Source organism: Augochlora pura, chromosome 1, assembly GCF_028453695.1.
Source record: "Augochlora pura isolate Apur16 chromosome 1, APUR_v2.2.1, whole genome shotgun sequence".
Taxonomy (NCBI): Eukaryota; Metazoa; Arthropoda; class Insecta; order Hymenoptera; family Halictidae; genus Augochlora; species Augochlora pura.
This window is the reverse complement of record NC_135772.1, coordinates 15,842,684-15,986,862: the sequence shown is the minus strand read 5'-3', so window position 1 is coordinate 15,986,862 and position 144,179 is coordinate 15,842,684. Positions and strand designations below refer to the sequence as shown.

General features: G+C 38.8%; 11 protein-coding genes and 1 long non-coding RNA gene across 25 annotated transcripts; 5 read left to right on the top strand and 7 right to left on the bottom strand.

The window, feature by feature from the left end:
- Positions 1-36,219: 36,219 nt before the first annotated feature.
- On the bottom strand, positions 36,220-39,026 carry Ada2a (Transcriptional adapter 2A). 2 transcript variants are annotated; one of them, XM_078184958.1, is made up of 3 exons: positions 38,879-39,026; positions 36,535-36,715; positions 36,220-36,434 (listed from the first exon to the last, which is right to left on the bottom strand). In XM_078184958.1, the coding sequence occupies exons 1-3, from the start codon at positions 38,940-38,942 to the stop codon at positions 36,260-36,262; spliced, it is 420 nt and encodes a 139-aa protein (XP_078041084.1). In that variant the 5' UTR covers positions 38,943-39,026; the 3' UTR covers positions 36,220-36,259. The 2 variants fall into 2 exon arrangements, with proteins under 2 accessions (XP_078041084.1, XP_078041075.1); XM_078184949.1 differs by lacking the exons at positions 36,220-36,434; positions 36,535-36,715 and adding an exon at positions 36,845-38,705.
- A 229-nt stretch (positions 39,027-39,255) lies between these two features.
- On the top strand, positions 39,256-46,367 carry LOC144472143 (uncharacterized). Its single transcript, XM_078184926.1, has 12 exons — positions 39,256-42,542; positions 42,623-42,769; positions 42,844-42,932; positions 43,005-43,238; positions 43,323-43,473; positions 43,551-43,763; positions 43,835-44,045; positions 44,118-44,311; positions 44,461-44,720; positions 44,796-44,979; positions 45,108-45,383; positions 45,467-46,367. Exons 1-12 carry the CDS (start codon positions 39,732-39,734, stop codon positions 45,842-45,844), a joined length of 5,148 nt encoding a protein of 1,715 aa, XP_078041052.1. The 5' UTR covers positions 39,256-39,731; the 3' UTR covers positions 45,845-46,367.
- LOC144472173 (uncharacterized) lies at positions 46,334-50,348 on the bottom strand. 6 transcript variants are annotated; one of them, XM_078184996.1, is made up of 8 exons: positions 50,214-50,348; positions 48,182-49,733; positions 47,785-47,970; positions 47,675-47,688; positions 47,362-47,611; positions 47,114-47,291; positions 46,700-47,016; positions 46,334-46,591 (listed from the first exon to the last, which is right to left on the bottom strand). In XM_078184996.1, the coding sequence occupies exons 2-8, from the start codon at positions 48,272-48,274 to the stop codon at positions 46,469-46,471; spliced, it is 1,161 nt and encodes a 386-aa protein (XP_078041122.1). In that variant the 5' UTR covers positions 48,275-49,733; positions 50,214-50,348; the 3' UTR covers positions 46,334-46,468. The 6 variants fall into 6 exon arrangements, with proteins under 6 accessions (XP_078041122.1, XP_078041096.1, XP_078041104.1 ...); XM_078184970.1 differs by having other exon boundaries at positions 47,675-47,970; XM_078184978.1 differs by having other exon boundaries at positions 47,675-47,970; positions 49,539-49,733.
- Positions 50,349-50,564: 216 nt separating this feature from the next.
- Cad96ca (tyrosine kinase receptor Cad96Ca) lies at positions 50,565-75,463 on the top strand. The gene is made up of 8 exons (XM_078184938.1): positions 50,565-50,703; positions 62,586-62,836; positions 65,389-65,501; positions 69,215-69,638; positions 70,102-70,278; positions 70,639-70,989; positions 71,474-71,779; positions 72,389-75,463. Exons 1-8 carry the CDS (start codon positions 50,649-50,651, stop codon positions 72,623-72,625), a joined length of 1,914 nt encoding a protein of 637 aa, XP_078041064.1. The 5' UTR covers positions 50,565-50,648; the 3' UTR covers positions 72,626-75,463.
- On the bottom strand, positions 51,109-53,456 carry LOC144468845 (uncharacterized). 2 transcript variants are annotated; one of them, XR_013493878.1, is made up of 5 exons: positions 53,325-53,456; positions 53,111-53,257; positions 51,677-51,864; positions 51,408-51,542; positions 51,109-51,322 (listed from the first exon to the last, which is right to left on the bottom strand). It is a non-coding gene; the product is annotated as an uncharacterized LOC144468845 (long non-coding RNA). The 2 variants fall into 2 exon arrangements; XR_013493877.1 differs by having other exon boundaries at positions 53,111-53,369.
- A 34-nt stretch (positions 75,464-75,497) lies between the features above and the next one.
- Qm (geranylgeranyl pyrophosphate synthase quemao) lies at positions 75,498-78,175 on the bottom strand. 3 transcript variants are annotated; one of them, XM_078185043.1, is made up of 7 exons: positions 77,947-78,175; positions 77,447-77,601; positions 77,224-77,368; positions 77,031-77,151; positions 76,811-76,950; positions 76,651-76,753; positions 75,498-76,566 (listed from the first exon to the last, which is right to left on the bottom strand). In XM_078185043.1, exons 1-7 carry the CDS (start codon positions 78,001-78,003, stop codon positions 76,334-76,336), a joined length of 954 nt encoding a protein of 317 aa, XP_078041169.1. In that variant the 5' UTR covers positions 78,004-78,175; the 3' UTR covers positions 75,498-76,333. The 3 variants fall into 3 exon arrangements, with proteins under 3 accessions (XP_078041169.1, XP_078041178.1, XP_078041160.1); XM_078185052.1 differs by having other exon boundaries at positions 75,498-76,753; positions 77,447-77,623; XM_078185034.1 differs by having other exon boundaries at positions 75,498-76,753.
- Positions 78,176-78,820: 645 nt separating this feature from the next.
- On the bottom strand, positions 78,821-103,295 carry LOC144470589 (uncharacterized). 5 transcript variants are annotated; one of them, XR_013494175.1, is made up of 7 exons: positions 100,647-102,675; positions 84,704-84,764; positions 82,310-82,381; positions 81,445-81,584; positions 81,101-81,255; positions 79,133-79,455; positions 78,821-79,047 (listed from the first exon to the last, which is right to left on the bottom strand). XR_013494175.1 is itself a non-coding variant. In XM_078182156.1 (7 exons), exons 2-7 carry the CDS (start codon positions 102,760-102,762, stop codon positions 79,384-79,386), a joined length of 540 nt encoding a protein of 179 aa, XP_078038282.1. In that variant the 5' UTR covers positions 102,763-102,830; positions 103,240-103,295; the 3' UTR covers positions 78,821-79,383. The 5 variants fall into 5 exon arrangements, 4 of the variants coding, with proteins under 4 accessions (XP_078038282.1, XP_078038156.1, XP_078038368.1 ...); XM_078182156.1 differs by lacking the exon at positions 100,647-102,675 and adding exons at positions 102,723-102,830; positions 103,240-103,295 and having other exon boundaries at positions 78,821-79,455; XM_078182030.1 differs by having other exon boundaries at positions 78,821-79,455; positions 100,647-102,224; positions 102,305-102,675.
- Positions 82,600-106,371, top strand: LOC144470470 (uncharacterized). The gene is given in 9 exon segments (XM_078181704.1): positions 82,600-82,618; positions 98,951-99,147; positions 103,618-103,727; positions 103,927-104,401; positions 104,512-104,828; positions 104,957-105,195; positions 105,290-105,422; positions 105,500-105,716; positions 105,719-106,371. Coding segments are annotated over 8 exon segments (1,674 nt in total). The 5' UTR covers positions 82,600-82,618; positions 98,951-99,012; the 3' UTR covers positions 105,767-106,371.
- A 5-nt stretch (positions 106,372-106,376) lies between these two features.
- On the bottom strand, positions 106,377-109,985 carry LOC144470523 (dnaJ homolog subfamily C member 8). The gene is made up of 6 exons (XM_078181828.1): positions 109,894-109,985; positions 109,396-109,554; positions 109,249-109,315; positions 108,943-109,037; positions 108,738-108,877; positions 106,377-108,661 (listed from the first exon to the last, which is right to left on the bottom strand). Exons 1-6 carry the CDS (start codon positions 109,969-109,971, stop codon positions 108,427-108,429), a joined length of 774 nt encoding a protein of 257 aa, XP_078037954.1. The 5' UTR covers positions 109,972-109,985; the 3' UTR covers positions 106,377-108,426.
- Positions 109,986-111,043: 1,058 nt separating this feature from the next.
- LOC144472025 (uncharacterized) lies at positions 111,044-114,877 on the bottom strand. Its single transcript, XM_078184659.1, has one exon. The coding sequence runs from the start codon at positions 114,875-114,877 to the stop codon at positions 111,044-111,046; it is 3,834 nt and encodes a 1,277-aa protein (XP_078040785.1).
- Positions 114,878-119,578: 4,701 nt separating this feature from the next.
- Positions 119,579-130,756, top strand: LOC144478513 (uncharacterized). Its single transcript, XM_078196489.1, has 10 exons — positions 119,579-119,831; positions 122,175-122,397; positions 122,795-123,323; positions 123,774-125,613; positions 125,887-126,590; positions 126,917-128,753; positions 128,976-129,074; positions 129,154-129,368; positions 129,593-129,634; positions 130,436-130,756. The coding sequence occupies exons 1-10, from the start codon at positions 119,579-119,581 to the stop codon at positions 130,754-130,756; spliced, it is 6,063 nt and encodes a 2,020-aa protein (XP_078052615.1).
- A 4,845-nt stretch (positions 130,757-135,601) lies between these two features.
- On the top strand, positions 135,602-138,166 carry LOC144470104 (uncharacterized). Its single transcript, XM_078180935.1, has 4 exons — positions 135,602-135,741; positions 136,496-136,654; positions 137,001-137,168; positions 137,571-138,166. The coding sequence occupies exons 1-4, from the start codon at positions 135,691-135,693 to the stop codon at positions 137,724-137,726; spliced, it is 534 nt and encodes a 177-aa protein (XP_078037061.1). The 5' UTR covers positions 135,602-135,690; the 3' UTR covers positions 137,727-138,166.
- Positions 138,167-144,179: the final 6,013 nt, after the last annotated feature.

Here is a 144,179-nt window from a genome sequence, read left to right as displayed (position 1 = left end):
CTAAATTAAAAATTAATCTAAAATTGTCCTACTTTTAACGTACCGTTCTCTTATTATTTTCCATAACGTTCTCATAAATAGGGCTCTAACACATCCATCGAAGTATTATTTATGAACGCTATTCTGATAATCGTGGAAACGCGCACAAGGAGATCAGACACACGGATCTCTTTTCTAACGTATCCGCATGAAGAGATCGAAGCGATTGACCTTGCTTAACGTCGACAGAAGCAACATTTTTATGTTAAGATTTTCCTATAAAGACGGGCCGTTTCCGACCGGAATTCCATCCTTATCGCTGGACGGAAACTGATAGAAATGGCTCGATCGTTGAATTTTCCAGACAGCGGTCCGTGGAGACTTTTGCGGGCGGCGGCGTCGCGCGTCGCTTTGCATAATGTATGCCGCCTAAGAAACGCATAATACGCGTCTAAGAATAAAGATATTCGAAAGCGTTTAATCTACCGAACCGGTCGCGTATAAGAAACAGCAGTTTCCTGTTTGCCTGCAACAACAAAGCTGCGACTGCATTATCTGTTTTAGGAAAGCGCGAGCTTGTCGTCGGCGAAAGCGAATCGGATCACGATACCGACTCGCGCGTGCGAAAAAAACGATTTTTCAAGATCGAATTTCATGATAACCCAATTTCGTTCTGAATAATTTATCATTTCAGCGCACGGATTCGATCCGTGTGAACCATAAAGAAAATTTTTCTTTCTTCCAAAAATTGCGTAATTCAATTTTCGTAGAATGATTTTTCGTGATCGAAGAGCGAACTGTATTAAATTGTTATTAATCGTTATAATAAAGCTTATTTTACTTTCTTGCTTTTACTGTTATAAACTGAAACTTTATCTCGAGTATAAATGCATAAAATTCGCAACCTACTTCTGGCATCTCTATATTTTTATTTTATCTTTATTTTCTAGCTTTTACGTCTTTTTAGTTTTACATTTTAAAAATATAATAAATGCAAAAATCGTAAATGCACAATTTTGCAGGCTTTCAAACGGAGAGCACTCGTATTTTAGGAAGATAAAAAGAGAAACATTAAACGCGTTTCATTGAATGCGTCGTTTTTTCAACTAACTATCGCGCTATCTGAGAAACCAATTAACCGCGTTACCTCAAGCTCGGCATACATCCTCAATAAATATCCTACTTTCATCTGAATAAAAGCTGGGTCGGTGTATACAAATTTTAATTTCCGCAACGTGAAACTCGGTATATTTTCTGCTACAGTCTGTATTTCGCGTTCCAAAAGCTCCGGCTTTTTATTGCTTATTATCCCGTGTTTACTACCGCAAACAATGGTTGTATAACCTTTCCATTATATTAGAAATCCCGTGTAAACTACAATTTCCCGTTAAGCATTCCGAACATGATACTTTCGAGCAAACACGATACACGTGTAAAATTACTTTGAGAAGTTCAATATTTATATTAATTAAGAAATATCGTAGAAAATGCCAAAACTGCTCTTAGATATTTTTCAATGTTTCTTGAGGTAGGATACATATAAAAATAGGTATAGTTAGGAGTATCCCTTACTTTATCGATTCTCTAACTTTATATGTTCATTTATTACGACTTTGTTTAATATTTTTAATATTTCTTTTGTCTGCAGCAAAGATGTATAGAATGTACAAAAATTGTGGTTAATCTAATCAGTTATCATTGTTAGTCGGCTGCTTCTCTCTCAAAGTAACGCGATAATAACGCAGCGTCAAAGGGGCAGGGTTAACCTCAAAAAGGCGGGTCAAGCTTAGAATGGGGTGGGGCGAAACGAAAACTGGGCGGGATCAACACAGGAGAAACAAGACTAAACTCAAAGGGCATGGTGTCAACATCAAATGGGGCAACACCAACCACAAATAGGTTAAGTGTAGCATCAAATGTGGTGGTATCAATACTAAAGGGGCGGAGTCAATCCAAAAGAGGGAGGGGCTATCCTCAATTCCTCAGCATTTTACTTTAATGACTCGTAAACAAAGCTATGGATTGCTTTTTCGCCGAGGAAAAAATTGCTTTAAATGACCCCAAGAAAACCTCATTTCCCTGTTTCAAATGACTTTTGGTACAACCTGTATATAACAGCCCTACCATTATCAAATATGGCCCAAAGTCACCACTCGAGTACAAAGGGTCAAAACTTGCACTTTCTTACGCGACATTCAGTATATTACCACATCTACCTTACCTAGTTCCAGAGGAAAATTCCACCTTAAATAATGAGAAACTGGTCACGTGACTGGTCATTCACACCTATGAAAATTCCGGGAGCGTCTAATGACAGTTTAACGATCGATCTTGGCACGGCGTACAGATGAAAACATTACCCCCGGTCTGTATCACTGACCTTCGTACCGAATGAAACCTCCATGCATGTAACCTAAATACAGACGATCGCCAAACGAGCAACGAGACAATTAAGCCTGCCGGAAGTCGTACGAATAGCTGTTCAAAATCTAATTGACACACAATGGTGGCACACACGATTCGCCTTCTCTCTTAATTACATTCCAACGTGGCGGCCGACACGCACGCACCCGGCATTACTTTTGGGCCTCTTCGCCTGGCTCTCGTCGGCTTAACGACACCGTCGAATCCACCTAACTGGCCTATTATGCGATATTGGCCAATTAGCGCAGATAGCGAGATAATTCGAGAGGCAGATGACTCGGGCTTCTAATTAAATTTATACGAATATTAATGCGTTCCGTCGAAACAACATAGTTTATTTATTAATCCTTCAATCTGTCGACCAGCCACCATGAAATATTTCGCAAGAACGTTATCAGTTTTTAATAACTTAACGCGACGACAAAAGCTCTTCGATTCATTCGTCATACGTTTCTGAATGTGAATTGAGAAATGTATTAATAATAGAAGTTAAAATTTTCATCCACGCCCGATTTCGTTGCCGCATCTTTCACGTTCGTGGATCATCACATTTATTCGAGCCGGCGAATGAAATTTGATTCGAAGAATTTATTCGGGATATTTTATTCTCGAATGAAATTTTATTTCGAGAATTTATTTGAAATAGATTTCGAATAAAAGTTTTATTCGAGGGACGCCCAATTCTGTCGGGTACGAATAAATTTGTATTCAATTGAATTCATATCCGAATAAAATTTTATTTGTTAGCCTTGTTATCTCTTATCCGCGATCCAAATAAAATATTGTCCAACTCTGTTTCTAGCAAACAGTTTAAACTATTAACTATTGACATCGAGTTTTAATATATATTTACAAATTACATTTCATAGTCGCCATGAAATCATCAAAAGCGTCTGCCATTCAAAGAATTGAAGAAATGACAATTGCTTCTCCACCGACCTAATAATTCCTCTCTCACAAAAGACAAAGATTTCAAGTCGTCGGCGATACTTAATTCCGAGATTGTATGAACATTTTCACCGCTCTAACAATATATCGCGTCAGCGGCAGCGCGAAAACACGGTCTCTCGCCGGTTGAATGATACATATTGAGAACGGTAACGCCGCATCCAGTCTTTAGCAGACTTTATATTTCCGTCGTCGAGCTGCTTGAATAGCACGTATTTACACTGACATTCGAGCGACGTACTTTTCCATATTGTGTCGCCAGCCATCTCGCGGCGTTACTCCCCACCCAGAAGATTAAACCAACGACGTCTCGCAAAAAAAAAAAGAAAATATGGAAACATTAATGTCAACCGGGACTGAATTAACGGGCTCGGGTTTTGAAAGAGGCCCGATTCAAAGCGCGAAAAAGCACGGACCGGCACACCCTTTTACTCGTTAGTTAGGTTTTCGTTATCGAGGGGAGGACCGGCTTTTCAATTTTTCTTAACGGCGCGTCGCTCTTGCTGATCATTCTGCTGGGGCGAACAAATGGGCGTTACAATGGGTAAAAAAAGTGTCGACGCACCTTTTAAAACACCTTTTATAAGTTCTTTTAAAATTGGTCTAAACGACTTGAATTTGGATGACGGAAAGTATACTCGACATATCAGTAAAGTAATATTTAATAAGTTTGTTATTATTTGGAATGGTAAAAAATATATAAAAAGCTAAGGTTTTTTATCTGAGTACATAACGATAGATTAAACAACGTATAAACTAAACTATAGATACCTAAACTATAGAATTTCTAAACCGTAGAACCCCTGAACTATAGATGCCTAAACTATAGAATTTCTAAACCGTAGAACCTCTAAACTATAGATCCCTAAACTATAGTTCCCCAGACTATAGATCCCAAACTATAGAATTTCTAAACTATAGATCCCTAAACTATAGTTCCCCAGACTATAGATCCCAAACTATAGAATTTCTAAACTATAGATTCCTAAACTATAGATCCCTAAACTATAGGTCCCTAAACTATAGATCCCTAAACTATAGATCCCTAAACTATAGATTCCTAAACTATAGATCCCTAAACTATATTTCCCTAAACTATACTTCCCTAAACTATACTTCCCTAAACTACAAATCCTAAAATTACGCACCTCTAAACTACACATAGAACCTCTATAACATAAAAAAACACTCAAACTTCATCGATCATGATAATCGTAGCCTAAACCGCTCTAAGAAAATGTATTATACTACAGAAACAATGCGGCAAATCAATGGTCATTGTAAACGCCTGCGATTTGAATAATGCAGAATTCATTCTGCATCGAACATACGTTTCTCCTAAACATTTCATGCTATCCTAGTACTCGAATCGCAGCTATATGTCATATGTGTTATCCAATGAACGCCGATGTTTCAATTAACTAATAACGCATTACTCTGCGTGCGAAGTGCTTATTTCATTATGTGTTTCCCGATAAACAACATGATAATGCCACGCAATCCTTGGCACATTAAAGCAAAATTGAAAATCAGTTTGCGTGACTAAAGCGGCATAAATAGGTGGTTAAATAAACTGTTGTACATTAATTCATCATTGATAGATCATAGATCATTCTTGTTTCAAATATAAATTCTTGTTTTGATGTAATATTGTGATGAACATAGAATAATAATCAAAATAATAGAATTCTGATAATAGAATAATAATAATAATATTAAATATTTGGAAATAAATTGTTACCATAAATTCTTAAAAATCCATATCTCAGTTATGGTTATAACGTACTGAATTTTTCAGTACTGGATAATATATGCTATAGTTTGAATAATTTTAAAAAAAGTCAGATCAAGCTAAAAAGTGGTTCCTCGTTTTTACAAATTTTAATGCATCATAAATCTTGCATTCTTGCAACTTAAAATTTCATCAGCCCATTTTCTACAAGCGAACGCCTGAAACTCGCTCGTCTGAGCGTACCTGTTACGCAAGAGTTGCGTAAGAGCCCTAGAGTAATATAACGCAGACGACACATTTTTAACATATCTTGCGTGGAGTTCGCGTCAGTGACGTCTATTAATTAAGCCAAGATAGGGGACGAACGAGACGAGATGCGCCCGATAACGCATAAATCTCGACGCGACAGTAAATTTCGTGCGCGACGTTTTAATACCTTCCCGTTGCATCCCGCTAATGATCACCAAGTTCCGGTTGTAGTTTTCCAAGTGGAAACGAGCGACGTCGCAGAAACGAAGGATCAAACTATTATAAGTATCGAGAAAAGGAAGAGTCTCGGTGTATCTGCGTGAGGGAAGCTGAAACGCGCGCGTCGCCTCGTTAACGATCGCATCGCTTTTAGAAATGTAGTTCGCCTTCTTGGAAAAATTGTTTGCTTCGAACGTGAAACCACCTACGTAATCTCCGTCCGCGGACTATTTATTGGAATAAACGCTCGTTATTAAAATTCTATGAAAAATTCACTACAATTTTAATTTCTGATAAAAATGTATTTACTGTTTTCCGTAGTTGTTACACTGTCGATAGCAATCGTAATTGTTGTATGGTTCTTTTTTGAAAGATTTTCTTGCTGTACAGTTTGGGCAAACGATACTTTGGTTAACATTATGCGTTGTATGATAGGTTTTAAGACCCATCGAGAGCGAGCATCTCCGGTATCCGACACCCTTTTTTCGGTAGTGATTGCCGGACACACTGATCCGTATTCGGATAGACAGGTGTCATACACTCGCGCAATGATCTTATAGCACTTCGCAATTCGCAATTGAACGTTTCGATTGAACTATATTCTCGCGAGTCGGTCGGTAAACACGTCCTCACTCGGTTCTCGACGGCAATTCCAGCAAGACTCCCTCGCTAAACCTTAACGAGTTGAACCGTTCTTACCCGCTACTCCAATGAAACTCGCCGGAAAGACCGAACACAAACTATACAGTGCGCAAATCACCGGCCAAACTCCTATTAAATCTTAAAACATAAAATAGTCGCGTCATACAAAAATTGATTATCTCTCCCACGTCACGGAACAGATAAAAGACACGAACACAACGCGCGCCGCCAACACTAAGAGTTAGCACACACGGCTACTCCGTATGCAGAAGCGTGTCGTACATAACCGTGGCGACATGATCTGTGTTCGTAAAGGATTAGCCGAATGACGTTCTGTAATAGCAGGCGCATTAATATTTAATCGGGACACGAAATTTCTAATAGTCCGCGCGGCATTAAACGGCTACGAGCAGACACACACACGCACGCACACTCGTGCGCCCGTTCCGCCTTCAATTAATCCGAGCGATCCAACAAACCGTGCATTAACTATTCTCGTTAAAGTTACGCCCGCCGACAAGAATTGTTTCGCTAAATGCGCCGGGGACTCCTCGGGTTCCATTAAGGGTACAACGCTAGGCACGCGTCGGCAGATAGAGTGCCTCTGCCTGCCTGCCTGCCTGCCTCTGCGCGCTACGCACACTCGATCCCGTGTCACCGCCAAGTGAGCAAAGGGCAAATCTGAATTCCCTGAGTTAACAGCGTTCCGTAATCTAGTTACCTCTAATTCCGAAGTGTGAGACTATAGGCGTCTTGCGTGGCGTTGTGTTACACAAGGCAGCCCGCAGCTATTACATCCTAATTATGACGGTGTTTCGAATACTTGCCTTATTTCGAGTGCACGCGCCGTGCCGCAACAATCGACGGCGTAAATTACCAACTATCTCGAATGTTGCGAGACCTGGACAAGCGTTTGCACTGTCTGCGATGACAATTGGGCGACGAAATCATTTTTGTGGCGGTCGAATTGCTTGGCAGATATTAATTATGCTGGTGATTGCTGTGTTTTTAGAATTATATGATTTGCTGATCTTGTTTTAGAATTTGTAAGCGTATCATTTAATTCTGTACATAAAAGATCAGAATCTAGTGTTAATTTTCCTTGTTATTGAAGGTTTTGATATTTATTAGTGCTCTAAAAATTCCTCGTCTGCGAAGGGTTAATTGCAAGACCATAATAGTTGACGCAATATTTTGTGTAATATTCATTTCAATTTTAAGAGCAATTATTTTCATGTACTTGAATTTTCTAGACATATTTAGGGCAGTAAAAAGTTTGTTCCTAGCTTCTTGCACAGTATATATTTAATCAAGAAATATATTACACTGTCGAAAGTATCATGTGACGTTGAGTTTGTGTATGTATAACATAAGAGCTAAAAGGCTCCTAAAAGGTATTCTTTTACACAGTTTCCTCTGGAACACATCTACCGTATAAAACAAGAACTATGCTTACATTTAATAAGTTACAGCAAAGACTATGATCTCACGATTACTCTAGAGATACAGGTAAAAGTGTCTGGAAAGCTTGCATATTCGCCGACGCAGTTGGAGAAACTAGCATGCAACGGCTAATAAATATAGAATTCTTCGAACCGACTCGCGCAAATAAGGTCTACCATTTTTGCCGATGCCAAATCATTATTCAACGATAATGAGTCGATTATGCTCGGATCATATCCGAAACTATTTAAATTCCGCGCAGACCGTTGCATCGGAAACTCCCGGCGCAGCAACGCAAGAGCCCGAACGTCAAAACGCATTATACAATGTCCACGGTGGATCATGCCGGGCCGCCCGCTTATGCGAAACCGTGCGTCAGAGGGTGCGTATAATTGGCAATGGAATATTATTATTGCACGACGTGACATGGCGCTGACGAAGGGAATTAACGATCAGAGAGACAAAGAGAAGAAGGAAGACAGAGAAGCCCTGACAGAAATCATTGTCCCAGGGCGGGTTTCGCGAAACGAGATTTCCGCGATTCCATGAAAAGCTTATGAAACGTTGCGCCGAACGTGCCCGGCTCTTGCTTAACAAATTAACAATGCGTATGAAAACAACGCCGTAAAACGTTTCGCGTTGAATGCATGTTATCGAGTTTGAGTTTAATTTTCTTGAAAACGTGCTGTTACTCTTGTAATCAGATCGCGAATTCGTGTATTTCTGACAGAGGGTAGAAAGAGAGAGAGCATTTCGAATTGTCAGTACATTACTTTTTTAGTTTATCGATACGCTAAGAAAATTCAGTTTATCGATCTTCTAACAGTGAAACGTTCAATATGGTGGCTTCCTGCGCGAGTAGGTCTTTGTGCTGGCATAGTAGAGAGGAGAATACAAAGGTAATGTAATAAAACTAATTTTATATTGTAGGCAGACCGTGGATTTCATGCTTTTACAGAAAAATGCAAGCGAAAAATTCCACAATGCTTTTATTCTATTATATATTATATACTCAAGCTGTTGAGTGGCTTTGAAAGCATTGAAACATTGAAAGCAAAAGTTTTCTATTTAACTCGAGTTGTATCGCTATCGATGTGGAAAATTTGTATTGTGCAGAAAACTTCACAGTTTAATTACAAAACATTTTCTAGTAACTGTAAATAAAAACGACAACTAAAAGGAACAACTAAACGCAGAATTCATCGACACTATGCATTCTTATAGCAAAAGACCTAATCTTTGGAATATTTCAAAACTAGAATTAATTTTTCGTTATCTCGTGTTAAATAGTGGCAGTGAACCCCTATAACAAGTATAAACCCATCGCAGATGCTTTCGCGTCGGCATCTAAAATTCAAATTACACAAAGATTAAAATTGTAATGCGACCGCCGGTGTTCTAGATGGCTAACTAAGGTCGCAGGAAGAATTACTCCCGCAGGAATAGCAGGAATAGCAACGCCATTGCGCCTTGAGACGCGGCGCGTCGATGCATCTACGTGCTAACCGTACCGTCTCGTTTCTCGATGATCAATAACTCGAACCATTCTCGTCCGTCGCTATCATCTTGTCGAATCTTAGGTTAGTTTCCTTCATCTCCCGCGCGTCCAATCTAGAGAAATTCTATTCCAACGTTCCTCCCATGGTAAATACACCTGGATTGCTTATCATGTAAACATCTACCATTATTCGCTATGATTATTTATACCGTACGGACCCCGAGCCACCGTTTATTCAACCAATCTGCCGCTCTAAATTATAACCAAACAACTTTCGCCCAGATATTCATGTTGTTTGGTAAATTTGTCGCGTTTACGAATTAATTGGTAATATTTTAGTTCATAAATTGCTTTCCTGGAACATGTTACATTGTATATTACCTTTACTGACATTTTCATCGTTTCGGTAGGGTAATTTTTAAATTATTAATTTGCTTCGAACAAAATGATAATTATAATAGTAATAATGGTAACAATACTAATAATAATAATATTGTATCTTTCATAATTCTATTGGCAGATGTATTATTTTAATTAATAATTCCCTTATTATAATTATTCTTTTATACAGTTTTCTACAAAATTTATTAGTCTATTAGAATAAGTATAACACAGAATAATTGTTTAGAAATTATATAATATAAAAGCTGACAATAATTTGATTTAAAGTACCAGTAAAGTTTCGTATCACCATTTCTCTTTCGTTCCATGAAAAACTATTACTTAACTATTTCTTACTTAACAACTATATATAATAATATAGATATTAAAAGTCGCCTCATATATGTATACCAACTGATACCGAATTAATTTAATTTGAGGAAATTTTTAGGGCGATTGCCACGTCAATCGAAGTGTCGACAACCCCTGTCGAAATGTAATTTCCAACGAAGCGAGAGCGCGCGTGCGCGCGTCGCGTTACAAAGCGGCAACAAATTTGCGATACTTAGCCCAGGCGGAATGGCACCGTCTCGTAATTCTAGCGGCGGATTACGTATCGAAGCCGCAGCATGGCGCGGGTGGAAACAGAAACGAAAAAAGTCGGAAAAGGTTGAGGGGGGGGGGGGGGGGGGCAACATGTGGCCATGGTGCTCGTAAATTTCGAGAGTGCCAGCGATGGGCACGTTTTTACGAGCACGGGAGCGTCGGGGCGAACGTGCCCACCTAATGTGGGCCTAAACCGAATTATGCGAATTAGAGGGCAGTCATGGTCAGATAATGGCCCCCCTCGGAAACCGAGCAATCCCCTTACCACACCTTCCCGTCGTCCCGCAGCTTTTACAGAGCAGATTAAATATTATTAATGACTGTGAACACCGGTGCACGTGCAACGCTTTGTTGTCCTACCCGCTCCGCTTCGTCACTTACGTATTAATTAAACCGTATCGTTATGTACTCTTTTTCCTCTTAATTAAAACATAACGTTGTGCAATTTATGCTCACTTGCTTTGCAGAAGCCTTGTTGCTATCTGTTTCCATATACTTTTGTCAAAATTCAATATAGGATTAGAATACTATATGAAAAAAATTGATTTTTGAAATCTGAATCTTCTCGACTAAATTCAAAACAGCTCCGATTCATAATAATTAATAGTTAATTTCAGTTATTTTGTAAATAACTACCTCGATCTGATAGTATTTTCTGTCGTTTCAGGGATACCTTAACTTGATGTAAAAAATAATTGAGCTCGTTGATATGTACGCATACACGAGCTTATAATAACGCGACAAGTTCCGTCCCACGAGAATATTTGGATTTTATATCCCACGTAGCTGCATTCGGCGACACGTTGGTTTTCAAGCGCCGCGTTACCATTCGATAAACAACTCGAGTGACGAAACCCTCGCGAAGCGAAAAAGAAATTCGAAATATCGTTATGGAAACGCCGGGCGACGGCGAAGTACCCGTAGCTTGTATCGCGACTGGTGTCCTCGTGTAACACAACGTATCGAGTTTGCCGGAGTTCACTCGTATCCCGATATACGTGGAACTCAGACTGCTTCCCAGTTTCTGAGAGCAATTACTCCTGTCTACCATAATTACGCGACGTTGCACCGGCGTTACAAGGTACTCGAACGTTGCTAGATAAGGTCAGGACATGCCGGCGTCTCCCCTCATCGTCCCGTAGCCTCTCTGTCCACTACTCTGTTTCATACTCGTCCTTTTATAGGCCGGAGTGTTATATCTGACGGTATACCGATCGATGCACAGACGGAACCGATCGATAGTGAATAAGGAACTTGTTACAGATGTGTTGCGCGCGTTTGCGAGCCGGGGACCTCGACACTGCGACCGTCGATTTTTCGCGGATTTTCGATCATCGAGACTTGCATTTGGAATGGTTTTCGTTCTGTGTAATTGGCTTTGGCTGTGAGAAAGTACTAACACCAACGCTGTCGATAAATTTCCGACCAATTAGAATGGAACAAAGTTAACAGGAAATACCAAATTATATATAATAAAGCACTGTGTACAGTGAGAACTCATCGTTAAATTGTACCGATAGAAATTGAGATCACAAATTAGTAATTGTGACATTTTTCTATTATAGATTAAAACAACCATTCTCGATCAATAGTCCGTAGAATATTACAGTAGAATGGTACCAAATAATCCATGATGTGTATGTAAAAATTTCATTCGTATATTTTCGATAAATCCAACGACGTGGAAAGTTCCAACGCGATCTCATTTTTCAGTCAAGCGAAATTCTTGAATGAAGCGAAAGAATGATTTCCAAGGAGGAAGAACCTTGCGCAATACGGCATTCGCGTATTGTGATGCGCTAGAAACTAGAATAGATTTTCTTTACAATGTTGTCGGAAATCAGTTGCTAACGTAACAGCATCGTCAAGATCTCGACGTGAGATGAGCAATCAGTTTCATAACAGACAGGCTTTTTATGGGACTGAAAAAAATTCTGAATTTTTGCATTAAAATGATATATTTGGAAGTTGATAAATAAAATCGTGAAAATTACCAAAACTTTAAATTATAATAAAATTATACATCAAAATTTATTTTTATTCGATTTTTATTTAATTTCGCCAACAATCAACCTTTTGAAATTTCGCCTTAATCAACACCACTTGACCGACAATATTAATTAATTGACCGACATGGGAGACCACCAACAATGTTTACATCGACACTAGTTTCACTAACATTGACTCTATGTTTGCCTGTCAATAATAGTCATTCATTACGATTGACAGGTAAATAAAGTCATTGTGGGTTCTGATTAAATAGTAAATAGTATAAACTGTCGACGAAATCAATGTTCGATGATTTGATAAAAACTCAAATAAAACGTAGAGGTTGACGTGAATACGCCACTGCGACTCAATCGCGATAAAGAAATTAAGCTACGTAATTAACGGTGGTAATATCGTAGTTCGGTCCGAATCAGTTTACGCGATGTAAGAAAATTCATGGTAACTCGGCTACGTGCACTGTTGGCACGAAATCGTTAACAATTCAGGACTCGCAGAGAACATCAGACGTCTCTATGTAGCATGTATCGCGTAAAGGAACATAACCGAACCGTGTTTGGTCGTAACCGGAGACCAACAATCCGGGTTTATTCGACAAACGTGCTCCGAACCTGTGACCAGAGTTTATTCACGACGCGATCATACGGTAAAAGCAAACTCTGGCAAACACCTCGCTCGTAACGCGGTTTCTCTGTATGCTAGCAGAAGCTAATGCACTATTTCTAATATGGCAATAGTTAAATTAACCCTGTAACTCTCAGGTCACATGCTAATACCTCGACATTTTACCAAACAGTTTTAATTTGATCACAGAACAACGTATATGTCTTAATTATGTAAGATCTCTATATAAAACAATATTAACGACGTTTGACAGCTTCATTAATCCGAAATATCAAAGTAAATGAATTGTTTGCAGATGGAAATTAAAGGAATCGTCTCCTGCAATCGACATTATTTGTGCTTAAAAGCGTACGTAATTGATCTGGGTTTGTATATCAATAACAATTTATTTGTTTGCATTTCAATCATCATTTTGTTAATATTTCTCTACGATACAATTTCACGACTTTCAGTTTACGGTAGGCTATTATGGTAGATTTTTATTATATTATTTTTTATTACTTCAGGGTCTCAGAAACCTATAGTTACAGCTGGAACTCGAACAAGGAGAAATTAATATAAACGAGAAGAAAATGCTGGATCAAACTTTCCGCCGCGAAAATTTCGTCGGAAATATTTCTAGGAAACTTGCCTTTACCACGAAACTCAATTTTCCAACGAAATTTTGCAAGCTATTGTTTTCCTGTAATCAAAAGTTACAACACTTGATAGAATTCGTGAAATATGATCGCTGCACTCTTCGAACTCGAAGCCGGGCAGGAATGTAATTGCAGGAAATCGATACGAAACTCGCAGGACTTCCGCAATGCAAAAGTTGAAATAAAACGAGCTCGCCTATTTTTTACGGTTTTCCGAAAATGGATCGCACGAGGAGAGGTTCCTAGGCGCTGACTTTTTGGATGCAACTTCGCACAGTGATAAAACTTATAAAATTGAATCTAAGAATACCAGGTAAACGGTTTATACTTTTTGAGATATTTAGCGTTAAATTTGCTAGTAACAAAAAAGCCGGAGAAATAATTTGGACTTTAGATCGTGGCACTGTACATCGCAGAAGGGAAAGGATGTCAGAGAAGTGTTCACAAGTGATGCAGCAAGGGGGAACTTATGGCAAGACTCGTTCTCATTCCAAAAGTTCACCCTTTACTATTCCCCCACGTGAGCATTTCTCTGACATACCTAACAACTTTAACGTCAAATATCTTATAAACTATACGCCATCTCCGCTAAAAACCGAGTATCATTAGATTCGCTTTCACAAGTTCACTGTGCGAAATCTCATCAAAAAGTCAGCGTCAAGCCTGGAGAACTCTCCTTGACGGTGCAAGGAGTAGCCTAATTTCTCATAAAATAGAAATATTTCCAGGTTACGATCGACTAAGTTAATTACTGCACTTGCGGTTCGAAGATAGCCTGCACGATGTTTAGTGCAAGTAGAAACAGTCACTAATAGTCAGACCGGGGCCGTCAATGAAGTTCGAACTGTTTGGTACTGAAACGTCGATTGCACCAAGTATTTCAGGGTATTTTATTATAGGTATAATGTGTGCATATTGTTGTTAAAAACCTTCGTAGAAAATCACCGCAAGATCTTAGTGTTAAAATTAAATGTAAATAAAATGTTGAATGGTAATTTTGTGAAGGAAGCATGCAAATATTAAGTAATTTCACAAATTCATTTCGCCTATAATTACCACATTTTTGTAATATTGTTATAATACCTATATAGTCAAAATTATGCTATGTAAATAATTATGTATTTTATTGAAAACAGAAAATAGGAAATGTTACGTAAAACTCGATATTCTATCATAGAAATGAGGTGTACCTATCATTATTTCGGCTACTATATTTCAGAGAAATCTTGTCGATTATCAGTTAATCGATTCAATAATCGAATTATATTTTTTAAAGATCATAGAAATTTTAATACACAAAAATTCGTTGAAAATTGTCGACGAATCTATCAACGACTCTGAATAATCTGCTCTTAACTTATTTTTCCATTTACCTCAAATTTTGATTTCCAAAAAAGAATTCGTAAATTTATATAAATTCGTCGCTACTGCAAATTCAACATCGAATTAAATTAAGAGAGTAAGAAATATACGAGAATTCATCTCCACCATGGATTCGCATAATTGTTCTCGGTCCAGTTATTGCCACTTTTACGCGTGCATTATTTTACGCGAAGTCCTCGACGGAGGGAAGAGGCGGAGGGTAAAACGAGATGGTGGGAGAATTCGTCGGCGCGACGAAGCCGCGGAAAAGAAAATACCGGTAGAAGGATAGAAAGCAATAAGAGGAGGCGAAGAGGCTGAAAAGGGAGACGGACAAGAAGGAGAGCAAGTCGTCGCGAAGAAGGACGGGAAGAAGGACACGGCGGAGGAGGTCGACACGTGATGCTGGATGCTGGATGAGGACAAGAGCCAAGTGGAATGCAAGAATGCATCCGGCGCACCTGCTTCGGGGCATCGGCTCAAACCGATCGTGAGACGACGGTCTGGACCATGATCATGTGAAGGTGAAGAATCTTCTACTAGCGTGTGGGTGACGCTTGCGTGCACGCGTTCGCTGATGGTAAAACGCTATGTTACGATCCGAAAAGGAACGGCGTGCCAAAAGACAACGGAGGCGACGGGAAACGCAACCCGTTGCCACGTATACGTGACTTCGCGAATAAATTATAAAAATCGATTCAGCGCTGATTTTCAAGAAAATTAATACAATTGTATTATGAACATAATTACATCAAAATAGTGCTATTGGAAAGGGCGTTGAATGACAGAATTATTTAAATATAATTTTCTTAAGATTTGCAAGAGGTAAAAATATTGAGAAAGTAATTAATGTCATATAATTTTGTTTTTGCATAAATTGTAGCTTTTCTAGAGATTCCAATGTGAATACTTAAATTAGAAATAATCCAAAAACTGAAGCTTCAAATTAATCAAATCATACTGAAATAAGTGAAAACAAATAGCCGGCCTTATTCTATAACTTTGATTAAAAGGTAAAAGGCACGAGATGTTCCAAATGCTTTTAAATATCCTGAAAAGTGGCGAATTGTTAGATAAAACCTTTCAATTAAAAACGGCAGAATTGATGCGCTACTTATTGCATAAATGTAAAACAGCTTTTAATCGAAGCTGCCATTAGACTGCGCAAGTCGCGTCTTTCCACGAAGAGATTTCCATTCTTGGACTACCGGTGTACTCGGCGCACATATTGAGCTCATTTATGCGCTTACCTTGCTCTCACTTGTACATTAAAGCTAACAAATAGATGTGCTCTCGTAGTCGGGGAAACAATTTCATCAAGCCGCGCGAAGATACTCGGAGCGACTTAATACAATATTCAGTTCATGTTTCCGATGTTCCACTTACTTCGAGCTTTAACAGTAAAAGCATTCGAAGCAATACTTTCTACGTCTCGCTTTAATGAAATTGTCTTGCATCGTGACCTGCGTTTCCAGATTTCGCTGAAGTATCTTGGTGGAGAACTGTTAGACTGCGGATTTTTAGGCGCGCTACAGATCTAGCAGGATTTAAACAAACGGTGATCGAAATTGATTTCTTTATTTAATACGTTCCCTGACAAACCAATATGTGTAATAATAATATGTGCAATACCCCCGGGTATTACTTGTAAGCCCGGGGGAACATGTGTTGAAATAAATATTATACATATTATTAATAACAATAGTATATACACTACTAAAGTATTAATATCAATATTAATATTTCACACATATTATCATTATACTATGTAATATTATAAATCTTCTATTCATTTTTCTTAAAAATATTGCACCTACTATCATATATAGTATGCTTTATCTTTTCACAAAATGAAACATGAGAGTGTTAATTGTTCTGAATTGATTAACTGAATTGATTTAATTACAAACGATTTGTGAAAATGGTATTCGAAAAATAAAACACCAGGTATGTGGCTACTGTGATGTATTACTATTATAATCTACGAGCTCGTGAATAATTACCGACATCATTAAAGAAATAACGATTTACGCATCGTTAACAACTTAATAAGTACACGTCTTATTAAATCAAAAGTACGCACATATTATAACAAAAACCACGTAACACATCGTTCATATTGCAACAAATTTTCATCCCATGTTACGAATATCTACGACACCCGAAAATATGCATCTGTGCGACAGATTCCTTAACTTCTCTCGACAAGTATACGTCTAACACTGCAACAAACAACCTAATCGATTTCATAGATTAAAAACAATGTAACAATACTCTCCCATTGCTTTTACTGCAGCTCGTAAAACGTAGAAACAAGAAATCCAAGCATCGAGAAGAAAAAGAGCTGGCAACTATAAACAATCTTCTTAGCCGGGTTATTTGCGCATCTAATAATAAACCGTATAATTTCAGACGCATTTAAAACAAGCTGTATAATTTAGTTCGAGCGGCTGTCACCTTTTTCCGTCTATAGAAATTGCACGGCAAAAAGAAAGAAAACGTCGCGGAGCGCCCGGCTACCTGAAACTTGATTTAAGTTCGCCCCGAAGAAGTTCTGAACGGCGTAAAAATGTTTCTTGATACGAGCATTAAACTTGCCCGTGCACTTTGGTACATAATTAAACGCGACGGCGGACTCGATATTAACGCTATACGTTTGCATTATGGTTAAACGACGTAGTTTCGTGCCCGTATCCGCTGATTATAACGGTCGCGCGCGAGTTTTCTACGGCGTTGCTGCTGCTCTTCCGCAAAGTCGATCCGCGCGAAAGATAGGAACCCCGCGCCGAGCTTTCGTAATAGTTTACACGCGCGCGTATAATTAGTAATTGGTTCCAGCCCCCGGGCACGAATTATCGATGTCACACAGATACAAATCTGCCGCTTCAATCTTATGATAGTTCCCCTCTCTTCGACCAACATATTCTTATTCGAGGATACGTGTCCTCGCATTGTCAGAGGCTTTAAACGTTTCACGGCGTCTCTGATGATACCTGTTCCACATAAATCAGGAAAAAAGAGAGACGAAGCTATTGCTGCCACGCTAAACTCCCGTGTTTCACGATTAGGCTATTAAGGATGCTAAGTAGGATCGATGCGAACAAATTGCAAAATTCGGCTTAGCGATTCGAAAACCGAGATTTATTCATTGAAATATGTGCAACGTATAAACCCGGACACGTTCTTTTAATCGTTTGACGGATAAAAGGATTCTCTGTTGAAATCGACGGGAATCTAAGTGGGTCGAACGACCGAAAAATCGTGCACGTATCGCGCCGCTCTCCGCAATCTTAAATAGCGGGGAATCTATCGTGGGAACGGGAGGAAGCAAAGGGCTTCGTGCTCTCTATCGTTCATTCAAATTGCATTAGAATTTCGCGTGGCTTGTATACGCAATCGTATCATCGATTCGTCCCATGCAAAGGGAACCATTGTTCCCGCTTTCTCTCGTACGAATTCAACAGTGGAAGCCCAGCAGAGAGAAAGGGCGAAGATTCGATTTCGAGCCGGTGACAATGGGCCGACGACGTCATTTTACGACGTGCCCAAAATTCGTTGCCGTCGGACTCGAATCATTAAAATAGGTACTCCAAAAAAGCATTGCGTGCTGTGGTGCAATGGCTCGAAAAATAGTTGCATACTGAATTTTCTATAATAAACTAGCAGAAGGTTAGACAATAAAAACCGATGAATGCTAAATGAATGGAGCTTCGTTGTATTGACGAGTTAACACGTTGACTGCTAACAAAGAGACGACTTCTGCCACCGTGACGCAACCGTTAAAGGCTTATTACTAACATTAGGATGTTAAAAGGATTTATTTATTATTATTTATTTAACAAGCAACTGTACGTTGTTCGTTTCTTCTGTTTTCCACGGATCCGGTATTTCGTAAAAATATACACCAAATATAAAACAAATCGTAAAACGATTCAGTTAACGCGAATTATAAAAATTGTCCAAGATTATGCTCTATCCAGTGATCATTTTCACGTAAAGTATAAGATAGTAAACGTCGAATATCTGTGCCACTGCAACGAACGTGTTAACGTGTCGGATATTTATTGAAAAAAAAATGAGCGAAGGTTAAGGGTTGACAAGAAGCTCTTGGAGGAAACTGTCCAATGCAACACTGGTCGCTGGAACGTTCGTTACAGCATGCTTCGCGATAAAATCGCGCCGTCGAAGTTCCTAGATCCAGCCGAAGGATTGCGTACAATCGAATCCCTAGAACCGTTGACACCACCGCGCGCAGAGAACTCGTCGGCGTGTTAAGAGAAGTCGAGAAGACGAGTTTTTGCGAGTCGGAGGCTAAGGGAAACGAACATTTCATGTGTTGTAATCTCTAATAGCTCTTCGACTTTCCTCTCTCTCTCTCTCTCTCTCTCTCTCTCTCTCTCTCACTCTCTCTCGCTCTCTCTTGTGCAAAAAGTAGTTGGCGCTAATCGGCGCCGGCAACCGTTAGGCGCAGGACCGAGCGAAGCGAGTGTGCGAGCGAACAAGCGAACGTGTAAGCGAGCAAGCGAGCGAACGCAAGGAGATCTGGCCGGATTCCAGGAGCGTCTGGCGGAGGCGCCGGTTTTATTGTTTCCCGATGGCTTTGCCCACGCGATTTGCGGCGCTTAATCGACGCGCCTCGGCCGATGCATTCGCCAGACACGCGTTGTCCGCGTCCAGACTCCGCAATTATGACAAACGTGTCAGAAATTTCAGTCGACGGAATTGTCGCTTAGTCGAGGACGGTTCTTGGCCTAGGGTTGACGCACCAGTTGTGGCCAGCGTACCGTTTCTGGCCATTTTCGTGATTGTTATTCATATTTTCGTGGTTGAAATTGGTTACGATTCCTAACAGTCAACTGAACTTCAAACTAATAAAAAATAATAGATATTGTTTCACGTGTAATGAATGGAAAAAGAACCATTTTTCTACGACACAAAATATATATAATACAATAATTATGTAAAATATAATAATATTACTAAGTGAACGTACAATTGTAAGTGTTGTTGAATTACCAGATTTTTTAAAGATTATAATGCATTTTAATCATCTATATCCATTCTTAATACTTGTAATAAATGTAATATGAAATTTGTAATATAAGTTTGAACGTTATATCATTTATACGATTTTGCATTGCAACGAAAACGAATACGTAACGGTGTAATATAATATGATGTATATTATTAAATTTCTCCATTGCCCGCCTCCGAGCTGCTAAATTTTCGAAAAGTAATGAAAGCCTAGCAACTCGTAATACAGTCATGCATCACGTTCAAGTTTCACGCTCACCCTGGGGCGAAGCCCCACGTTTTCTACAGTACGAACGCGATACCCTAAGAACAGTGCCTTTCGATTCTTAGGAGCTGATAAATTCGCTACCGGTCTACGCGACTCCGAATTATGCTCGCATATTGCAAAATATTGCATAGAAATGTTTTTGAAGGCTCAACGAAGTTAACCCTTGGACTAATCAACATTCTTGGATAAAGCTAACATTCGTTTCCTATGAAAGACTCGTCGATATTTCAATAATAGTCGACTAAAAAATGTGACACCAGTCACGTTTACCTCTACGCAACAAACAGAAATTGTTTATCGAAAAATATTTGCTTTAAATTGAGAACAAACCAACGATAACGGGGAATCCCGTCGAAATTTCCATTTCGCTCGATTGTTTGGAAAACCGAGTACAAATATTGTCGAAATAACACGGGCAGAAATTCGAAAAAAGGAACAATGAACCCAGCTATCGCCGCGCTCAATAAAACGTTTCAGCTTGGACTTTGGCGCCGATATCGGCGTCGATGTAATCAGTGGACCGACGCTTCTCGGTAAGCCATTGATATCTTATCGATAATCATTGGTAGCATCGTTAGCAGCCGAGAGATCGCGCGCGATATACGGTCCCGGTGACTTCGAAACGCGAAGACGAGAGGCTGGTTATCGTACGCGCGCGGCACTGCGATTCCCAGGCGATTAGCATTTTCATGTAGCTACCTGCAGAAGCGACGCGAAAACCGCGGCCGTGATTCATCGAACGAGTTCTGCTGGCCGGCAGACAACCGCCAGAAGGTTTTAATACTTGTCCCGATCAAAGCTATGGCGGCATTCGTCACGGTCCTTTTTCCGAAGGCCGCCGATAAATCTGTAGATCCATAGGCGTCCCGTAAATCCGAACACGTGTTACTATTTTCGATGGTAACGTTGTTAAAGAGGAAGTGCGCCGAACGGACACAACGGCCGTCTCGCCGTTTGTCTAATCGAGAGGAGTTATCGCATCAGGAAAACAGAGATGCAACCGTGTTGCCGTACCGAAACTCGCTGTTCTTTAAAACAAAACTTATTTAGTCGATTTACGTGCACCTTGTATTCATTCCATTTATTTATTCAATTTATTTACTCAATTTATCTATTCAATTTATTTATTCAATTTATCTATTCGATTTATCTATTCAATATATTTACTCAATTTTTTACTCAATTTATTTACTCAATTTATTTACTCACTTTATCTATTCAATCTATTTACTCACTTTATCTATTCAATTTATTTACTCAATTTATCTGTTCAATTTATCTATTCAATTTATTCATTCAATTTATCTATTAAATCTAAATTTCTATTAACAATAAATGTATATTGACCGGATCGCATTATCAAAAATTATTAACAGGCAGACTTTTGCAAAGTAAAAATTGTCGACATTAATCACAGAATTGATTTTTCTTACCGTACCTCTAGCATTAACGCAAGCGGAATTACCGCGATGTAATTGAAAGATACTCTTCAGATCCCCAATTCCGACAAGAGTTGAACCACTAAACTTGGATGTTGCCTCGTTAAAATTCAACGGAATATCTGCGCGTTCGGTGCAAGAAAACGTCAACCGTTCCCGCGGTTATGTCGTGCTGCTTAACCACTAATAGTAATTACAGATCCGATGTTATCATTACTAGAACACACCTGTTCGAACGAGGTTAACGACACTTATCCCGCCTGTATCTTCACCATAGAATCAAATATTGTTTCTACGGGTTCCGAAACGGAAGTGAAACGAGTGAAAGCAGCCGATGCTCGTTATCGAACGACGATCAATACCTAAACCAGTCATTTCCGTTGCGAAAAATAAAAAAAAAAATGGGAACGAGGATAAAGAACAATTGTATATTATCGATTCGCTCGTCCAATTATTTTTCTCGCGCGATACTTTCTCGAATAGAAACGTACTCGTTCCGAAACGCGCGGAAGACGAGACCGAAGCCGCCTGGAATATTTCATTTGAAAAATAAACCGAAATCGCGGCGCGAATTGCCGGATAAATCGAGAATTCTCGCGGACATTAACGGGGAATAAGCCGCGCACCGAGGATCGTGTTAATCGAACGCGGCAATCCGAAAATTTGCGATACAATAATGCGCTTTCAAGGGTCGCGGCCGAGCCGTTTTTTATGGCGTAGTATTAATTTCCCATTGTGCGAAAGATTGACGATTAAAACGGTAGCGGAATAAACACGGATTAAAACGTCTCGTCCCAACGTACACACGTACACACGCCCGTATAATTCGTATCTCTCTTCACACGGTTGCCGGTTCTTGTGTACACAAGATATCCAGCGGCACACTCGAGTTCCTTATCGACACTCAAAATCCCTACAGTTGGTGTTCGAGTGACTTGTAAAACAATAATTGCCACGTCGTTCGCGCGCGCGATCACGATTTTCCTCGAGATTCCTTTCGCCGAGCTTCCTCGAACCGCGCCGACGAGGAAAAAAAAAACACCTGCAATTTAATCGGATCCCGTTCACTCCGAAAATCCCTATCTCCTTCGTGTACGGAGAACCCAGCAGATAAAGCGTTCCGACGCGTTCATAGAAAAACAGATACACGTCGTCGAGGAGAACGCAATTCCTGGTTACGTAAGCGGTCTGTAATCAGCGAGAAACGTGAACGTAGAACAAATGGTAAATATCGAGAGTCTTCCGATTGATTTCGTTCCGTCCCGGTGCGAACGCGTAGATACCTTCCATTCACGTTCTACCGGCGATCGTTCCATCGCGAATTCTTTTTGGAAATGCTCGCAAAAGATACACGGGAACATCGCCTTTGGTTTTCTCTCGATCGAGACATCGAGCGCGGATATATGTCTTACACGAAAAACTCTGGAACACGCGTCCGCGACTCGATCAGCAATTTTCGATGTTTGTCGAACGCGTCGTATGGCGTTTGTCTCGCGTTGCTATCGGGACAAATAAAGCGTGCTGCTGCAATCGTGTTGTTAAGTATTTGTTAATTAGCTGGCGCGCGTATCGTAAGTGCAACCGATACGCCGAGCAAAAGTGATACGAGATCTAACGGCGGTCAAAATAAAAGCAAAAAGTTCGATCAGAAGCGATTATTTTGTTGAACGTTGGATGTCTTTGCAGGAATTTTTTCGAAAACTGAAAGCGATACTTTCGTTTTCAATCGCTTCTCGACGATTACATAAAATATCACGTTTTGTACCGCGATCGGTAGATTTGATAATACTTATGGGTTGTATGTGCAAAGTAATAGTCTATTGTGTAATGGCTGCCGTATAATATTTTCATGATGCCGCTTGTTGTCTACGTTACGATAGATATAATCTTTAGATCGTTCGATAGCACACACGTGTCGTTGCTGCGAGAGATAGGCACTTTCGATATTTTCTGTACTTCTTTTCTGAAAGTTTCCAAAGTTATCGATGTTTCTATTAAATATGCGTATATACATATTGCAGAAATAATATAGACTTGTCTCTCGATTTACGTGAATTTCTGTTCCACCTGGATTCGTTTCACGCAAATGTAAATCGAATAGAGTCTGTGAATATAAAAAAATATCGAGAATAAAATCTATTTATTTGACGTGGTTGAATAACAAAATGATTGTATCGAAAAACAAAATTATTCGACGTTGCTATCGCCACGCCAATTTAAAACAACTAACCTTTTCGTTTTAATCGATACAATCTCGTTATCCTCGTCACTTGAAGTAAATATCTGGTGTTAAGTGAAACATTGTCCTATATCGATGCTTTTCTTATGCAAGTACGCGTACGATGATTAGCATTTGATATCAAGCATAAAAAACGATTAAATACTGTTTTAAGTAATAGTCTGCAGGAAAGAAACTCGCGTAAAAAAGTGCCGCGTAAATTGAAGTATAGTAGTACACACTATTTCTATCGATTTCTAACGTTAGGTTCGTCATGCAATGTACTTCGTTTCCGTGATAATCCATAGGAACCAACATTGCACGTGAATCCTCTACAATGCTCCACTTTCATTTGCACTGCGTTTGCATGAACGAAAAATTTCGCATAAGTGCGTGGGTATTTTAAAAAACAGGTGAATCTATTATCTGTGCTAGCTCATTCACGTTTATTTCTATTAATTGGCCAGGACGTTTATTTCTATTAATTGACCAGGACGTTTATTTCTATTAATTGACCAGGACGTTTATTTCTATTAATTGACCATATTATCTATTTCCGGTAATTTCGTGAATCGATCGATGGCGTAGCCCTGGACGACTCCCATAAACGCCCTGAGCACACCGCGATTGCTGCGCAATGAGCTGCGTTCTACTTTTGTTCCAGCAAATTCGCTTACTGCAGTTAATAGCCACCATCACAACGAAAAGAATCCCGACTGCTTTTTAGAGTGCGCCCATTCGTGGAGCACTCGGGGCGATTAGCGTGTACCAGCACCGGCAAGAATAAGTAGAGCGAAACAGCTACCAAAGCTGGACAAGTCGCGCAAAGTGCGCCGTCTATTGTTAATCACTTCATTCAGAAGATCTGCTGTTTCGGTGGCGGCGAATTGTTCACTCCGGCGATTCTAGAGAAACGAATCGGTCGACGAACTTCATCGATCGGCGACTCTCGACAAGATAGAAAAATCGGTGCACGGATAAAATTACACGAAATTCGTACGGTTAAATTTACGCATACCAGTCTTTGCAGTGAAACGAAAGGCGATAGACACAGAGATGCCCAATTGAAACGACATTTTACAATTATTAAGTCAAATTGAATATTTGAGACTAGTTTACGTATTTTTGTCGCGAAGATTTTTTACATGCATTAAATTATAGCAAAATCTTATATTTTGATATCATCTAATGAATAATTAGAACAATTCGTTTTAACTTAATAGTTCCGCATTTATCAGGCTGCGTTCAATCACAGAGCTGTCAATAGAAAAACAAAATATCCGCAAACACGAAAGTTGAAAAATTGAATTCTCTCCACAAATCATTGTTTCCCGGATCGCCGCGCGGTGGGTCGAACAAACACGGGTCTCGGTCGCGACGCGAGCGAGCGTGCCATCAAAATTCAAAGCGCCGGGTTCTCTCAATAATTCAATATCCGGCGCGGAACGACAAATTGCGCGCACCGACGTACCGGCCGATAGAGAAAGGTATCCCCGAAACGCTGGTCCGGCCGACAATTCCAAGGTCGCGCGGAAAATTAGCGGCACCGGGTGGAATCGTTGTCTCTACAAGTCGCACCGCGGGCAAATAAGCAGCCGCCACCGCGGATCTCTCCGTCCTCGCATCGGCTACACTGCCTTCTCTTCGCCCGATACTCCTCTCTATCGTTCTTTAGCCTGCCATTCTTCGGCTCGTTGGTCCCACTCCCGTTCGGCCGCTGTCCTCCTCGCGCCGGGCCGCCGACCGATCCGTCGCGCTGCGTCTCGCGTATCTGCGGGTCGTTGATATCGCTTTGGCTCGTGTTTTCTCGGATAACGTTGTACACAGGCGGCCGACGTCGTCTGCCGCGATCAACCGCTCGCGTACGCCGCTGCGGCGACGGCAACGGCGGCTACGTGCTCGACGATAATAATTATTGACAGATGCGACTGACTAAAACGGCCGCGCCGCGACGATCCTTCTCTAGCTACTAACTTTCTGGCCGCTTCGGCTTCCGCGCTACCGAACGCGAACCGGCAAAGTATCAACGCCGTCGCGACGCGACGCCGTCCACATGAAACTTTAACGATCCCGTACCTTGCAAGCGCTTTCAGGACTCGACCGCACTGACCCACCGACGACCCAAAACTTTCGCGAGGAATTCGGGACGACTTCGAACTTTGCACGGCCCAATTCGGAAATAGTGCCGCGAATTTCTCGAGCACGTCACTCTCTCTCTCTCCGTTCTACCAGATTCGCGGAAACCAGGTGCCAAGCGATGTCGGCCGCTTGACAAGCATTAAAGTGGCATGTTAACCCTTTGAGGGTGAATGTTCACATGGTGCCAACGTCAGGACTACACGTCTTATCCCGGTAGTCGCAAGCACGTGATTTGTACGTGTATGTAAGGGGAAATATCGAGATCCGAATTTCTCTTACTATTTAAGTCTTTGATAGGAGCGACGAAGTACGAAAGGAACATTTTTGTTTCAAACGAAGACTGTTCTACTTCTTATCGGTGTCATTAGAAAGGTCAAGTATCTGACTATAACGTGGTATCGTTGACCTGATTCTACATTTGAAGATATCACCTTGAATATAGTTCTGAATTATGGAATACTGCTCGGCAATGCTACTGCGATATGCTAGAAACAGTCCAGCAGAAATTCCTGAGATACTTATCCTTCATACTAAATGTACCCTCTTCTCTCGCACAACTACGATACTATTCTTAGCCTACTAACCATCTCAACGCCCGAGCACGGAGAAAGCATTCCGGATTTAGTCTTTTCGCTGAACAACGTGAATGACATAATCGATTGTTAGCCCATGTTAGAACTTTTCGAACTAAAAGTACCAACCAAGTCACTGCGTGAATCGTTGTTTCATATTGATAAAAGCATAAGCTTGTTAGGCTATTCAACCCCCGGCGCACACGCGATGCACTTGTAACTCGGCGTCCCCGGTTTACAATTCTTTACCGTGTGCACGCCGGGGGCGCGCGCGCGTTCTTTTGTGCCGTGGGAGCATACACCCGGCTAATTGCATAATTTTCCCCGTAATGAGCCTTTTCTCCGCGAGAGTGTCCTGCGGTTCTAGATCACGTGTCTGACACGCTGACACCCGAGACACGGAGTAAATAGAAGATTACGGAGAGGAGTTTAGCACCTTTCTCGCATTGGCGCACCACGTGTTATGCAATCCGTGCAGGCGAGAGAGTTCCCGAGCCATTCTCCTCTCACAGCATCAAATCGAATTCCTCCCGCGCGCGCGCGCTCCTATATATACCGTGAAATCGGATTAGTCGCGAACAGCTCCACTAATAACCACTTTTATGTAAACCGAGCGGGCCGTGTAAATGGAACAACGCGACGGCGCTCAGAGGTTGCAATCGGATTCTTCGAAAAATAGCTGCGGAAAAGGAAGAGCTAAATTGACGCGCTAAAATTGATTAGCTGATAATGTTGTTCATGCTACTAATATAGAAGGTATCATCCCAGTTCCCGTAATTTGTATTTATTGGAAAAAATATTTATTTATTTTGAAAGATATTTATTTTCCAATATTGATGCAACGCCATTCAAAGTAAAATAATGAACCTAGTCACTGTGATAAACCAATTTTTGTAATTTGTTAATCGTAGTTTGTATTTTCAGAAGCCAATTACGTGAACGCAGCTTTCAAAGCTTTCACAGACTGCTATCATAGAGTATTCAGGGACTTCGTCCGCAGACCGTATTCTTTTGACAAAATTACCCTATTATCTTGTTAACATTGTTAACAGTGTGGTTGAACTTGCTAAAAAGTCGGCGCATCAAAAGCAAAGAGAATCCGCGAATAAATGAGGAGCATTACCTCGTTACTATAACTTTTCCTTTGCTACGGAAGATCAGTATAAGGAAAAATTAGTCCCGTCCTTCAAGAACGTGACACTGGATTTACCACCCACGTTACGTTAGCCAAGCATAAAGAATTTTTCAAAGTAATTCGAGACAGGAGCATAATAACCCGTCTTACTATGTACAAGCAATGTTTTTGTCCCTGACATTATCTCCGGCGCATGTAACCGCGAGTACACCTAATCTTGATGTTCCCAGAATTCTATACGCTTCACTACTTAATAGAATACTATTTTATAACAATTCACTAATGTCAAAATATAATTACATAGCGACAAAATGTAATTTGTACATCGGAAAATTAGTCATCATTGTCGAATAGAGAAGATCATCGTTAACCAAATTGCAACTTCTCTCGAAGTTCAAGAAACGAAGACCGATAAGATCGCGTACGCGGTGGAAAGTTGTAGAAACGCAAATATATTTTCACATTTCATTTAACGTCATCCAATTAGTTCACATCCACAATGTATTTATCCAAAGAGCGGCTGCTAGACAATATTGATAAGATTCGTGAAAGAATCGCATTTTTCGGTGCGCGAACCATGACCCGTCGAACAGTGATAATTAATTGTCGGGAGAATGAACGAACGACCGAACGAGACGCCAAAGATAACAGTAGCTCCGTTTGTTTTCCACGATGATAAAAACCGCCGTTTATATGTCGGCGACTCGCGGAAATATGGAATTGGCTTTCATCTCTGACCACCAAGCGCTCTACCACGGACGGTTGCCCGCGATTTTTGTCGTTAATCGTGCTTGGGTCAAGGGAGCCTCGTGATTTTACGCTCGTCTGGACGTGTAATGCTATTGTTACTTGGTAGACACTTGTTGATATCCGCGCGTCGGGAAATCGACCACACCACACCGCACACTAATTTAACTTTGAAGCAATTCATGCGAAGCTCGCAACTTTTCATGTTGCAATGCGAAATTTTTTACTATTAAATGGAAATGTCAATCGGACGAAATTCAATGAAATCCACTGTTGAAGAAGCATTGTTGCTAATGAGTTGCGAATTTTAAATTGACATTTCGTCTGTGAACGATCGTTAAATTTATCATACGTGTATGGGGTGTGCGCGTTGCGCAAGGATAAACCATAAATTATGGAAATAAATTGTTGCTGAAATCATACCTTTCAGCTCATTAAATAAATCCGTGTAAATCTGTCATTAATGATAAATGTAACTTAGCTTGGAACGTACATGAAATTGTGCACGTTTGTTCAAAAATATGTTAAAAGAAATAATGGCGACTATAATAATTGTAATTGCAGCGTATCGCGTTGATATTGTTTCCTTCGGGCGCAGATACTGTAATTAAAACTTTCACTTTGACCGCGTCTTTTGAGAAAACGAACTGCTGAAGAACATCTAAAATGGATGGTCCTTGTGATGGAGCTGCAGACCATTAGATTTCTTTTTCCGGGAAAGTTCAACGAAGACGCAGTAAATTATCGAGATATTACGAAACTCGCAAAACCGAAAAAAGCATACGATGCAATAATTCTTAATTGCATTACGAAGATAAACGTATTTCATCGATATTATTCATACAAAATGTTTAGAAAACCGAGACAAATTTTTTATATTTTAACATTGAATAATTTAAATGTCGCTTATAAATAGTACCAATAGAATTACTATCAACATGATGTATTATTCATTTCTGTCTAGCAATTTATTTCCCTCGCTAATATCTCTCTAGATTAATAAATTTATTTGTGGAATTTAATAAAGTACTCGTGATGTTGAATGAAATGCATAAACGCGAGTGAACATCAATTAATTATAGAGCATCTTCCTTTGGCATTCTACGCATGCATATTGCTCCTAAGCAGAGCTTTGATGGAAATGGTATTTCATTAGTACCGTTTTAGTATTATCAGGGCGCAGAGGGCTTGACGTGATTCGAGTTTTGCTGTATAAAGAGCTCCCAATGATCTCATGCGATCAAAATGAAAGCTCTTAATACATAAATGGAAATTCCAAATGAAAGAAACTACCGTACTGTTGATAATGCTTTCTCTGTGTCATACCCGACACAATTATTTATAAGTAATGCAAAGTAATTTTCACTTTCGTAGATTCGATCACTTGTATAGTATCTTGCATGAGCATTCGCAATGCAATACGTATACACTAAATACTACAGGAAAACTCGGTGCGTATACATTGAAAGAATAATTTCAATCAAACAATCACAAAGCTGTGCAATTTTAGAAAGAATGTGGAATACTATGCTGCTCCGAAATCATGTTTATTGTGCTAGATACGAAGTACCAAAGGAAAATGCCCTTGGCTGTGGTACGGCGAATAGTTTTTATCAATAAAATCAATACTGCAAAGTTACCAGCCGATAGAACGATGCAATCGAGTTAAATTCCAAACATAAATTACATAAACCATGCGAAAAACAGACAAATTGGAATTGCAATTTTCTCAAAGACATGTACACGCGTGAAACGTTTGGTAATAGTGAAACGTTTATGAGCAACGATTTAAAAAGTGATCAACCATCAAGGGTAAGCGTTCGTTGCAGTATTTCAATTTTATCTCTAGAAACTGTTTATTACTGCATTCGAAGTAAAATTCTAGACAGCTTGTTGCACCCCGGCGTGCATACGTTCTATTCTCGGCAATAATTTTGCAGTAAAAATAAAGAAGAAAATAGCTCCGACGTAAGAATTCGCGGAGGACCCGGGGCGCGCCTGCGCGGTCGCGACTCGCCGAACAACAGCAGCGTGAATGAATAGGAACGTTACTCACCTCTGATGTAAAAACGTCACCGGCCACCCGGTCTATTCCTCGTACGGGGATCTGCTTATGTGTCTTTTCACCTCCTCTACGACGTTTTCGAAGTCGCGTGGCCAGTTCACGTCTCTATGTAAACAAAACCACCGCGAGACGGAGGGGGGGGGCGGGGGCGGGAAGGGGCTGGGAGGAGGAGAGAGAGAGAGAGAAACGTTCAGATCGTCCGGCGAGTTTCCACGAATGTTTCTCTCATCCTCCCGTGACGTGAACGACGGTGGAGCACATCACTTTGCGCAGCAGTCCTCTTTCGGTGTCGTGCGGTCGCCACTGACGCGCGAACGGAACAGAAAAAAATATATAGTCGTTCGGGAAGAGCGGCGACAGTTGAAACGCGGCAAGAGAAGTGGCTGGATCGAAACAGAGAGGAAGATACTAACGCGGCAGAGGGCCAGAAAGAGACGGGGCGTGATGGAGGGAGTCCGACAGAGAGAAACCAAGTGGAAACGAACAGAAAAACGAGACACGAGAAAAGTGGCCAGATAACGAGCACGAGTTTCCTGCACTGGAAGAGTGTACGTGATACGGGAGTCTCACGCGTCGATCACCACAGACACATACACGCACACGGACACGCAACGCACGCACGCACGCACGCACGCGAGCACGCGCGCGCGTACATAAACGAACATCAGATACACGGGAAATACCGTCGATCCGGCCGACGATTTCGCCACCTAGCCGGCTCGTTGATGTCCCATCATTCGCACAGCAAATCCACCTTTCCCCGCGGCTTTTTCGAACGTTCCCCCGGACCGCATGCGCGAGCAATGCGATCCGACCGGCGCAGGTTTCCCGAACGATGTCGGCGGAAACCTTTTCGCCGAAGGTAAAACGGATCTGTTCTTTCTTTCGTTCGGTTTTTTTATTTCCCGTTTCTTTCTGCCTCTTTGGATGCGTGACTGCGTGCGTGGCGCGCGCGTGTGCGGCTCGAAGTCTCGCGACGAGGGAGATCGTCCTCTTCCTCCGTTGTGTGTTCCTGCTCAGGATCCGATCGAGCAGCCACTGACCCCATGAGACGACGTCGGACCGGAGAAGAGAAAGAGAAAGAGAAGGAACGTGTCTCGTTCGAAGGGAGAGAGAAAATGACCGGAGGGAGACGTACAAAAGGCGAACGAAGAAAAACGGAGGGGGGTTGGTGGGAAGGGGAAACGAAAGAGAAAAGGAATCGGTGAAAGAGACGGAAGGAAAATGGATAGAGAGCGAAAGAGCCGAGATTGGAAAAGAAAGAGAGCCTCTCCTCGGACGAGAGCGGACCGCGGGCTCGCGTATAACACCACGACTCACACAGTTGGCCAGTCCCCTCTCTCTCTCTCTCTCTCTCTCTTCTCTCTCTTTCTTCCTGTCTTTCTTTCTCCTCTTTCGTGTGGATCTTCTGCCGCGTTGTTTCTCTCCTTCGAAATTGAATCACGCGGACACACGGTCAAAGTTTGTCCGAGGAACGCGAACGGAGTTTCGAACTGATTTCCGCGCGTGCACTGATACGCTTTATGTGATCAAAACACTGTTACAATGTCACCTCGTCGATATTTCAGCATATCGTCCCGGCGAGACACTGGTTCGCGCGCACAAACAAACCGTGACAGTACGTCGCGCGCTTGTTTAGAATATACTGAATACATTTTGACCCGAGCGCTCCGTTCAGGCTCGGCCAGCGCTGGCGCTTCGCGCATTCGGCCGTGATCGGCCCCGGTCGGCGCCGCTCGGACGCGCTCGCGCTCTATGCACCAGCCAACCACGATGCCCGGCCGACCGCGAAAGAAACTCGCGCCCTCGCTCGATTGCAAATTATGTACCTTGTCAGGGACGATGCACTGCGATCGTGTTTACTGAAATCATACCATTTTCCGTCCAACCGTTCGCGAAACTCTGCGAATCGACGGTCCGCGAAAATCTGCTCGTCCCTCGGTGGCTGATGCTCATTGACTCATCCCCCATTTTCTCGTTATCGTCGTTCGAATTAACCCTGGGGAACCAAATCTGCTGCATTGCAACAGTGGTCTAACTGCGAACCATATTTGGCCAAAATTAAAGATACTGTCGACTTTTTCTTGAATAAAACTATTATTATTATACAGTAGATAACAATAAAATAACAGAACGAAAGACCATAAATGTAAATATTTATGCAACCATGAAAATATAAAAATATAATAATTAGAAAATTCAACGCATTTGTATTGCTAGCACAATCCTCACATTTGCCCACAATTTCCAAAGCGGAATCAGACATTTCAATTTGCATAAATGAAATACCAAAAATTCAATTAAAATAGGAGCCAATTACAAACAATTTTCATTCTCCTCGTCGAGGAAAATTCTCCAAATACCGAGGGACGACGCGCGTTCGTAATTTCGTTCGATAATTCTGATAAAACCTAATTACGTGCGATAGAAATAAAACGAAACCAAATTGAACGTTTCTATCGTGAACGTTACCTGCAAAATCCGTGGATCTCTTTAATAATTAGAATTCAATAGTTTCGCATGGAATCATAGTCACGACTCTCTAGAGCAGAATTATGGAAATGCCAGCTACACTTGAACGAACTATGCAACCGATCGAACGGCTGGAAGACAGGTCTTTATCGGTTTCTTTGTCCAATCTGCGGGAACGGTTCGCGGCGATTTCATTACCCAGGCAAGATTGAAAAGCCCTTGTGGCACTGTGGAAACAATGCATCACAGGCAGGTGCCGGGCGTGGAAGCGCGGAATGGAAGGGAATCGGAAACAACGGTGAAGAATGCCAGTGTCCTTTGCATGAATGTTGTCGTCGAAATGCTGCAAGCTTGTCGAATCTTTTTAAGTCGCGTGCCACTTTACCAATACATTCTCGCGTTACACCAATCGAAACTCGTACCAAGTTGTAAAACGAGTTCTCGTACAACCGTAATAAGAACACTAAACTACCCGAACAATTATTTACATTAAACTTACCGTACCGATCAGAGTCAGATTTTTCATTTAAAAACTATTGAAACTATAAAGATTCTTTCACAAGAAATGATAGAATTTTCTTAATTAAAATATATTATATCGCAATAAAAATGGCGAGAGTCTGCAACATTGTTACCTCACTAATATCTCAAGTATCTGACATGGAAGATTTCAAGTTTCGTTCTTTTAACACATCCAAAGCTTGCGAATCAAATTAAGGGCTGATTTAACAAATATGCATACTGCACAATCAATTAGCGGGATTCGAATTCCACAATATCATGAAACATCCAACAGCGCATTGCTGCTGTTCTATATATAATCGCTGTCATTAGACGGCTAGGCTTGCTCTCGGTACTGAAAAAAAAAAATCCTGTCAAGAATTCTAATAACGTCGCGTACAAACGTACGAGTCCTCTCCCGCCTCCGGCTACACGACATCACCCGGCGAGCAATCCAGCAGCAGTATCGAAGAGCATTGTGGAATATATACTTTCGCATGTATACATTATGCAAATCGATTCCATCGATTGGCCGATGGACCCTACGCTCGCGTACACACAGTCGTCTCGCGCGGTTTCTGCTCTAGCCGGTGCTCTCCGCGATACAACTATCCGGGGACTTCCATTTACCAGGCAATTTCAAGAAAATGGCATCGTTTTAAAGCGGAGGTGAGAAACGTCGAAATAGTTGCTCTAAAATTATATCGTGATTATCTCCGCGCTACGATTGCTCCCATTCAACTGGCCAACTAAGCGTGGCGTCGCGTCGTTTCGAAAAGATTCCTTTCATTTTTTTTTTTCTTCATACACGAAACAGGTTCCAGCCGCGGAATCATTTTAATGTGTGTAATTACATTGAATGCCCCGTCGTTTTACATTTTTTTTATTTCCTGGTCCACGTATGCCGCAAGTCCTTCTACGTCTGCCGAGAGTTTTCTATAGTGTTTGTAATTAGTTCCTCAATGTATACGTTATCGCACAGTTTAGATGTTTTTCCTCGTTCCGTCGTTTCCAAAGAAAACGCTTCGATGTATACCTGTTGTTGATTACTCGCTTTGCTTTACATCGAGAAATCATTTTTAATTCATCGCGGTACGCGCTACGGTGGGTACAGGTTCTGCGAATATTTTCAAATTTACTGTACCCCCATACCGTCGCCATACAATCGCGGCACACCGGTTATGACGTTGGAGTCTATAAAGTATGTTATAACTTCACCGCAACTTGACTTTTACTATCCGGGTAACGTCGCGCGAGCTCGCGTATCAAACGTGCCAGTGTCCCGGGGTAGATTTCAGTGGGGAGCGGTTAAGATACGGCGGGAAGATTTGTATATTTCTAGATTAGGGGACGCGTTAGGCTTTCAATTATTCTGAAACGTTCCTTAGCGCGCGGTCCCGGTCCACCCGACCGGGATGCTCTCTATTCTCGAGGTGAAATAAAAGGCACGAAGATAATCGTACCCGTCGAGGTATCTGGGCACAGTCAGCCCGCAATAATCCCGATAACGACTCTTTCCGAATCGACTCGGTTCTGGTATCGTCGCGTACTTATTTGCGAGCCACGTGGTAAACCAGGCGATACCTTCTTCTAGTTTACAGACAATTAACGATCGCTGTAATTATCTTAAAAGGTTTCTTCGTGGGAGTAATCGAAGGACCGATTATCGTGCGCCGGCCACGGCAACGTTGCTCTTCTCAATAGTATGGCGCAATTAAAGTAAATGGGCGTAGAATAGAGTAAATAGACGGGAAACGCGTGTAAAACGTGCAAGAATAGCCGAGCGGATCATTCGTATTTCGGCGATGATTAAAAACGTTCTACCGGGTGGTCGGTTAGTTGCGTCAATTCGGAATTTCTGTTGACTGATAAATGGAAAGGCAAACAACAGCAGAAGAATTACGCTGCTTGGATTCGCAGCTGCGGATCCATGTTAAACAAACGGTTAATCGACAAATCATCGTGTAGCAGCGTGCTATGTATTCCATTTGCTGTATTCGTTATTTGTAAAGGAAGAACGGATCGATTGAATAATGATTAAATTAATACATTGCTCGACGGATGTCGCAATCGCCGTACGATACGTTTAATCGTTCGATTTCTTCAAAAATTCGCTGTATCATTGGAGAAATTGATTTCCTACGAAGCTGTCTTTTATCAAACGATTTTACCAAACGAGAGACGTCGCGGAGTCGATCATTAAAGATGGCGTCGCGCTCCGTGCTGCGCGAAAAGAAACATCGATGGCACAGTTTCCTTCCTTGCCTCCGTTACCCGCGCGAAATCATTTTCCGTCATCAGGGAAAATAGTTGAAAGCCGACCATGAGATTGATCTTACGAAACCTGAGCAATCATTATTGCCGTAAACACCGCGCAAGAAATTACACAGCCGGATCACTGATTCTTAACGTGTATTTCATTTTATCCGCGAAATGATAAAAAGTAAACGATCAAAGACGGTTTAACGCTTGCTCAAGAGTAGAGTATTGTGATAATGAGGGTTCATTCCCGCGGGCAAGACAACTGTATGCAATTATCTGGTGGTAATGCGCGGTTGTCGTTAGTAAGATTAGTCGTTTTCTTTCGAGACATTCCCTTCAGCTCGTCATCAAACAGCGAAATTATGTAACTCTACACTATGCTTTGCAAAACATGACATTATAAAAGATTTCAGAACTCGAATTTGTTCTTTGAACTAATGTAACCCTTTAAACCATATTTTGCTTTCGTCTTGAACACACCAATTAATCTGGCTGACATGAATTATTTCAATTCGTTTCACTCCAAAAAAATCACTTTTTAAATAGCGCCTAAATCATGATTCACATCATCACATTGCGAACGGAATTATAAAAATATTTTGAAAAAGTGGTTTATTGAAAGACATATAAAATAATCACAGACAATGTCCGTATTCTAATATTGTAAGGAACGTTTCGTTTGTATGTCATCCAATATCGTTCTAAGTTCTTCGTCCTCTAAACGTCCTTCCAAGCTGGGAATCAAAGCTTTTGCTTCTTCCGGCGTTTCCGGACAGAGATTTGCGAGCGACGCGAGTTCGAATTTGTGTAGTTTCTTCTGCATTAGCAAACTAAAAGAAAAAGTATTTGCAATAAATTATAAAATTCTAATCCATCAAGGAAGCCGAGTCGTAATTAACGAAGTGTGTTGCGCGTGTAAAATATGCTTACTTTCGAACGGCCGCAATAGTCTCCTTGTTCTTGAACCGCCTAAATCGATTTGTGTATGTTAAACTCTTCATGAAAACTTCGGAGAATTCCTGTTCTTCTTCGGCCGACTCGTTTTGAGCTTTTCTATGCTCCAATAACATCGAGACTTCCGAGATCAATAGTGTCTCTGCGTTTTCAAATTCTAAACACAAAAAATAGATTTGCACGTGGTATTTCCTTATCTAAGCATTGATACATCATCATGGCCGGATTATTGTTTAAATTAATAATCACCAGAAACAAATTTTGTATATATTTTATTTATGCGAGGTTTTATAAAATACACTTTATTATGTAGATAATTAAAAATCGTATAAAATGTAAATAACGAATTGTAGATATACTTATATGCAATTAATACATGGATAGTTATATTAATATTTTTTACATAATTTGTACAATATTACGTGCGACATATACAGTTTATTCTCCCCTGGAAGAAATAATCAAATAGTATGAAAAACTTTTAACAATTTACGGATATTAAAGATTTACTTTATGGTCCTTATCGTAAAATGTTCAGTCCTTCGAAAAAAAATTGACAGATCACTTAAAAACACAAATTGATAATCAAATTCCTAAAAGCGTTACCTTGTACTCAAATGACTATTTATACGCAATTTTATTAATGCCTGTACTATCTCGAGACATCTTAGGTAGAAATCTTAACGTTTAATATCACAATACTATCAGTACACACATAATAAAAAAAATTTATGAAACTCGAATATATTTGCTAAATTAATGAAATATATGTCATTGACTTGGTTTATTTATATATCCTTGCTCTGTAAGAAAATCATAGATTTTACGTGTTTTATTTACATCGATTTTAAGTAAAACTCTAGCTTGCGCTAATCTAAGGTAACCATTCTTTTTATTTTCTCCTATCAGTAGTTGCTTAAAATCAAGGTAGTTAGCAGGAACTATACGTGTCACTGAACAAAGCTCTTTCTCGACCGGGGTAAGCTTTTCGTATCCAGGAAGACCTTTTATTGCTAAAGGTGGTGCCGTTTTTCGCTGTGAAATTGTACTAGCTACCGAACTATTTGTATTAACATTACAGCCAGGCAATATGGACTTCCAACTGTATTCAGAATTATTTAGATATTGCTTTCTTTCTCTCTCATTTTCCTGCCTGAGTTTACCTAGCTTTTGGAACAGTACAACGCTATGAAAATGTGTAAGGCCATTATTGCGGAACTCGAAAAGTTTATTTAAATAGTTTTTAAGTTCTCCAACACGATGCAACCCTTCCATGAAGAAGTCAAACTCTAATCCTCCCATCAATTGCATGAATATTAATAACCTCTCTGCGAGTGTCCTAGTTATTGTACATTCGTATCTTTGTATCCAAGAAATAGTTCTTCTAAAGGCAATCAAACCATGATCTCGTATGATTTTTCTTCTCCTCATACGTTCTTTTAATCGGTTATTATATGCTTGCACCATAGCTATTTGCATAGCTTTTCCTAACTCATAATTATCACTTAATTCGAATTCATCATAATTCAGATCAGAAATTAATAATTCTGCGTGGTTGTCAAAATTGACTTCGAAATCCGACCTTGCAGGATTATATCCTGCTAAAAGTTTACAATTAAGTGTATTAGGCGCAAACCTTGGTGGTTCTTCTAGGTCTTGTAATTTATGTAGATAAGGCATTGGCTCATGACCGAACAAACTTGCTTTCGTCTCTTTAAATCTTGGCAAACCAGGTATACTTTGATTATCAATATAATGTTGAAGATAGTGGCTTTTACATTCTTCAGCCGATTTCCCTTGCATTCTTTTCGAGATGTCTCCCCAATTCCCAAAACCACATTCTTGCAACACATCGAGAAACTCTAATTCCTGCTTAGCAGTCCAACCACTTCCATGGATCAGAGGGAACTCATTCTTTATAATAATATAGTCGTGATCATTTCTATGACCGTCGACTTCAGATCCATTCGAGAAACAAGAAGGGCATAAATCCGTATTCCTACACACGGCACAACGAATGTAAGGCTCCATCAAAGCAGATTTGCATACGCGGCATGTTGGGTCTGAAGTAATGATTTCATCCTTCACGACTGACACGTCGAGTTCTACGTCATTCTCGATATTTTCTGTTCTACTCGATGAGCAGTCTGAAAGAGAAGATCGTTACTTAAGGCCATGTCGCATAAACAATTAAACAATCGAGTTCGTAGTGTTACGTTTATTGTTTAACGAAATCCCATGTCAAAACAATGTTGACAAATGTACGCAAGTACAGGTTAGCTTCAAAGAACATACTTCTATTTTCATCAATAAAACATACCTTTCGGAAATTGCAGATCTGCCGCATCTTCCTCTGTCATGTCCGTTAAATTTGGATTGGCCATGGTACCTTGCGTATTTTTGACGAAAGTAACTTAAGAACACAACTGATTCTGAAATGTTTACTACCAACAACTCTCGGGCATGCTTACGACGTGGATTGAATGATTTTTACAGACGTCTCGTGTTACGTTATTTTCTGTGGTCAGTTCTGTGTTACCGACACCAGAAAGAATACACACACATGTAAACACCAATTACCGACCTACCATTTCCGATCAACGTTATCGATAGTTCACGAAAAATAGGCATGTTAGTAAGAAGAGAATATCCTCTATATTTCATTTGTACTGTGTCTACTACTGTCAACGTATAGGCATGGAAGAATCTTCAACACGTCCGAGAAATAATTGAAACAATTCTAAAGTTCTATTAAGTATTTCTATTTAAATATTTCTATTAAGTGTCGTTATGTATCAGGAAGTTTTTGTGCACGAGAATAGATCTCACAAATGTGATTCGACGATTCCAATGGATTGCCAATGAAAATCCAATGACACCGGTCTATCTTACTTTTGGTACGTAATTCCCCCACTCCTACCTTTCCGAAAGAAAGTCGTACGTAAAGCGGTCAGGATGCTGAGATCCTTGTCGCCGCTGTACTTTGTGTACCATTGTACGACACAGTTTTATGAAATTGTATACTTATAAACACATAAATGTGGAAAATGGATGATATAATGCTCATATAGATACATTACTTGATGTCGAAATAAAAAAAACTTTTAAATGCTTGAAAAAAAGCTAAGAAAATATTTGGTAATTTAGATTTAACAGATTGAACGATATTTAAAATGCCTAACATACCAGGATTTAAAACCGCAAGCGGCAAGAATATGAATATTACTGAACAAGCTTTATTAAGGGCAAAAACATTATTTTCTGATGAAAACTTCGAAGATTGTGACAGTGACCATTTAACAATGAAATCATTACACGAACATGTAGATTCAACAGCAGTTAAAATGCCTAAAAAACAAGTGTGTCAAGCCGCATATAGTAAGAACATGAATAGTACAAAGGAGGCATTATCGAAAGCATCAAAAGCAGTATGTTCTGATGGAATTAAGCAAAATTATGATAATGACCCTTTATTAATGAAATCATTAGAGAAACAGCCTGCTTCAACAGCATTTAAAAGACCCCGAATGCAAGCGTTTCAGACTGCAAGTGGTAAGGACTTGCACATTAAAGAGGAAGCCTTATTGAAAGCAAAAGCATTATTCTCAGATGAAGACATGCAAATTTGTGATAGTGATCTAACATTAATAAAATCACTAGAGGAACAGGAAAATCCAACAGTATTTGCAGTGCCTAAAAATCAAGGCTTTCAAACTGCAAGTGGTAAGAAAATGAATATTACACAAGAAGCCTTATTAAAAGCAAAGGCATTATTTTCTGATGAAGACATGCAAATCTGTGATAGTGATCAATCATTAATGAAATCACTACAGAAAATGGAAAATTCAACTGTATTTGCAGTGCCTAAAAATCAAGGCTTCCAAACTGCAAGTGGTAAGAAAATGAATATTACACAGGAAGCCTTATTAAAAGCCAAGGCATTATTTTCTGATGAAGACATGCAAATCTGTGATAGTGATTCATCGATAATGAAATCATTAGAGAAACAGGAGAATCCAACAGTATTTAAAATGCCTAAAATGCAAGGATTTCAAACTGCTAATGGTAAAAACATGAACATTACAGAGGGAGCTTTATTAAAAGCAAAAGCATTATTTTCTGAAGAAGACATGCAAATATGTGATAGTGATCTGTTATTAATAAAATCACTAGAGGAACAGGAAAATCCAACAGTATTTGCATTTCCTAATAATCAAGGCTTTCGAACTGCAAGTGGCAAGAAAATGAACATTACAGAGGAAGCCTTATTAAAAGCAAAAGCATTATTCTCAGATGAAGATATGCAAATATGTGCTAGTGATCAATCATTAATGAAATCAGTACAGAAACAGGAAGATCCAGTCGTGTTTGCAGTACCTAATAATCAAGGTTTTCGAACTGCAAGTGGCAAGAAAATGAATATTACAGAAGAAGCCTTAACAAAAGCAAAGGCATTATTTTCTGATGAAGATATGCAAATATGTGATACTGATCAATCATTAATGAAATCACTACAGAAACAGAAAGATCCAACAGTATTTGCAGTGCCTAAAAATCATGGCTTCCAAACTGCAAGTGGCAAAAAGATGAACATTACAGAGGAAGCCTTATTAAAAGCAAAAGCATTATTCTCAGATGAAGATATGCAAATATGTGATACTGATCAATCATTAATGAAATCACTACAGAAACAGAAAGATCCAACAGTATTTGCAGTGCCTAAAAATCAAGGCTTCCAAACTGCAAGTGGTAAGAAGATGAACATTACAGAGGAAGCCTTATTAAAAGCAAAAGCATTATTCTCAGATGAAGATATGCAAATTTGTGATAGTGATCAATCATTAATAAAATCACTAGAGAAACATGAAAATCCAACAGTATTTGCAGTGCCTAAAAATCAAGGATTTCAAACTGCTAGTGGTAAAAACATGAACATTACAGAGGAAGCTTTATTGAAAGCAAAAGCATTATTTTCTGATGAAACCTTTGAGAGCTATAACAATAATTCGCCATTAATGGAATCAGTACAAAAACATGAAAATTCGACAGTATGTGAAGTCTCTAAAAAAACAGGGTTTCAGACTGCAACTGGTAACAATGTAAATATTTCAGAGAAAGCTTTACTGGAGGCAAAATCATTAATTAAACCACTGCAGAAACAAACAAATTCTGTTAAATTGGATATATCTAAAATAGAAGGGTTTAAAGCAAAAGCATTATTTTCTGATGAGAGAATGCAAAGTTGTGATAGTAATTCATCATTAATAAAACCACTTCAGAAACGCAAGGTTAAGGATTTAGATGATACAGCTGTAAGAAGGGAAAGAATGTCCAATCAATTCAAAAAGCTACGATTCAGCAATGAATTTGATGTACAAAAGACTGATGGCCAGTATTCTAAGATTAGCGATGAGAAGGAGAATCAACAAATGCCTTCAGTGTCTGCAGTCATTTTGACCTCCAACAAAACTGCAGACACTAATAAGTTAATGGATACAAATAAGAAAGATAATGACATAGATAATAATTCTTCAATATCTAATGAAATTGTGGAAAGTGCGGCCGCGCTTTTAGAGGATGAAAACAGTTCGGAAACTTTTAATCAATATATGTCACCTGTAGAAACTATCGAGAATAGTAACATTACAAATGTGCCATTAAGTCCTGTAATTGGTGGACAATTTGTTCCTAAGAAAAGAAAAACTAGACGCACACGACGAAAAAATGAAAATAATGTGAAGTCCAAAGACAGCAAAACCAAATGTAGGGATAATATAAATAAATTAAATAATGAATGCGAAATTTCAGATCATACTGTAAAAACGGAAAAACCATTATTAATAGCTCGTCAAGAATTAGTAAATAATGATAATAAATGCGAGTCGTTTATTGTCAATGATTTTGGCGACAGTCAATTAATGTTAGATTTTATAAACGAATCTGCTACTATATTAGAAAAACGTTTACAATCCTCTCTAAAACAGGTAGATAATATAAATCACTTTCCAAAGTCCTCAATTTTTTATGAATTTATCCTTTACATTCACTATTGTTGTACCCGCAGGAAGAACAAATTAAATTAAAAGAAAAAAGCAAATTAAAACCGACACCTGGTAAATTATATATTTATAGAAAAAGTAATCATGGAAATCGCATAACTTGGAGAGAGATTAGTAAAGGAGCTGCACCTACTTTGTGTAGTTATGCAGAGGTAATGATTAAACTAGTTACTCGTATAAATTAAATTGGTCGATGATATTGTAATTAGAAACTGATTTTTACTAGCTTATTCAACGAAAATTGCCGCCTGAAATTTTGGATGTAACACCTGACAATGCTGTAGCATATAAATTTCGATGTTCGGATTTCTATGGGTGAGCAAGGTTGCTAGCAATATTCTTGTATAATACAAATATATTTATACTAAATATTTATAATATATTTAGGCAAAGCATTGTACAAAATAATATTGAGGGTATACAATTGGAAGATGGAGCATGTTTGGTTCTAGATGAAAACGATTATGTGGGAATAGTGGAGATTAAAAGATCTTTTCTAGCATCTCCAGGTGTAGATCCCAACTTGCTTCCTGATGGATGGGTGGAAAATCATTATAAATGGATTGTCTGGAAATATGCATCAATGGATAGGATAAAGTTTCCTACCACTGTTTTACCAAGGTGACTGTGATTATATTAATTAAGTAAAATTAAAACTAAAATTTGTAAAGTTTGTATTACTTATAAAAAAGAATTCATTCTTAGAGCGTTGACTCCGGCAAGAGTGATGGTGGATTTGAAATATCGTTATGATCGAGAAATTGATAGATCACAGAGATCAGCTATAAGAAAAATTCTAGAAAAAGATGACGCTGCGTCTAAAAGAATGATTTTGTGTGTATCGTCTATTATTGAGGTAATTTTATCTTTAATGTATATTACGAAAGGAGCACAGAATTTTAAATAATACTTTATTCATATTTGCTTTCATAGCATGGTAACCCTGTCGATAATACTGCAAATTTAAATGTCTTAAAACCTCCTACAAAAAAATTAATATTAACGGATGGATGGTACAGTGTTCAAACCATTATCGATCATGCGATGATTCAAAATATTACGCGGGATAAAGTGAAAGTAGGAACGAAACTGATTACGTACGGATCGGAATTGTTACATTGCGATCAAGGATGTTCACCATTAGAAGTAAATATATCTTTTGTAAACATTTAATTGTAAAAAATTTATTTCGTATAGCATAAATTATTAATTTATAGGTTCCAGATAATGTTTGTTTAAAGATCCATACAAATGCGACGAGAAGAGCAAGATGGGACGCAAAACTGGGATATGCGGCATCTTCAAGACCGATATGTGTAAAGTTAAAAGATATTCTTTTGTACGGAGGTTTAATTGGACAAATTAAGGTTGTAGTTGCAAGGGTGTACCCAATATTATACCACGAAAAAAATCCTTCTGGTGAATCATGTAAGATACATAATTGTAATAATTTAATTTTCTAACAAGCATTAAATTTAATTATATAATTTTAAATTTTAGTTTTTCGTAATACTAGATGCGAAGAGAAAGCAAACATTGCTTATGAAAAGGAATGTCGGTCATTGGTAGAAGCATTTTATTCAAAGGCAGAGAAATATTTTTCTGAAGAAAGTAGGATTAGTAATTCAACTCCAGATAGTATTGATCTGGCAGCTATAGAATGGAAGAAAGACCGTGAAAAATTATCTGAAGAGGTGCAAACTCGACTTATAGACTCATTCTCTTTTTTCGCATTAACAGTCTACTTATTTAATTGAATATTTTTTTATTTACTATGGAAATAATTTTTATATTAACAATTTTGTTTGTCCAAATCAACATTTTTTTCCATATTTCATTATAGAAATTTCTTTCAATACAAGAACGACAACAATTAATAGATAAGTGTCGTATGAAGGAGGAACAGATTAGGCAACAGTTAGAATCGCGATTGCAAAAAAGTTTACCATCGCCAAGACAAGTTACACCTGTTTTGAAGATTCGTGTAATTGAAGAAGAAACAAGTGCCATTCTTTCGATTTGGTCTCCAAATGAAGATGTCACTGATATTTTGAAGGAAGGAAATTGCATATCCATGTGCAATGTTACGCCCTCTTTGAAAAGGTTTTACTCCACCTATTATTTGCGCCTTCTCTTTCATTAGTAAGTAATAGTTATTGATTGCTTTTGTTTTAACAGAGGCAACGATTTGCAACTAACTGCAGGCCGGAATACATTATTTAGTCGACTAAGTACATCTGATAAACTATATCCTCAAAGGACATATACACCATTATGCGATATAAATAAGCCCAATTTTGCTCCCGCTTATGGAGAGCTCGATACAGTTGGGATTGTTGTTTATATTGGAAATGAACCTCATGTAAGTGTGAACTTTCTATCTGGTACTAAAATGAAACTATTAAAAAAGTATAAAATTTGCTAAAAAAAAAAATAAAACTACATTAACATGCGCACTATAATAATCGAGGCTTGTTTCCATATCTGCAGGGTATGAAAAATTTTCAAGCTGCATATCTTGCACAACCATACACCGATTCTCAATCCTGTTACCTATCGGTATTATTTTGGAACGGAATTACTTCTTACGGATACGCAGAAATCTTGACCATAGGATCATTTGTTGCGTGCAGTAATTTAGAATGGCGGCGAGCTACATCGTGGAACATACCGACGACATATTGTACTGAACGAAGTAGCTTCACACAAAATCCTAGACGGAATCACTTGGAACAGCCGTTCCATGAATTAAAACATTTAACCACGGTACTGGAAAAAATTATTTTCATACTTCTCAGTCTAATTCTTCATTGTTCTAACCTCTTATATAAAAACTATGTGGTTCCTAGGATACCAGTTTGTATGTATCCAAATGTGCAGCAGAAATTTCAGTAGAAGTGCAAAAGAAGCCAACAAGATCATCAGATCAATTTACCCCGGACAGAGATCATTTGAATAAAACGTCGTCGAACGAAAACTGTAACTCTTCAGTTTTAGACGTTTCGGGAAAAACTTTATTAAATCAGCATTCGATGAGGTCTGGTGCTATGCAAAAACGTTTTGAGAAGTTACAGCGTTACGGTGAAGCATCGAACTTGTCCCCAATTGTGCTGAACAGTTCTAAGCGAGTATCGTTAGACTTTCAATCTCCTATTCGCACATCGGATGTGAAACATTCGAAAGCAAGAATGTCGTTAGATACAAAGTTTTCTGCGAATTCTAGATGACATCTTATGAGATCGTCAATTTCACTCACGACAAAATGTATCAATTGTTTATAGAATCGTGGATATTTAAATTCGTTAAAAAATAAATATTACTAGGTCGCTTATTATCTCAAGTTCATATAGATCTACGATAAATTGTAATAACTTTTATATAACATTTTACTTGTTAAAAATTAAATAAGTATTGGTCACGTGCCTTAATATATACCAAATATATTTTTGTATTCAATTGTCTTTAAATTATTTTGTATCTGTGATGGTAGCGATGCATTTCAATGTACATATTCCTATAATCTACTTTTGCGGAGTAAATAATCATTTGTTACAGAAAAAACTAATAAATAAATATATATTGTATAGAATTTAATTATATTTTGTATATCCAGAATTATATTTATATAGTTTCTGCATGTGACTATATTATACTATACAATAAGCGTATATTATATATGTACGAACATCTCGTGTAGTAATATAGTAACTAAATTGTATAGTTATAACAACAAGATATGTTTCTAAATTTCAATACATTTATTTTGAATATAATAAAAATCAATCAAAAAATAAAAGTATATAGAAAATTATTAAATACTAAAATGCAAGTAAAGCCTACGGTTGCAAAAACTATACTTGCTTTTTAGTACGTTTTATAATTCGTATATTAATTGTATGAAACCTTGTTTTTAGTAAATTGTTAATTTTGCTATTTAGAGACTGCGTTTGGGAGCCTGTTTCTTTCATTTCAATCTGCAACCAAAATAATCACGCATAGGATTAAAAATGCAAATTATACAACGTTTTTATTACATTTTATGCATCCGTGAAGAAACAATATTTAATAATAAATAAACAAACCGTTTCGTGCGATTTATTCGACACGCGCGGTGTATTATTTCTCGATCGTCTGGCTTTTGAGATTTCTTTCCAGTTAGTGAATATGGTAGTTTTACTCTTTTTAGAATGTTCTTTACAATTTTTATTTTTATAACTACTTAGTAACGTGGACTTTAAGATTTCGTTCGAAGATTTCTTTTTCCTCGTCGTCAAATAATTATAAATGGAAGAAGATCTCTTCGACAAGAAGCTTGACGTGCTCGTTTCTATGTTTTCTCCAACAAAAAGAGTTTGAACTTCTTTCTCGTGTTTAGTATTACCAACAATCTGTTTCTTAGCTGTATATAAATGCGTACACGATAAAAAAATTAAACAATGAACATTCTATATATAAGACTGACTAATTACTATTTTAATTTGCTGTAAAACATTTACAATATTCATTGTTTGATTCGTTTTCAACATTCCTGTCGTCGCAGTCTGTGCAATTACATTCTTCAGCAATTTGACAAGTACTCAACTGTATCCCGTTATTACTCAAGAGCCTTAACTTCAAACACAGTTTACCTTTACTATTTACATATTGAGATGTTATCGCATGCTTTGAAGAAACCTACGGCATAAAAGAGAAATTAATAAATTGCGTAATTACGATCGTCCCGTATTTTTATATTATCGAATACCAAGTTATGGAGCAGGCCATGTTTCCTTTGATGTTTCTTTGCCAAATGATTTAATATATCTTTCGTATACGCGGTTATTTTATTCGTAATATTTGACAGATCATTGTACTCTCTTCTCAGTTGTTTAACTAAATCGTTTTTCGTTTCAGGAACAGGCTCCTCGAGAATATCCGGATAGAAAAGCATGCACGATACACCGACATCTTTCACCAATACCGTGTCTAAACATTGGGTACTGTATTTGCTACTCCTATAAGAAATCAATTACTGCAATCACGTGGTACAATTATAGTAGCAATAAAATAATAGTTACCTGTAATAAGGAAACTGATAATTGTAACAATCACGCAGCGTGGAGTTATTAATCTCTTCGTATACATAATTTTGCATCAGTAACGACTCCTTGTACTCTCGTTTACTTACGTCATTAATGCTGTTGGAATCGGGCGAACGAATTAATCTACCATGAAGAACATTATTTCTCTCCGGTGTCGTGGAAATCAAACTTTTTGTGCGATCATCATCGTTTACAGCAGGATATTTCTTCATTTGCGGTGCGCCGTTAACCAACGAATCTCCTACTTCGGGGGAAGCAATAAGGGCACCCATCTCAAAATGATCATCATTATATATTATTGGATAATTGTTACATGAATTACTCGAACGTTGATCAAGTTATCGATGTGATTTCTATGATGTCGTTTAGACTTGGAGGGCGTACAATTATTAATAAAAAGAAAACAAGCAATATTACAAAGTACTATAAATAATTGGATAATACATAGAAGAGTACGTGATTTATTGTATAATTATAAATTACTGAAATTCGAAATCTTCTCTCTCCCATTACAGAGAAACAGAGAGACGTCTGTACGTCTTGCTTGTACTTGTGCCAACTCTTGGAAATGTCCATTACATAACAAGATCTCGACGTTACAAATTAATTTAGACCACTAACAATCTGAAGAAGGTCGTAGGATATGAACAATAATGTTACTATATTCATATCGAACTATAATGTTCCCGCTGCAACGATCGCGCCTCGCGATGCTTCCGCCAGGGATGATTCGAAACATGTATTCGAAAAATGTGTCATCATTTTTATACGCGTTCTTAACAAAATTGGTTCAATTAAATTTATGACAACAGAGAGATTAATATGCGAATACCATAGTACAATCAAATAAAAGAATATTTGACTAATTTAAGAAGAAAGTGAAATATTGTAGATTACAGATGCTTAGTGAACAAATTTTTTCTGTTTGCCAAAATGAACTGAATTCATTTGTAAAAGATTTCACGGTTCCATTAACTTTCGGTTAGAGTCTCAGGTGCAGAATTCCCTGATTTTTACGAAAAGTTCTTTCTCAACATTTCGCAAAAGGAAATTCATTTTTTCATTTTTGGTCTTTACACAATTCCTGGCTAAAATAGTTTTGCTGTCTACACACATGTATAAACTGTATACGTTTCGTAGAATCTGAAGGCAAGTTAACCAATGGCGTTTTCTCACATTCTGTATAACCGTCAGTGAGTCAATGGCGTAGTCTTACGTGGAGCACACCTGAATTTTGAAATTTATATTCCTTACTAATACTGTTCTCCGTTTATTGGATCATCAGGCTCGAATTATTCATAAGTTTTTTTATTATACATCTTTCTTAGTATGTATATTCAAGGTATCGATATAATATAACAAATATGTATGTATTTTTAAATTAATTTCCATTTAATTTGATCCATTTGTAATTCTTGTACCATTTCGTTATTTCTAGTCAACGCAATGAGTCTAATTTTATCAGACAGAGATTGTCAAGACTGTGGTGTACCTAGATTAAAAAGTTATGTATAATTATACACAACAACAATATGAATAATTGTCCATCATAACATCGTTCCACATTATTCCTTTCGTCTTTGCAATTTTGTTATCTCCGGTAACAGATTTTTCCTACTTTTGCATAAATGACTCCAATAATTCCATTAATTTACCGTGAAAGTTACTACCTGATTTAAAACCTGTATTTTAACTAATTACACGTGACTTGAATTGAATACATCCGAGTCTCCGAATATTCTTACAAACGAAAGCGTTCGCCAGACGACAAATTCAACCAGATCATTTACGAATTAATTATAGAAAGAATAAAGAACCGTGGTTCATCATCATCGTTTACCTGGTCGGTCCAGGTGAATTCGTGTGAAGGTAAACCACGTTGATGGGCACACCTTCTACGCCACTGAGACACGTTCTTTCAGTGGATCGGCATGGCTGCCTTGTCGGTCGCGACGCAGGCACAGTCGTTGTTGGTCTGCGAGCGGTATCGTTGTCGAATCGAACGCCGTTTCGCGACATCCCGATCCTCGTGCTCCTGCGAACAGAACAGTGGTGATCGTTCGAATCACGGACCGGTGAAAACCAATCGGAAAAACATCGGCCGAACGATGCGCGAGAGCCGATCGCGACGAGTGAACACCAGATGTTCTTATAAATAAATTTTGTCAAATTTTCTTACCCCGACGCGTGCCAGTGAGAACCGAACACCGAGTTTAATCAGTGCACGAGTCAATTACCATCGACATTTCTGTTACACATACGAAACTAGCTACCAAAAATCTGGAGAATGTAATCTGTAAATATTCAGATTTTTGTTCAATTCTATCGCAAAGGCGATCTATATTTAAGAACACAATTGTTTGAGCATTTTAAGTGGAACATTTCTGATCAATTATCGAGCACGTTCGAATGTTGCTCCAATTTCACGAAATCTGCGGTGTGTCCAGTGTCGTCGCGCCGAAGTTACGAAGATGGGCAAAAAAGGCCCGATACCAGTCGGACGAAAATTAATCACCATCGAGTCCTCGTTTTCCCTGTGTTTCGCGTCGTGAACGACAAGTGAGATCCGTAGAATCTGTTCTCGATTTCGGAAATTCTCGTCCGGGTTCTTCGAGTTGTCTGCTCGATAAGATCCTCGCCGGGAGCATTGTTCTCGGGACAGCGGATGCTCGTTAAAAACGATGAACCCCGTCTGGGATTTGAGAAGATCAACTGTGCCGGAATTGGTGATTTCGCGCGAGTGATCGTCGCCGGGCAGCAGGAATCGTCGCGAAGTGGACAGCAAACACCGCGGGGACCAGTTACTGATGTGTACGAGGAATAATCGATCCGCGAGAGCAAGGCGGATGATAGCGACGGTACTGTCTGTCAACGTGCACGAGGATCGCCGCCCGATTCGGGAGGATCGCAGAGGATCAAGGTTCAACGCGTTGTCGGCCGACGCGGAGCGATGTTCGCCAGATCGACCATCCTTGTCGCGGCGCTCTGCCTCTGGACCACGGCCGGTAAGACGTCCTCTATTTTTCCTCGCTCGCCGAGCGCTTTTTGCCAGGTCTCCGCGCCGCGAATTGTCCACAACGTACCACTTAATATGTGTTACATTTTCTACTTCGTACTGATTTGCATGCGACTTAGCATTGGGTACCGTAACTCGCCGCCGAAGTGGAATCGCCGTGTTTTCTGGGACACTTCGCGGAAAAATCTTCCTTCGAACTTTCAGTGGTTAAAAATATATTTATTTCTTTATCGAATATACAATTTATTTGAATTATTTCTACTCGAATATACATAATATGTATGTATATAGAGAGGTTTAAGAATAAAGGGCCGTGTGCACCTATTATTACTCCATATTTTAACAAAACATAAAATATTCTTAAATAAGTTGAAATTTTGGCTAAGGTGAAAATATTGCACAATTTTTAGCATTGAAAAAATGAAAAAACAATTACAATCGAGAAGTCCTGAAGGGCTGCAGGGAATGATATAAAGATCATATCTTAATTTATTTTCATGTCCATTTGCTTTTGTTTAAAAGTTTAATTTACTTAAAAACATAGCCCAGAAAGTAATGGAAAATTATGCGTCAATTATAGATGTCCGTCACTGTGTCCATCTGTAATACTGTAATTATAAGATGATGATAATTAGCATTATAAATAATGAAGCATTATTCGTAATTAACGATAATTAGAAAATATTTGCTTACAATCAAGTGTAAAATTATAAAACGAGTAGTTTTATTAGATTTTTACGATTTCCTTTACAGTTTCAGTGAAAAGAAAGAGTTGCAAAGAAAATGGATATCGTTCGTCGTCCTATATTTTCTCGAATGATTGAATAGCTGTAATAAACAAACAGAATTTTAGAACGACATTATTTAGAAACTAGTAGAACTCGCATTTAGCAGACCCCGTAGAAAGGTACTTAAATATCACCACTTTCGAATACCAATGATAAAGGAGATAGCGTGCATACCTCGCTAGCTGGTTTTTTGAGCGAAAAGGTCAGCATCTAATTTTCTCAAAAATAAATAATCCGGTCTTTCCTGTTACCGTTTTTGCTCTTAAGATATATTCGTGTTGGAAATTTTATTTCCACCAACTGGCATGTTTCTGTAGCATATGGTTCTTGGAAAAGCTTCGATAATTCGATGAACTGCCTTTCTAAATTTAAATTTTTTATCATACTGGATGGCAATCAATTGATGGTAGATTGTTTGGAATCTGTTAAACGAAATAGGTAGAGTAACACAGTGTTGTGAATATGGAAAGCTTTGGAGAAGCATCGCAAAGAAAACGATGATGCTTGAATTTTGTGAGAATTTGTGATTTTGTAAGAATTTGTGATTTTGTAAGAATTTGATATATTGTAAGAATTTGCAATTTTGTGAGAATTTGCAATTTTGTAAGAATTTGCAATTTTGTGAGAATTTGCAATTTTTTAAGAATTTGAAATTTTGTGAGACTTTACAATTCTGCAAGAATTTACAATTTTATGTTTGTTCCTGTTCAATTACTTTTCTTTTCGTTCATGTGTCTTATAATTACCTAATTAATTGCACACCCTTTTCTCCCCAACAATTCACAACAAAATGTATCAAAGACTTGAAAAGAGAACATTCATTCGCGAATCGCAAAATTCGAAGCACATTTCACTGCAGAACTGTTTAAATGTATTTGTGTGTTTACTGTAGCCGTGCTCTTGTAGCCTATACTTTCTAATATATCCCGGAGAAAGCGTCGAGGAGACTTCTTCCGATGCACGGGTTCGGACAACCGTGAAACCAGATTGTGGATAGTTTAAAATTACGAAATGAAAGAATATCTTCTGGAACAATCGTTCGATCTCTATCACGACTAACATCGCACCGGTTTCGTTAATTTTTGTTCCACCTGATGACTATTTAATTACGTGAGATTAAATTACGTTGATTGATTTTAAAAACTGCTAATTTCTTACATTTATTGATCTGAAGCGTCAACAATCGGGGCAAAACTGTAATTTTTATGATCTTTAATTGTTTGAACTAATTGCAGGCCAACCAGAATATGTGCAACATTTTTTAAATTTTCGTTATAAATAAAAAATTTAAGAAATGCGAACTATTTGTTCTTTTCATTATTCACAGTTATAGCAAAATTTAAAAGATGCACTCTAATTATGATCTTGTATACCAGTTCCCCTATCATCGAAAAGAATAATATTATAATCAATACAATACAAGTCGAATGATAGAAATCCTATAACAGAAAGTGGATGTCCAGAGCCCAGAAAGGGGTAAATTTAAAAATTACCAACCACTCTAGATTAAGATTTCTAAATATCTTACTCCAAAATTATTAAATTCGTAAAAATGCTCTCAAAAAATGCATCAAAATTTAGCAGATGAATAAATTAATTTTTACATACGTGACAACAAAAGCAACAAAAGTTCGGACACATTGCGTACAATCAACGGCGACGATCATTTCTGCAGTAATTGATAAGCGACGATCATACATCACTTCGTTGTCTACCCGTGAAGTTTTAATTGTACCGCATCCAAAGGGACTCGCCCTGTTAAGTAAACACAATACAAAGTACAGTGCCGCCTTGTCTCACATCCACGCAACATTCCTCTTACGTTGCACGAACGATTCCCTTTCTCTTCCACGTAAACGCCGCCTGAGAAGCCACCTATAAAAATTACCATTACAACGTCCACGGTCGCGCTTTTCGCACAATCTACCGGCGACGCCGCCATTTTCCGTGAACTAATTTATACGTCATCTAACGGGGATTTACATAGATCATATCAGACGTTTAAATACTCGATCTCGGCTTGATAGCGAACACTATCATTCTAATATTAATTGGTACTGTTATTCCGCTGTTAATTGTTACTGTTACTTAATTATTCATTATTACAGCTATTCAAGTAGTCATTATTATTATTATTTTGATATTAACCGTTACTGTTATTTAATTAGTGATTATTACTGCTGTTTAGCTACTAATTATTATATCTATTTAATCATTAATTATTACAGCTATTTAACCATTAATTATTACTGCTATTTGCTATTTATTATTATTATTATTTTACTATTAACTATTACTATTATTGAACTATTATTCAATGTTTGATCAAAAATGTATCAATTCTTTATCAAATAATTTATTGGAAAGTGCATAATATTTCTAATTCAAATAACAATAGAAAAAGAGTCAACAATCACTTTCAATCGCATGAACAAAACTCTATTTTTTAAGTCTTCGTTGCAGTATCTCCTATGCAATCATGTTTCTATTACTTTTCTACTCACAGTCGCCATTTTTGTTTCCACTTCTACCACTAGGAATGTTCTATTCGGTGACTTGAATTTTTCCTCCGTTCCGGTTCGGCACGAAATAATCCGTGAAAATCGAGTTTTGCATAAAGAGACAGCACTGAAAATCCATCTTTCTCTCTCGTTTCCCCGAGCGATTCCGCGCCCGGCACGGCGACTTTCGCGTTAATACCATTAGCGAATAATCAGCGCGAATTGAACGCATTAGCGGACAATTCCGGCGATTCGTTAAAAGGTAAAAAAAAAGCGCCGCGAAAATCTTACGGGCTTCCTAGGCGGAGAAGGAATAGAAAGTTTTCACACGTCGGTGCGACAAAACACACACTTGCTTGCTCGAGTAACGTTCTCCCCCCTCTCCTCCTCCGTCGATCGCATACCGTTTACGCGAGGGTTTTCCCAATTGTCTGACCGCGTTGCAATAGATCCGACTGCGCCGACTTGTCCGGTTTAATGTCAAGCGATTGGATTGAAACGAGATATTCGAAAGAAATGTCTTGCATAAGATCTCGAATGGTATATGGAAACGTTTTTCTAGGTTTTCGAGGTATTTTTAGCGATATAAAAATTTCGTTCGCGAATAAATCTAGCATAAATACGAAGATCAGAGATTCTTTTTTAGAATGGCGTTCTAAAAACTTCATTTACAATTTTCTGGCAATTTTATTCGACAGAAATTCTTTCATCGTTCGAAGCAATAGCAAAGATTTAAATAAACATTCTAGCTGTTTTTAAACATTTTAAGCTGTTTAATTCAGGTCTGAAAAAGTTATCGCGTTTTAGTAGTCCGAATATTAATGGGAGTCTCTGTATATAGAACCATTTGACCGATGGTGGCAGGTTCAATGTAAAGTTCTGTTCTGTTTCGACATTTCTGCAAATACCGATGACACAGCGTCTGACACTTTAACACTTTACCGAACGGTAGCCTACGAATCGATCATTATGGCGACCAATAATTTGCCATCTGTTATTAAGAAAACAGTGTTAGATTGTACTACTGTACTCTCCAATATTATTATATAGGTTTTTAAATATTAGATAGCTTTTATGATTAGTAGAACGAATGAAATAAAATTGGAAGCTAAAATTTAATATTGAGCTACTGTAAGCACCAATATTATCATATAATTTTTGAATATTGGATATCTTTTGCGATTAACGAAATAAATAAGATAAAAATAGAAACAAAAGTTTAACATCGAGCTACTATTTAAATATTAAATACCCTTCGATATTAACAAGGTAAATAGAATAAAAATAAAATAAATGACATAGATAAAATAAGTATAGTTTAATATCAATGTTCTGAAAATATAAAAATGTTAATAGATTCAATTGCCCTATAATAACAGAGATATTTACAGCCAAATAACCGGATGGTAAAATCTTAATCTGTTCAACTGTGATAAATCGACGAAGCGCGAGAGCGGTCCGCCGTAGACAGCTCTGAATTCCTTCAAGGTGATCAAGTCGTATCGCCCACCCAGTATAACGTTACGTAGCGGCGCAAGCGTCGTATAATTTTCTATGGCTCGCTTAAACGATAGAAAGTTCGTTATCGTTTGCGAACGAAAGCTGGACCTGCCCGGAAGAAAGACCATCGAATTCGTATCCACGGTGGCTCTGACGTCAACGGAGAACGTGTTGTCGACGGACCGGATACACGGAGGGTCGCAACAACGATTCGAAAGGGGCCGCCATTTTTTCTCTCTTTCTCGTTTTTAATGACCCACGGGGAGAACCAAAGCCCGGAGAACTTTCACTACGGTGAGGTCATCGTCGGTCCTTAAATATTCGTCCGTGTGACGCTTCACTTTCGTACAGGCCGGCACACAAGCACGAACAAAAATATTTAACGCATCGAGAGGACCGTTTCACAGCGGCCGAGGAGATTCGTCTGGTTCTCTCCATCTTGAAGTGAAAGTTCAGACGGCGGGGCCTTTCCCACACGGAAGGTCCTTTGCAAGGATGCACGTTATCCGAAGCGTTCCATATACGCCCCGGTTAAAACTCCGATTTTCTACTCCATCGACTTTCCTCGGCAACGTTTCATAATAAAGAAGACTCGAAGTGCAACAATATTGCAACGCGAAATGTAGCTTTGAAAATCGATCATTTTTTCCACGGAGTGTACCAATTCGTGGATGAAATTTAAACCTAAAATTCGGCGCGAGAAATCAACGCATTCTTTCGATCACGTGTCACTGATAGTACATTTGTTATTTTAATGCGATTTTTATAAGTCGAATTGAGTATTTTAGAACCTTGAAAACTGGTAAATAATTTTAACTATAACAATGTCGCACGAAATGTTTAAGAAGTTTAAAGAGGCTCTTGAAAAAGATACCAGAATATATTAAATTTCAAGTTGAAATCAATTTATTCGAGTTTGTTCAAAATGAAAATACTAACCAAAAGAATTATAAAAACGCAGTGCTCGATTCTATAAAAATTATCAGAATAAAACTAATAACTTCTAAACTAATTTATTTAGTTAACTTGCTATTTGAAATTCCGTTTGAAATGTACGACGTTCATAGTCTGCTAATATTGTTTAAATAATGCCTGACTGAGCAGAACTTTATGCTACATAAAATCCTTAAAATTTAAGACACTTTCAACTGTACGTACAGATAATATTGATAATAATACGTGCGAGATAATATTGTATTTTACAAATTGTTGGACAAACTCTTTTACACGTTGTCATCGAAATCAGAGTTTTCGGTTTGGCAGGGTTTGCTCGCGGAACACGAAGATGATCGCTCGATTGCACCTGAGTTTTTATGCGTTGTCTAGCGACCTAATTACTTGCGGCTCGACGCTTCAACCGTTAACTTCTTAACCAGACAGTTCTCCGATTTCACGGTCTAACACCAATTTTGCGTCTCGGTAACCAGAAGACGACTCTGTTAGATTTTCATGGCGTAAACACGAATCGGAAAAACATCGTCCCGGTTTCAGTTTCGAAAAGCAACTCACATTTTCAATTTCTACGATCTTATCTGCGAATAATTTTCACACGAACGACAATCAAATTTAGAATTTAGATTTCGTTTTCAATCGACAAAACTGAGTTCGTCTGCCACGTTACGAGCTATTGTTAACACTTTACCAACCCTTAAATCGGTTTTCCCACCCCGAAAGGTAGTCTGTGTACTGATTGTCGTCAAATAATATTATTATATAATTTTTTCAATATTCGAAACCTTTCGCGGTTAATAAAATAAAAATGGAAACTGAAATTTAACGTTGAGCCACTGTAAACTCTAATATTAATATATAATCTTTTAAATATTAGATATCTTTCGCGATTAATAAAATAATCGGAGCAAAAGCAAAGTATAAAAATAGATAAAACAAATATTATTTAATGCCAATTAATTCTGAAAGTATAAATATTTTAATACATTTAATTACCCTATAATATCCTAGAAATATTTACGGCCGAATAACCGGTCGGTAAATTATTAATTATTATCCTAACCATTATTTTATGCATACATTTGCATCTGTTTTATATTGAATCAGCACGAACGAAGCATTATTTCGTCTACCCTGTTCCCAAACTCTCTATAATTTTATTTTCTCGCTGCGAACCGTTTTCCGCTCGAATTCCTCGCGCCTGTTTCTTCTCTGTCGCAAAAAAATACTTGAAGGGGATACGAAGAAACGGTTAAAAAGTCGTTCCCGGAACACATTCCTGCGATAGATGATTGACGGATACTCCCCAGCTATTCCTTTCGTTTGGAGAACAAATATTTGTTCGCCGTAAACGATCTTTTCGAACAAGTAACTCGAATTGTTCGAATATTCTATGAGGAGTGTTTCGAAACCTTCGACCTTCTGGCTTCAGAAGAATCGAGTTTTCTGCTCTCTATTGTTTCTAGAGCTACGGAGAGATTGTAACATTATCGATAATCGATTAAGATTTGATTTAAAGTAAACAGGATTTTAATACATTTTTTTAGTATTACGTTTTATTGTTAAATGGAGCTAAATTATTCAGGTAGCGTATTTTGAACGTTTCATCCCTTATACATATAGTGAACATAGTGAATATAGTGAATATGGTGATAATAAATAAAGGTAAATTATATAAGCTTTTATTATTTCAGATGTAATTATTTTTTAATGATTACTTGGATATTTTTGCAGCTTCTTTGGTGAATATATTTCTTTATCTTGTTTTTAATTATTACAAAACTGTGGTACCAATGCACATATAAGAACGTTGTATATAGTAGTATTATTAATATTAATTTAAAATATTGTATTATTAATATTAGTATTAAAATGGTATACGTTACAAGAGTTTGATCATTTAAAACAAAGATATAATGATAAATAAAAGTAAGTGTACGCTCTTTAAAACTAAACTTTCATCAAACCAGATAACCTGTAAAAATATCTTTAGAAAAATTGTAATTGATTGAGACAACAGGGGAAAATTAAGAAATTACATTTCTCAATATTTTTAAAGTTGTAATGCATCAACTTTTTGCTTTATCAAAGCTCCTTCATTTATCGTTCTGAAGTATTCAACCCTTAAACGCCACAAAATCCAGAGCAAGGGAAACCATTTTATAATTATTATTCCTGCAATACCATTGCAATATTAAGCCTAAATTTCACTAAAAAAAATTTCTATTAAGACAAAAGTATCGTATTTTTAATTTGACGAATTATCGATATAATAATATTTTTCAATATCACCGCGTATACCTTTCAGCGACAAATTGATATCACAGTGCACAATATTATAAGTGATATAACACAACTCTCCCCCAGATGAGGAAATAGCTTCTAGCTCTTATGAGCCCTAATCTGTGGAAAGATCAGCGATAAATAGAAGAATTGAACGGGCACAAATGCTCTCGGCGTCGGATCTACGGGCAAAGGCGGCCCGAACAAGACGGAGAAAGTGGGACGATGAAAGTGCGACCAAACGACTAGCCTGACACTGTCTGTCTGCCTCCTCTGCCTCTATGTGTGGTGTGTGTGTGTGTGTGCACCACCGGCCGCCATCGAATCATGGTCTTTTTCGTCGGCGCGGCGCGGCGCGACGTCGAAAACGCAGGGATCCACTTGTTGCCGGCCGTTCGCAAGAGTCGCGGACGCCGCACGCGAATCGGATCGTTCCACTTAGGAGGGTGGTTAGGCGATACGAAAACGAACAAAACATTCGACATAGTACACTCACCACTCACACCGATCATTAATTTTTCATTGATTTCTTTGCGACCATTGAACCGTGAAAACATTGATTTTGTTAATAAACCAATTAGTTTCTTATAATAAACATGGGAGGAATGTAATATTGGTTTTGTCGACAGCTTGACAGCCACGATGGAAATTTAAACAATTTTATAAGATTAAAGTAGTTAATGTAATTATATTAAAATTGCACAGCAGAATTATATGGCATTAATTATTTTTTCAACGTTCTTACCTTTTGCAAGTATTAATGTAATTAAGAAACTCTGCCAAACACGAAATGGTGATATGTCAGTCGAAATGTTAATACTGTAATTGTTATACACTTTTTGAATAGTGTAATTATATTTTATTAATAATATAAATAGGATAAATTTCGTTAATGATATAAGAAACGAAATATTTTAGATGATATTCCACCATTTTCTAGAATAAACTGTTTCTAGCGAGACTCATTTCTTAAATTCCCATGCGCGTGTGTGTTCTGTTCATTAACGTTGCCATCACCTGTTAATATTTTCATGGTACGAACCGTACCGTGACTCAGACCGTATACAATGTCCGCAAAAATTACAGTTACCTAAGAGCCGAGAGAAAATAACAGTATATTGCGTAAATTTTAATATAAAAAGGATCTACGTCGACGCTTAACTAATCTACGAAAACCACTTTTTTCTTAAATTACGATTTTTAATATTGCGTCTTTAAAATTGAAAACGATTTTTAAATGACACTCAAAATTGAAAATTTCTCTGTCGACTAAATATTTTATTTTTAATTTAATTTCTGTGTGTAATTTAAATTCTACTTGCAATTTTAAATTCTACATGTAATTTTAAATTCTACTTCTGATTGAAATTTTATTCGCAAATAAACTTTGTTTGCGATCAAACTTTTATTTGCAATTCAAGCTTTATTTATATATTTATATATCATTTATACATAAATATATTTTAATGTTAGCTAACCAGAAAAAATAATTAAGCGCTATACATCGCACATCGACGCTTCCTTATTGGCAAGATGTCACTCAACGATATCTTCCCCCTGAATTATTCATTATTAAATCGAAGCGAAATGAAGCTGCGATATCGGATGTTAATTTATTCGATTCGCGGGGAAACGTAGCGTAAACTATCTCGGGCGATACGATGCAATCACCGTTCGGACGAGGGAATCGTCCTCGTGAATTGTTCAGTTTCATCGAGGTTACCCGGCACCTGGACAAATGAACGATGACTACGTTCTATAACGTGGCTTCTTTCATCGCGGGCCCGGCGCATTACAATATAGCCGCTTCTTGATTTCCAGCGCGTTATAGCGGTATTGAAGTCACTGCACCGTGAGAATACAGTTACGCGGTATTCCCTCGTGAATAATGGCGGCCATTAGCTTCGCGGAGGGGACAGCCAAGATGGAGAAAACGCAATCCTATTAGAACTTTCAATAATTTTTTTTCGCCCGTTCCGCGAAAGAAAGACAAGGGGGACCACCGCGTCGGACGTTTTCCGTCGGGCTCACTCGCGTAATCCTTCATTCTTGAGAGCCACGCATACTTATGCAAATACTATTCTTGTTAGGAATCGCGAAGCGCGGCGGTTAATTGAACGTCAACGGATTGCGCAGAGTGCACGCGATAATAATGCTGGGATTGAATGTTGATTGCGGCTCCATTTAATTCAGAAAACATAAATGTAAATAAAATATAAATATAAATAAAAAATAGATATAAATATAAATGTAAATGAAATATAAATATAAATTTTTGGCAACAGTTTACAAGGATTAATGGAGTACCACTAATAAGAGAACTATGAGAATGGACAAATATTTGATATACCTTATACATTTATAAAGTATTTTAAATAATTTTCTTTTTCATTTTCTTTGAATTTCTCACGGTGACAAAAATTGTTGAATGACAATAGACGATACCCTATTTTCTTGCATCGGTGAAACAATGATACACAGATTATGAAAAATAGTTATGATAATACTTAAACAGATTTTGACATTAAAATAGCAGCACCAAATTAATAAAAACTTGTTGGCAATGTAAAATGTCCAATTTCAGTGTCGGCAAAAGGGTAGAATGAGAAGAAAAATACAAAATTTATTTGGAACTTAAAAAATTGAATGTAAGGTTAAGAATAGGCTTCTAAATAAAACATAATGTCACAGTTTATAAATAATTATAAATGCAATGTAGCCGTAATTGAACAAAATTTGTTACATCTTTCCGAGTAAATAGAATCTGTATTCGGATAACAGGCCAATTATCGTTAACGAAAATTCGAAGATCACGGTCTCGAGCCGTGGCACGGAAGGTTACACTCTACTTGACGATATGAACTCGAAATCCAAGAAGGAACGGATATCAAGGTCGATCTCTCAGGCCTCCCACAGCTCTCTCTCATTACCGTTCGGTAAATCTGAAGGTAATTAGAGCCCGGGCCGTAGGAGCCGCGCGCAGTTATAGTGTTCGAACGCGAATTGGATCCGAAAAGTTGTAGCAAACGTCGTGTTTCGACGATTTTCAAATATTTTGTTTTCGATTCGCGAACGAGCAAATTTTTAGAGATGAAAAAAGCAAAACCGAAGAGAATACGGAACAAAGGTATTTTTGTTTCAAGCTTGGTAAATATTTTGCCGGACTAGGATTGTTGCAGCGTCATCTTTTTAGTGGACAAGCATAGTTGCGTAAACGTTATGGAAGGACGCGACTTATGTCTGGGAGCATCAACGGCGAGAATTTTATAGAAATGTCTTGGCCGTGAAAGTCTCGTGTCCTCGATGGACAGCGTTCCCTCGCGCTCCGTTTTTATCTTCTTTATTCGCCTTTTAGTTTTTACTGCCCACGGAAGCATTTGTATATTGATCGATTCAAGGATGCAAGAATTATCTACAGCGTGGTCCTCGTTAATATTCGGCTACTTTTTCAAACTCAATAACTCGTTTAAGCCAATTTTAACAGAGTTATTTAAATTGTTTTTTTAGATGATATTTAGGGAAATATATTTGCAAAATTTTATTTGAAAATATATTAACAAATAAATTATTACTATTGAAGTGGACAATTTTTAATAGTCGATAGCTAGACGAATTCAACGTCATAAAATTATTATCTATATAAAATATATAAAGTAGATCAATCATATTAATAAATGGGATAATTAAACCTCTTAATAGACAAGGATTATTTTACAATTGCTTTCTACAATGATATTGCAAGTTAAAATTTTTCAAAGCACTATATGTGCACAATATTTTTTGATATAATAAGTTCGCACGAGTTTGAAGATCAGCGGTCATAATTGCGGATTGATTTGCGGTTGCAGGAGGTCAATTTAGCGACAACACGCCGCCCGTGATGTCGATAGACCGAAATCTGGTGCTTCGAGACACCGAGCCTGTGGGTAGCGTCGTGACTAGAGCCCGCGCCGAGGATAATGAACAGGATCAGCTGACCTATGGTCTGGAATCCATTGGCCACAGCTACAATGGCGATGACACTCCGCAAACACCTCTTCCCTTCTTCATCGACAACAGCACTGGCATTATCTACGTCAACGAAACGCTCAAAGACAGGGTGAGTACCATTTTTATGCCTCGACACTATTATGGTACCCCCTGCTTTCTACGAACTTCAATCGCTATCTGACTTGTCCCAACAGGTGCGAAAAATTATCAACCCCTGTGCGGTTCACATGGTGGAAATTCATGCATTTTCTAGTTTAATCGGTCTTTCTTTTTTATAGTTCAATCCACTGTTTGATGTTAGCTTAACGAAATGATAAAATACGATGGAAGCATTAATAACTGCGTTTTGTGAATATAGTCTTTAACCCATTAACTGCCAAGTTTTTCTTGTAATTTTTGACAGAAAAATTCAGGTATATGAACAAACAGTTGTGTAACGATATAATTATATTCGAATGACATTTTTGATATTCTATATTTTTTAAAAAGTTCCAAATGGGGATTGTGACAGGTTGTATGAATAAAAATTAATAAGAGAAGATTTTTTTATCGTATGAATTATTTTATATATTCTAAATTATACATTTATGTATGGTATTTAATTGTAACATAAAAACCAAACCAAAACTATCATTCTTTAAATATGATATTCTATATTTTTTAAGAAGTCCCAAATGGGGGTAGTGGCAGTTAATGGGTTAGGAAAATCTAGGATGAGATAACGTTTAATCATCGGATTAGTCGACACTCCATTGTTCGTGTCTAACATGCGCATAGTTTATTCGCTATTTACTTACTATCTGAGAAAACTGACAAATTGACAAGATGGACAGATACGTTTAAAGACAGCTCTACGGTACCATAATTCCTTTCCCCGATTAAACCAAGCGGCTATCACGACGAGCCACGTCTGTTGAATAGACAGGGTGTGGTAGGGACTTTACACCGAACATCTTTTAACGTTTCCACGGGCGTATGAGTAAGCGGTCTGGCGATGCAGTTGCAACAGGATGATGGTGGGACGATGTCGATTAATTCATGTGGCACACGGTTTCCGTCTTTTTGAGCCTTCCTCGTCCCATGTAAATACCTGTTTACCCTCGACTGACTAACGTTCGATTCTTTAGCAAATTCTGCCGCCGATAAGGATGAATTCCTGGCCGACATCTCATTCACGTGATAATTCTGCGCTTCCTCAGGGTGTCTGAAGGATCGTTCGTCGTTCGACTGACTTTAACATTATACTAACAAGCTAGACAAAATGAACGGTCTCAGACGTTTTTATTTCGCAACTATTAAAATTGTAGAAATACTTTTTTGAAGATCAGCGAATACATTAATATTGTAACAACAATCTTGTATGTCAGAGCTTTAATAACAGATTAAGGGTGGTCATATTCTGATATATTAACCTACATTATAAGGTGGCCATAGTTTCGTACTTTTAAGCAACTGTACTAAAAATACTAATAATAATAGCAGACGGAAGAATTTTAGCAAAAAGGTTGCTTAAATAATTATTTAATATTCCTAGAAACAGGTTTCAAAAATCTTAGAGTAGCGTGTCGATGCAACCTAGTTTATATTACCATAAAAATGGCGAACCATAAAACAGCAAAGTACAAGAATTATTAAGCATTATTATTATTATTATTATTAGTAAATTATGAATTAAATAAATTCGCGCGTAAAATGGAAAAGTCATGGATAATCAATTATTTATACCGAATAGAGATGTCTGAATTCTTGTATTTGAATATCTTCGATTACAAAGGTTTAATTAAATAAAATCAAGCAATTGAACCAATCAGTCGTAACATCCTCCTGCGTTCACGGTCCTTTCGATTTCTGTACAATGCGCGCAGAAGCATTCGCGTGTACGGCTCGACGATTCGCCGGCTTCTCCACTTCGCGTCTCATAAAATTAACCTTCCCAAGTGGATGTTCTATGCGCACCGTTGCGCAGACCTGGTCTTCCATTCCCTCGCGGCAACCTCCATTCATACCGTGCTCATTTCGATTTTAATTACCATCCGAAAAAGAACTTTTGATTAGATTCGAAGATCGGCCGCCGCGAAAGATCACGGAAAGATTTGTTGTTTTGCAAACCATGCGATAATTAATCAAATCTTCTCCTACTTCTGTTCATTTATACGAAATGGTAATTTATCCGAGATTAGCCAGGTTTTTAATTAATTAAAACGGTACCCGTGAATTTAATTACTTACCCCCGTTTTTGCTATTATCGTATCTGCATACCATCGTTGCTGTATTCAAATGGAATAAGTTATAAACAATATTACTCATTTAGGAAACAATTTTCACACATTAATTTCTTAATTATTTTGTATATAAATTAAATTGAATACGAGGTTTTTAAGGGTTGAAAAAGACGAAATGACAAAACTAAGATGCTTCCTGAGAAATTTCTTGCATTTTTAAGCATGCGTTAAATATTTCACCGCAAAATACGGTTTCAAGACTGCAATTTCGTCGCTTTATTTTGTGGATGGCAAAGCGTTAGGGGTTGAGTCGCGCCGTCGGCGGGGTAAAAGGAGCGTCTCGGGGCCGTTTATTTTGGAACGATGAGAACGTAACACGACCAGCCACATACGGCCGATGCCCAGAGATTGAACGTCGTTTCTTGCCACTTGGTTCCAGGGAGGCCAGAACCTGTTCCTCTACGTGACCGTCTCCGATGGCCAGCTCACGACAAAGACCGAGGTCTACGTCACCATTAAAAACACTTCGGGCCCCAATGGAGGACACACCAGGTAGGTTAACTGTCAGGGACAGCATCGGTGAACCGATTGAGATCAGAGCCGCGATACCACGACTTCCTATCCCCTGCAAATCCGCAGACTTCTGTCTTTCCAATGTTTTTTGCTAGCACCAGCAACCTACCGCATTCTACGTACAGTTTCATAACGAGCAACGGTGGACTTTCGTGAATTTTTTCTGGGAGTATTAATTACGTCGAACGGTTGTTAAAACTTGTAATCGAAATTAACGATCATAAAAGTTATAAGATTTTTTAGTAGACTTTTTGGTAGATTTTTTAGTACATATTTGTTTTCGTACCAATTAAACGTTCTTTATCCTAAATTAAAATTGAAATAAATAGCTTCCGAGGGGAAGCTATGATCTTTTTATTTTTATGTTTCAGTCGTCGATTGGGATAGCATGAAATTAATGATGAATCGATACACCCGTAGCAACGTGTCAGTGCTCTTTCCATTTCGGCGAATAAGTTGTTCACAGGGGTTGGGGATTAATTTAAATACTTAATATTGTATAAAACGGGACTTCCGTTTAAGAATGTGGTAAAGCGTGTAGACGTAAACGTCTTCCTAACTACGAATGCATTATACGCTACTGAAACTTCGTAATTACCATGGTAGCAGATTTTATGTCTGCAATGAACGATAAATAGGCGAAACACGAAATAAGAAAACGCAACAGAAGAAATTTAAAATGCGACTATATTATTTCTAAATTAATAAGATTGCAAAAGATGAAATCAGGTCTATAATTATTATTATTTATTATTAGTAATTTATTTATGAAACCCTGTAAGATTTTCCGTTAACCCAGCAATATTGCTACTAAATTGTTTCAACAATAAACCTACGAGGTCTAAACTTTGATTTTTAATAGAAGCAGCTTGCTGGTTTCAATTATTATGAAATAAAAAAAGGTGGAACCGGTTATATGACCGACAGCGTTTAGTATTAACGAGATACCGAATCTTGTCCTTTCTACGACAATTTTAAATTGACAATTTATTTACAACTTATTAGACGCCGAGAGATTATTAATGAATATCCGCTATTCGATGCGACGCTGGATGTCGCATTACCTTTATACATGCTACATCAGTATTAATACCATACAGATGTGAATTAGGTTTGAACTACATTTTGGCAATAATTATCAGTCCGGATATTGCACGGATATGATCCATTGAATTGTTATTTACGGTATATCGGGATGTGTAACACGGATTTGAATTTATAGTACCACGGTGCATTCTAAACATTAAAATGCATATCAAGCTGCGCGTGTTCGCGTTGAAGCAACGAGAAACGCTAACTTGTACGTCATTTGGGAAGTAACACCGACGAGGAAAACTTCGACTTTCGTGTCAAAGCAACGCTTCTTCTTAGCGACAAGCTGTTATTAGTAGAGTTACTTTGCTGGAAGTTGTTAATGATGACGCTAATTGCGGTCATTGACCAAGCGACATTTATCAGAATGTAGAAACCCAGGTTGTATATGCATCGGAGCACGGTGGCTAAACTGCAAATATTTATCCAAAATTGGAGTAATTAGCTGAAGTAATTTCAAGAAGCGGCAATCAGATTGAAGATTACTTCTCTCGTGCTTACGTTCCTATGCAGCCATGCATTTGCCATAAATACATAAAATCCACAATCCAGCAATGCTTTTTTTATAGATAAACTTCTTGCAGCTTTAATTTTCATTTTAATCATTTTAATTGTCACTTTAATCATTTTATTCTTCACTTTAATCATCTTAATCTTCACTCTAATCATTTTAATCTTCACTTTACCGCTCCAAATAGAAACAGACATCGATCATTACAAAAACCAAGGAACTGCGATAAAAGATAATTAATTATCGCTTTACTTTGGGTACATAATTACAAATTCCAGGTCAATTGAGCAACAGACTCTTTGACCATCGAATTTAGAAGACAAGCGACTCGCCAATGAATCAGATCCATTAAAAATACGTTAGCCGAGACGAAACCTACAGCTGCGACGAGTCATGGCAACGTGAACGATTCAGGTCGACGCGGTCAGGCCCTGTTACTGCACACCTGGTTTTTAAACGAGCGCGCATTATACAGGGTGTCCCAAAATTGTGCCGCTTCGGGGAAATTAGAGGTTCCTGAGGTAATTTCAAGTAACTTCTTCATTGACGCGAATGCAATCCGTGGCTTTGTTCACGAGTTATTGAGGCAAAACAGTGACCAATGAGAGACGAGATGAGATGGCGCAAGATGGCTGAGTCAATGAACGTCACTGGGCTTTGACCGTCCATTAGCTCGGCCGCTTAACGCCAGCGGAGCTCGCCTGTCATTGGTCAGTGTTCTTTTGTTAATAACTCGTAGACAAAAGAGCGGATTGCATTTGCGTTAAGGAAAAAGTTGCTTGAAATGGAGTCGGGAACCTCTCATTTCCTGGAAGTACCATAATTTTGGCACAGTTTGTACGATGCACGTTAATTTTTTCACTTATCACCGAGATGGAATAAAATTCAATAAACGCAGTTGTTTAATAAACACAGCTACAACTAAGCGTTGAAACAACGTGTAATTTGCTTAATCCTTTCACATAATGTTTTTCGACACGCAAGACGTGCCACGTATCTTACATTCGCGTTGCACACCGTGCGGCAACGGGGCCCGCGACGTCCTTTTGGCCACCGAAGTTCGACGCACCTCGAAAAGTCGGTCGCAAATTGTATGAAAGATGAAACCTTTATGAGGGTCACGCCGGGTAGGATGATGGAACGAGCTGAATCCGTGTAATGCACGTGTCGGGGCACAGTTAAAGGCCTTCCCTATTGAGTACCTTCGCGCGCAGGCAGAGAAGGGCGGCTAAAGAAAAGCGCCGGGTTGTAAGGAGGAGCCAATTTAGCTCTCGCAAGACACACCTATAGAAATCGTAGATGCTAACTTGTTCCGTTTGTGTAGCGACGAACCATCCCTCCCCGCGCGTCATTGAACGGTGTCCCCGAGGGCGAGAGTATCGATTCCGCGCTTTTAAATGCAACTTGACTTAAACCACCCGTGAAAAGAATCGCTGACGATATTTCGTATTAAGAAATTCAACGGAGTCCCTTGGACGCACATCGATGGCTCGCGTTTTTACTTTTTTATTTCGGTGGTGGAAGACGGGCCGGGGCGATAGCAATTGCTGAGAACTCTTTCGTGAATCGGTCTGCGGAACTTCCTACTGAGCAGCTTGCGGGGACTTGTGCGAATTTAGAAATCGGTTTTCAGATAGTATTTCGATTGCGAGAGATAAGTTCGAGATTTAAAATAATAAAGAGTTACGATACTGATTTCTTCGCGACTATTTATTCGAAACCTCAAATCTAGATAGAATTTGGAAAATGAAGATCTGAATATTTTGATAATCGTTTTGACAATATTTAGAGTTCGTTATTTCTTTATCTAGGAGTTAAAATGTGTCATGGTAGATGCTAATTTGTATTTATATTCGTGACGTAATTTGTATGAAATTCGTGACATGTGCGCTCGACTTTACGCCACTAAAATGCACTACAAGTATTTATTTTATTAATAAAATACAGTACCTTTTTAATCGTCCAAATAAGGTTGTCGTAGCTCACGCACAGCTGGCAACTGCATAAAAATATCAATGATACCACAATTCGACCGCGATGTTAATTCTATGTCAATTCTATAGGTAATTCTATGTTCTTTCATCATCAGGAATCCTTTCCCGGGGCAACACGGGTCCTCGGGCAGAATAAGACCGCCCCTTCTGGGCCTGCCGAGCCTGCAGAACTACCCGAGACCAGGATTACCTCATAAGCCAGCGTTACCATCGCCGCCGGTCTCTATACCGGTTTCTATACCAAAAACTACCAGGTTGCAGCCGGAGGAGGTGAAGCAACCCGCGGGGAAGACAGATGACAATGCTGTCGGCCCTCACGTACGATCTATGGAGGAGAACGAGGTCGAGGGCCCACCATTGAGCTCGAAAATAACACCTGCCGAGGCACCACCCTCTCAAGACATTTCGATGACTTTGGTGCCAGTCACAGCCGTCTGTGTACTGGTGGTCGGCCTTGGTATGGGTGCCTGGTCTCTGCGAAATAAATTCTGCAGCACCAAGAAATCGAAGAAAGACACGGTGCGTAGATCCGTGAAATTATTTTCAGGATCTCTTATCGAAAATGATGCGAATATATAAAGACAAATATCTATTTATAATCATATCTGTTCGTTTAATCCTATTATATATACTAATTATATATTATATATATAATTGTTATTTAAATTGTGTTCTTTTTCAAACGCGAAAGATGGTTCCAAAAAGTGGCTACGTATTTTCAATACTATTTATTATCGCAACTGCAGTAAAATGCAGTTAATAATTAGTGAAATTAAATATGATATTCCTAGAGAACTTTTTCGCAATTTTCTTTTATTATCAAATGACGGTTTCGTTTGCAGAATAAAAATCCTCAGACGTTAAATGACAACGTAGCGTCTCCGTTAATTATATGCGGTTTGTCAAAAAGCGATTTAGTTATGTTTGAAATTTTCAGAATATCCCGTGTATATTTTTAATATCCGTCTAATATTTGTTGCAGAAAGAGCAAGCTTCGGTGAGCGTTTCAAATATATCGGACGATCCATCTCTCGTTTTAAAAAGGTGGCGTGGCCCGAAGGCTCATAACAATCGATACGAGCCCTGGGAAAAAGACAGTCAAGCCGGTGCACAGAATAAACAAGAAGATAAATGGGAATTTCCTCGACACCGACTGAAGGTCAGTGACAGGGTTAAGTGGCAATAGGGATCTTAGGACACACTCGGTGTTCATGAAAAATATATTCGAATTATAAAATTTCATTTTAAAAAACGTGAAACACTCTATTCATTCTTTAGGTATCCACTTGCTAAGAATTTTTTATTACCATCTCATGCAACTCTGTAAATCCTACAATTTTCATTAGCAACACTCTTTTCTACCGTTTTATTCTTTTTCATTGTTTTATTATTTTCTACTGTTTTACACTCTTCTCTATTATGCAAAGTATCAAAGATATCTCAAGAGGTTTAGACAAACATTAGTAAAAGTTCGACGATCGGTAAAACACAGATGATAACTTGTTTGCGATTGTGACAGGTCTTCAATATTCTCGGGGAGGGTTGTTTCGGACAAGTCTGGAAATGCGAGGCCCTGGACATAGACGGGAAGTCGGGAACGACCATAGTTGCGGTGAAAACTTTGAAAGAGAACGCGACGGAGAGGGAACGGCTGGATCTCGCGCAGGAGCTCCGGGTCATGAAGAATCTCGATCCTCATCCTAACGTTGTTAGGCTGCTGGGATGTTGTACAGAACGCGAACCCATGTTCGTTATATTAGAGTACGTTAGCGGCGGAAAGTTACAAAGCTTTCTGAGAGCATCGAGGGAAGAAAGAAACCACGGTGGACCCGGATTAACGTCCAGAGATCTCACCGGTTTCGTTTATCAGGTACACCGGTGATGTTTTTAACGGTCGACCACGATGAAAGCTAAGACACTATTTTCTTCAATAATTTAACAGTTTAATATCGAATGATATTATGAAAGGAACGTTCGATTAATATTTGTCCATTGCTACATGTAGATATTTTTATATCTGTAAAGTAAAATTTTAAGTTTAGACATTGAGCTATATAAATAATAATAATGATAAAAATAATGACGCGAATAATTAATAATCGGACCGACAATATCACACGCTTATCATAGCTTAATTGAAGCTTTTGAAATAGTTGCACTGAAATGTAAAGAACAAGCTAACACCAATTCGACATCACCAAAAATTAGAACAATTACATTTTCAACGGACTATGCACAAGCCAGCCAATAAATTATTTCAGTAACGTCGACTGGTAACGTTGCGAGTGACGTCGCAGTTTTCGTTCGCGTCCGCGGATGACTGGCGACCGCCTAAAACGACTCGTGTTTTACAGATAGCCAAAGGTATGGAGTACTTGGCGTCCAAAGGAATCATACACAGGGATCTAGCCGCGAGGAACATATTGATTGACGAAAACCGCGCGTGCAAAGTCGCGGACTTCGGGTTCGCCCGAGACGTGGCTGCCAATCAAATATATGAAAGGAAGTCTGAGGGCAGGCTGCCCATTAGGTGGATGGCGCCGGAGAGCTTGTACGATAACATATTTTCCGTGAAATCGGATATATGGAGCTTCGGCGTATTGATTTGGGAGATCGTTACGTTGGGGTCCACGCCTTATCCCGGATTGGCGGCTGCTGAGGTATACATCTCTTCGACTAATTAATCCAAACCTAATACATAGCGCAACTAATAGAGTCGTATGGAATCACTCTATTATTTATATGCGGATGTTAGAAAAGCTATTTTCTCTGGGCTATTAATTTATCAGAACTGGGAGGAAGACGTTCGTTCTCCTCATTAGACGGTCTATTTTGTTTCTTAGAAGACGAGAAGACATTTTGTGAAGTCTAGTTAAAGATCTAAGAATGATAACACGACCAAAAATCCTGCAGTCTAATTCAATTAAGCATAGCTATAGTGCTTTCTCTGTAACGTCGCGAGACGTAGCAAAGAGAGCTGTTGAAAGATTAAAAACATTTAATAATGTTTTAGTAGTAATCCCTTTGATTTACTACAATTATTAAGAGTCTTTCGAGTCGCTCCTATTTTTTACAACAGATGCAATCAATTAAAGATCCACAGTGTAGCTGTGACTAACTAGCACTGATTGTCTATTGACTCGCTGCTGCCTCGCAATTGGTTACGAGGTGGCAGAAATAAAACCGCGACGTTATGGAGGGAACAGAACCACAAAAATGGATTATTCAAAAGGAAACGGATTTCGAATGTTTTGAAATATCTGTTGCAGGTGATGAGAAGGATCAAAGAAGGCTACAGGCTGGACAGGCCAGAACACTGTAAGAGAGAACTGTACAACATCATGTACTATTGCTGGGACAAGGACCCAGCCTGCAGGCCCTCCTTCGGTGAACTGGTCGGACTGACAGAGGGCCTCTTGCTAGATGAAACGGACTACATCGAATTGGATAGGTTCCCCGACCATTCGTATTACAACGTGCTCAATCTTAGCGGTGAAAAATTGTGAACGATATAGCCGAACTACGATTTTCGTTCCTGCTGTGAGAAGAACAAAGTGCGTAAGCAAAGTTTCAAAAGTATCGACCAGCTAAGCTCAGTAGAATTGACACGCCGTCTATTGCGAGTTGAGCCAAATAATTAATACTCTTGGTAATTCTAAGATAGATATTAGACTCTATAATCGTAGAGTTAGCGGATATTTAGATCCGATCGTCGAGAACCGAACGTTGACCACGGTTCGGTACGATTAGTGTACATAAGACGGAGACAGACTGAGAGAAGTTACCCGTTCGCGGCGTCGGCTGATGAGATTATTCAATTATCAATTTGCTTCTAAAAGAAAACGTCTTCTGCAAGATCAAATTTTGTTGTACCATGTGGTATAACTCAATTTTCAATTTTCATAGTTTTAGAGCTCTTTCCATTGCTGGTTGCACAATCGGGCGTAACGAGCTTGGAAAGTTGTACTTTCTTTTAAAAAAAGATCGTCGTCCATAAGTTGAACGATGTGATCGCTGGTTTAATAAAGTGACGCATCATTAACCTTTTTCGCGATTAGAACTGCCAGTGCGAGAACACTTTGATCCGCTCGCCAATTACAGTCGATTTAAAAGAAAGCGTAAAAGATTGACACGAGTTATTTATACGAACGCGTTGGTTGCTATGACGATCAACGATTATTGGCACGACTAACAATAAAGTTACATCGATCGTAACGTGCCGTGCGAGTATAAAACGATGAGCACGAATGCGATGTAATTATTACGATAATTTAACAGATTGATTCCCGCGATGAGCGTCACAGAGTGTCAGGATCGATCGGAGTTACTGAACGATGAGTTAAGCGAAATCACGCGTACGTGATCCCAGCCGTTAATCTTTGGTTTACAAGGGAATTCATGCGTAGGAAGCATTGTCCGTCATAGTATTACCAAACGCGATCGCGCGCCTTCCGCACGACAGAATGTATCGTGCGTTTAAATTTCGTTGATCAAAGTTTATCCGTTCGACTGTTACCAATTAAAGCGACTGATTTTTTTTAGTACGTTCTATCGTTAACACTAAAATTTTCACTTTTCATGCATTTTTATTTATCCGGATTTAGAAATTCATTGATAGAAGTTAAATATAAAATTCTCACGATTTTCTATTTTCTAGTTACACTGACAAAATTACTTTTGGATGTTGAAAGATAGATACACGCATTTGCTATTAGAACTTTTATTGTAGATGGTCAGAGGAATTGTAACTAGCCGGAGGTTAATTTAAAAATTTTTGACACTCTTTGAAATATTTCTAAAAATATTATAACTTTTTTTTTCGTTGCTGAATCTTATCGCCGATTTGAAAATTACAGCATCCCCTTTGCAACCATTATTTAAAACTCAATATTCGATCTTCTTTGGTTATTTTATCGAGTTTTACTGGAAGGTGTACAGCCAATTTGACGTGAGGGTTTTATAACACTATAATACGTGATCGATTCAGTTCCGAATAAATTGGCCAATATATTTCCAAACGTTTCAATTTGCAATATTTCTCAATCAATTGTTAGCAAATCAATTATTTCTATAGTGTCGAATAAAATTATATTTCTTACTCTTTATCTTCTATTCGTCGTCGGAATAAAATGTTGTCCAACTCCGATTACAATGCAGCGCTTGTAATTTTTACCTGATCACGCACTTGTTATGCAACTTACGTCGTTATGTAAATACGAAGAATAATTTATACTACAATTTGAGTTCACTGTAAAATTAATTTCAGACTAAGTTTATACACATGTATCTATCGGATTTGTATATAGGGTGAAACGAAAGGAAACTAACATACAAAGAGCACCGTGAACTAGTCACAGTTCCAATCAATTATATAATATTTTTAATAAAAAATATTAAGTAGAATATGGTAACTGGTGTCAGTCGTGCCTTAAGAAAAACAAAAGATCGAAAGTGTCTATCGCACGTCAATAAATTTTTCAGAGTCGAGTTTCTGCCAAAGGAACAACTCCGATTAAGAAAAATTCTTTTACAAATTGCTACGTAAGCTGGTTTTAAGTTAACAATTTCAGTCTACACTACACGATGAAATTATTTGAGATTCGTTACATTAAATACTCTGCAGCAATCAGTATGTAGAAATAAACACAATAGAAACGAATAAACGATCAGACGCGTGTGAAACTTTTCGCAGCGCATTTAAAACACACGATAAAAAATTATTGAGAAAACTCAGATAAGCGTCTACGTAAAGTAAACAAAATAAGTTGTTGTGGGAGGTTATTGGTCGGTCATTAGCGTTTACATTAAATCTCTTTTGTTAAAAGTCTAGTCGGTATTGTCTGGGCTCGCTATCATCGCGGAAAATTCTTGCCAATATATATTTGTTAGCCGTTTAATTATCCTCGGATAAAAAGATCTTGGAGAAACGCAACGTTATTTTGTATTGTATGGGAATTCCAAAGTAACATTGATCATAAAATTGATTGCAGACATTTTAAAACGGAAATGAATATACTTTAAACAAATTAATGAATATAAAGGCAGCTATAATTAAGTTATAATGACTCTGTGTTCATTGTACGAGGGTTAAACACGTTATAAACACGCAGTGTTATATATTTTTAACAGTTTCTTTTATATGTTGTAATAAATGGTGAATGCATTAAAATATATTTGATTCAAAAAAAGCTGCTAGATGCAGCGGAATTTAAGTAATATGAAAGTTATACTTTGATTTCGTGTATGGTGACGAAAAATAAATGGTCAACGATTTTATTGGAAGAGGAAGGCGCATTTTGTTAAAATAACACGCAACGGAATAGAAAAAGCTTTTTGTACGGGTTTAATGCGAGTTTATTTATTCGAAATACAATTCGCTTCTGGTCGACAAATAAGTTTTGTATTTATTGTTTGAAATTGTTCATATCTAGAATCTAGATTCTGATAGTAGCAAGTGAATTGGGCGTGGTTAATGTTATAATAATTAATGTAAATATATTACTTGTAAAACCTTTTTATGCACTAATGTAAATTGTACATATATCTCCTACTGTTTGATAAGTTATTGTATAATTTTTTGTTGTAAGAATAAATTACATTTTATTAATCACTGTGTTTCATTACAAGTGGATAGATTATGTAAAAGTTTGGCGCCAAGTTTTGCATGCTTATAATTGGCAGTTAAGCTTTCAAATGCTTACAGATAAAATTATTAATGTAAATTCGTTTTACAAATAGCGTTTGCTATATTTACTAATTTTAAACATATGAATCATCATTCCATTAATGCATATTGTATATATATTGTGGAATTCATTAAAAAGTATATAGGAATGCTTTCAATTAATGTTTTGTACGTAATAAAAGCAATAGCTTACATTTGTACTATTTCTGAGAAATTTGTGAATTCAATATATCATTGCAACGAACGTACAAGTTTCGTAATCTCCATTGTTTGTGACTTATATTACATACTGAATAAAAATAGTAAAACACAAATCTTATTGTTTTACTTTCTTACAGAACATAAACAATAAACTAGATACTTATATATGTATATTTATACATACTGATATTTTGTATAAAATATCTAGTTCCACATTGTTAGCTGTTATTAAAGTCATATATACATCTATTCTGGTCACAATATAGGTTCCTATATCTACGTGAGGCCAGATGTTCGTTTACATTTGTATTATTATTGAAAAGGCAATTTAAGGTACAGCTTTTCTTCTTAGCGTAGCATCCTTGTCTTTAAAATTCAATAAAATCTCGTCTAGAAGTGCTATTAACAAAGGATTACCTCCTAGACGTTCTATCTCATCTCTTGCTTTCTTATCTAATTCTTGAAGCACAGCTTCTGTATAAGCAAACGAGCCAAACTTTTCTAATAAATTAATACAGTAACGTTTTACGTCGATGTCCTTAGTCCGCTGCCTTAAAATATCTTTGTAACAATCTATTAAGGGAAAACGCTTCAATTTATCACGGATAGATTGTACAACAATATCTGCATTCGAACAAAGGATACTCATCAGCTGCCTATCTTCGGGATGACTACGTATCGCATGGATTATGGGAAAACTGAATTTCCCTTCAGACAAATCTTCACAGAAACTCTTATTTTCAGCATACTGTAAGAGTATTACATCATATTATTACAATAATATGCACTGTTCTGCTTTACTTACCTCCTGAAGAAGTAAATTGGAATAATCATCACGAATTTGGAAATAAAGTCCTATAATTCCTGCCAAAGGTGTGAAATCCTCTTTACAATTTGAAAACAACTGCATTAAACGGACAGCAAGATTAAAAAGTCCACCAGTTTCTACAATACATTAATTAGCTCCAACACCTTGTCCTTGCAAAACAATTAATACTATTTTTATATTATGATCTAAGACTTACTGCGAATAGTCATCTGTTTATAAGCAGTTTCAGAAGGACAAATGTAGTTATCTCTCCAATAAATCTCCATACCTTGACCTCTATGAAGTTCCAATAACTGTTCTACATATACTTGCGTACCCTAATTATAATAAAAATAATATTAAATCGATTGCTAAGGTGGAAAAACATCTTTACTCTTGTTTCCCTTCACCTCTGGATGATTTAAAGCGATAACCTTCTCCAAGGCAATGAACAATACATAATTTGCAGCATTTATTGTACTAGCTATTCCATAAATATTGTGAGCTACAGGAATGCCTCTTCTCAAGACCGAATTATCTTGAATATCATCAATTCTGGAAAAGTCACGGACTAATCAATCGAACATAAAACCTATATAATAAAATCTGAACTAGTGCTACGTTTAAACTTACAAGAGGCTAGAAGTATGAAGCATTTGAATTATATCACCAACAGCTTGAAGCTTGTCATGTGGTATTTTCAACCAGTAATTGAAAGCTTGTGCTAACTTAGCTCTGATCTGTTTACCAGGCACTTGTAGAATATAACTAAATGGTTCCAATAATATCTACAAAATAAATAACTCTAAACTATAAAACACAAAATTGTTTGATTAGTGAAAACGAGGGATAGTTGATTATAAATAGCACATCAAATATTTACATATTATGCTACTAATATATTGAAAAGGATATACTCTGAAAATATACTGTTTGAGGACCTCATTGTTAATTATTTTTACATGATTAAAATTTGTAACACTTCTTATAGTAACTAAAAATTTGTTAAGTAAAATTCCAGATGTCAATACAAAGTAGACAGTTTAACACTGTATCGTGTATTTAATTGTGTTGTCACTTTGACAGATCTGTAACCTAAGCAACAGCAAGCTTAGATCACCGGTAAAACTAACCTCATCTTCCTCCTTGTCACCGGCTGCCGAGTACGGTACATTTCTTTTGTTCTCCATTCTGCGTTCAATCTCCGGAAGCAACAGTACGTTCGTGATCACGAGGATTTTAGAAAATACGATCGATAAAAACTACACGTGGTAATCAAATATTTGTTTCAACTTGTCGTATGACTCGTGCACGTTCCATATAATCATCGTCTGCTACATAGTCACGTGCTGAATGGCGCGCTTCAACTGATTTTAACACTGCTAATCGTCGTTTCTTTTATACAAAAACTATACTACCAAAGGCTATTAAATATTTATTTATACGGATTATAATTATCCTTTTTTGTTTTTTTTGTTTTTTTTAACAGAAATTTGCGTTTTCAATTATCCTAGCATTGCATGAATATTTTAAAATACGTCATTCAGAGTTTCGAACGAATGCTAAAGATGTCACTATTGCGCAACATTTAAGTAATAAAAATGAAACTTAATCAAATTCATCCTTATTTATTAAACAATTTTTCACCACAGAGGCTTATTTTTAATTAAATTAAGAATAATGTTTTCTAAAGGATGAAGCCATTATTTAATAATTCAAAAAGATCGGAAAAATAAATTTGAGCGATACTTTTGTAAAAATACTTTATCGCAAAGTTGAAGATTCTCATCCTTTTCTAATGAGATTCATTTTTACAATATTCGGTTTATTTTTGACGATAAGAAAGAGATTTCAAGAAATAGAAAATTTGTCTTCACTTATTCTTAATATTTTCTTTTCAATGCTTTAATTCGTGCAAACACACATTGTCAATAATTTCTTAATTCAATCGTTAGTTATATAGGAATGAGGGGTGAAGAAAGAACGTTGTGTAGTCTTTATGGGACACGGATTGTCAAATATTTAATATTTGTACATCTACAACGGTAACAATACTTTACAGGGTCTAATACTTTCGGCCGATAATGTATATCAACGTGGTTTTACCTTAACAATACAATTTTTCTCGCATTCAACGACCACTGTCACACCGTTCGAATACCAGAACTCGTCGACACCCGAAGTCCTACTGCAATAACATTTCAATTTCTATCTTTTCTTTCGCTAGCGATTACCTACAAAGTATTAAAAAAATGTTAACGCAAGTGTTACGGGGATAGGACACCGGGTGCGCATCTGTTAAAACGCGAATTTACTTACGAACTTTCGATTATAGAAAACGCGCAAGTTTCCCCCGATTCTTACAAATTCGAATGAAAAATCAAGAATGTTCAATCACAGTTCCTGCTACGGTTAGGCCGTGAATTATCGTGTTGGCACGGCACATGAGACAAGCGTCTCTTCTTTCTTGCATCGAGGATTAATTAAGACAACGTTGCTATTTGACACGTCCTTTGCTCGGGTTCACTATCCTCGTCCGACTCACTTGCCCAAGAGGGCCGACGCTCATGTCACATTTCCCCGTCGCTGTTGCCTATTCGACCTGTTGGCCCCGTCACTCCATCGTCCATTACGTCGGTCACCTTACAGAACGATTGTCAATATTAGGATCTGCATACATATTTTATCCAATATTAATAAAGTCATACGATTTTCATTGCTGAACTTCTGTAATTTCTGCCGAGTTTTACTTTTTAACTAAGGAAAACATTTTCAGGTACACCAATAACGTAATGAAATAGTTCTAGAATTTTAATAAATAAATATATAGTCAATATATTACCTCTATTACATACAGCTATTTTTCATTGACGTAATAAAATATACGAAGATGAAACGATCTCAAAACAATTTACTTTTATTTTCGTAGAAAAGATAATTTCTTCAGCTATCGATGCTATAAAGATTTTTGAAAAATTCATTCATCACCGCAAGAAATTCAAATTTATCGTATCGACCCACTTTCCACGTGGGTGTAGATAAGAGGATCCCGTAACTTTCGCATTATGTTCCGTAATACTGGGCTGTGTAATAAATTCATTCGCGTTCCATTACACGAAAATTAAGCAAGATCTACTAATTCTATGTAAAGCTTACTGTGTGAATAATGCATGTATTATTTTGTTGCCCGGAATTCCACCACCCTTAACGATTTAAATATTACTTTATCGTAGAAGGTGTTCGCTCCCTTTCTGTTAAAAGTTGCCAACATTTGCAGCGTTTACTGCACTTACTACGTTTTTTTAGAAGATTTTCATAGTATCCAAAATAAAAAGAAAAATTTAGCAGGTGCAGAAACTAATAAGCGTCAAATTTGTAGCAGCATACTTTTACCATACTTTAGGTTTTTAATTCCGTTATGGCAGAAAGTGTTTTCGGAGCTGATGGATCAGTATGTTTTACTATAATCAATGTTTTCAATGTTTTCTCATCTGCGGTGGTTGTTGACCGACTCTTCATTTACGAAACTTTCATCTCTATCGACCAATTTCTCGTATCATCGGCGAACCTTGGCTTTATTTGCATTTGGAGCAAGCATAGTATTAATATATCGTGGTGTTGTTACAACGTTACATGCATTGCTCCGCTTGTACAAGAAACACGAGAAAATTACATTTTTAATTATGAAATAATTCAGGATATTAAACGATCTATAGGTACAACTTTATTCACTTCGAATATTTTTATCGTTCTGAATGAAAAAGTGGACATAAAAAACTCGAGCAATATTAACGAAGCCATGGGAGACGTGAAAAAGTGAATAATCAATTTCTGCGTCAGTTTCAGGAAACAGAAGTTACGTAAAAACAGATATTTTTCTCTTAACGATTTTAATATGTTCACAATAATGTAATAATACTTTTTAAATCCTACGACGTTCTTAATCCTTTGTATCTTACTTAACAATTTTCATCGCATATGTGTAACTCTGCAGCCTGGCAATGACTAATACAAATTCACGAAACGACCATTATCTCGGTCTTCGTTTTCACTTGTCGCTATTATCTTAGGACTCGTGTTTCATAAATTTTGTCAATTTCATATGCAGCATCTTATCACCGTCGACAAATCTACATAATTCCAAGAGCATCGGAAGGAGAGGTACATTTTCCTTCGCAATAAAAGTCTGAAGCAACACCGAAATAAAAGTGCTCGACGTTTCCGTTGTCACGGTCTTCCGTTCGACCAACATTTTTCCGGCCTCTGTCGGGGGACGTTTTTACCTACCAGTACTTCCTCGAAACGATCATAATGTTCGGACCTGGTGTTTAAAAGGCTTTCAGTCACCGAATCCGCGGCGTTGCTTATCTGGCAGACCGAGCCGTGATCCCCTAAAGCGCTGGACGCGATGTACAGCAGAGACAGGGCGGCCAGCAGTCCGGCTGCGAGCAGAAAGAAACAAAAGCGGGAATAGCCGGAAGAGTGGTTCCTACAATTTTGGAGTAGCGGCGGAAACGGGAGCGGTTGCGCGTAACGTAATTTTTATGCGCGTATCAGACGTTTCGCAGGTTCCCGCAATGCATTTATTATCGCTAGAGCGGCCCCGTACAAAAGATGCCTGAAAAAAGTACCGGCAACGTAGGAGAGCCAAAGACTGTGCGGTTTCCATGCCAAAATGCAGGACAGCGGCAGATAAAATAACGCTCTCCGCCAGCCGTTCGTTATCGCCAGGACGCCGGACCAGCAACAGGAACAGAGCGACTCATCATTCCTGGAACAAAAATGCATACTCGGTTTCCCTCTTACTTTCCCTCATCTCTTATCCATGGCCGCGGAACCGAGTACTTTAAACAGTTTTTGCTGTTCTATATCTGCACATTAGATTACAACGATTCCAATGAATATCCTGATATTACCGTGAAAATAATAACTTTTCGAATACCATAGAATTTATTATGCAACTGTTATGGACGTCGCGATATTACTTGCATACCCGATAAAGCCACTACTATGTAAGGAACTTCAGATTTGTGCATATGTAAATCTAGGCAATTTACTGCTTCAGATACAGATATGACATGCACATTTATGCAATCATATTTATGCAACAAATGACGCTGTTTTGCCTCTTGCGAGGATACATGTTCAAGTTACAAGAGATTACATATCTTTTCGTGGATTTTAAAAACTAGAGAGTGCAGTTAGGGAAGTGGTATTAATTGCGCCTTCGAATGCAATCTTAAAATTCCCCTTACTAGTTGTTAATCTATGGTATTAACAGATAATTTACACGTATCTATGTCACAAAATATGGGATGTTAAACGTCTTAATTTTTTGGGATTTTTCTTGTCTTAACTGTGTTATCTATATTTTTATTATCCTGCGGTATCATACAAAATATTCGACACAAACAATCGAATCGTCTTTTACACGATTTTTATTTGTGATTTGTAATTTTTATTGACGAGCGTATCGAAACAACTTGGTATCAATACCTGACACAGATCTGCACGAACAGCGTGATGGCCCACGTGATTTCCAGGAAGAAGATGAAACCGGCTGCTGCTCTGAAATAGCACGAGAAGCATGAAACTAGGCGAGCGATCGTACATAAACCCTCATACGCGAGCAGATGGGGGGGCTAGGCAAGAGGATCTGACATCACGCATTACTCTAGAGTGTCCGTCATTAGTCTACGACCGACAACGCCGCGATACCGGCTGCTATACATAGATTGATTGATGGATAACCGGACATTATCGAACCACTATTTGCATCGATTCAACATTTCACGGTGCAATACGGTATGCAAAAGTATTCGACGCACGCGGCGCGGTCAAACCAACTAATTTCCAGGTTCGTGAAAAGCAAACTGTCCTCGATAGAGGATGAAAATATTCTATGAAATATTCACCTACATCTTATTTTTACACATTTTTTGCGATCAGAAGCTGTTAGAAAATGCGAAGGATATCGACTTTTTACGTCCCGATACGTCGTATTGTTCATATCTCTTTCAGATGAACGTAGACGCTGTATTCGATCGAATATAAATAGTGAATCGAGATTCGCTTGTTCGAGAATTGATGCAATAATTTTAGCAATAATTACCCAATGATGTTCGCGGTAATTGGGGTCAACCAGCGAAAAGTAATTCCAATTCAAGTACCATTTCAAACGTGTTATTTCCTGGTGAACCGATGTTCGTGATAGATTTATAAATTTACATACCTTAGCTGCTGCTTATATACTATTCAAGACATATAAAAACAACTAGTACGACTCGTTACGAACAGGGATACCTAATAATAGGCTAGACCACGCGTATACCTGTCTTTTTTATTAGAATCGGCTTGTTTATACGAAGCGGCGGCCGTACGCGTTCTGCGTAATGCCGACCGATAACGATTGACCCGGCGAACTCACGTGCACGTTACACCGGCCGATAACGAACGGGCTCGTCATAGCCACGCATACGTGACAGAACGGGTCGCGAAGGCGTGCGCACCGGCTAATATTAATTCCGGGAAGTGCATCGATAGAACCCGATGCCGCTTTGATCTAACAAACTTCGTTATCCGGCACTCGGTGGATCGCGTTAGTCCTCGTACATGAGCCGGGCCGCGCGGGACCCCCGGGCCGGACAAAAGTCAATGGGGAATTACGATTCTAAGTTCATACTTATCGGCGAGTCTCATTCGATAAATTGGAAAATTTTACAGATCCGCGGTGTGCGCGCGCCGTTGCAGATTGCATCCCGGCCGTATCTATGGAAATGAGCGTTTTGCATGCATACGGGCCGCCACACCGTAAAATATGATCGGCAGAGTGATATATCGCGGATTAAGGACACGCGTTCGATTAAAAATTAATAGCTTGTTTCTCGTTCCTTTTTTTTTTTTTCACCGGTGGCGACGGAATGGTCGCGCCCGCGTGCAGACGATACTTTGAAGATTTAGCCGGTGGTAATTGGCAGACGCGCGAACGTCAAGTTTTTCGGCGAGGTGTCCGTTTTTTCGTTATTTTAGTCACGCGGCGCACTGACTCGCGTAATTGATCATGTAACACGGTCACGTTGTTCGTTTATTCGACGACGGAACTAGCCGGCGACGCAGCCAAAGTCCAGATTTTCTAGTTTCGAGGTGCTAAGCTCGCGAAACTGAAAGAAATATGTTCCCGTTATTGACGGATGAAAATAGAAATCAATAATAATTGCTTTAATACCGATTGCAACAGAGAAAGGAACTCGATGCAAAAGATGTTTTCGATTTGCGAGGACAATGAACATCGCGAGGAAAGATAAGTAATCATCGGATAACTACGTAACTGTTTTAAGACTGTACTAAATAACTCGACTGTTTTTTAGTTGTTAGAGAGAATGACTCCGCCTGTTTTTCTGAGATTTTCGATATAGGCTCAGCAGAAAAAGTTAAAAAACAAGAGTTTATAATCTCTTCTTTGTCATGCCAAGTAGTTACAAAATTAAAAAAGAAAGTACTTCAGTAATTGTTCAGGAGACTCGTCTAAAAATTATTCAAGCCACTCGGTCTATTTTCGAAAAAAGTTATTGCGTTGCGAAAGGTGTACGAACACTCCTGTGGACCACCGCATATTGGAACCGGTGCCTACAATCTCATTTGGAAGCCGTGACCCGCCGAGTGTTCCAGTTCATAGCAATCGAATCGGAGGCTAAAAGTAGATTCGAGTCGCATTTTCCAAATCGCCGACGATTCCCGTAGACGGCGACGGAACGCGAGACTTGAAATTTTCTAAATTGATACTCGCGGATGAAAAAGTATCCGGCGATGAGATTCGTCTGAAAATTCGGTTCGTCCGGGTTCGGATAATGGATTGTGAATTACGGTACACGCGTGTCGAATTATCCTCACGTAACGTAAAATCCCATCAGGTGTTGATGATACGCCACATCCACGCCGACCCCGCAAACGACTGAAACAGAAAAAATATCGAAAACAGGTGTCAAATTCGATTCCATTTAAAATTTCACTTTATTTAAAGTTCGATCGATATCGTAACATATTCGTGCAGATATTCGCGATAAATAGTTGTAAGTGTGTTATTAGACAGTTGTTAGTATGCACGTTGATATCTAAATGCAAACAGTACAGAAGTTATGGCCTTGCCTTTCGGCAGTATACACTTATACGGTTATCAAACGACGACAACAGTCAATGTTTATCCAGATGTAGATATTACATGAGTGACGGCCGTCGGGTATCTCCATATACGTCTACCTTAAAGTGGTACGAATCATTTGTATGCGCGATCTTCGTACATTTCTATGAGGATTTCTATGTCTATCTTTACGAGAATTTCCACCGGGGACCATTTTCTTGAAAGCAGCATCGCGTCGGGCAATCGTAAAAGTTCGACCACGATGTTATTGTATAGGCTTTTATTATTATTAATTCCATTATTATTCTACATTTATATTATTATTATATTATTACTATTATATTACTATTATTATATTATCACTATTATATTATTATTATTATATTCTTACTATTATATTACTGTTATATTATTATATTATTATCATACATTTCTATTTATATTATTATTCGTTTTAAATCATCTTTTATGCAACACGAAGTAATTCATGTACTTACAAAATATACGAGATTTTATAAAAATTGATTGTTTGAAATTCTGCATATTTGCAAATTCCACAGAAGCATCAATCGTTTCCAAACGGCGCACCTCAAACATTTTCTATCAACTTTCCTCCATATATTTTATAATCGTTAAAATTACAGCGACGCACACGTGAGAAATGGATACAATTATTTACCCAGGTACACATGATAAAAATACACAAGATACGAAGCACGTTCCCGTTATTTCTTTTTTTTTTTAAATATTCCTGTTCCAATGATAAGCTGCAACATGCGTGTTTATCGGCTTACAGAGACGTTAATTACTTTTCATAAAGCGAACGCGATATTTCAGCGAACTACGTGCATATTCGAAACGTAAAGAGCCGTCGATTTTTATGATACAGCCGCGTCAATTTTATGGCCACGCACGCGATATTCGGGCGAATACGGGAATGTGTTATTGCCGGCTCCACCTGAGGCAGCCCCCGGACGGTTCATTAATACGAACCGGGGACCGGTGTAATGAAGTGGATAGAGGCGCGCGCGAGATTCCTAGATCCGCTAATGATCGGTTTCTTAAATTGTCCCTTCTGAGGCGAGTGCAATTTCCCGCGGCAAGTAGGACACGCCGAGGTGGATGATTGATAATTAACCACGCTGATTACTGCTATGGTATTCACATCGCCGAACGACATTCGAATCTTTAGTAGAACGAGAGAGAGAGAGAGATGAACGGTGACTCGCCCGCGATTTTCACCTGTCATTAGAGATTTTCTAATCAACGACTTTCGATCTCCGATTATTATCGTACCGCGCGTGTAACAGAGAAAGGAAATTGTCTCACAATGTCGTCAATCTACCTTGCACTAACGATGGTCACTTTGGATTATTAATTTTTATTTTATTTTATTCTTTATTATTCATTTTTTTAGAATATTAATTTCCATTCCAGTATCAAAGCATGTATATACATAATCTAGAAACTGTAATGTAAATTTTTCGTCTTTGGTTTATAAAATAAAAGATTCTATTATTTAATACTAATTTTCATTTTTTCCAGTATCGAAACGTGTACTTATTGTTATAGGAATTATCTGATCGCGCTATTCGAAATAGCAGTATTTAAATAAGACGGTTAACGCTACCTAAAAACAAATCTTTTGAATAGAAAAACTTTGTTTTAAACAAAATGTCGCGGTTTCGGGGGGAAGAGAGTCTCAAAAAATCACTTCCCTTTCGGCCCGTCGACCGACAATGGCGCACGGCCGCTTAACGAGGAGAATTTACGGGGCACGATTTCAGACGGGTAATATCGGAGGACTACCGGTCCGCAACTTTTCCGCAAACTTTCGAGCTGTTGACTCTGAAACAGAATCATTTAACCCTCTGTATCCAACCGTTGCGTTCCGCGCTTTCTTCTGCTTGAGCTGGTTCGACGTTTCGCTCGATTACATCCCGTTGTTCCCGTTCCTTTCTCCACAGGAATATTGGCTTTTCCGTAAACTCGGCGTCGTCGGCGGGAACTTGGTCTCCCCGCTTCGGCCTCTTTATACCATCGGAATTATAATATAATTGATTCTAAACGAACCGCGAACGATCTTACATTGTTTCTAACCATGGTGCAACAGGTGGCGGGCTTGCTCACATAAAAATGAGACGGAATACGAGATTCGGGAATCTCAAGGGGCCGAGCCTTTTGTTCTGTTACACCGTCTTGCAAACAAGTTGCTACTGTTTCGAACGTTCATTGATCATAATTTCGTAATCAAGCGCGACATTAACAATTCTCGCAGTTTCAGTACTCCTTTATTTATGTGTATAGTAATATAATTAATTTAAATTAATGGAGAAATATTGCATGAATTTGCTGGCTTATTTATGTCTACGTTCTTCAAACGCTTTTCGATGGCACATTCGAACAATGCATAGAACGTGTCCATCAACGAAAGGATTTCTTTATTTGTTCATCTTTCATTATTTTTCCAGCTTTCTGCAATACAATATAGCTTAGTAAGATTCTTTATACGCCTCGAAAATTAATTTCCGTTAAATGAAATTAATTCAGAGCCCAGTGCACCGTCGGGTGTAGTTCAGCAAATTGGAAAAACGCAGGAAACAAATTGCTACAATGTTAGCATCCCTGGGGGACATTGGAAAAAAGATAACAAGAAAATGACGTGACGTGGGAAACATCGCGAACTGTGAAGCCAACGAAGTGTGTAGAACGCGATCCCATTTTTATGAAAATTTTTTGATTATTTTTCTATCTCGTTTCGATGTTGCACCGTAGCAAGAAGTTTATGAAATGAGTGGTTCAACGTAGAACACGCCAGGGTATTCCCTCGAATAGGGCGCGCATTGTGAAGCTCTCGCAGTCGTATAACGAGAGCGGAAATAGTTTTTTTGATTGATTAAAGGATCGAAATTCGGACACGTTTACCGGCGACGGAACGTAATACGCGTGCCCGACGGAGCTGGGAGAATGTTGCATTCCGCTTCTGTCATGTACGTAGGGGGCGAAGGCGCGAAGGGATTACATTGTCCAACCGAAGTTAATCGAAATTTTATAACGCATGAATTGCAACACCGCCGCCGGTGAACGTAATTGAAGTTTCAGTCCGTGACACATGGGTCATAGGCGACCGATACGTTATTCATACCCGTTGCGCGCATATTTTTGCATAATTGTAACGAATTATAATAATAGCAAACAAGTAGCATGGAATGCATATTGGCGAGCAGCAATGTTCAATATGGATTACGAAATGTATTTACCAATGGGTAATAAATGTTTCATTTCAATTGAATTTGACCTGAAATATTATAAATTGTCAAAAATATTGATTGAGTTAACAAAGTTGAGAAAATTATTAATTTTGTAATAACAGATCTGTTAAGTACTTATAATATTCCAGATTATTATAAAATATTAATACAAATTTTCTGCGCAAACGCGGAGAGAGAATAAGCATGCTGAAGCTTTTGTTTAATCACTTTAAAACAATCGACACATCTGCTGTTCCAAATTGCACCAAATCGTTTCCATTGAAAATATAAATGTTGTTATTAAGGGGCTTTCGTGTTAATATCTCATTTTCAAACATCCATGAAAATATTTACAAAACGAAACGAAGCAATATTCGACGTACGAAATTAAAGAACAATAAAGGAGATATATTACATAGGATGGATAAAAAATAAGAAATAAATTTGATATTTTTATTCAGGTTTTTTAAGAAAATCGACTTCCGTCTAAGTTACTGTTTACAAACGTAGAAAATGGTGAAAAAATTCTATCTACTAAGTACATAGTTCTCAACAACTGTTTGTAAACACTACCTCGCATAAAGGCAACTGCGGTAGTAGAATAAACAAGTATATCTTCTACAAAGATAAACAAACATAAAAGTTGATTGATCTCGAAACCGGAGCTCCGGCTAAAAAAATGTTACGCCACAGTTACTTCTTATTTTTCCAACTGCGAATTCCTATGCCACCCAGTGTATACGACAGTACATTCCATGCCTTATCTGTGTCGACTGAAAGATTTGGCGAGCCGTCCGCAGAAAGGAAATCGTTTCCGTAAAGAAAGCCAACAGAAACGACGGAAACGAGACCGTCCCGGCGATCTGTCTTCGTTCTCCGCGACCGAGAAAGTAATTAAACGAAAAAGAAGCAATATCGAGAACCGTTCAACCGCGAAGCATTTATAGCATTTATAGGAGGCGTCCTTTTTTCCCTCTCGGCGCTTCCGTTCTCATTCTGTTCCTTTTTTTTCCCCCCCGTTCGACGCGGCGCCCGTCTCTATCTACTTGATCGGTCGGCAACTTGTTCGCCGGCAGCCCTAACCTATTTTGATGCTTTCAGCTGTGAAAACTTAATTCCGCGGCAACTTCCACGGCTACGTTGCTCTTTGGTAAACGCCCGAGTTGTTTCCGCAAGGGGTGTCTGGGCTCTCTAGTATATCGTGCCGCGTCTCGAAAGTTGCGAGATCGCTGATAAATATTTGCTTAGTATCTTTCTATCAACAGCCATCCGCACGGCCGAGGGGTGAAAACACTCCTACGACCGAAGGGATGAAAATCTTATTCGTTGTTTTTTGAGAGACATTCTTCGGGCAACAATCACGAAATGGGAGTACCTTTTGAGATTCTTGTGCAATAACGAAGTTGATGATTTTTACGTATACCTTTCCAAGAAATTATCTGTGATATGGAAATAATTTTTTATGGGATATGAAGACGCGTTATTGAGCTACACTTAATAGAATAATTGTTTTCCACTTCCATTTGCTTAATTGACAGTGTACTTCTCACAAAGTATAATTTCATTGAAGTTACAATATTTAGTCAAGTGTTATACTAATTTTGTGCTAATATACTAAAAAAATAAGTAGAAAATTCTACAAGTTTTAAAACTCAAAAGAAACTTTTTCCTCGTTGGAAAATCGATTTTATATTGTCACAGAGATCGTCGTAAACTAAAAACGATGTCAATATTATCGCTGTAATGTTCGAAGCAATTGGCCGAGTACTGTTAAAGATTGATAAATTTTTCAAAAATCCCCGATAGAGATTTGCACGACGCGAAATATTTAAGCTTTCAATAAAAATACAGTTTTCACGGTGGAAAAAAAATACCTTTGGTACGGCATTGTTTACGGCGTCGATTTCGATCGAAAAAAGGAGGCGCGTATATTTTTCATCGCGCCGGAGCGGTCGGTGCATTTACCTTGCCATTCCGGGGTGCAGTTTCAATTAGAGGCGACGCTGTCACCCCATCCGTGCTCTTTGGTAATGCAATTAGCCGGGCTCGCCACTTCTGTTGCCGGGTATCTCGTAAAAGGGCTGAACGCGCGTGATAATTAAGATGCGCACCACTTCCGCGAATAATTAAGTACTGGTTGAAGGGGACAGGGGCGTGTAGGGGGGGGGGGGGGGGGGGAGAGGGCGGGCGTGGACGCTTGTTCGCTCGCGAACCGTGGGCACCCCGGCGCACAATGAGGCGCGTCGAGTGCGTGTTCATACAATTCCCGTCGAATTAAAGGCCGCTTTGAAGCTTACAAGTCGCCGGGAATCCTCAAGTAGTGGCAACACTGACAAAGGGAAACGTAACAACAAAAATGACGAATAAAATGATAGCCCGGCTCTTGCCTTGGTATCACGTACATTTTCCTCTTCCTGCAATGCTACTCTAAAAAGCAATACTCATTTTACAGAGGATTTCGCGAACTGCTCGCTGGCAGAAGTTAATAGTTTACCAGGGATTTTAAGTATTCGTGACAGTATAAAAATAGTTGAAATATTTAGGGGGAAAGAATTGATTTTATAGAATTTAATTCAATGAATTGAATCAAGCGATTTGATTTAACTTTGTGTTGGTACTCGGGTTCCTTTGTTGGACCAACCAATCGACTGATAGTGAAAAATGTTTTTACTACTCAATAAGTATTTTCATCAAAAACTGTTTAGATTTTAAGCCAAAAATTTTTATAAACGGATGATGCACTAACAAAACCCTTATTAATCGATAGTACCTCGCGCGTGCAAATTATGCTTGTACAAACAGAAAATAATGTAACAAACATTAAAATTTTAGAGAGAAGAAAATATTATAAACTTGACCGTAAGAACAAGTTTATAATTATCTATATACGTGTGTTATGTTTAATATTTTCAATGAATATTGAAAAATGAATATTGCGTTCGAAGAAATCAGCCCGTGACTTCGGAGCCCAGCGAATTCAGCGCGCCCTGTACATCAAAAGGTCGAGGGAAAATTAGAATATTCGAGTTGGGCGGGTTCCCTTGTTAGCACAGTCCAATCGGGTCCCGCGTGAAAAACGAGACGCGATCCGCGTTCAAGGAAAAATCACTCGGTCTCGGAGGGCAGGGTCTCGGGGATCGCTGGTAATCGGCTGACGAACGTTCGTCCCCGGAATCGAATTTTCCGTGATTCCGACCACGACGGCCATTCGATTCGTCGCGCGCGGCGTGTTGTGACAGGAAGGCTTGAAAACTTCGGCGGGGCCCCTGCCCGACGCGAAACTCGGTCGATTCCGCTTTGAGAGGAGGAATAAGAAAAGAAGAAGAAGAAGAGATCAAGAAAATTGGAGCAACCCGGTTCGAGACAGGTTAGGTGCTCCCGAGCACTTCTGGCCGAGAGGGCAGCGGCAAAAAGGGTGCTGGAGGGGCAGATCGTTAACGTTTATCACTCTGCCACACACTGAATTATTAGATTTCTCTCTCTCTCTCTCTCCCTTTCTCTCGCTTTCGTCAAGAACTGCTAAGGACTCGGGATGAATCGCTAAATTTTTCTTCGCATAGAGGAACTTGTGCTATCGGGAACACCCACATCCGAAGTGTGAACAAATTAATGACACCGGAGTGAATGCTGGGGTCAGTTACCGAAATTCGGGTTACCTAGGTCAGTAATCATTCCTGTCATCTTATTATTTTTCTGAATATCTCACAAAAGCGGACCTTAGTTATAGACAATTATTGTAGACAATATACTGTGATATTATAGAATTTGCTGTAAGATTATGTGTAAATGTACAACTCATTAATCATTTTAAAGATCACGCTACTTTATCACATCCTTTCAATTTGATTTCGGTCTGCAAAACGTATAGTGACTCACAAAAATATTTTAACACATTCTACAGCGGAATAAATATTTAAAAATTGAATCAAATGACTATAATTCATATATTTGACATTTTTTATCATTACAAGGTAATTAAATCTGTTAGCATTTTTAAATTTTCATAACATATCTATCGAACAATATTTACTTTATCCATTTCATTCATCACGAAAGGTTTCTAGCATTTAAAGAATTGTATAACAAAATGGAAACTTACAGTAGTACAATCTAGCACTTTTACTTCAATGCTAGATAAAAAATTACTGACCAGCCCATAAATGTCAAGCTTTAATTAAAAAAAGGACCATCAACCTGCGATATTGTTTCGCGAATCAAAGTTGGCCAAATTTTTTTCCAAAATCTTCCCGTGCTATATAATTTTTTTCGAGGAGCGTACACGGTACCACGCCCGCGAAAACAGAAAGTTCCTCGTGACACTTGATGAAAAAGATGCCGGAAGTTTAATCCCGCCGAAACTTACCACCGCGCGTGACCCCGTGCCCGATGGAATGCGAAAATCGGGGAAGAAGTTTTGAATGTTGGCGGGACACAAAGTTAAAAACTCGGGAGGTCTAAAAGTGACCGTGGCCGATGTATTATTCAAGAGGTGAGAAACGCGGCGGTTTAATAAAAGCAAAACACGTGGCGACGGTAAGGTTTTTAACGTGGAAATGGAAGCGCGCGACGACGGCGACGATATTCTTGTCGACGCCGGCAAAATATTTGCTGGGAACTCCCGCGTTTATATCGGAATTGTTCCCACCAGGAAACAAAGATTCCGGGTACCGGTCACCGGTCGGCGCGTTCGCCGATAGCGTATGAATATTTAACAACAAATTCTGTAAGTAATTCTAATTATATCGCTCCCTAGTTCGAAATTCAATAACGGAACTTCATACAACTTCTCGCGTAGACGCGTTGCTCCGATAATCGAGGCGGACAGTAGAATGCGGCAAATGCTCGAGCATTTGTAACGTGGTATTAAATTGCCACGAATATTATAAAATTCGTCTAAATATTACTGATTCAACGTGGCGTTCTTTACTCGAATTTCATCATTAGTGGATACGTTGGAATTTTTACAATTTTTCCAAAAAAAAAAAAAAACAGAGAGAAACTCGCAGGAATAAATCGATAAAGTTTAATTTGAAATAGTCGTGACCGACGTGTACAAATTTATTCGTGCACACGCGTGTACAAGCTTGCATAAATATTTAAAATATTTCCGATATTACTATTTATATTAAAATAACAACGGTATCGCGTTTCTCTTTCATATCACGTATCTTCGAAATGTCGACGCTGCTGAAAATATCTCGAGGGAGACGCGATTGTTTTTGGAGAATTCGTGGCTTGCTTGAGTATATAACTTTTTCCTATATAAAAAAAAAGCTTATTTCCCGCAGGAAGAACATTTTTTTAACTTTGAAGTGGGCACACGGAATAGAACTTTCGATCAAAGGGAAACGTAAATATTGGGGATGTGAAAACGAGATACATGCATGTCTGTATCTGTCTCGTGACTCGTTAAAGCTTTGACATTCAATACCCGGCGAACTTTGTAAGGTACGTGCGACTAAAATTTTCTACGACTCGCTTTCTCAGGATGTGCCCGATATATTGTGCAAATTTGAAAGAGGACAGCAATTGTGTAACAATGATTTATGACTCGTGGATACTTGATAGCGAATATCATTTTGACGAACGCTCATTAAGGGAATCGAGAACTGTAAAACAATCTATCATTTTTATTTTATTCCGCGAAAGTATGTGCATTTGAAAGTATTTCTACCAAAGGATTCGAGAAATTAATGAGTCCAGTCAGATAGTTAACAATAGAATAGGACATAGTGCATAGGGCATAAAAAAGTGACGAAAATATTTTTGGAAGAAATATTTTTTCAACGGAAGAAGAAGATCCTCTCTATGGACCTAAGGTGACTGCAAGTGTAATTTTTATCTAAATGATACAAAGAACCGTCAAACTTGTCACTATTTCGCGTTACGATATCTTAGGATCCAATTGAACGATTTCATTCGCGTTTGGTGTATAGCTTCAGTACAGTTCTCAAGTGATAAGATGGGACCGTTGTGTTTACATTCCCCCTCTCATTAGCAACTCCATTGGCGCAGCTAGAGGAGGGGCAATTTAAACACAAAGATGTCATCTTATCGCGTGAGAACTATACATGTGTCGCTACCAGACCCAACTATTGCTCAAAAACTGTGTACCATTGCCATAGTCAATTTTGACTATTCCACGTCGTAGAGATTTATAAATATTGTTGCAAGAGTATCCGATATTTGTGAAAAATTTTATCCTTATAAAAAGATGACTGAAAAACTGGTAAAAATGCAGGTGAAAACTAATCATTCCCTAGGCTTTCGAGTATCCGATAGTTGCTTTGCTAGTTATTGCATCAGATGGTTATCAAGATTTCATAATTGCTTCCTTTAGAACCCCTCGACTTTGTAACGAGTAATGTTATTACAAATTCCATCTTGAAAATAAATTTTTCTCTTATACGCGTCTTACATCGTTTGAAAATTTTTTTAAATCAAGAAAATAAAAGTTCGTAGAAGTATACTTCCCCGTGTGCAATCTACAGTGATAAGCATAATGCATAAATTAAACCCGATATCCGTGGATCCTATAAGATGTTCGTCGCAAAGTCTCCCCTTTTCCGCGGTACTAAGTTCTAAATGAAATGTAAGGAATATCCGGCGTGCTTTTTGCCCAATTTATGTGCATACATGAATGCACAGAATTCGCGGGAGCTGCGTAACCGAGGATCGGATCTTCCGTTTCCGTGAGAAAGGACTATCTTATATACTGGGAACTGTACCGTTCGCTCGGTTATATCGTCATTAATAATTCACCGCGAGAAGAAGAAATTGTCGTCGTGATTGCACGTTCCTCCGGTGGCGAGTTTTTAATTATGCGAATTGTTGAGAATTTCGTAAGTAGTGTTAAGGTTAAGTCTCCGCATATAGAACGTTACAGGTACAAAATGAATTAAGTAGAAACACTGCATAAGTCGAGACTCGTTGCAAAGTTTCGAATGTCTAAGTTTTCATAATACTTTTGTTATTGACTTTTATCTGATACACTTTTGCGTGGTGCGACAGCTTGGAAACTGGAGATACATTGAGAGTTAAGACTATCAAGCAATATTGAAAATTGTTCAAGCGAGATCGTCTAGCCAGATTTCGTGTTTACTGGTCAACATGTCTGTTTGTTCGAAAACGATAAATTGCTTTTCTAAAAGCTGAGCTCTGTGTCGCATGTTGCGCAGGCCATGTTTCAAAAACATGCGAACTGCCGTCGGCGCTTCTTTTTCCATAAACGGCTACGGTCAGGGACGCAGAGATGTCTCGTCGTTGCCATCGATGCCTGTAAATTCTATGCATTTTTGCGGATCGGTTGACGAGTCTAATTTAGAGATACTCGAGGATTTAATAATGGTTCCGTTCAAACTCGTAGAATTTGAAATTACTTACAAATCGAGTAATTGCTTGCTTGACTGTATACATATTAATTCTTGAGCGAATAAATGTATATTCAAGTCGAAATCGCAAAGATAGTCGTAGATTATCTAATGAACAGCATCTGTCATTTGTGTACGATCAATATTAATGTTTCTTTCGTACAAATGAGAATATATTCGCAAAGAGAACTACAATTTTCTCAGCAAACGAATCACGACATTGAAAATATGATTGGCTAAATTCCCGGGAAATCTTTTCGTCTCCTACCACTTCTCCCCAACTTCTTCCACCAATCTTCGCAGCTCAACCATCTTGCCCAGTTTCTATCACAGATTTTCTTTACAAGAAATGTTCGCGAACTGTCAGGCCCAGATTCCGATGAAACTTTGTAAGCTCGTGGAACAGCGAGAAACAATAAATACGTACTTTTCTTTAGCCGCGGTAGCTAGAGTTTAAACCCTCTCTTTAAAGTTCTGTCCCCGCGGTGCTAACATTTTATTGGGCCCTTAGACTAGGCTTACGAAAACTATACAGTGACTCCTGCTAATATTCGGACACCTTTTAAAACGCGATAACTTTTTTAGAACTGAGCTGCAAAAAAAATGGAACTTTTTAGAAGGTAGAGGAACCAGTTTACTAGATCATAACGAGAGTGCTTTGTTTACAATATTTTTAATTGCTTAGGACGACGAAAGAAAATAAGAGACTAAAAATATTCGAGAAGCATTGGAAATAGTTAATAAAATGGTCTCGTTAATTTTCGGTATGTTGTAAAATTCTCGGTATGCTTATTTGCATTGAAGCACTATTTTTTAAATAGTTTTTGTCAGTTCAAATAATAGCAAAATTAGAAAAAGTATTTCAGTCGTTGCACAGTGAAGTAGCCCCTTTTATATCTCTAAAAGGTACAATTTATTTGGTCGAGCTTGAAAAATGTTATACCGTTTTAGAAGGTAACCGAATACTTTATTTTTACCCACTACTCTACTTTTTTATAAAATACCCAATACTCTATTTTTGTATAAAATAAAACTATCTTTATTTAAATTTATATATCACACACTACCCTCGCAAGTGGAAAAATCCATTTCGAACAGTGGACCTTCCTGACGAAACTATACATGAGAATGCTTGGGATTACGTATAATTTATTTATCAACTTTTAAAACATATTCGTTATCGTATACATTGTACGCAATATAATTCCACTATAAACCACAAAACACCATGAAACACGCGGGAGAACTTAAATTAGTTGCCAGAAACTAGATAGTCAGATAACAAGATTTATACCGTAGGTCCCAATGGATCCGCTGTCCGATTGTTGCTGCACCAACACCTCGCCAAGGAAGTTGTTGATCACGAGCTGGGTGAGCTAATGGAAAAAAAAGGACCCAGAGTCTGAACCCTTCCAGTTTGTTCGGTCGGATGTACAAAACCGCGGTCAGGGTTAATCGTATTCGGTAGAAAGCTCCGTAGTGTATAAATGCGACCCGCTGAAAGCTCAGTGTACCGTAAACGACCGAGAACACCGTTCTCTCTCGGTGTTTCCACCGTGTCAGCATTGTGTACACACAGCCGCGGTGGACACATACTCGCGCGAGCGCGCGCACATCGCGAGAAACTCGGAAACCGCCGACGCGCGCTTCCTCTTTAATTCATTCGCCGAAAACAGCAAATACAATTGCACCCTGGAAACTTTTGTTCCGTCGCGGAGCTTATTATTCCCGGATGAATAGGCGAGGCCTCTCTCGGGCGGCCGCGCCGTCGTCGACGGAGCCTTTGAAACAACCGCGGCCTAAACATTGGAGGCCGTGCACGCGAATTAAGAAAGCTTAAGTAAGAGAGAAAAGACGACCCCGGGAACGGATAAAAACATCCTTTTCAAAAGTTCGCCCGACCCGAAACTACGGCGCTCGCTAAAACAGAAATGTTTCCATTATCCTTGATGCTGTGTTAATAGAAATCCTTTACGCGTGGGAGCGGAGCGTGTGTTGATAATTTAGAATGTTCTACTCCGATTCTCCAGGGGAATCTATTCTCGTTGCCAAAAACGAATCGAATTGCTTTCGATGGTTTTTAAAAATGTTGGAAGAATCTATGTCGACCACCCTCGCAATTTTTGTATACGTTTCACTGTAATATATAATATGTATCAGTAAAATGACTGAAATACTTTTTTCTAAAACTTGCTATTACTTGGAATAAAAGAAAAGTAAAAAGACTGCCCCTTTCATATTTTTATCTAAGCCTGTTATAGCCTACAATAGTGCTGCGAATCTTAACGCAGACGTTCACATTCGTATTTAATTAAAAGTAACAAAAGAGAAAATTTTCCTTATTAAAATATAACCTCAAAACAAAAAGTAAAAAGTTGCCAATTTTCATAAATTTCCGTCCGCTGTAAACGCACAAAAATTAGCAATCCAATAATGTCACCCATCGATTTCCATCGGCTCATTCCACCGATTCTCCTCGAAGAAACACGAACTTCGCTCGGCGAAGTTGCAGGCACTTCGTTTCTATTTCGCAAAATAATGGAAATGAATAGTTCAAGAGACTGCGGCTGCAGGTATATCAAGCGACTTCATGACTCTTGGAGGAACCAAGGCACCGGCTGAGAATGAGCCAATAGGGGAAGGAAGAGCTGGGAACGTAATCAGACTACGGATTTCTATGTATTTATATTTAATCCGACGGACGTGGAGCACAAGTTTTGAGAGCCACACAGGGAACAAGAATCAGAGAGAGCGTGTGAGAGTGAGAGAGAGAGAGAGAGAGCTGAAGACAAAGAAAGGGGAACGGCGAAGAAGTTCGGTAGTTGGATTTTTGTTTGGCGAGTTCCTTTCGGGGGCAAGGTTCAAGGGAAGCTAAACTGAGGTTGTTGCAGTAGATTGCGAGCGACACGTTGTCGGCCGGTCGAGCTTTCCGGGCGAGAATGAGGTCTTGAGAATAGCTTTGAGCACCGAGCCGAGCTACTTCGTGAGAAGAGGCGCGCAGGAGGACGGGGAAAGTCAGTCGCAAAAGCACAGTGCAAAGAAGAGGCGGGCAATTCTATAGAGAGTTATTTGCTCTCTGCGCACCAACAAATCCTGCGAAACGGGCTTTTGTCCGGCGGACCTATTTGTCTCGACATACCAGAAGAATCGCGAACGATTCGGGGGAGGGGGAGGGAAAAGGCCTCGCACGAGTTTTCACTTTTCCCGTTTGCGTCCTCATGTGTGCTAAATCGTCGATTCGATCCCGCTAGTGCATTAAATCCACGGGATATCTCGCTCGAGTGGCAACGCTTTGTAGTTCTCGTGAAACAAAGACCGCCTTCCGATGAATAGGTCGGTTCCATAAAGAACAATTGTTATTCCTTTGTTCCCGTTTCAGTTTCTTACAATCGGAACGAGCTTGATGACCAGAAGACATTCGGCCCTATCTGTGGTAATGCCATGCAGCCGGATGACAACCTTATTACATGCGAAAATAGGTGGATTTATTGCGCTGGTGGCACTTTTCGTGACCCGTGCGCCGAAGTGCACTTAATCCTTTACCGGGAGACTGCTGCGGACTTATTTAGATTTGTGGTAATAATAATTTGATATATTATAGTAATGGAGCTATTTAGAGATTTAGATGTATCATCTAATGCCGCGAAGTAAATTAGATTTATTTATTAGCACTTGGACGTTGTTCGCGTGACATTTTAGATCCATTGTTTTCTACAGAAATATCGTAACAATTATTGTTTAAAAAGCATATGTTAGGGAAATATCATTTATTTGCTGTAACCTATATTGCTGAAAGCCTATCAATGTAACGAAAGATTAATACTCTCGTCAATTAACACAAAATTCGTAGCTCCCTTGCTCCATGCAATTAACAGAGAAATTATATTTCAACTAAACTACATCCAACTATATTATTTTGCTATATTACACATCTGGTTCGAAGCCATTAATAAATAAATAAATGTTTTACGAAATTAGTTTAGCAGTCGCGTAAAATTTAAAAGTAAGAAATTGCAAGTTTTTAATTAAGCAAGAGATAAGAGCTGAGCAAATTGCAATTGCTGTGCAAATTGTTCCGCAAACAATGCAAATTGCAGGCTTTAATATGTACATAGCTTAATGTTGGAACACCATTTAGAACCGCAACAAGATATCCGTGTTTGAAAAATTCGAATTTAAAAGGGTTCGCATGCTGACGGCAACACTATTGCAAGAAACGCAACATCCGTAATCCTACCTCCACTCGTAGTATTATTCTTCCGTTCATTTCTCCGCGTATATTTCGTAGTACAACGATAAAAAATGTTGCTGTAATAATAATACTCGTATTTCCAGCGGAGGAATGCCGGACTGAAAAATGTTTTCAGTGCGTGGAAAATTTTCACGTAGCGTATACAATTTTAAACACGCAGCGAGTGAAAACAATTGTTAATAAAAGTATTATTAATCTGAGTAATATGTTTTTATTTGTATTTTATATTGCTTCGTTATCGACAACTCTTTGACGCGACAAATGATGTGCATTTCTAATGTGCGAAATATTAATAGAATATTGATTATTAATAATGCTGGGGGGTCGACAGGAGTATTATTATTACAAAATAAAACTTGTTTGACATTATAAAGTTGTGTTTAGCAGAAGCAAACAAATACAACGGATTTTCAAGTTTGGTTTTCCGCAATATGTCGTGCGAATGAAAACCATGTAAACGATACTACAAACTTTTAATTTTTCTAAAAGTAACTAAATAAAATTCTATTTCGACTCAGTAAAATAATATTCATTGTTCCCGTTGCTAATAAAACAGCAATTTGAAAAGATTTAAATATCTCAAAACGAAGTAACACTAGAAGAATCATCTGTCCTTGCAACCACTATGAAATGATTAAAATTAAATATAATACTCAATAATTCGAAATAAAATTGTTTGTACGCTTTTAAATCCGAGCTGAAATTTTTCAAGAAAAATGAAGCATTCTAACAGATAGATATTGCAACGCATGCTACAACCGGTGGCTACCATTCCAGAAGCGATGATAGCTGACCTTGCAAAGGTTAATATTAGTATACTCACTGATCGCGGTACACACGCCCAAGATCCTCGTCAAGGTCGTCAGATGAGTATCGGTGTTTCTAACGAAAGTGGACATGCCGACCGGACCGGAAGATGCGTTAAAACCCTGCACCTGTATCACTCTATGATGGTTAACATACCGATTCACATTGACGAAGGGAACCACTCGCGGTCGAGTGGAAACGAAACCGTGAGAATCGTTGGCGGGTAGAATAAGAAGTCACACGTTCGAAGGTCGCTTTTGTCAACGCAACAACATCCGACCCCTCTCGAGGATCACGCGCAACTGTCTACAGTTTTTCAGGGATGAGTTGATATTCGCTACCCCCGCATTCTGATGCGCGCACGCGCCGATCTACTTTGCCGTTTAAATTCCCTCCCTTGCGCACTGTTACCGATACCGCAATAATTCATTGTCCGCCGTCGTAGATTTTGTACTTGACCCTAATTCGCAACGGAATTAATATTGCACGCTGTTCATTAATATCTAGAATCTTTAGCGGACAACCTTTTGTCTGAAACGTATTAACGTGTCCTACCTTAAAACGCGCCTTTATTGGAAATTCTTAGGCCAATATGCGTATTAATTCATATTCTATCAATGTGTAAAAAGGTGTGAACAATTTTTAAATAAAAAGTTCGTAACTAGATTGAGTCATGAATTAGGTTATGCGTTGCAATAGTCCTCGGAAAATTTAGCAATCTAGAGGCTAATAAAAAAAATCATTCCAAGTAGTAAGAACTATTTTATGAAAGGATTGTTATTCAAACGATTTTAAAATTTCTTTTCGACACGGTAAACTTATTCGAGATTATTAATCAGGCGATCAGTAATTTGAAGTTACAGATTCGATTAATACATTTAATAAGAATTTTTGTGTAGGGGGCCTATGGGGATTCTTACCACCCTTAAATGTACCTATTTCGGTGTTGTACCCGACATTACCAATAATCCATGAATTTAAACTTGTTAGTACAAATCTAGTATCTCATATAGTACATCTATACTACGCGAACGGATTGATCCATATGGCGCATTGATTTAAATGAATGCTTAACTTCAAAAGGCGTGCGTAATTCCACAGTTTTATTTTCGTGTAACAAAACGTATTCTGTTTCGTTTTATTAATTATCACAGAAATCTGTAACTTTCATGTCAACTTCATGTAATGGTACCGTTCAAAATAACAGAGACTATGAACAATTTAGAATATTTATGAACTACAGCGTAGTAAAAGCGGAAAGTAACGTACCATGCGATGGACAAGAGTAACTTGCCATTAGAGGTCTTCAATTATTTATAACTTGTTATATGCTTCAAAACTAGAAGCACCGTTTTTATTACGATAATCTTTCAAGAGAAACGAAGCTCTTTAATCAAGAATATACAACGAATTTCTGTGCTTTGATTGGCTGATGATTCACAGCTGAATGTAATACTGCCTTCATATTGCCTTCATTCTACATGTCAATTGGCGTATTCGTTAATCTCATTATTGCAAATGAACATGGTGATAGTAATATCAAGAGCTGTGATAGTGCACAGTTTCAGCAACTTTCTGGATGACTTCTGGATTTCTTTAAAAACAACATTATACATTACATTTTAGGCAACTAATTATCTTTCAGAAAAAGATATGAAGATGCTATTCACTTACAACATTCTTTCATTCTCTCATGTTAATATTCAGGGCAATGAAATAATTAGCTAGGCTGTATCCTTCTCAAGTGTACTTTCTACGAGACTATAAGTACAAGTTGAATATCGCGCCGCGCGTTTTAGGCGTGTGAATATGCGGAAAGAGTGAGACCGCAAGCATGGTACAGGGTTAAGGAGACCAAGCTATATTTGTCATTGGTGTGACTGGTTTTGCTTGTGTTGTGCTGATGTGCTCTCTTGCTCACACGCCATTTCCTCTTTTCGTCTGTGAGGGCAGCACTGACTAGCTGTTGAGCGTCAGTCAATCAGGGAAAGACAGTTTCTTTACCATATCTCAAATTTTGGAGCCCTCTGTCCCTGGCATGACGCAATATGGTGAGGTGCTACTGTGATAGGAATCATCAAGGTTAACTTACAATTAGCAGACCGCACGACTTCCTCTGACGCTACTTTCATCGATTCTTCGCTTCTTAGTTTACATATTCAGTTCAGGAACCATATCATTTTTAGCTTTCTGGATATCGCTAAAATTAAGGAAGAAATTTATCAAAGACAAGTTAATTAAATTAGGTGCTCAATAAAATACAGCAAATATATCTTATAGTCGTTTCATAATGCTCTTGTTTTGCTCTATTCAAACGAAGAAGCCTACTTGCTCGCATCGAGATTTCATAATATTTGAAACATACATCTTTAAGTTTAATTGGATCTAAATGTAATTTTACTATCATTGTATCTTTAAAAATTCATTACATCCTTAGAATTTCAATAAAAGTTTTTGAAAATTTCCCTTTTGCAGTTTCGATAGACTTCCAAAAAGACGCGTTTATTTTATTTGTATAGTGTATTGCTTTGTTCGTAATTTACCCAGTTTTTGGTTTATAATTTAAGAAAAGGAAAGAGAATTTTCTGTAATATTTACTGCATACTTACGTAGTTAAATCCAACTTCTAATTTTATGTCCGATATCGCGATCTCTTCTAGAACCACATTCACAATTAGTTTTGCATAGATGCGCATGTGCACTGGAAATTAGGGTCGTTCTAATGGACTACATTCATCACTGTTTAAATACTTCGTGGCGGGGTACATTTGTGTGTTTGAATAAAATACAAATTTTTGGATGGATTATGAATACTGATTCACGAAGATTTTCCTATGAAATAAACCGTATACATTTTTTCTTTTGATGGACGAAATTGTCGAATCGATAATAGTGCAGTAATGGTAGAATGATTCAAAGGAAAAGTTACGATTAAAGATTTGCTACTAATGAGATAATCAATAAAATTAACGTGAACTGTGTGCAAGGTTTCATTTAATAAGAAAGTGGAGGAGGCTCTACAGAAATCATCTACAGATAAAACAAAAATACATTTTAAGAAGCATGAAATGCATAAAAAGACAGTTAAACGAAATACGTAAGTACATATAAAATAGTTCTCTCATGTTTATTTGTTTTTCGTATATTTTGAAATAATTTTTAAAGCTTTCATGTCATGATAGCTTTTGAGTTTAATTAAGGTAACTTCTGATTCTTTATGTAAAATTTTGAAATATTAAATTTCTATTCGCCTGTATTATAACTAGAAATTAAATAAAATTCGTGTATTTATGCAGACCTGTTCCATTAATCCAAAGCACTAAAGTAGCAGAAAAATTTTCATATGCAAGGGAGTACAAAGATAATGACAATGAGTCAAGCAACAATTTCCAACTTCCAAGTTTACAGAAGAAGAAAGTATGGAGAGAAGTTAATAGTCAGGTGTCGACATCGGATGAAATTAGCAAGGCAACAGTTTCTACATCCTCATTAGCAGATTTAGAAGATATTGTTACGGCGAAAGTTGTCCAGCAATGGGACGCCGTTGAAAATACACTTTATGAAGATGGTGATGAAGTTATGCAAACTGCTCTTTTAGAAGAATGTAAGCAATGGAGGAAGCAAATACCGCACTTCAGGGTTCTTGGAAAAAATCCATATTCATCGACTAAAGCAAACTATGAAAATGATGATAGAAATAATGGGCAAACAAAGGCTACTTTAGATTTGTTCAATGAGGAAGCATTGTTGGAACATAGCCAATCTGTAAAGGTGAAAAATATCTTCTACACTTTGTGTATAAGCTAAATATGTCAATTATATAGCAATAAATGTATAGCTTTACAATATACTATAGTATATACATAATTTATCCCTTGTAGGAAAGAAAAGCTACATCTAAGCATAAATCACAAAACACACAGCAGGATAAGATTCTTGATGTGCTTTTTGAGTATGTGATGTCTGAATTGTTTCCAAGTAAAGAAAACGAAATTGAGAAAGACTTTGAGAAAGCTCTACAAATACGAATGGCACCTATTCATAGTAACAGAAGTTCTGCAAAAAGTTACAAATCAACTTGGTATGAAGAAACTATCCCTCTGGATAATACGATTTTAAATGGCAAGAGTAGAATATTGGAAGATCAAATTTTACCAATAAGAACAGAAATTGGTGATACTACACCTGATATTCGAAAGTATGTTCATATATATTACATGCAGTAGGAAGTCTATGATTAGCTTTTGAAAAAGAGAAAATATTTCTGTGAATTACTGTTTCTACAATAATTATATGATGAATTACGTTCATAATCTGAATTTATAGGAAATATGATTATCATACACATAATGATAGAATCAAAAGTGGACAGGAGGACACACTTGCCATAGAGGATAAACTTTTCAGGCCTAATACTAGTAGGAATAAACGTGGTACTGTTTTCAATGAGAAGATCGTAGTCAGTCCTGTACCATATATTCTGTCAACCAGAGAGAGTTTTTCTACTATAAAGACTACTCCTATTAAATTTATGGGGGAGTCTTTGAATGTTTCTACATTCCAAGGTATGCATATCAGATTTTTTAGAAAAATGTATGGCATCTGAGAAATTTTTCTTCATGTATCTCCTTAACATCAATATTACTATAAATCGTGTAGGAAATAGTTCAATTCCAACAAAATATTCAAATTATCAGTCAGCTTGGCATTCCACTATGTCACCTGCTGTATGGTCAAAGAATGTAAAGCTTGCTCCATTAGACACTTCACGACTTCCCAGTTGTAAGAATAGGTAACTTGTATTGATAAACAGTTTTTTTTTTGTTTTTTAATAGTTTTAATACTATTTTTTATTTTTTAATATTGCAGATCTTTAACATCATCGTCAGTTGTATTGCAACGTAATAGGAAACCTCTAAGTCCTATTCCACGTTCCATTCCAGCTGACTCTGCACAAACAACTTATAATAATAGTAAATGTTTCGAACTTCAAGGTAGACACATAAGTCCTGGACAATCCCCTAAATTAAGCGCGACTAGCACTGGTTTAGATTATAGCACTAGAAATAGTAAAAACAAGAAAAAGAGAAGTCAATCAAGAACGAAATTGCAATGAATTACAATCGATATTATTAACTCAGAAAATCAATTTTATATACCATACGATCTCATTACCACTTTTGCAACTTGAATTATTTTAATTAGCTTAATCATCAAACAGGGAAAACATTGTATACACTTACAGTATTGGATTCATATTACTATGGAGAAGAAATGTCTCTTTTCCATATAATTTTAAACTAATGTCTAATATTACAAAATGTTTCTAATGTCTTTAACAAGCAATATACGTATGCTGTCAAAGTTTAGATGTCGATCGGTGTAAAGTAATAATTTATATAAAACATAATTACTGTACATAATCGTACTGTTATTGTTATGTAATTTTAAGGATAATATGTTGGTGTTGAAACGTGTTCTCATTACAAGTGTATTTTGCACTATATAAGGAAAAATCGTTCGTACACTGTGTTACGAACGATACGTGTTACTGTTACAGCGCGCAAATGTGTATTGGAAATATTGTTGTTGTTCGATAGAAAAATGTATTGTTGAAACTTTCTCTACCTCACTCTGTCTACATGTTAATCAATACACATGCTTATGTGTGCAGGTAAATATATTTTTGTAATGCACAGATTTGTAAATGTATTTCTTGTAAATAAACGATAAATAGCGTGTTCAAATATATTTTTATTCAGTCATTGTTTCTTACATCTTATTTTACAGATTCAAAATCATTGTAATATCTTTAATATAAATCGTATATTAATCGAAAAATTAATTATTCGTTTTAGACTATGAAAATGTTTAAAATATCTTTGATTATCGGTTCCATTTTGAAAGCTCACATAAATTTAACTGATATATAATATTTATAATAGATTGTCTGTTTATTTTTTTTTTTTAAATATATGTATGAATTATATTTTGTTTACACGCTAAATTTTGTTAAATAATTAATATTAGAGAAACTAACGAATTAATATTCTCCAATTAATCGTAGTTTCAATATTACTTACTCAGACACTTCCCTTCTTTGACTACACTCCGTTCCGGTAGTTCACTTTTGTTAATCATCCTCTATAAATTACTTTTTGTACAAAATTTTGAGAAACAAACACTTTTTCGTTTAAAGTCAAACCATAGGAAAAGAAATGAGAAGAGTGTGACAACTACGAATCTTAATTACGACAACGTATAATAATAGCAAAAAATTGATTAAGCACGCAATTTAGCAATATACGTATTATAAATTATATGGAATGTTTTTGCAAATTTCCTTTCAAAATAAAAAACATATAAACTTAACTATTGAATCATGTACATGTGTTGATATGTATTTATATTTACATGTATTATCCCGTAGATGTCATAATGTACAAGGTAACTACACTAATGATGTATGGTTAAACTAAATGAGAAACAATACAATATAGCATTAATCATTAATGCTTTAGTATATAAATACAAAGTTAAAATCCGATTCTATTACCACAAAATACAAAATCGTATGACTTACGTGTAATTAAAGAAAAAGATTCTCATATATAGACAAATAACAATATACGAAGAAATATTTCGAGTGTGATTGTATATTTGTTATAAATAAATGATGCGTTTTATTAGTGTGTATTATTTAATGCATTATCCCGTAATACCTAATGGCGATTCGATTACTAATATCATGTTGAAATACAGATCGGTAGTGGCGTAGCTTATGGCATCGGAGATTAACCCGCAATAATATGTGTAATGTATAACGATCATAATTGTGAAATGAGAAAGAAAGTGTAACGATTGATTCCACTTCGTTCGATCATTCATTCTGTTTAATACCATCATTAAAAAAATTGTTCTCTCATGGTTGATCACGTACGTTCGATCGGCACTTGTACGACATTGACTTTCGTGTGTAGTAAACGCTACTCGAAGAGAAAACTTACGCATTTAGAACATTAATCTCCTTATAGTAATCTTACAAATTACAATTGGACCAAGTGTACGTTGAGATGCAACAGTTTGTTTTTTACACATTTACCTATTGGACACCAGAAATAATGACTACATGGCCTTTTAAGTTATTATTAAGAAATATTTACATGTTGCAAAATGAAAATGTTTACTGTATAAACATTTCGCCTACAGAAACAAGTTATACACATATGTATAATCTTAATAAGGGAAATATGACTACATATTTCATTTCGTTTGATTTATATTAGCTTGTCATGTGTACTTAAAGTTCAATTATTTATCTAATTTACAATTTATAAATCAATTCATGATAAGAGTATCAACTGCCTTAGGTTCCACAATAATTTTCCATTAATTAGTCGCATGGAATCTTTGCATTAAGATTTAACTTAATCAGGCCATGTAAAATTGATCACATTTATGTATCCATACTCATACTCGCAAATATCTTTGTCCCACAAACATACAGTACATTATACTCTTAAAAGATACATACAGAACTTATTTTCATGCTCTTCTGTTCAATTCACACGTCACACTTATTTATAACACACTCTCCAGTTTGACACCTGATTCAACACATTCTCAACTACCTTTAAATCACAATTTTTAATTAACAAATAAATTCAAAGAACAATTCCAATTCTACATATTCGATGAATTTCGTTATTTTATGTCACATGGTGAGAATTTTGCAAGAAATATGAAACACCAGATGAAATAATTTATGCCAAGTGCCAGAAACAAAATCTGTATAATTATCGTGATTCGGCTTTCGTTTTTGGTGGCCTGAATGCTTTTAGTTTCTTTGCTTTCTTTTGTTTTGTAGCACTAGAACCAGACTGAAAGGCTTTCCAACTATCAACTCTCGACTGCCGTGATTCTTCAAAATTTTTTTGCCATTCACGCTCTAATGCAGCCTGTGCCTCTGCAGATAATTCTTCTTCCCGTTTCCGTTTCCGCTGTTCCGCGTCCCTGGTGGCTAATTCTCTCCTATGCATAAAAAAACATTATTTGATAGAATCTTTTACTTCCATAAACAATTTATAACTTCTAGATTGTTATGAACCTTCTTCGTTCCATGTCAGCAAAGAGTTTCATTGTCATAACCCAAACTGCATGTCTGTAACCTTCTTCTGTTTCTTCTTCGAGCATTGCTACACTATCGGCTTTTCCTTCTTTTTTCAATTTCTTTTTTTTCTCTGAAATCTATTTGATTTTTTAATGTTACACATGTTTGATGAAATAAATGTAATCTATTTTTTTATTCGTACCATGTGATCCGTACGAGCTTTTGCTTCTTCAATAACATCCATACATTTTGCTCTAGTTTCTTCATTTTCCAACGTCTTCCATGCCTTGTTAACAACTATAAAAGGTATGTTAACATTAAAGATATGATGGAATACACATGTAGATGGAATATGTAGATGAATTCACTGTTATTATTATATTATTCGTATATCTATGTGCTAAGGATTCTTATTTTGTTTGAACATGCAGAAAACAATAAAAGAACGAATAGTAAACTACAATGTATTAAGATAATGCTATAATATGTGATAACATCCAGTACATACTTTCAAATGCTTGTTGTGCACGTTCCGCATCATCTTGATTTTTGTCAGGGTGAACAAGAATTGACATCTAGAAAATAGAATTATGATGTGGTATTAATCCTTGAACTAAATATTTACGTTATATTAATAGAAAGATAAATAACTTACGCGTCGGTATTTCTTTTTGATTTCATCTATGGAGGTGGACGGGTCAATTTGTAACACTTCAAAAGGGTTTAAGTTAAAGTACGAGGATCCAGGCCGGAGGAGTCTGTCAATTTGTTGCTTAGGCGTCAACACAGAGTCCCTTTTCTCGATTTCCTTCACCTATGCAAATAACAAAATTCTTGGAAAGTTAAGCGATAGAATGAATTCGTTGAAGCGCGCGTATGCTTGTATAGGTTAGGTTTATTTTTAACTCAATCTTTTACCGAAGAAACAATCTTGTTCGTAATATTCCGCACGACCTTAGGCACGATATAGTAAACAAGAATTAACTATGTACATCGTCCTAACGTTACGTTTATTGTTTCCCCTTTAATGCGTTCACGTTGACGTTTGATAACCCTTGAAATAAGGTTATGTAACTACAAATTATTATACAAAGTAGATTTTCGCATGAAGAAATTTTGTAACGATACACAGTCAGTCGAAATTATTACATACTTCCGTGTAAAATTCATTGAATTCGTCCTCTTTCTTTGTCGGATTATCATTGGGTATACTCGACTTGGTAGCAGCCATCTTGATTGTTACCAATTTCCGTGTCAACAGTGGTATCGCGTATTAAGGGTAAAAAATAAAAAAGAAATTGGCCTTCTTTAAAAAAAACACTAGAATCGTAATTTTAAATTAATTAGAATTCTCTTCGATTTACGGATTAAGAATACATTGAATCCTAAAAATAGCATACGTAATGCGAATGAAATTGAATAAATAATAAAGAAATTAAAATGAATATTTAGGGACAAATATATAAAAAAAAATTTCTTCCAAGACAGCTGAAAGACTTTATTCAATAAATTGCTACATAATTATTTTTGTTACACGTAAAGGGGAACATTCATAATTTATTTATAGCGCATTGCTAATGTATAAAGTATTGCTGCAGAGACAAAATTTCTGTTAAAGATTTAGATGTCAATGTTCCCTAATTAACTGACTTCAACGTATGTATTACCTATAAACATTGCAGTCGGTTCTTTAGGTTGTTATTTCCAACCCTTTCCCTGGGCCAATCGGCGAAAGAGAAAGAAGTAACTGCAGGCGAAAAATTAGAAACGTTGAAAAGCGCGGCGATATTTGAAATCTGATACGATAGTAAATGATACATTTATTTTTTCGATATTATTTCTCGAAGTAAATGTTACTGAAAAAATTATTTTTATCCCGTGCTATGTGTATATGAAACATATTGTTTTATACAAATGTATGTTACATGAGTAATAATTACATAAGTAATTCAACAAGTTGTTTAGTAACAGGTTGAAACGTTGCCAAGTTAAAGTATAAACTTCAGCTTTAAACTTTACTGCCCATTTAAAAATTCATTTTATTACAGATTTTAATGTACCCAAAAAGCAGTAAATTCGTCATTAAACGTAATTTTATCTTACGATTGGTTTCTTGAAGTTTGCAAAATTTTTTTAAATCCGCTAACACATTCAATCTTAAAACACATCTGCTTTATCAAATTAATATTTGAAAGTGTACATTCTATCAGGAAACTTCTAACTTTTTATCTCTTTTTAATTATCGATTCTGATTAGAACACAAGTGTCGTTACCATAATATACTATATATTAGTTCAATCGAATTATATGGTCGCAGCGTCAGCAAAGCGAGACTCTTCCAAGTTACCTGGCACCTCCTCTATTGATTGCAAAAATTCTTCGTTCGAAATCAGCTTTTCAATGAAACCCTTCAGCACATCCCCATTGATATCCGCCGTGCCCGCGTTGCACGTCTTCGTCTTTCTCAGCGCTTCCATTACGCAGCATTCGAAATTCCTGCTCCTCTCCGTGAATTTTTGATAATTGTATTGTAATTCATTCGCTTTCCGTTTCAAGTCGGCATTCATATTTCTCAAGGCATACAGCTCGTCTTTCAAAGCGATCTTCTCGGACTCCAGTCGGCGCAATTTCGTTTCAGATGCTTCCAGTCGAATTTGTAAAGATTCCTTTTCATCTCGCAGTTTCGTTAGTTCCGTTTTCAAGGCTTGGGTCTCTTCGAATGCATCATGCAGCTCGCGATATTTCTTCTCGTCCTCCGAGAAATTAGCTACAAAATTACATCTCAGGTTGTACAGCTCCATTTTGAGGGCGACGTTCTCGACTTTCGTTTTGTTCAGCAGGTCCAACAGCCTCTCGACTTCCATTCCGAAATTTTGATCCGTGATCTCCTCGCTGTAACAAACGCTGGCCTGGTCGAAACGCGCGACGGTACTCCCAGGATTGCCGGAAAAACGGCCGGCGTAGCTGTTAATCTCGTTGTAATACAGATTCATGACAGGCATGAGCGCAGCGTTGTCCCGATCGTTTTGCATCAAGCCGAGCTGCTGTCTCGGGAACTCGTCCCTCGGGCGGTTCAATTTCATCTTCATCTCGTAGTTCTCGCCCTTCAGGTTCGACAACTCGAATTTCAAAGCTTTATTCTCCACTATCAGCTTCTTCAGCTCGGCCATCCTGTTCTTGGCCTTCTCGATCTCGTTCGGTCGTTTATTCGGCTTCTCTTTTTTCAGCTTGACGTCGCCTTTCTCCGGTTCGCATTCCTTCTCCGCTTTCGAGCGGCCCGTTCGCAGGCAGCCGACGTACTCGCGATACAGCGTCTCCTTCTCCTTTTTCAGCGTGCCGTTCATCAGCTCCAAAATCCTCAATTGATTTTCGACCACCCGGTGCTCGCTGCGGGCATCGCTCAATTTCATTTTCAGATCCTCGACTGTCCTCCGCAGCGTCTCGTTGCCATTCCTCGTTTCGTCGAGCGTGTTCCGCAGCGACGCGTTCTCCGATCCCGCTTTGTCACGCTCCGTTCTCAATTTATTCAATTCGACGGAGGAATATTCGTTCTCCGTTTGAACTTTATTCAGCTGATCCCTCAGCCGGCCGTTCTCGGCGGCTAGCTCGTTAATACGCGTCGCCAGGTCATCCTTTTCTGCCAGGAGCACTTGCATGCGGCCCTCGAAATCGGTGTTTTTTAAAGTTAACGCGAGTAAGCTGTTACAGTTCCGCGAGTTCTCGCACTCGAGCCACTTTATTTTGTCACCGGCACCGTTCAGCTCCGCCTGGGCGTCCCCGAGCCTCGACGCCAGATCATCCGTGCTTATTTTGAACTTTCTGATCTCCTCGCGGAGAACGTTGCACTGGTACTTGTACTCGCCCAGCTCGCCCTCCATCTCCGAATGTTTCGCGCGGAGGCTCCTCAAAGATTTCTCGAGCAGCTCCTTCTCCGTCCTCGAGTCTGCCAGCTGCATCGTCAACTGGTTCTTCTCATTCTTGAGCTTGATCCTTTCATTAACCAGCTCGTCGCGGTCCGATATCAATTTCACCTGCTCCTCTGCCATTTGCTTGGCCGCGGTTTTCTCATTGTCCAGCTGATCGGCGAGCATCTTTTCTGTCGATTCCAGACAACGAACCCTCTCGTCCAGCTTCGCCTTATCGTCCCGCAGGTCGTTGATCTCGAGGCTCGCTTTGTTCAGGTTCTCGAGCGACGCCTCCAACTCCTTTCGCTGCCGTTCCAGTTGCGCGGCCGCTTCCGCGTTCTTCGTTTCCGCCAGTTTAAGATCGTTCGACAGTTTCGCTTTGTCCTTCGCGGCAGCTAGACTCTTTCCAACATCAGTAGCCTTCGCGTTCAACGCCTTCTTCAACGCATCCTTTTCGGAAGTTATAAGTTTCATCTCGTCGTTTTTCTTCTGCAAACTGTCGCGCAACCGGCCGAGCTCCTTGAACAGTCCCTCCTTGTCGGTTCGAAGGTTTTGCAATTTCGTTCTCATTACGTTCATTTGACTCGTCTCCTGCCCCAGCCGCTCCATCTCCTTCTTGTCGTTCTCCCGTTCCCGCTGCAGCTTGGACGCCCTCTCCTCCATCTTCCTCGCCTTTGCCTTCAACATTTTGTTTTCCTCCGTTAACGCCAACACCGTCCTTTGCGTATCCTTCAGCGCCCCGTTCCTCTCCTCGAGCGTTCCCTCCGCGTCGAACAGCTTCTGCTTGATTAGCTCCGCTCGCTCGTCCTTCTCGTCCAGCTGAACTTTTAATCGAACGATCGACTCCTCCAGATGCTCGATCCTCTTGAACAAACTCGGCCCGTCGCAGGACGCGACGATCACCGCCAACTGCTTGATCTCCCGACACATTCTGTCGACAAGATCCTCCAATTCCTCGACGTCCTCGTCGTCGTTCGACGCCCCGGACGTTCGCCGTGTCGACCTGTTTATCATCAGTTTAACCCTGCCGACGATCGATTGGAGCCCCTCGACTTTCTTCAGATAACGGAGGCCCTCGGTTTCGCCCAGCTTGCAGCCCTTCGTCGCGTGATCGGCCTTGAATCGATCGATCTCGACGCAGACTTGCTTCAGATTTACGTCCAACGTAGAGAGATGCTGCAGGTATCTGTTATACTCTGTTTCCTTGTCGCTGTACCAAGCCGGTTTCGTTAGGGCGACGTGCAAATGCTTCAGATTCACTCGCAGCTCCACGATCCTTTTAATATACTGCAAACAGTCCGGATCACCGGCAGCCAGCAGAGCCTCGTAGTCGTTTCTCAGCTTGTTCTTCAGCTCGGCCGCTAATCGCTCGGCGTTCCTCAGATTACATTGGTCGTTGTTGGTCATGTTCCATGACTCGATGTCGAAGTTCGCCTTGCACACGCTCAACTCCGTCTTCAGATGCGTCGCCAGGTTATCCAGTTCGACGATTCGATTCCGGTGGTCCGCCAGGCTGTCGTCGCACTTCGATCGCAGCATGGCTCGCAGCCGGTCGACTTCGAGCCGCAGATCATCGTTCTTCAGCTTCGACACCTGCAAGTGCTCGCTCACGGTCGCGAGCTCCTCGTACAGATTCGCGATCGTCTCGGCGACCCTGTTCACGATGTCGATAAATACTATCTCGACGGTGTGATCGATCATCGCGAAGTTCCTCAGCCGGCATTCGATGTGCTCCACCTCCGAGCCCCGCTCTTGCCCGTCCTCGATTTCTTTCAGCCGACCACGCAGATAGACGATTTCCTCGCCCATGCGTTCCGCGTCGGCGTTCGATTGTTGTTTGATTTCGGTGACACCGTCATCAGATTTCACGGCGCTCTCGACGGCGAGGCGGCCGTCCTCGTTTAGGGTGCTTTTAAACTCAGCGATTTCCTGCTTCAGCGTCTGGTTCACCTCCTTCAGACGTTTGATCGTCGTCCTTTGATGTTCGATTAACGGATCAGCATGCAAGACGTCGTCCGTCTCCCTTCCAGCGACCCGCAACGCCAGCCTCAGCTGCCAAATGTTGCTCCTCAGCTTCATCCGATCATCCTCACGGTTCTTCATCTGTTTTATTATGCCATTTAGCTTGCACAGCGTGTTCGCCGCGACCTCGGCGATCCTCGGGCACTCTTTCGACGTGTACTCATTCTCGTCTATTAGCGGGCGATCGTCGTCGGCCCGCTGGTTCTCCATCGTTTAGTTGCCGGCGACAATCGGAATTTGAAATGGTTTCAACGGAAGCTAAACATTTGCGGCGCAGGTACGGTACTTGGAAATTTTGTCATTGATCCAATCGATGGGGCTGGAAGTCAGAGAAGTTTGTTAGCGTGCTTAATTTATCTCTTTTGATTAGAGATATTTTCTGATTCGGATTTGTCCATGGTATAGTGCACGAATGTAGTTGAAATATGGTAGAAAAGATTGATACGCGAGAGCAAAAATTCTGAGGAATATGTGCACGTATGTTTTAAATATGTCTGAACACATTTATTTTAACGAATTTATGCAAATATTGCGAATTTATTATGGCTACCTAAAATATTGTATATTTTACAGCTAAAATATAATTTTATTTTTGAACGGTATTGCAGCGTGTCGTATTGTTTATAAGGATGTTACGATGAACGGGGGCATCCTTACGTTTAACATACTGTGAAAGTATTCCGCAGAATTTCGTTTCTCAGGCTGCATTTTAACTTTTAATTCGCCTCCTCATTTCAATTATGCCACTATTTCAAAGTACATTACATTTTTACAGCAGGTAATTTCGATGCCTGAAAAGGAGGTTAAAACTTTTGGTTATGGTGTTAGCAGTTTGTTTCACAAATATCTTCACATTTCTCGTGGCAATAGTACACGCTCGAAGTCGCAATAGAACGAAATGAACACTATCGAAGTAGAAATTGTCGAAAGAGAAAATATTTATTAATTTGTTGATTAATTAGTTCATTTTGAAAACACAGAATATTAAAATCTAGAAATGTTCGATTGATATTTTACGAAAAAAGTGGAGACGACCGTTCGAGTAGGTTGAATTTTGATTTAGGAGACGGACAATGAGTTCTTCCAAATCACTCATTTATTCATTGTTGCTTGAAACAACTATTGGACGGTTCTTAAAATTTATAAGTAAACTGCGGATTTAAATGCAAGACTGTTGTCTTTATTTTTATAATATTGTAATTTTTATTTCTTTTCTTAATCATTTTAATAAGTCAAAAGCAATATATGTATAATGGTAGTTTGAAATTGTTGATAACTTATAGATAGATTTATTTCATATCGCACTGTTGGGTAAGATTTTCTATAATTATGCGCTCGCTGGAAAAATGTCATTAAAATAATACACGCTGTATATTTTCTTAAAACTCCAGGGAAATTATTTTCTATTATTTTATAAACTTCATTCGTAATACTAAATTGTCCCGTCCACCAATTTCTACGTAAACTTATAAACATTTTTTACCGTGAAAAATTAAATCCGCTATAAAGCGACGCGACGTAATTTACAAAATTCACAAGACTGGACTTTTCAGCTGCTGCCGGATCCGTATCAAGAAATTCCGGGCAAAGGGTTAATGAAAGAAACTCGACGTTAATCTGGTCGATCGATTTTTATCGATGGTCGGAAATACCTGGCAATAAAAGTGTGACTGCCGCGCCGAAATACTTCACTTCTGTCTCGCATTTTTTACGGTTAAATTTCCAGTTTTAATTTCTCCTGCTATCCGAGAGTCGTTTCACGCTTAGGCAGTTATTCCGCTCGTTCTCTAATCGGATTACAATAATAACTCAGTTGCACGTGTGATTCGGTAACAGTGGAATTGAAAAGAAGCTGGAGCGGAAGTAATTGCACACGGATAACCTGTAATGTATGAGGCACCGCATACCTGCGAGTTCTGACGATTGGAGAAGATACTAAGGTGCCGATTATAGATTTACTTTATTCGATCGAAAATAGAACAATTTCCAGTACACGTTCTCATGCTATCAGTTTAAAATTACGCTGGTACTTCGTAATTTGTTGCATATGCTTCAGTATGTACTGTGAGAGACTCTATATTGTCAATAAATGAAGAAATATTTTAATGAAGGTAGAGTTTTTACTTTTCTTTTGATTTAAATGTAATAGAAAATCTTAAATAACGTTAATACATTACAGTACTCAAAACAGTGTTAAAATGTAATATTAAGACAATATTAATGCATTTTGAAACTGTAGATAATGTTCTGTAATATTGTAAAATGTAGAAGACAGACGAAGATATAATTCTTCGTTAAATAATTTTAATAAGACAAAGATGATATAGTTATATTCATAGATTCATCCACTATTTTCACAGTTTTATTATTTCGCTACTTATTTTTATTATAAACAAAAAAAATTCACAGTCTAGTTAGAACCAATAATATAAGGTTTAGTAATAAGAACATCTATTTTTAAATGCCTGACAAAAGTGCAGAAATTAATATTTAATAGAACCTACACTAATTGACGAAGAAGCTCACACTTAGTCGTACGCATTAAAATTGACTAAGAACTATACCTAATTAACTCAAACTAAAATTGACAAAAATATTAAAAGTAGTGAAAATACCATATAAAAAGATCCACGAAGAAGATCAAGCAATCCCTGCTTTTGTTTCAAGTAGTTGTGCCAGAAATGCATTATATGTTACTGAACTATAGTATTCCACGCATTCGCAGTCGACTATACCAAGAACGATAATTAGGCGACGTAGACCATACTAACTACCAATAAGACACGCGGACGCTATAATGCAGCGGAAAAGGAGGACGCGATAAGGCCGAAGGTACTAGGAAGAAATGCTCGACGGGATGAGGGACGGAAGCGAACGAAGCCAGCTGCATTATTATATACATGGGATACGCGATGCGAAGGACAGAGGATAGGGCACGCGAAAGCGCGAAGGGAGAGGAAGTTTGAAGGGGTCTGGATATTATTTGATGCGCTGGTAGGGAGCGGTTGTTTGGGTTTGGCGATGCTGGAGAGAAAGAGAGAAGGACGAAGGGGGGAGACGTGCTCGGTAGAGCGATTTTTGCGGTGAACAATGGATTTAGATTGGAGGACGCGAGACTGCGAGGGTCTCGGTCGAAGGAAGGAGGAATAAGACGTAGATAATGGCAGGCAGCGGGGCTATTCGGTTTTAGGAGAAGCTGAAAGAGAGAGGGTGCGGTCGGCTTGGTAAGAAATTCTAGGCGGGGGGTAAATGAAAGCGGGAGAAGCGATGAACGTGGCTGGGAAGTGGTGGCGAGGTATTATACAGAGTGTTCATCCTAATGGTCGCGCCGATTTTTGAGGCGTTTATACTGATCCGGCTGAAAAATGTATCGAATAAAAGTTAATGGGTATAGCTCTTACGCGACAAGAAGGTACTTTCGTGTTTACGTTCCCCCTCTTAGCTGAGAGAGTTGCTGCCCCACTACCACAGCCAGTAAGCGAGGAGATGCCCCACTACCACAGCTAGTAGGAGGGGGAATGTAAACGCAAAGATGCCTTCTTGTCGCGCGAGGACTATATTTTAAGAAGAACGATGATAAAAACTTCGACGTAAAGATTTTTATTCGACGGATAGCTTCGGCCATCTTAACTCTTTCAAATAGCAGTATGTATGTTTGACTTCATAGCGTTATATTCAATGGCAAAACGAATTCAATGATTCAGTACACAGTGGACATTTACATAACGGCTTATACGTTCTATTAACTGGTAGGAAAATAATTTTCTCAACCACTGTGAATTTCTAACCTAACGTTCATCTAAAAATCATTGTATAATAATTCGTTGAATTCATTTCTTCGTATAACGCTATAGAATAATAAATACATAGTAAATATTTAATAAAAGACAAGGTGATGTAAGCTTTGTATCGAATAGAAAGATTCGTCGAAATTTTTATTATTGCACCTCATTCTCATCAAAGTCGAGGTGAACACTCTGTATATGAACTTTATTGAATTTTTTTACGACTCACAAGTAATCCTTCTGTAGTTATCAACGTACCAAGCAACAAGATAAAATTCTTATAGTACATAAATAAAACAAATAAAATAAGATAAGATAAAATATAATAACTGACACAACAAATTAAACGATATTATAAAGTTATATCGCTGGAGGGCCGTTATTATCGGGCGAAGGTATACGCCGCGAAGGAAGCGGAAAATGGGGGAGCATGATAAGGGTAGGATCGGGGCAGTACAAACGAGAGAGAAGTAAGGATTAGGGCCGACAGGTTCAACAGGTGCTGTATGAAGATTGCAACGGCGGAGCACCTAAAGAAAATGGACGAAGAAGGGAGAATGATAGGAGATATTAGTTTCGCGGCGAAAGAGGAATGAAGAATGTATGAGGGGCGGGAGAAGTGAAAAATATGCGAAGAGGGAACGTGTCAACACGGGATACTTGCGCGGCAAGAACAGGGGCGCAGAGGATCAACGGGCTGGGCCACTCTCTTGAAGACTTAAGAACATTTGATAGGTTGCGGAACTAATTATAATATTCCACTCGAAATTGTATATCTTCGTCGCGGTTTTGTGCTGATTTACTGACCCCATCTCTGAGCACAAAACGAGTCGAACGAATTTACAATTTTCATCCTATTGTTACAAAATACAGGAATATGTGTAACAATGACAAGAAAATGGTAAAAAGGACACCGTAAAAAGCTTCGTACGATTAAAATTGAAAATTATACTTTAAAAATCATGGTTTGTTGATATAAAAAATGTGTAATAATGTATTAAGCAGTCGCAATAGTGTCGTAAGTCGAACGCGATGGTTTCACGATCGTCGAACCATAAAGCGATGCGAACGTGAATGATTATTTTATGGAACATTTTATTGGCATGTTAACAGATCGCTGAACGCGATGGAGAACCAGGGCTGCCCTTGCGGATGCGAGTCATCGTATTCGTCCGAATCAATTAATCCGCCGAATGAGCCGCGTTGTAGCTGCAATTACGACCCCTTCAGCGACAATTCGAAAGAATCGGAGATTTACGATCTCTCGTTTGCCCTGAGGAAACTCGCCGTAATGAAGTGTCAGATGAAGAAATGGCGAATGGAACGACTTCAGTTCGAAAGCGAAAATAGGTCTTTGAAACAAGCCCTGCAGTCATTCGGTATCGATGTATGATATTTCGTACCGACTTTCTGCTTTCTAGTCACTTGGTTCGCGCTAAATTGATTAATTGGAATTCAGAACCGACAGATACGCGCGCGCGCGCTCGCGCGTTTTCTTCCGCCGCCCCTTTCTGGGCCAGTCTAGTTCAATCGAAACGTACGACCGCACGCGAAGCAATTAATATTTCTAAATGGGCAACGGAGTCGAATGGTTTACACTGTCATACACATGTTTCGGTAGCATCAGTTTGCATTCGACGATACCAATACTTTTTTGAGGAATATTTGTGCTTTGGTAGTGTACCCTAAACAGAGAACTAATATATAGTTCTATAACTACTGTTACAGTTATAACTAATATTATATAGCTATTCTATAGCTAATATTATATAGCTAACTATTATAGTTATAACTAATATTATATAGCTACTATATAGCTAATGCTATATAATTAACTATTGTAGTTATAACTACCTATTATATAGTACTATAATTAGTATTCAATTGAATTTGATTATTATTCGATTGCCATTCGATTGAAATAAATCTGAACAGAGTTTTGTTTCAATAGTAGCTTGACGACTATACTTTCGATCATGGAAGTAATAAATTTGTCATTAACGACTTGAAACAGATTTTCTCGTCAATAAAATGAAATACGTTTCGTTTTATGAATGCTAAATATGTACCAATTAGAGGAGTTTAAAATAATTTATGCACCGCGACGCGACTTTATTCATATTTTATAATGAGTATGCAAAGCACTCTACCTTCTGTAAAGCAGGAAGATTGTTCTGTGTATAGTCGAATACGCCCATCATCCCGCAAAGCTTTATTAAAATCGGATTTAGATCGGGGCTTTTCTTTTTTAGTAAACAGCTGGCTGTAGATGCAGCAAAATTGAGCCGCGGATCCGTCCAGAGAAATTTCTTAACCGTTTGAACTAATGAAGAATCTCTAACAAGGGATAATAGCTGTTTAACAAAGGATCTGTTTACCTTCGCAGAATTGAAAAAATTGAATCTTCTTTCTTAAGATTATTTCGAACGATCAGGAATATCCGTATAAAATCCAACGGACGACCGAAACGTTGATTAAATTTATAAAGTCGAATTCGCGAGATCGAATCCTCTGTTCTAGGATTATATTAAACAATCAGGAATGTCCATAGAAAATTCAACGGACGATCGAAACGTCGATTAAATGTTCATAAAGCGTGCTCTAGAAATATATTTAAAATTGATGTGCTTAAACATGCATAACTTTTGACGATTAAATTGCGTATTTTAATACTGCTCGATTGTTAATTAACAGTTTTATCGTCGAAATGTACGCTGCGCGGTATAACAATCTATATTCAGAAAAGTGCACGTGAACGCGTCAATTGATACACTAATCGAGTAACAACGTGTTACTTATTTAACAAAGTACAGTTAGTTTCTCGGAATAAGCGAAAGAATTGCCAAGCATCGATCGACGCGCAATGAAATAAATTAAAAAAAAAAAAAGGATTGCTCGCAGGTTTCTGCTTGGGAATTCCTGGACTCTATAATTCCGATAATCGTGACTTATGGAATCATGCGGGTAATCAGGAATGTGGATAATCGATATTCCGTTATCTGCCACTCGGTGCCCAAATATTCCACGTTCTCGTTCGTTAACAGTCTACTTAAAATGTACGTGGCAAGGCAAGCGCGGGCCAAGATGGGAATCATTTCAATTTTAATGCTCCTGGTACGGCGATACATTCTCGTCCCATTAACAATTTGTCTCTGTTAACGACACTACTCGAATATGATTGGCCTAGAAATCAATAAAGTTATTCTCACTTAGCTGCGTTAAATAATATACATAATAATACATTAAACTATATTAACATTATATTATATTATAACTATTATATTATATAGATATTAAACTATATTAACATTATATTATTATTATATTATAATATTAGCACTTGAGACAGTTCGATTGGAAAGTAATTACATACTTAACAATTTTACCAATAATGTTAACATATTGCCCACACGCGTCGCGATTGCTATAATTAACGATATCGCGTTGTCAAGGATGGAGAACATTATGAATTCCATGTTGAAGTTTCACAGAGACAGCGTCGCGGAATCGGGTTACACGGGGATTCTCGCGGAATCGAATCGATATTTCCGACGAAAAAGGGAAATTCCCCTTTAAAACGCTTGACACAGTGCTGTTGTTTCGGCGGAAAGGGGTTCGGGGGGAGGGGATGCATTACTTTGAAATTCAGAGTGCTCTCCGCGATCAGTATCTTACGCGTGCACCATACCGAGTGTTTCTAAAGATTAGATGTTTTTGTGTAGGTGTAAATGCGGATGAGATATTGAAGCCTGATCCGCTGCTCGTGCAGTCCCGGGAAGAAATCGAATGGCTGCAAAATGCAAACGCGGCGCTCGAAGATAAAGTGAGGGATCTGGAAGAAACCCTCGCCGAACGAGATTACGGGGACGATCCCTGTGCATCGGTACACTATATCAGGGAGAAGATGAGAGTTCTACGGGAGCGGTTCGCCCTCGAAAAGAAAGAGTATTTGTCGCCGGGGTTCTTTATTCGAGTTCTGTTGCGTTGCGACCGTGGACGATGTAATTGCCCCGATAGTTCACTGTTTTAAATTTTTGTTCACGGACGATGCAATGTCTGTATCACTTCAGAAGAAACATCGATAATTTCGATAATTTTAAAAGAAAAATTCACACTCGATACGACGATAAAAACGTAGAAAAATCTGTCTAGAAATTTATTTAAAGAGAGTTCAGTTTCTAAACTTCGTCGGTTCTTTAACGATCTTAAATTACTACAGCAATGTTTATTTAATCTCGAAAGTATGGAGGGAATTACCCATTCTCGCAACGCGGCGGAGTCAGTCGCGTCGGCCAACGAAAAAAAAAATTAAGAAACCAAAAAATCTCGTTTCCGTCGACAGATTAAGGGACGTGATATCGCACTTGAAATTAAAACTCGCGCAGACCGAGGAGGACGTGAGCTGTCCAGCGATATATCGCCTGAGGGCGAAGCTCCGCGAACTGATGAAAGGAGGTCAAACGGCGGACCAGCAAGTCTCGAAGGTCGTGGAGAGATCGATCGAGACCCTGGTGGATCTCTCGAAGAGCTGCGACGACCTGCGTCTGGAAAATGAACAGCTTCTGGCGCAGCTGGACGAATTACGTCGTCAATTGGCGGAGCTCGAGAAAAAGCAGCCGAGGGAAGAACCGCCGACGGAGATGCTGAGAACGGCCGAAACAACGACGGTTCCTGAATACATAGACGTCTCCGAGCTGCTGCAGAAGCTACGGGACTGCGAGCACGCTGTTTCCGAATTGAAACAGCAGCTTGACGAGAAAGACAAGATTATCGAGGCGCTGAGGAAAGAATTAGAAGGCAGGGTGGACGAGAAGGATCTGTTGGCCGAGATCGCGGCTATGAAGGCGGAACTCGGCAAAAGGGATGACAAGGTATTGCAATGTGACCCGTAAGCGAAAGTAATCATTTTATAATTAACTTAGTAATAACTTAAAGTTTGCTGACTTCATTATTTGCCTGTAAATTCTATTATTACAAGGTCGATAAAATCTACTAACAAATGATATTTACTTTATCTATTTTCTTTCTATTTTATTTCATTTATTTTATTAATCGCGAAAGGTAATTGTTGCTTCAAAAATGACATAACCTTGACATCAAATGATACTTATTTTGCCTATTTTCTTTCTATTTTCCTCCATCTATTTTATTAATCACGAAAGGTATCTATTGCTTTAAAAACTATATATAGTAACGTCAAATGCATAATCGTCGCTACAGTAAATAAAACATTTTTAAATCCATTAGCAAAACAATTAGGCGGATACTCCAAGCAGAATAAATGCTTGAATTTACTAACGCAGTTAACTAATGAATTTCAGATGAGGGACCTCCTGAACGAAATGAGACAATCGGAGATAGACCTGTTGGGTCTAAGCAAACTACGATCGGAGCTGGACATGCTGAAGCCTCGCATATCCGAACTCGAGGTCGAGAGGGACTCGCTGATAGACGAGGTGGCGAAATTGCGAAAGTTGCTGGAAGAGAGGAACGATCAAATAATCGAGATCCTGGAGTACAAGAACAAGCTGGAGCAGGAGATGGCGGAGAAGGAGCAAGAGGCGGCGCGGGTGATCGACGGCTTGAGAAAGGAGATCGACGACCTGATGTCGCAACTAGGGAATCTTCAGGGCGAGGTCGACGAGCGTAACAAGCGGATCGCGGAGCTGGAGAAGTGCTGCGCGGAAAGGGATCAGCTTGCGAAGAAATTGCAGCTAGCCGAGGACGAGTTGGGGACGTTGCGAAACGAACTCGCGTCCGCGAAGGCGGCGATAGCGGACCTCCAGGCGGAGGTGGACGCCCTGCAGAATGACAAGGAGAAACTGTTGAAGGAGTTGGACGAGACGAGGGAGCGGGTTAACGCGTTGACTGGCCAATTGGCGGACGAGAGGGCGGCCAAGGAAGCTTTGCAGAGAGAGCTGGAAGCCGCGAGGAACGAGATCGAGGGACTGCGGAACGAGAACTCGGATCTGAAAGATCGGCTGGACGCGGCGGACGAGGAGAATAATAAATTAAGGAGGGAGAACGACGGCTACAAAGCGGAGCTAAGCAACATGGCCGCGGAGCTGGACAAACTGAACAAGGCGAACCAAGATCTGCAGAAGAGCTTGGAGGCAGCGCAGCTGGAGAACGACGCGCTGAAACTAGACGTGTCGGCGTTGAGGAACGACCTTGACAACGCGAGAAACGAGGCGGAGAGGCTGAGAGCCGACGGGGACGCGTTGAAGGCCGCGGAGGGAGGCGCGAAGGCTAGAATCGACGAGCTGGAGTCGCGGCTGGATGATCTGCAAGTGGAGAAGGACCGTCTGGCCGGCGAGAACGCTGAAATGAAAGCCAAGAATTTGGAGTTGGAACGCAAATTGGATGACGCGATCAGAGAGCTGGATAAAATGAAAGCAGAGAATGCCGATCTGTTGGCAGAGCTGGAACGGCTGAAGGGAGAATTGGCGAAGGCCAAGAGCACGATCGATCAGCTGAAAGCGGAGATGGACTCTTTGAGGGACGGGCTGGACAAGTGCGTGGACGAGATGGAGAAACTAAAAGCCGAAAATGCCGAGCTTAAGGCGAGGGACCAGGCTCTCAGAGCGGAGCTTGATCAATGCAAGGCGGACGGGGACTCGTTGCGGAACGATCTGCGGCGGGTCAACGCGGAATTGGACGACGCGACCAACGAGCTGAATAAGCTGAAGGAGGAGAACGGGGCGCTTAAACAAAATTTGGATCGACTGGCTGGTGAAAAGGACGCGCTCCAGGCCGAGCTGGACCGTCTGAGGGACGAGGCGGAGAAGCTCCGCGAGGAAATAGATGCCGGGAAACGGAGAGAGGCCGCGTTGAGCGACGAACTCGATCGCATCCGGCGGGAAAAGGACGCGTTGGCGGCGGAATTAGACAAGCTGAAAGATGAACGTTCCGCGTTGCAGAACGAGAGGGATCGGTTCAAGAAACAATTGGACGACGCGAACGACGAGATCGAGAGGCTGAAGGAAGAGTTGGAGCGGTTGAGGGACGAGAACGAGAGGCTGAGGACGGACGGGGAAGTGTGCAGAGATGATTACGATAAGCTGAAAGCCGAACTCGAGCAACTGAGGAAAGAGAAAGATTCGTTGAACGACGAGCTCGAACGGCTTAAGCGGGAGAAGGACGCGTTGGCGGCGGAATTAGGTAAATTGAAGGATGAACACTCTGCTTTGCAGAAGGAGTGGGATCCGCTGAAGAAACAATTGGACGATGCGAACGACGAGATCGAGAGGCTGCGGAAAGAGTTGGAGCGGTTGAACAACGAGAACGAGAGGCTGAGAACGGACGGGGAAGTGTGCAGAGATGATTACGAGAAGCTGAAGGCCGAATTCGAGCGACTGAGAAAAGAGAAAGATTCGTTGGACGACGAGGTCGACCGACTTAAAAGGGAGAAGGACGCGTTGACGGCGGAATTAGGTAAATTGAAGGATGAACACGCCGCTTTGCAGAGGGAAAGGGATCAGCTGAAGAAACAATTGGACGACGCGAACAATGAGAACGAGAAGTTGAAGGACGAGTTGGCCCAGCTGAAGGACGAGCTGGCTCGCTCGCAGGCCGAGAACGATAGGCTGAAGAGCGACGCGGACGCGTGCAAACGGGAATGCGACGAGTTGAAAGCCGAACTCGAACGATTGCGAAAGGAAAGAGACAGCTTGAATGACGAATTGAACAAGCTCCGTGACGAGCATAGTAGACTACAAAACGCTCTGAACGCTTTGCAAGCGGAAGCGGATGATTTGAGAGCGAGACTTGACGCGGAAAGGAAGACCAACGAAATCATGAAAAACGACTTGATGATTTTAAACAGCAAGGTGCAGGAGCTGAGCAAAGCGCTCGACGAGGCCAGGGCGAAGAATGCGGCTTTGACCGAGGAGAATCAAGGACTGCAATCAAAGTTGCGGGACGCGCAAGAAGAATTGAATAGCACGAGAGCGGAGCTCGCGGATTTGAGAGCGGAGATCGACTCTTTGAACAAGGAGATTGCTAATTTGAGGGCGCAGATCGCTAAATTGGAGGAGGATCTCGAATATTGGAAATTAGAGCACTGTAAGATCAAGATGGAGGTGGACAAACTGAAGGCTGACCTGGAGAATGCGTTGAACGCCTTGAACGAATGCAAGGTAAATGAAATCGATGGAAATTTTTACCGTTTCGTTAATTTTTAAGTAATTCTTATCCATTTTAGTTTACATTTTTCTTCGGCCTATTCTATTATTTTTATGTTTTAAACAAATCATTGTCAAATAGTTTCCTAGTTACTCAATCTATTTCAGAGAATAACAAGTAATTTGGTGTGCTGAAATTACATTATTAGGAGCAGCTTAGAAAAATTATTCTTCATTTTATGCTAAATAAAATATTACGCAGAATGTTTTATAGAAACGTTCGAGATCGTTAAAATCCGCGGGGTGATCAAAGGCCAGGTTTATCCTTTTTCCTTCACCAGGCTGCGAAGGAGGCATGCCAGGCACTGTGTAATCGGCTGCAAGCGGAGAAGGCCGAACTGGAGAGGAAGATCGCGGATTTAACTGCGGAGGTCGAGCAGCTGAAGAAAGCTGTTGAGGCAGAGAAAGCGGGTAGAAGCAAGTGCGAGGCTGAGCTCGCAGCCCTGAGGAACGAGTTGGACGCATTGAAGAAGGAGTTGGAGAATTTGAGGGATGAGAACCGGCGGTGCAAAGGGGAGGTGGACGATCTACGGAAAGAGATCGCGGGGCTGAAAAGCGAGGTGGACAGGTGCAAGGAGGAAGTCGCCGCGTTGCGGGACGCGAACGAGAAGCTGAAGGCCGACGTGGCCGCGTTGAACAACGAGAAGAACAGGCTGCAAGAGGAACGTGACAAACTGAAGGCCGAGGCGGACGCTTTGAGGACGGAGAACGACGCGCTCCACCAGGATCGGGACAAGTTGGCGAACGAAGCTAACAGGCTGAGGGGCGAGGGCGACGGTCAGCGGGGCGAGCTCGATAAGCTCAGGTCCGACTTGGCTTCGCAGAGGGCCGCCGTCGACAAGCTGCAGGCCGACCTGAAGGACTGCCAGGCCGAGAACGGGAAACTGCAGCAGCAGCTCAACGAATTAAAGAACGATTTGGATAGATTGAGAGACGAGAAGAGCAGGCTGGACAAGTCGTTGGCGGACGCCGAGGCCAGGGCTAAAGCTTTGGAAGCCCAGCTAGGGGATCTGCAGGCCGAGAAGCAAGAGCTGCTCAATGAACTTCAGCGGCTGCGCGACGAGCTCTCTCGCCTTATGAACGAGATTGATAAACATAAAGCTGCCGCGGAGGCAGCCGGGAAAGAGCTGGCCGCCTTGAAGGAGGAGTTGAACGCTTTGAGGGCGGCGCTGGACAAAGCCCGTGCCGAAAACGAGGCATTGATCAAGGAAAACGAGAAACTGGGGTCTGACGTGGCGAAATTAAATCAGCAGCTGCAGGCGTTACAGGCCGAGAACGAGGCGATGAAGAAGGAGAACGCGGCGATGTCGTCGGAATTAGCCGCGACAAAGGCCAAATTAAAAGATGCTGAGGACCGGCTGAACGATCTGCGCGCTGAGAACGACGCCCTCAAGGCGAGGGTCGCCGACCTCGACGCTGTGACGAAGGAGCTCGAAACGGTGAAGAAACAGTTGGCGGATTGCAGGTCGGAGCTGGATAGATTAAAGGCGGAATTGCAAAAATTGAAAGAGGAGAACGAGAATTTGCGAAACGAGCTCGACGAGGCTCGAAACGAGGCGAAGCGGCTTAAGGAAGCGAACGACAAGCTGCAAACGGATCTTGACGCTTTGAAGGGGGCCCACGATAAGTTGAAGGACGATTTGGAGAAGCTGAAGGCGATCAATGAGAAATTGAAGGACGAGCTGGCCGATTCGCAGGCGTTGAATGATAAACTGAAAGAGGATTTGAAAAATCAGAAGGCGATCAATGACAAGCTGAAAGACGATTTGGAGAAGTCGAATGCCGCGAATGAGAAGCTGAAGAAAGACCTCGACGCGCTGCAGGCAGCCAATGATAATTTGAAGAATGATTATTCAAAGTTGTTGGCCGAGGCTGAGAAATTGAGGGATGACAACAAGAACTCCGCGACGGCGCTGAAGGATCAATTGGACAGGTTGAAGAAGGAAAACGATGATTTAAGCAATGAAATTGAAAGATTGAGGGAACAATTGAGTCACTGCCAGGACGAAGTTGCAAGGTTGAAACGGGAATTGAAAGACTGCCAGGATGAGAATGATAGGTTGCGCAAAGAATTAGGGCTATCGAGGAGCGCGAACAAGAAACTAAGAGCATCCTCGGGTATGAATATTAGAGTGATGATCCTCCAATTTATTTACCATTAAAGTTTGTTATTATATTAGAATTATTAGAATTTCCTTACTGGATTTATTCTGACTATTTATTTTCTAAAGCAATTTTATTAAAATATCATTTTTCATTAACATACCATTTTTTAATAAAATATCGTTTTTTAATAAAATACCATTTTTTAATAAAACATCATTACTGCAACGAATATAGAGCAAGACACGATCACCTTGAGGAGCCTTACAGACGATTGCGGCGATTTCATTAGGGCAAACGATTTGTTAACGAAAAAGCTCGACAAGCAAAACGAAGGTGCGCACTGTTTATTAAGCAACAACTTTGTAGACTTCGATCTCTTAATCCGTAAAATACTTGAATTCATTCGACGCAGGTGTGCAACGTGTTCGCGATTACATAACATTTTTGGAAGGCAAGGTCGAAGATGAGCCCAAGATGGCGGACGAAATGGACGACGACCCGAGCATTGATCCGGAAATGAAAAAGGAAATAGCAGACTTATTGAAAAAGTCGAAGGATTTGTCTGACAATATTTATAACACTGAGAAAGAAATTCAGAATATCGCTGGCATCCTGAAGCAACTTCAGGTATGTTCGGCATATAATTATGATCTCAAAGTGCAGAAATTATTTGGCACAGGATAAATAATTAATTGATTTTGCTTGGGAATATCGTGGACTATAAACACGTTAAAATTTATATTATTATAATTATCGAATCAATTGGAAAAATATTATTCCGATGTAAATCTTTGATTATTGAAAAACTAATTTCTTGATTAAGACAACATTGAACGTTCAATATTTTACAGGAGAAACCAACAGGAGCGTTCGATCCCGATTCCTGGCTTAACGTAAGCAATAAAAGCAATCTTATCTGGCGCGTTAAATTAAGCGATGCTTAACTTTATTACAGCAATTTACGATACGGTGTTTTATCTACTGAGAAAAGATATAAATAGATCGTTGAACTTGTACAGGATTCAGGTTAACACCGCCACATTTGTGGTACACGTTCTTACGCAACGTGTGAACAGCGACATCCAGTTTAATAACGCAGTTGAATGAATTACTGAACTCGATGCTCTAATAAATCATCCCACCCTCTGAAAATCAATAAAGTCTTTCAGATTCGAGGTCTTAAATCTTAATCTCGTCTTCGAACGCGTATAAAAATTCAATGATTCAAAATTAACGACTGTTATCGTCTTTCTAGATTATTAGGAATTAAAAGTTACTCGAATAATTTCTCCAATTACATTTCTCTATTTTATAATAGAAATAACTATGCATCTTTGTTATTCGCTTTGCTAAGTCAGATCAAATACGCATACTAAAATGATATTAAAAATTATTTAAGATCTTGAATCCTCGAAGCAACATAATTTCCTTTATTAATTAATAAAGTTCTACGGTATCGTGATAGAGCAGAATTAATTTTCAATTCGGTAAAAGTAATTCGGAAAAAATGTGTATTAGATATACAGGGTGGGCCGGAATTCGTAGTACAAACCGAGTATGTCGTAATTTTGTACAAAGAAATAAAAAAGAAGTTGGAAATAAAAAATAATTTTTATAACCGGGACTCTATTAGGCTTATAAAGTTAGGTATACAGTTTCCTCGATTTACAATTCCGGTTATTAATTCGTTTCAGTCGTTGACGTTGACGCAACTGGCGCAGCTGCACGACAAGATCTGTCTATTGACCTCGGACATGGTGAATCAGGACGAGCCGAGGGCAGTTAGCTGCGAGCCGGGTAGTCCACTAAGAGCGGATTACAATATTTTAAATCAGCGGATAGCCGCTCTGCAGAGACAGATAGCGGAGAAGCAAATGGAGACGGGATCGAAGCTGCAGGAGCTGAGGCGGGCTCTTCGGCAGGAGCAGGCTAACCTAATTCGAATCAACGACGAAATGAATTTAGAGAGAAGACGTAATTTGACCCTTCAGTCCAGAATGGATGATGCATCTTAATTCGGTTTCCTTTAATCTAATTCAATGCCGCCTTCACGACACTACGAGTGAGAAGTTCTTACAATGAATTCGTTGAGGGAGACGCCGCCGACAAGCTACAATGCGTACACCAGTGTGCCGTTCCTTACGAAATATTCGTTTGTCGTTGCAGTCCCATTGTAATCAGATCGATGTAAATATGTCCAAATAAGAGTCACAGTATTATCGGATTCGCTTCATTTCTTTGAGTTTCGCATTTCATCGCAGGCTTGGCAATGCCATTCATTCGCATTCATTAAGTCTTTAAACCCGTCATAAAATTGTCAAGTAACCAAATGAAAATACTTAAACTCTTAGACTTGTTTCCATTGATAAAACTGTCAAGTAAAAAAAAAATAGAAATATTGTAGATTAAAAAGATTATTCTGGATATAAATCATAAAATGATTTTAAGTGCAAAGTACGGATATAAAATGTGGATTTATGTGCCAAAATTTTGACAGCTGTCATGACTGGCTATCGGTATTCTACAATAGAAAAATAGAAAATCTAATTTATTCTCATTTTACGCTATGATCCAAAATTTACTTGCTCAAACTTCAATGAAATTTAATTGTCACGTAGCGAGAAGAACAAATTCTACTGCATCACGTTTGTACGGCATCTCGACGATTTAATTAATTTTGGAAATTATTTACGCGTTTCAATTCATCAGCGAATCGAATTTCTTTGCAGCTTGACTGTTTTATAAGGAATGAAACATTCGGATCAGATGTGTCTGATGTACGGCAATCTGCCCGCCATCAGCGCGGATGTTGCAGGGTAATCGCGGCGTGTGCAGTAAAAAGCGAGCGGAAAGACACGCGGTTCCGCCGTAACGAACATGTGACATGTAACATGCTGCACCGGGGCTGAACGTGCCCTACGTTTGCCAACACGTTTTTATGAAACACACAGGCGAGTAGTTAGGCGACATTAAATCTGTTTACCCCTTTTTTTTCATTTTTTAACTTTCCATGGTACATCAAATCTAATTTACGGGATCTACGAGTAAAACAGGGGCGCGCCGACCGCCGGACGCAAAGCTGTTCTTAAAACGTCGCGCGACGAACCGGCAGTAGTAACAATTTTATGATAGAACGAAAATAATTAATGGAAAAATTATATTGCGAAACTCTTTAAAAATTCGTCTTTGTTTCGATGCATCTTGAAATGAAATCAATAGAAGCAAGTTTCATTTAGATTAATACAGTATAAGAAATTCTTTTAAAATTGTTGTTTAATTCCTTAAATGAAAATGACGAATCTTTTCTACAAATATTTTCTATGCCAAACTTGAACCTGACATGTCCGTCACGTATTAGAATATTTAGAAATTATATAAATTTCTACGAATTGTTAAGAAAGAAATTATTATGACAATTAATGAGCTACGAGGAAACAAAGAGTATTAAAAAGGAATTTAAATAGTTCGTATATTTCTTTTACGATAATTTTAATAATGTGAAGAATTCTATCTTAATTTCATCGCAATTCAAAGAGAATATTTTTTAATTTCAATTTAACGTCAGTATTAATTTATTAATGTATTCGATTACAAATGAAATAGCGTCTATATTTATTTAAATATACTAAATAAAAATAGATATATTTTGTGTCAACTCCTTGCATAGAGTCGAGCTAAATTGAATTGTCTGCACTTTACTCTGAAAAAAAATCCTGATATATGTTAAAAAAAAATAATTCAACCCTTTTTTTCATACTGTACAATCGTTCAAAAGCCTATTACATAACGAGCGAAACTACACACGTTTTAAAACGACCAAGAGAAACGATATCAATAATCTCATTATAGCCTATACCACCTTCATTATCACGATCGTCATCTTTGCTTACTGCATCTCAAAACGCGGCGCGAAAGTTCAAATTTCTTCGGCTAATCAGCCGTATCGATTAGCTCGAATCTCCTCCAAATCCTCGACTAACACGGGGGTGGCTAAGCAGACTTCGAACAAACCGCGATACGGTGTCGCCGGTAATCCGAACGCGATCGCGATCGCGCGAGTTACAACTGGCGTGGTAATTGCGCCCGGTCGCACCGGTTACACCCTAATTAACGCAGCGGCGAGAGGGGGGGAGAAAAAATGCCGGCGCGGCGAGCCAATAACGCGCAACGTTCTGGAAAACAGTAACGGTTAATAATGGCAGATAGCCTCTCTCTCTCTCTCTGTCTCGGTATGCGTGCGCGTAAACGCGCGCGCGCGCGCCCGCACGTTTATTCGATTTCGCGCGCGACAACGCGATTTCCTGTTTCGTTTCAGAGATCGTGTTGTTCGATCGAGATTAATTCAATTGTACAGCGGACCGCATCCGTTCCCACGACTTTATCAAAATCGTCCGCGGCCTGTGTGTACGCCGGCTTCCCGTGTTCTCTCCCGTGTCGCGACGATCCGCGCGCGGCACCCCCTCATCCCCCTCATCCCCCTGCCCCCCTGCCCCCCTGCCCCGCCCCCGTCGATCCGCGCGCGCCGGATGTTTCCCGACAAAGAGTGTACACATAATTGCGATGCGCTGCTAGACCGAGCGGTGAATGAATTGACGGAATCCGTTTAGCCGTACGTTCATCGGCGCCCGAATTGGAATAAGCTCGTAAAGTGCCGCGCGGCGTTGGCCCCGTGGCCGGGCGTATTATCAAAACCGACGTCAGCTTATTGAAAGTTCCCGTTGGCGACCATTACGGTTTGCCAGTTTACCTTTCGGGGAATTAATTGTCTTCAGGATTTACACAATCGATTCGAAAACGCGATTAACCGCGGTTTACTTTGAGGCCAATGATACGGGCCCCGGGGAGGGGTAGGGAGGCTAATTTTAGGCGGCGAACGGGACGCCGCGCGTTTTCTGCGCGCCCCCGCTTAATTTACGGCCTCGAAGGATTTTTACGGCCGCGCTGCGCGCAATATCGAATGTTAGGAGAGCCGAGAGCCGGAAGCCGTTACCGCGTTCGTTTCCCGTTTCATTATGAACGGGGCGGGTTAAACAGCCGATAGTCAATTATCGCGGATCGTTTAGGATACGATTATTTGGAAATAGTTCTCGAGCCGCGTTCCCGTTTACAACGAAACGGGGTGTTTCGTTGAGAACCGTACACCTCGACGTCTCCGCCAATAGCGATCTTAGAGAGATAAAAAATAAACTTCTTTCGGAGTTCTCGACGCTTTACATAGGAGCGCATATTTCTTTTCGTTATATCTATATATTACTTTGAAATGACTTTTGAATCGAAATATAAAAACGCAGCGTGAAATTATCACCTTCGAGATACGAAACTTGATGAAAAGTGACTTTGAAAGAAATTCCTTTTCACGTCGCACCCGTCTCTCGATGCCGGTCAAATTACACGTAGAATATTACATGTGTAATAATTACAATAGAATATAATATCAATCAGGGAGGGGATATTGAACCTGATTTTAAGCAAATCGCTCCATATAGTTGACATAAGCGCGCTGCTGAAAATGTTTATCGGATCGTTCCCGAATTTACGCGGCGCGCACGATTCTCGTATGATTGATAAAACGATTCGGTTTTAATTGATTTTAGAATATTAACGTCACCGGTGGCTGTAAGCAATAAACCGTTGCATGCCCGAATAACGTGATCGATGCTTTCACCGCCGCGTTTCAAAATACAACGTTGTATTAATTAATTATTAAGCGGTTGCGCGCCGAAACGCGCTTTATCTTGGACGATATTTCGAAAATTTGCGGAACGTATTAAAGTATCGACGGCGTTCGACGGAGAAAGCGATGCGCGGGTCGTGGGCCTCGTCGCTGGGCTATACCCATCGCTCTGATAACATCTTTTCGTCTAGCGTGATACGATTTTCATCGGACGATAACGGGCGCCCTCCCCCCCGAAGGAACCGAAAATAGCGCAAACAAGTCACGTTATGCCCACCTTTTCGATGAACTGGGCGCATGCCAATGTTAACGGTCGATAAGCTATTCTATTTGGTACTATTTTCTGATACCGTTACGTGAGGAGGAGGAGCGTCACCGAATGCGGTTGACTTCTGTCAGTCCGAGAAGCCGATCTCCATTGATATCGGAATATTTCTTCTTTGGAAATCTCTGCTTTCCGGCTGCGTTTCGCTGCGCCCCCTGGAAACAGGGGGGTGGGGGGACTGTCTGGGGATGCTCGTACAACAAGCATTAGAATTCGATGGTAATAGGAAGCATTGAAATCTTCCAGACCAGTCTTCTGCTAATTTATAATAAAGGGATGTAAATATTAATACTTTATCCGCTGGAAACTTTCTGACGATTAAAATCGAAAGCTGAGAACTTTTTATAAATAAATTATTTCGATCGGTACAATGACTACTAAAAAATACTCCAATATTTCTATTAATAATAAATGTCTTTTAAAATAAGTTTTTTTTATTCAGAATTGTAAATTGAATGTTCTCCTGCACATAGCTAGTCACAATGACGATGTTTAATTATTATTAGTCATGAGATGTGTTATATTCTTTAACATAAAATCGCCTTCCTTTATGTAACGAATTAATTTCACTATTTATTCTGCAATAACATCGCGCGTTATTAGAATCGAAGCGTTATATAGTATTAAAGAATTATCCTCTACTATAATTTTCATAGGAAAATTGCTATAATTCACGTATTCCTTGTATCAAACAAACAGTTTCTGGTAACACCCGCAAAGTTTAGCGCGAAACAATAACTATGTCGAGCATGCAAGGTCATTGTATAAAAAGGCGGATTATGTCATAATTTTACCTTCATAAACGACAATGACATTTGATAAGATCAACGATCCCGGAGATATTGCGTTTAATAATTAAAAGCACCTCTGAAATAGCAACCCATGTCAGAAGCCATGTTCAGTATCGCACGCGAAGACATCGTAAAGCAATATTTGCTCCGCGCGATACAATGATCGTTTCGTATTTTATCTACTTCGCGTTGTATTTGTGCTTGGTGCAGGTGAGGATTGATTAATTAATGCGTGCTGCATCTCATCGTAATTGGTATGCAACTGTATTCGTAAATGAAGCGAATAATAAGATTTTTTTCTTTTTTTCAAAAGTGTTCGTTAAATTAGTCAGCTCGTTAGCAAAAAAGAATTCGGTAAATGAATTCGTATTTACGATAACCGTTGTTACAAGGTATCCGTTGCGTTCTCTGTAATGAAACAATACAATTTTTTGAACGTAAAATTCTGCTCTAAAAGATTCCAAATGAATATGCTACTGCACGCGGATGCGCCTATTACGCAATATTTTCACGTTTAATAAGCGTTGGTTATAGCACATTGTTATCCGCAATTTATCCATTAACGATCCGTTTTGATTTTCACATCGCGGAGAGTTTACGCCATTGTAGCTGCGAAAATAGAGAAACGAAGGCTCTAAATAGTATCCTCCTCTATCAGAGTCGATCGCTGCGCGCGAAATATTAACCCTTTGCACTCGAAGAGCACCTTTAAAATTGCTCTATCCCGTACCAAAATAATTTTTACAGCAACAAAGCTTAGTTTTAGAAATATTATTAAAAGTGAAATTGTTGATACAAGTCGCAAGAATTAATTTCGTATAATATAAAATGCACTTTGTTATGTAAAATGGAAATACTGTAAGCCGGAAGAATTATTTTAGATAGTTAATATGGTTTCGAGCGCAAAGGGTTGAAAATAATATTTATCAGTTGAATATGTTAACCATCCATTTTTTGTTACAAGGCTGATCTCGAGGTGCTCTTCGAAGATGGCGGCTGTGTTCGCTCGAACGACGATTACATCAAACCGGATTCTTGTTTAATGGACGTCGATCAGGATAGCGAGTATGGGACCAGTCTGTCTACGAGCATTGAGATCATAAAAAAAATGAAGAGTGTTATTGTACGTTTCATCATGTTTCTATAATTATTATTGCGGCACTCTTTGTAAAATCTCTTTGTAAACAAATTCACAAGCACTCCATTTTTAACCTTCTGAAAAACTTCGATCGTTAGCTATCTGAATTAGGTTCAATGACGTTGCCGAAATGGATTTAAAATTATGTAACAAAAAGATGTATAAAAATTTAAATTTACGTAACAACAGGTAGGTTATTTGCATAAAACTATGCACGATTGCATAATACGTGTCATCATCGGCTACTAGGACATCGAGAAGTGTTTCTTAGATTTGGTATTTGTATTTATGCAAAAATGTCGTGTTTGTATCTGTTGTGTTATTTTTATAGGCATTGGCCAGCGTGTTTGGAATGGAAAGGGATGGCGAATATACAGTCGACTTTGGAGTGCGCTTGGTCGTAAACGTCTGCGAATCCTTATCCGGCCCTACTACTAGCATCGTATTTCCTATCTTAAAAGCGATGAACCTGCCATCTGATCCTTGCCCTCCAGAACCGGTACGCTGACACAAGAGCAATCGGCATAATTACTTGTTAAATACGCGAGTTCGTACATAAAACAATCGACTAACACGAATAGAGCATTAACTTTCATTATTTCTCGAATATCCAGCATTTATTTATCCGGCGAGCATTGTATTTTTTGGTAACGAGTGTTACACAAAATTTCCAAATTATTATCAAGATTATCAAAATTTCCAAATTATCGTGGAGGTTGTTTCAAAATTTCCAAATTATAGTCAAGGTTATGTCAACATTTCCAAATTATTGTCGGTGACGATTAATAAATTAAAAGCTCCGAAAAAACAGGAGAGAATAATATATTTAAACACGAAGAAACTCCAAACTTGAATTTTGCTGTTCATCGCTGTTAACATTAATTATTATTGCAATTTTCAGGGCGTGTACGGAAATGACCATTTTGTAATGGAAGAAGGGAACAGCGATGGTTTGCCAGATTCATTTCCTCCTGGCAAGTATTTATTGAATCTTACGTTGTTGCTGGACGATGTTGAGCTACTAGTCGAGTATGGCATCTACCTAACAGTACTATAATTTCTTATACTCGTACGACTGTTCCAATTATCATAACGTAGATGCATGTAGTGATTCAGCAATAGATACGAATTTGCAAATATAAATCGTCATTGTTTTTGTCGTTTTTATTTTCATAAATTAACATGTGCATGACTGAATAATTAGAACTATAGAACTAAAATCTCGTTAATTAATTCTATTTGAAATTAAACATTTTGATTATATACTTACGTAGGTATTTACCTTGAATTTCCCATGAATTTTTATCTCAACTTTTTCTAGCATTAGTTTCAAATTCACCTATAAAATTTATAATTGTAGATTCACAAATTGGAATCTTTTAATTGTGTATTTTTTACTACGATACTTCGATTAGCGCCGATCAATTCATCGATACAATGTGCCAGAATTTGTCTGTATCTCCAATTTTATGCAATAAATAATTCGCTCACCTCGCAGCATCGATTACGATACTCGTTAACGACACAAACGTCGTCACGGCGTCGCATAAAACGCGGACGGAGTTACTCGACCCCCGTGGATGAGTAAACACAAAATAAAAATTAATAGAGTAGTATACAGTGACTAGGTATTTTTTACTTCGCGCGATAATGCGAAACGCGGCCATAAAATACGACGTTAAGATCGCCTGAAAGATTTGAAATAAAATTTACAGGTGAAGATAAAATGTCTTCGTTACGTTCGTATTTCTTCAGTTCCTTTCTGAGTATTAAGGGTCGAAAATAAAAACGGCCTGATACGTTTTATATGTATATAGAGCGTGTTGCTTTTATACGTTACCGTACGTGTAACTCAAGCGGAAAATATGTGACCCCGCGTCGCGTGTAACACTTGCAGCTTTTATTTCGCCTACGGATACTTTGCCGGAATAGTATGATCCCGCGGAAAATGAAATTTTCCGTCCGTCGCGCAGTCGACGATGCTTTAGGCCCATTTGGATCGATGCTTATCAATCTTCGTATGACACGTTCCTCGACTCGTTTGAAATGAACTTAACTGCAATTAATCCAAGAATTGTAGAAACATTCGAAAATTTAATTACAGAAGTGTATAACGTTTTCAAAAAATTCTGTAGAATTTTAGAAAATTACCTTTTAATTAAATCTGTTCTATCAAATGTACAAACTAATTTAGCCCTTTGCACTCGAAGTAATTTTAACTGTAATTTTTAAATAATTTTCCTGACATATAGCATTTCTATTTTATATAACAATATTTTAATATGAAATTGAATCTTATAACTCATGCAACAACAGTTATACTTTTAATAATTTTTGAAATCTAATTTATTATAACGTAAACATTATTTCGGAACGTACCGTAACAATTTTAGTGGCGTCTCAGAGTCACGACTCGAGTGCAAAGGGTTAAGTCTTTTATTCTACGAACGGCTGAGATCGTGATGCAGAAGTTAGGGGTTCCCGGGACGGCCGAGAGAGCGAACTCTCCACTTACGATTTACGACGTCGCCAGCGATGCGTCCAGTTCGAGTTTCGCATATCTGGGAACCAAATTGCGCCTCCGAATTCCCGAAATTTCCTTTTCGTTTATTAACCAGAGACTTGCAAAGCGACGGCGTGCGATTGAGAGGCATCCGGCGACGTTTCTCTGTTTACGCGGCTTCCCGTGTGCCCTTTGATAGTTACCCGAGTTCAAGGATTATCACTCCGAATCGCGTCTTCCGTGAAATTTTGCCTGCATTATTCAGTCGCAGCACCGAAACATATTATTCATCCCTTAACCGCTGCGCCCTTGCGAACCGATAGTTTCCCTTATCTTCATCGGAATCAGCTAAAATATCAAGTCGACCGTGTCGTCAGATAATGCTACATACATTGTACATACGCACATGTACTGGGGAAGTTGGAACTACCTGGGGCGAACAAAATTTCCAAGTAGAAAATTTGAGGTACAAAAACGCAAGTTGATCTTCATATTTCTATTAAGAGAATTACGTTTGTTTGAAAAACTTTTTTGTGCAACGAATAGCTAAAAATTGTCACAGTTAAATGACTGACGCTATATATAGTGAATCGTAAATAAATAATTCCTTTACAGAAATTAAAGGTTAATGGAATTTTGTATACTTCAGGAACGTTAATTAATTTTTCAATCAACAAAAATTAGCATAGTACATAGGTTATGGTAAGTTCAGAATATGGTTCTTAGTATTCGTTATATAAAATAAAGCAATAATTTTTATTATAAGTTACAAATTCCACTAAGCTAATAAAATGAATTTATAGAAATTTTTTAATTTTTAAATTTTACTATACCTTTTAAATCATCCTTAAACATTCCTTGCATACTTTATTTAACAATGGTGCTCAAGTGAGATTAGATTTGCCCTTTGACGGTAGTGTAAAAGAAAAAAGGCGCGCGTGTTTGCGTGTTCACGCGTGAGCCGGTGCGCCCCCTTATCCGAACAATTCTGTTCGGGCGTGGAGGAAAATGTCAGAAGCCGTGGGACTATGGTATTCGTGACCGGATTACTTACACTTGTCTTACTCTTTTTCATCGGAGCCGGCTAATTAAATGAATGCCTGTCGAGGCTGATACGGAGGCGTATCGATTTACGTTCTGCGAGAGGTTGGTCATTAAAAGAGATCACCGGAGGCGGACACCTTCTTTCCTTTCCTTTTTTTTTTCTTTCTTTTTTGTTTCACCGCGCAGTAAAAGAGAATCGTGTTTGTCGCTCACCTACTTTAATTAATCTCGGAAAATGATGTGTACACTGCTAATTAAAATTGCTGACCGTTGCCAAAGTTCCCGGGCGAAATTAAAGTAGACTTGACAAAGAGTTCTGCTAATTTGAAAATTCCACTTCCGTCGTGCGCTTCGCCGCCCGCCGCTAATATTTCAATAATTGGCTGCTCCTCGATTTCTACAATTTGTAATTGCAACTTTTGCGATGAAGTAGACTGTTATTCGTTCGATTCTCGAAGCAATAGCCTTCATACGGATAGTTAGATTATATTTGATTTAAAACATTTAAGAAAATCGTCGCAACGCTAAATTCGAATAAACGTGGTCAGTGAAGTAATAACGAAATTAATGGAATACGCAAATTATCTTTCGCATCAACAAATACGAAACGATCTGAGGTACAGTAGATGTACAAATTTATGTAACAAACGTATACAACGAATGTTTCAAAGCTCAGAGAAATGTTCGTAATTCGCCGAACGGAAACGTATCACCGAATTGAAATATTCAGCGAATAAGATCGCTGTAACATCGCCGTTACACTAACCGATGGTTATTGTTTCGCTACGAAACAAACTTCGCCGTGAAGTAACACGTGCCGCGATAGAATCAAACGTTGTATAACTACGGGAATAAAACTAGGAGACAGCGGACGAGCGAACGGGACGCGAAACTATTCTCGTCCAATCTAGAAACGCGCTAACAATTCCTTTCGAAACTTGCAGGGACATTTTATTCAGGGTATTGTATCGCGACGGTTCGCGCCGCGGCGGTTCGTTCGATTTGGAGTCGCGTGACGGTTTCCAGGTGACTTCTAACTTTGTAATGATTTTCACCGGCTCGTATTGATGTAAACGGGGCCAGCGGTCAGATCTTGATGCTTGCGACCAACACGCATACCATTAACGTCATGTAACACTTGTCGCGCTCGTTGTAAGCATGGAAATGAATCGGTCAATGATTTCTTTAATAACGCTAATGGTGTCGCTCACACATCGCGCGGTTTCCACGAAGAGTGGATAACATTTACGATGGAGAACGATACCTATAAGAAAATCGAGGCGTCGGAAAAGATTTTTATTTAAATTTTGCCACTTTTTAATCGATACAGGCAATTTTTAGTTTCTTAGCACTCCTTTTTAAAATAGTTTAAATATTTGAAAGATTAATGTTTCTGGAATAAGAATTCAATAATTTCGTTTATATAATAATTTTCTTTTTTATTTAAGTTTGCTCTTGCTTCAGTTCCAATTATCATTGCACGTTTATTTATTTAGCGTATTTTGCCGTCGGTGCTCGCAGGAAGTTTATGTAACGATGCAACGACGCCGTAATTGCTACATTGACCGTTCCGCCGACGTCGTTGGAGTTGCCGTAGTATCCTCTCCCGGGTAAATCGCTCTGAAATTATAGTTTTATAAGAACAAAAGTCGTTACAAGATACGGTCGGACCCTACCGGATGGGCAGACCACGCGATTTATCGTGATACCAATATTTACCCCGAGCCGAGCGCCTCTGCACCGCCCAGATCCCCGGTGGTTCAGCAACGAGGACCTCGAGTCAGCAAATCCGTGGTCCCATCCAGCCGGGTGTACGGAGACGATTTCGGTAGAGCTGCATCGGTAACGCCGTGAAAAATGTCTTATTGCGTTCGGGAAACACTCGCGTCTCGCGGGCATCGGGGAAAACTGCGCCCCGCGCGCCGACGGAGACTTGTAAATTAAAACGGATGGTGCCGGCGTCGCGCCCGAATTTCATTTCGCCGAAAGTTACATATGTTAACGTCGCGGCTTTGTTTCGCGCGCCGAAACATCCAGGAATGTGCACGCGTACACGTATCGTCGGCGATAACATTCTCGCGGAACGAGGCGCCGCGGAAGCTTCTTCCGTTTCGTTCTCTCTTTGCAGCGTAGGATATGACGTCTGAAATTTGAAAAGTCGCTCGAAACGATAACCTCTTGAAACCGTCGCGTTTGCATCGATTGCAAACGAGCGCGACCTTTATTGTCCTTTAAATAATTTTCTATCAGTTGATATTTATTTATGAATAATTTATTTCTTAGTGTCGTCCTATCTTGGCACTATTTTAAATTTCTTTCATCCATTTTTGCCATTGTATAGAATGGGAAATAATAGCCTCCTTAAGTAGCAGAAATAAATGACATGATTATCTGAAGAATTTTTAAATAATGTATTTTTTAAAAAATCGTTAAATTTGTTACAAACGAAAATAAATGTCTATTTTTAACATATATGCGGCTTTAATGGTGTTTACTTGCTTGATAAAGCTAATTAATTAATTATATCGCGACCCATATAAACTAGCTATTAAATACATTAAAATAAATTAAATTACAACAAAATCAATTATCAGGACAGTGTCCATTTGTCATACAGCATAACGTAAAGTTTGCATAAACGATCGAGGTTGCCCGAGAACAGGATTTCTCGTGCTACGTAACGAGAAAATCTTAATTCTGACCGAAAATATTCCACCGAAAATTGCAACCGTGATCGCAAAAACGTCGCAAGCAAAAAGCACCGTTGTGCACGTATTAAAGAAACGCGGAGAGTAGAGTTAACAACATTTTTGCGCAACCAAAACCGTAATCCCTTTGCGCTATTTTAATTAAAAGAAAAAAAAAAAAAAGAAAAAGCGGAACGCCGGACCTATTCCCATGTATAAACATTTTTTTTTTCTCTCCACATATATGACAGGCTTTATTACCATATCTGCTTCGTTTCGAACGAAAACATTGTCCACGTCAAATGTGTGAATTATAATGACAGACCGCTCCGGCTCGTTCGATCGAATCCTTTTTCCAAGGGGGTGGCATAATGGAGCTCGTTTAAATATTAATGCCATCCGCGATTCAATCGTTTCTATATTCGAGCGAAACGTGAAAAAAAAAAACGGAAAGAAAAAACGATACGCGTTTAACAAGTAGGTCGTGGGAGTACGAGAGCGCCGTGTTTCTGTGTACACCGAAATGAAATATCAATAGGGATCGCCTATAGCCGAAGACGAGCCGTTGTTAAAATTAAAGCGGCTCGAAAGCGGCCGTATTATCCGGCGCAAAATATTTCGGAATGTCGGGCGGCCGCATCATCTGGCCGGTTGTGTGTTTTGAACTTAACCTCTTTCTTAGCGTGAACCCCTCTCCCCCAGAATCTTATTGCGGAAGCAATAAACTTCCTCCTCCCGACGCTCCATTGTCGACGTTCCTTGGACTTTCAGTAACCTCGTCGTAATTGTGACGAACGTAGCACTTCCACCATCCTACTTCAACGGATCCTTTTGTAACCGACTCGAGGGACCATAATCAGCGGCAAGAAATCTCTCGGCGATCAATAACGACTTATCGCAGCCACTCAATATTTTAAATGCACGACCGTCCCATAAACAATAAAACGGTTTAGTGGCCTTAAACGCGAACATTGTCGCGTTTTAGTAACAACTCGTAATATCGGGGCACTCGTAGCCGAGAGCGGAATCGTTACAGCTTTCTTCCATCGAATTACGACGCTTTCGGTTTTATTTTCGGAAAACGCTCTGCCAGCTCTTGGATTTATTAAATATATGCGTTTTCTTTGTTGTTATTTCCTTATATTGGCAACGATTCATTTTATAAAGAATGGTCTCGTTTCATTAGTCGCGTGTGTAAATTTAGGTTTCTAGGCTTCTTGAGAAATCGGTCGAGGTTGAAATTGTTATTTAGCCTTTCACACTGGAGTGATGACTC

Bases quoted from the DNA above. Each gene is read 5' to 3' on its own strand.
- Ada2a (XM_078184949.1), bottom strand. From the start codon at position 38,942: ATGGCCAATCCAAATTTAACGGACATGACAGAGGAAGATGCGGCAGAT. The intron at 38,706-38,878 runs GTATGTTTTATT...CTTCTCTTTCAG, and splicing joins AGATCTGCAATTTCCGAAAG to ACTGCTCATCGAGTAGAACA.
- LOC144472143 (XM_078184926.1), top strand. From the start codon at position 39,732: ATGCCTAACATACCAGGATTTAAAACCGCAAGCGGCAAGAATATGAAT. The intron at 42,933-43,004 runs GTGAGCAAGGTT...TAATATATTTAG, and splicing joins CGATGTTCGGATTTCTATGG to GCAAAGCATTGTACAAAATA. The intron at 45,384-45,466 runs GTACTGGAAAAA...TGTGGTTCCTAG, and splicing joins AATTAAAACATTTAACCACG to GATACCAGTTTGTATGTATC.
- LOC144472173 (XM_078184970.1), bottom strand. From the start codon at position 48,274: ATGGACATTTCCAAGAGTTGGCACAAGTACAAGCAAGACGTACAGACG. The intron at 47,017-47,113 runs GTAAATGTTTTA...ATTTATATACAG, and splicing joins CGAATCAAACAATGAATATT to CTAAGAAACAGATTGTTGGT. The intron at 46,592-46,699 runs GTTTGTTTATTT...TTTTGGTTGCAG, and splicing joins CGAATAAATCGCACGAAACG to ATTGAAATGAAAGAAACAGG.
- Cad96ca (XM_078184938.1), top strand. From the start codon at position 50,649: ATGTTCGCCAGATCGACCATCCTTGTCGCGGCGCTCTGCCTCTGGACC. The intron at 65,502-69,214 runs GTAGGTTAACTG...TTTCATCATCAG, and splicing joins CCCAATGGAGGACACACCAG to GAATCCTTTCCCGGGGCAAC. The intron at 70,990-71,473 runs GTACACCGGTGA...CGTGTTTTACAG, and splicing joins TCACCGGTTTCGTTTATCAG to ATAGCCAAAGGTATGGAGTA.
- Qm (XM_078185034.1), bottom strand. From the start codon at position 78,003: ATGGAGAACAAAAGAAATGTACCGTACTCGGCAGCCGGTGACAAGGAG. The intron at 77,152-77,223 runs GTGAAGGGAAAC...TATTATAATTAG, and splicing joins TCGCTTTAAATCATCCAGAG to GGTACGCAAGTATATGTAGA. The intron at 76,951-77,030 runs GTAAGTCTTAGA...AATGTATTGTAG, and splicing joins TAAACAGATGACTATTCGCA to AAACTGGTGGACTTTTTAAT.
- LOC144470589 (XM_078181947.1), bottom strand. From the start codon at position 100,722: ATGTCCACTTTCGTTAGAAACACCGATACTCATCTGACGACCTTGACG. The intron at 81,585-82,309 runs GTATTGATACCA...TTTTTGTTCCAG, and splicing joins TTCGTGCAGATCTGTGTCAG to GAATGATGAGTCGCTCTGTT. The intron at 79,456-81,100 runs GTAGGTAAAAAC...TCGTTCTGTAAG, and splicing joins ATCGTTTCGAGGAAGTACTG to GTGACCGACGTAATGGACGA.
- LOC144470523 (XM_078181828.1), bottom strand. From the start codon at position 109,971: ATGGCTGCTACCAAGTCGAGTATACCCAATGATAATCCGACAAAGAAA. The intron at 109,555-109,893 runs GTATGTAATAAT...TTATTTGCATAG, and splicing joins TCAATGAATTTTACACGGAA to GTGAAGGAAATCGAGAAAAG. The intron at 109,038-109,248 runs GTATGTACTGGA...TACCTTTTATAG, and splicing joins TGCACAACAAGCATTTGAAA to TTGTTAACAAGGCATGGAAG.
- LOC144472025 (XM_078184659.1), bottom strand. From the start codon at position 114,877: ATGGAGAACCAGCGGGCCGACGACGATCGCCCGCTAATAGACGAGAAT.
- LOC144478513 (XM_078196489.1), top strand. From the start codon at position 119,579: ATGGAGAACCAGGGCTGCCCTTGCGGATGCGAGTCATCGTATTCGTCC. The intron at 119,832-122,174 runs GTATCGATGTAT...GTTTTTGTGTAG, and splicing joins ACAAGCCCTGCAGTCATTCG to GTGTAAATGCGGATGAGATA. The intron at 123,324-123,773 runs GTATTGCAATGT...AATGAATTTCAG, and splicing joins TCGGCAAAAGGGATGACAAG to ATGAGGGACCTCCTGAACGA.
- LOC144470104 (XM_078180935.1), top strand. From the start codon at position 135,691: ATGATCGTTTCGTATTTTATCTACTTCGCGTTGTATTTGTGCTTGGTG. The intron at 135,742-136,495 runs GTGAGGATTGAT...TTTTGTTACAAG, and splicing joins TGTATTTGTGCTTGGTGCAG to GCTGATCTCGAGGTGCTCTT. The intron at 136,655-137,000 runs GTACGTTTCATC...TTATTTTTATAG, and splicing joins AAAAAATGAAGAGTGTTATT to GCATTGGCCAGCGTGTTTGG.